Source organism: Castanea sativa, chromosome 1 (genome assembly GCF_040712315.1).
Source record: "Castanea sativa cultivar Marrone di Chiusa Pesio chromosome 1, ASM4071231v1".
NCBI lineage: Eukaryota > Viridiplantae > Streptophyta > Magnoliopsida > Fagales > Fagaceae > Castanea > Castanea sativa.
The window spans coordinates 89,866,361-90,010,539 of NC_134013.1; the positions used below are offsets into that span (position 1 = coordinate 89,866,361).

Consider the following 144,179-nt stretch of genomic DNA (forward strand, 5'->3'; position numbering starts at 1 on the left):
TTTCGCCTTGTTGTTGGTAGTAGCGAGGTCCAGACGGATCATGCATTTGATCTTGTCTCTTTCCAGGGTGTGGAGTACAACTCCAACACCTCTAACATGTTTATTGGAAGATCCGTCTGTATGAACTCTCCATATGGGCGTCTCTTCTGCCCCCATAATCTTTTGTGATAGTGAATTCAGCAATGAAGTCTGCCAATATCTGTCCTTTCACGACTGCCCGTGGTTAATATCGGATATCGAACTCACTCAGCTCGATTGCCCATAGCGCCATCCGTCCAGCAGCTTTGGGACTACTCATTACTCTCCGTAAGGGTTTATCCGTCAAGCTTTGTACTTCCTTTACCGTCCTTGGAGGAGATAGTTCCATGATCGCCTTTACCTTCTCTAGGATACCATAAATCCCAAGAATTTTCCTGCGGTTACTCCGAACGCGCATTTGCTTGGATTCAGCTTCATTTTATATGACCGAAGAGTATCGAAAGTCTCTTGGAGGTCCCTTAGGTGTTTGGACTCCCGCACGCTTTTTACCAACATATCATCTATGTAAACCTGCACGTTTCTGCCAATTTGGTGCGTGAACATCTTGTTCATCAATCTCTGATATGTGGCTCCTGTGTTTTTAAGTCCGAAAGGCATTACATTGTAGCAAAAAAGCCCCTGACTCGTTACGAACAAGGTTTTCTCCTGATCAACCTTGTCCAATTTAATTTAGTTGTAGCCGGAGAAGGCGTCCATGAAGCTCAAGAGTTCATGTCTTGCGGTGGAGTCTACTAGGGTGTCAATACGTGGGAGTGGGTAACTATCCTTAGGGCAGGTTCTATTCAGATCTGTGAAGTCAACACACATTCTCCACTTCCCATTTGCCTTCTTGTAACTTCCGTACTTCTTCTGCTATGGCTCGATCTCGTTCAAAGGCGAACACTCGTTTCTTCTGTCTGACAGGGGAGAAAGAGGGTGACACGTTCAACCTGTGAACTATAACCGACGGGTCTATCCCTGGCATGTCCTTGTGACTCCATGCAAAAACATCTTGGTTTTCCTTGAGGAATAATGCGAGCGCTCGTCGAACTGTTTGGCTGGCAAGGTGCCGATTCTTATGGTCCATTCAGGCCTAGAATCATCCAGGTGTACTTCTTCTAACTCTTCCACCGGTTCTGCCACCGTTCGCTGTTCCTTGACGCTCATTGCTTGTAGGTGGTCATCCATTTCCATCATGGCAATGTAGCATTCCGGAGCAGCCACCTGGTTTCCACACAACTCTCTAACTCCGTATTCGGTGGGGAATTTGACCATTAGATGGTAGGTCGAGGTAACAGCCTTCCATGCATTGAAAGTGGGACGTCCAAGGATGGCGTTATAAGCAGAAGAGCAGTCGACCACAAGGAAAGCTACATCCTTGGTTACTTGCTGTGGGTAATCCCCGACCGTCACAGACAACATGACGACTCCCAAAGGATAGACCCTTGTCCCTCTGAAACCAAAAAGGGGTGCATTTGTTGGGACCAGTAGTTCTCTACTAATCCCTATTTGCTGGAACGCGAGGTAGTAGAGGATATCCGCTGAGCTTCCGTTGTCCACCAAAACTCGATGCATGTTGTAGTCCCCTGCCCGTATGCTGACGACGAGTGCGTCGTCATGTGGGTGGTGAAGGCATCGCGTATCTTCTTCCGAAAACCCGATGCTGGGGTTATCTCGTCGCGTCACTTTCAATGAGGAACCTGTCGACTGGACACTTTGAACCATCCGTAAATAGGTCTTTCTGGCCTTTTTGGACGACCCTGCAGAAGTAGTGCCCCCTACAATCATCCGTATATCTCCTACAGGTGGTCTGGGACGTTCATTCTCCCGTCGTTGATTTTGTTCCTGGAGTTGATCCGTTCTCTCCTTCCTCACAAACCTCTGCAAGCTTCCTTGCCTAATGAGGGCTTTAATTTGCTGCTTTAAGTCATAACAGTCCGTCGTATCGTGGCCATGATCGCCATGAAAATGGTAGTATCTGTCTTTCGGCCTCTTGTTCGGATCTCCCTTCAGCTTGCCAGGAAACATCAGGGTTCCTTCATCTTTGACATGCATTAACACTTGCTCGATTGGGCTGTGAGAGGGGTGAAGTTCGTGAATCTTCCCGTGGACGGTTTAGTTCGTCGATCCTCCCGTCGCTCTCCGGTTCTAGCCATCTTTTGTCCCTTATCCGATCGTATATCTTCCTGCCTTTCCCTTTTTCTAGGTTTTTCCTCTCGGGCCAGCAAGGCATCCTCTGCATTCATATACTTTGTTGACCTTTAAAACACTTTGGACATAATCTTTGGGTCATTCTTATACAAAGAAAATAGGAACTTACCCTTAGTCCGTTTGTGAACGCTGCTACAAGTATCTTGTCATCCGCCTCGTCTATTAAGAGGGCTTCCTTGTTAAAGCGGGCTATGTATGATTTAGAGTCTCCTCTTCTCGTTGCCTAATGTTCATCAAACACGCGGTAGACTTCTTATGCCGATGACTCCCGATAAAGTGTGATACGAACTGTGCGCCTAATTCCTTAAAAGTGCCGATGGAATTAGGCGTCAGCCTACTGTACCAGTCCCTTGCAGGTCCTTTCAACGTGGTGGGAAAAGCCCTATACATGATTTCATCCGGTACACCCTGAAGATGCATTAGGGTCTTGAAAGATTCCAAGTGATCCAATGGGTCCTTGGATCCGTCGTAATTCTTCACTTGAGGCATGCGAAATTTTGGGGGAAGAGGGCATGAACTTACGAGCGCTGTGAAAGGCGAATCTGTTCTATGGACTAGGTCATCCGGGTCGCTGGAGATTCGACCTTTGAGGGCGTTCATCATCACATCTATCTGTTCCCTCATCTCTTGCATCTCAGCTGCTATATGAGTTGGTAAGGTGTCCGAGATGGATGGTCGGTTGGTCTCATGCCGCTCCGATCTACTTGGAGCGTTGCTACCCTTAGGCCCTTTTGCGTTCCTCCCCTCCGCACTAGCACCTTCCTGGTCTTCCTTTGGTGCGCTTATGCGTACCTTGATTTATGAGGGTTTTGGGATATTTATATTGGTGTAGGGTTATCATCCATGCCTTGGCCAGGAAACCCTTTCCTTTTAGGATAACACCTCTTCGATTCTGCATACCTTATAGAGTTCTTTTCCTTGTAGGAGTATTTTAATTATAGTGAAACGTGTAACGCAAGAACTCTCTTTATTCACGTTTGTGTGGAGATCAAGCAAAACCATATTAGACTTATCGCGAGATGCAAGTTGATTCTGGTTAGGAATTCTTAAAGCCTAATCAATACCAACGGAGGCCAAATGTTACAACCGTCCACTACGTGTCCTTGTAACATTGACTCGTCGACCATCCACATGTCAATACCGTACCGTCATGCTTCACAAAGAGAGATCCGTCTCCTATTTTATCCTCTTCAATCACCAAAGCGTAAATAATATTTTTTTTGCATCACCATAGCATAAATGATAGTAGTTCATGGGAATGTCACTTTAATTGAAAGTAGAGCACCCTTTTAATTAAAAGTAGAAAAAGAAGACACGGTAGCTTGAGGAAATATTTTTAGCAATCTTAAATGGTCCAGTTCATTCATTTTATGAAATATTTTATAAAAAAAATATCAAAAAAAAAAGTTAGTCATTTTTCCAAATTAAAAAAAAAAAAAAAGGATTAATGAATGATAACACAAATACCTGTTTTCTATATATTTAGGGGGTGTTTGGTAATATTATTTTAGAAACGTTATTTATATTTTTTGAGAATACGTGTAAATAAAAAAAATATGTAAAAATACATATAATATTGTTTAAACACTAAAAACTGTTGTTCGAAATACACTACCAAACAGCCACTTATATTCTGATTGTTTTAACACGTTTTTTTCACTATACAGTGCACATGTCTCAGCTTTTCTTCATTCAAGACTTCATCATATCCCTGTGGTCCCCACTCATAATTCTCATGAGCTTAATTTATATCTTAGACCATGTCCAGGAGATTCACCTAATTTTTGTACTGTTTGGAGAATGAACAGTAACATTTAACTTTTACCTACCTACTTTTTCAAATACACTTTCCGATAGATTTTTTATCCCTTTCTCCATCTCATTTAAATATTATTTCTTCATTCTTTTTTTATCATCATTTATTCTTTTTTTAACAACTATATTTTTAAATGAGAAGTGTTACGTCCACAACATTTTACGTAATACTTTCACAACAAAATTTATGTGGAAAATTGTTACTAGTTCTAATTTGAATCCATTACTGAAATTATTTTTTTACTCACCAATATTAACTAATAACAATCTGTTACTTAAAATTTATAGTGAAAATATTGTAGTAGAATTTCTCAATTAGGATTTTTTACTCTTTATATTATTTTTCTTTCTTTCATTTCATTCTCCTCCACACACGTGTCCACTGTCCAGTGATCTCTATCCCCCTTCTTTTATTTTCTTTTTCTCCTCAAGAACATTCCAGCAACCTCATTTACTTCACATCAGAGAAGAGAGAGAGAGAGGAGAGAAAAAAAAAGCTGGGTCAGATTGCCAAAAGGACAAAGCCGGTGGAGATTGGTGTTCACCATGCAGCACTACCACGTTCGCCGCCCCACTGTCGCTCGTCCTCCTCTCCACCACCAGGCTGGGTCAAATCGGCTTATTCTTTGTCTTTTTCTTTTTTTCATATTTGCTTGTTCTGTGAGAAGCAACAGAGAGAGAGTATGAGAGAGAAAAAAATCCAGAGGAGAGAGAAAGAATTGATATAATAGTAGCTAATATGATTTTTTAATCAAAAAAATTCAATTGCTAATATACAGTAGCCCATCAAAGTTGATGAGCTACTGTTCATAAGCCAAAAAAAATTGGGATTTAGAGAATGCACTGGAGAGCTATTTTTGGGTTTCATTTTCTGTTATAGAGAGAATTTTGGTTTAGCTACACCATTAGAGATACTCTTAGTCTGTGTACAAAAGACAAAAGATACCATCTTTTGTTTTTTTTTTTTAGAAACAACAAAAGATACCATTTAGAATGCAACAAATATTGCTACAAAAATCTACATACAAAGTGTTGTTTCATAACGTTGTTTTAGTAATATTATTTGTATTTTTTAAAAATATATATAAATAAAAAATATATATAAAAAGACGTATAATATTATTAAAAAATTAAAAACATGCATCTAAACCTATGTAATAACCTAAAGTTTTGAAAGTCAGCAAATACTTGTACGGACTTCTTGTTTTTTATTATTTATTTATTTAAACTTTAAAGTATACGATAGAATGTCTCCGATAAAAAATTATTATTATTATACAAGAAGTTTCCTCAATCCAGATAACACTATTCTCAATATATGTTTTCTAGATCCAGATAAAGCTAATACCTAGCCTCTTTATTCAGATCCTTCTTAACGAGACAAAAACGTGCCAGCTGAAATCATAGTGTAGGTATGTTTACGTCGGAAGTTGTTACAAAAATTATGTATGTTTACGTGGTTGTAGCATTCTTATTCTTTTTTAAGGAAATATTAACTAATGTTTTAAACGCAATTTTTAGCAAATAAATTTTTTTTTAAATTATAAAAAAAAAAAAAGTAATTAATATTTTGACAATTATTTTAAATTTTTCATAAAAATAATATAAAATTTTCTTAAAATAATTTATTAATAGTTGCATTAAAGATATCTATTAAACCTTTAATAGTTGCAAATTCCTTTTCAAAATAAACCGTTAATTTTTAAAAGTTCAATTACTTGTTTTTTCTTATAAAAAGTTTCTAAAAATATTTTATAAACCAGTCATTTTTAAGGCATCCTATTATTTTTTCCATATTTTTTTTAATTATTTGTTTAGTGGATACTCTGTACTTTTTTAACTGGTTTTCTCATCCTTCTAATCCCGTATTTACTTTTACTTTTTGTTTTACGTTTACCTGACATGGGTTAGCACAACTCAAAAGGTCTAATTCTTGGCCATCACACAAATATATCACAATGTCATACATCACAATCAAAGGCAAATACTCTTTATGTTTAGCCTGTCTTTTTTTTTTCTTTTTTTTTTATAATAAGTTGGAACCATTTGTTATATATATCTCAGACTGTGTTAACTACATTTTCGCCGTTGATGACTTAGAAGCCATTTGGTAATGTTATTATAGTATTGCTGTTTAAGTGTTGTGAAAATATGTGTAGCTGAATAAGTGTTGTAAAAATACGTATTATGTTGTTTAAACAACAAAAATTGTTGTTTAAATAACATTATCAGGCCTAAAGGGTTGTAGTTTATCGAAGAAAAATCATGAATCATTCATTTGTGTATTTGTCTTGACTTAAGGATTGTTAACCCTTTTGTACTAGTTAGTCTTTACGCGTATATTACGCGGAACATTTGCTGCGTACGTGACAAACAAAATGAAACACTGATAGATTGAAACACTGACATAAAAAAATAATTTAAAAACTAGAGTAAAGCATAAAAGCTGTAAAGGTAAGTGATAAAGTGATAATTAGCTCAAGTCACCCGGGACTCATCTCATTCAATTAACAAATTAAATAGACTAATAACTGAATATATTTGATGAGTATATTGATAAACTGATAAGCTACACATAACAATAAAGCTGCCAAACCTAAGGTGTACGTATAGGCATAGGCTATAGCCTATTATACTCAATTGCGTAAATTTTAAAAATCTAACTTTGAATGACATATTCTTATTATATCCTTCATATTTATAAATTTTCAAAAAGATCAAAGATCAATTACTATATCATCAAACAAATGTTAAAATTTTAAATTTTTATGATAAAAAATTATGTATAAAATATAAGTTCATTGATCGAATAGTAAATAACATCCAATTTGAACGAAATTTGATATGCATGTTAAAAACTTAAGAAACATAAAATTTAACAGTTAGATTTTTAAAATTCAAACAAAAAAAAGATATATACGAAAAATTTGAAAAGTTTCTCTCCAAACTTTGTTCATTATGAAGCTATCCTCCATTCTCCTGTACTAAGAGAATTTCAATTGAGCCTCAGTGCAGGCCCTAGGCCTAGGCCAATTATTCCTTTGCCTAGAGCCCTTTACTAGAGAAAGGCCCCAAATTTGGGAGGCAAAAATTGTTTTTTTTTTATTAATATTTTTGGGAGATATTAAAAGAATTTTAGTTTACATTTTTTGTTTCACTATTAAATAGGCCCAAAGAATTAAGTAATGTTAGAGATTGATATAAGATAAATTTAAATAAATAAGTCTTATAAAGAAACATGTTACTAATCACAAATAATTCAAATAGAAAAATATTAAAAATACTATAAATTTTTCTTTCTTCACTCCATGCAAGATCTACAATATAGATCATACAGCCTTATTAGCAAAGGAAGAGCAACAAATTATAAATGCATTCAATCCAGAAACAAACAAGATTAATCAATTGTGATGGGTTAATGGATTTAACGGTGGTTTCCTGTAGTTGCATATGCATACTAAGGATTTTCACAATTATATGCATCCAAATGCAGCCTTTAATTGGGGAGAAAAGAGAGTAATACAATTCTATCAAAACCAAAATAAAGAACACTGACTATAGTAAATGTGCCACGGTTCAACCATTCTCCCTCCGCCCTTAACATCCAAAACCAGAGGATTTGGTGTGGTAGCACACCCAGATAAAGCAATATTATTTCTATTTATTATTATTATTTTTAATTGGTAAGATACACAAGCACCCACAACATTCATATGGGTCAAGGAATTGCCACTTGAGCCAGACCTCATTGGCATGTTAGAACCATCAAAATTCAGAATTCTTAGTCCTAAATTGGGTCAGAATGCTAAATAATTTCAAACCAAGACATTTTATTTCAAACCAAGACATTTAGAAAAGAAATAAATAAAGAACTTTTCATCGCATCTTCAAAAAATAAAAATAAAAAGGAAAATCTTTTGATCTGAAATGAAAAACTTTAAGAACTTCAAAAATTGAAATTCACATCAAACAAGCAGCAATATATGCAAAGCAATCAGATTTGTGACCAATTTTATAGTAATTGCTAACTAACAAGGCTAACGAAATGAGGTCATAATTAGTCAGATTCAATGAAATTCAAAAACAAAACTTTTCTTTTCCCAAACAGTTTTCTGGGCAACCAAACACATCTTTACCGTGAAGATGTGCTGCAGTTGAGCCAGTCTCCTGCTGCCCTCAACATGCAGAACCAGAGGATTTGGCGTGCTAGCACACCCAAGTTAAAACAATAAATTTTAATAATGAATAGGTTGAAAGTGGCTGTCAGACACTAACCAAGGAAAAAAAAATATTAAGATCGTGAATTATGCACATGGATCAAGAACAAATAGTAAGTCAAGACAAAATCAACATGATGTAAAAGATGATAGAAATTCGAAAGACTAAAGAAAACAGAAAATATGAAGAGAACATATAAACAGGAAATAAAAAGAGGATTGACGAAGGAGACTAAGGGAACAAAGTGAAAGATAAATAAGAAGAGAACTGATATGAAAACGGAAACACAACAGAGACTGGGAATCAATCTGAATCTCAAATAATCCAAAGAAAAGCAAGCCCAGAGAAGACAAACAGAAACAGGGCAAAAGCGAATAACGGAGGGATGAATTGACAATGAATTCACTATCCCTCCTTACTTGCCAGAGACATTGAAGCCTCTAGAAAGAATTTAATTGAAAAACAAAAATGAAACCATTAAAAAGAATTTAATTGAAATAACGCATCTGATTCAAAGGAGAACTTTTTTGGAAAATTGAAGATTTTCTATGGAATAATTTTCTGCAGAAACAAACAGATTTTGTGTGTATCCCAATACCACAAAGAACACCCCCCCCCCCCCCCCCCACCCCACCCCAAGGAAGCAAACATATAATACTAAACAAATCTCAGTAATAAGTGAAATCCAGAGCTCTTACAACTTCTCTATGAAACTCGAGCTACAAGATGGAGGTGGTGTAGAGAGAGACAGATTTTCCAGGAAAGAGGTTAATTTTCTGGGATTGGAGAGACATGCCCGCAAATTTGAACTCCATGATCTAGTTTTATAACCTGAGTCTAGATTCGAATTACAAAAAGTCAAAAGTGATTTTGAACTCCCACATTGATTTTTATTTTACATCAAGAGAAAAAAAAAATTCCTCACTTCATTCCTTTTATAATTCTTCTAAGTTTTCCATAAAGCTTGGTCATCATTTAATGGCAAAAAGGAAATAGAACAATTCCATAATAAATTAAAATGTGACTCACTGGAGGAAGGTACAGTGCATGTCCAATTCTTGGTATAAACCACGTTAGAATATTAGCATGCAAAATCAATCCACTGCTCTATGTGGACCAGAAAATTCAAGCATACATAATATTAAGCATCATAACACACGTATTCAGAGAGAGAGAGAGAGAGAGAGAGTAGAATCAGTAGTAATAACAGTCTCACATAATCAATATGAGAAGAGCCATATAGAGGATTGTCAGTTTTCAAGCGAGTGACTGCAGCAATAGATAAAAAGCCCATAAGTTCCAACATAACCATCTTCAAAAGATCGCCAAAATTAATGGGTTAGGGAAAGAAAGTCTATAGTCTTTACCATAACGTGCTATAGCATTGCTCTCAATCTCAAATCCTGAATCATGAGATGTTTCCAACACAGGAACCTACAATAATAACAGACTGATCAGAAAAGCATTTTATAAAACAAACACCCGATCAGTTGTACAGATAACCACAAACTCTATATATAGATTAGCAGTATGCGATTTTAGTAATACAATTCTATAGAAACCAAAATAAAGGACACTGATTATAGAAATTGTGCAACGGTTGAGCCATTCTCCCTCTGCCGTTAACACAGAACCAAAAGATTTCGAATCAAAATATTTTTTTATTACAAGTGCAAAAAAGAAAACTATATATTCATTTGAAATGTAAAACTTTGGAAACTTCAGAGATTTAAATTGACATCAAGCAAGCAGCATACTATGCAAAGCAATCAAATTTGTGACCAATTGTACGGTAATTGCTTAGTGCTAACTAATAAGGCTAACGAAATGATATCATAATTAGTCAGATTCAATAAAAGTCTAGTGCTTTCAGATTCAAAAATAAATTTTTTCTTTTACCAGACGGTTTTCTGGGCAACCAAACACATCTTTACCACACAAAAAATTTCCCAAAGAGAAAAAAATCCATAACAGATTACATACATAGGATCGAGACACGTCACAGCCATGGCTTCACGGAAAAACGCTTTGCTCCGATCTCAGATCTGAACACCAAAAAAACAAAAACGATAATAAAAATGAAACCTTTAAAAAGAATTGAATTGAAAAGTGACGCGTTTGATTCAAAAGCGAAACATTTCAAAAAAGTCAACCATTCAAATTAGTAAATGTAATTTAATTTCTCCTCAACACCAATTCCACGCACATAACTACCGAAAAGAAATTGATAGTTTCCAATCAAAATCGCATAACTTCATAGTTACAAAAACGAAATCAACCCAAAACCAAAAAGATGCCACTGAAATAATCAAACATAGAATACTAAACAAATTCAGTAAAATGATGACCTCTTACAGATTCTCTATGTCGTGCGATAATATTGGAATTCCGAGCTGTCTCAGTGGAAATCGGTATGACTGAGATTGTGAGAGTCTGACAGACGGAGAGATTTATATGGTTGTGGGGCCCATAACTTTGACTTACCAAAAATTTTGGGAAGCGCCTTTTTAGACGGAAGTACTTCAAAAGCATTTTCCTGCGGCTTGTGTCTGAAAGTTTTCACTAAACACGTTAAATAGCAGATGAGTATATTTTTAAACATGTGTTCAAATTCTGTCGTACTCAGTGAAAATTTTCACTGAAACACAAGCTCTGCCCCCATATAATGTCATTTTAAGATGAGAGTTAGACGTGTCATTAATGTTTAAATTACTGCAATTCGGATCGGATAAAAGTAAAACCTGTCATAATTAAATACTATTCAGAAGTGGAATTTGGATAATGAATTGGCCAATCAGGTCAGCTCATAGTCATAGCATAGTGAAATTATTGCATCTGTCCAATTACAATTACCAATTCAGACGAAGAATTACAAAAATTATGCATAAATTACAAGAATTCCTACACGTAACACAGTACGTGAGAAAACTTGCAAAACCTCACACACCTATTTAACTAAAATAAACAGCGCCTTAGCCGCCAAATGCCACACTAGACTTAAAACATTTAAAAAAAATTTTGTTAATTAAATTCAAAAAGGCATAGTGGCAGCAAGTGAAGTTGGACCCATATCAATTTCGCCGTTGATGGTACCGCCGTCATCATCACCAGCAACATTGAAATGGACTTCCCCAGCGTATTGACCGCCCGTTGTATCGCCGACTTCACCACCGGCAACATCGGCACGGACTCTCGGAATAATTTGACCCCTGATGGTTTCGCCTCCATTATCACCACGGACGACGTTGACACGGTTGGTAGTTCGGACATGGCGACCACATCTGCGGTTACGTTTACACTTTTGTATATACAAAAGTAGCAAAACAATGACCGTCAGTAGGTATGCCCCTTTCCCAGCAAGATCAAGCTGAAGCAGCATTTTTTCTTCACTGTTACCAAGGAAAAGAAATTGTATCAAAAGGGGACCAAAACAAAACAAAAACAAAAACAAAAAAGGTTAACCATAGATATTGTTCTGTTTGTTACCCGCTATAAGGTGGAGAGAAGTATGAAAACTTGTGCATAGATCGTCCCATTCCAATTTGTTGATGAATTTAAAAGAAGCTTAGCTTAGCTAATGCTATTCCAATTTATACTACATTTGGGACAAGCGGATTGGGACATTCCAAACATCCAAACATAACATTTTCAAACCAAACGGATTGGTCCAAACATTTTCAACACACAATTCTGTCCGGATTGGTCCGGAATAAACATTTTCAACACAATCCGTAAACATCATTTTCAACTTTCAGTCCGGAATAAACACTGTCCGAATAAACATTTTTCCGAACCGAATAAACATTTTTCAGTTCCGGTATAAACATCATTACATTTTCAACACTGTCCGAATAAACATTTTCAACATAACATATCCCAAGCACAAAGCCATTCATTTCGTCCAACATGCCAATCTCAAAACTGCAAGTTGCAGTTAGAGTCACAGAGTTGGTTATAAACACACGCACACCATGCAACACAACCGATGTGGGACATATTCCCACACGCAGGTATTTGAAATTTTTAAATTTTTTTTTTTTTAATTATGTCAAATGGCTCTATAAAATAATCAAATCAATTAAATATGAGTTTCATCCTAGGAATTGCATGACACAAGGGGAAGGGGAAGGGGGCAGGAATGGAGCATATTAAATATGCGATCATTAACAATGTAAACAAACAACTATACCAATAAAAAAATAATTTGGTACAGAATAATTTTATAAAATAAAACAAACTCAGTGACTCACATTGTAATACTTCACTAGTTAAGTTGTCTAACCCTTACACTTCATTAGCTTAAACTTGTTAATGAGTTACTTCATTAATTTATTATTTTCCTATATATAATAAAATCATGAGGTGTTAATCAATTAAATTATAAGGCCCTAACACACACTTAAGTAAGGTTTAGCAAGTCATATGTAACGCACATGTTAATCATCCTAGTTGTAGCTATTTTTTTCTTTTCTTTTTTTGAGAAAAAAGATAAGCAAATTTTATTGATAAACTAAATTATTTTAGAATACATCATCCAAATCTAGTGGAAGATCTTATATCCACACATTACGATCTGCAGATTAAACTGTTCTTCTAGCAAATGAATGAGCTGGCTGATTACCCCTTTTTAATAGGCCTAAAACTCCAGTTTTGTAGAGTACTTGACAAATGACAGATTTCTTGTATAACATGACCAAACTTGGTCTAATAAGGTCTCTGGTGATTGATAGCGTTAATAACCCTCTAGTTTTATCCTTCATATTCCACTTGATACATAACTGTTTTTACAAAGCTCATTGCTTGCTTCCACTAATTCCACATATTGTGGTAACTGAATCTTCTAACTAAGGTGCTGCAATGACACAACTAAAAAAGCTAGTCACAAACCACCACACCAATGCCAGTTAATGACAAGTTAGAGAAAAATTTACTCTCACGTTTTAATTTTTTTTTTTTTTCAAATCCCTTCTTCTCTATTTTGAATTAAAAAAACACTCATACTATAACTTATCATCCATAGATTTAGGTACTACCATATATCTTTATTTTTTTAAACTACAACCCAATTGCCCAAAAAAAAAAAAATCAATAGATGTGATTAAAAAGAAAAAATCAATAAATGTCTCCTCTTCCCCTCCTTTATTTCACTTTGAGGCTTAAGTAGAGGTAATTTTCTTAATACTCAATATTTTCTATATTTTCTTCCTTACATGTTTGTATGTTTGTCTTTAGTTGTTCAAAATGGAAATACTCTTTTACACTAGAATTTGTGTATATTTCAAATGATCATTTTGTATATAAAAATACAAAGAAAGAGCACACTTTTACGTATTACGTTTCTTTTTATTTTTATGAGTTGCCCTTAGTATTTGGTTTTATTATAAAAAAAGATTAACTATAGCTACTGTTCTGTTTATTACCCCCTATAAGGAGGAGAGGAGTATGAAAGCTTGGGCATAGATCGTCCCATTCCAATTTGTTGATGAATTTAGAAGACGGGGGCTTAGCGTAGAAGCTAATGAAGCTGCACAATCTATCAGAGAGAGAAGGAGAGAGGTATTTGAGAATTTAAAAATAAAGTAATTAAAGGAAGATTGTAGCAATCTTAAGTTGTGTTTGGCAAATATTATTTTTGCTAACTTATTTTATTATTCAGTTTATTTTTGCTATTATTTATAGGCCTACTGCACATTTTGGTACTATTTATAAGTCTCACTGTACTATTTCAGCTAACTTTTACCTTTATCTACCGTATTTTGAGTAAAAAAATTTCAGTTTTAATAGAATAAGCCGATTAAAAAAAGACTGTAGCCCATCAAAATAAAAAAGAGGATTCAGTTGCACGGTCAGCACAACTAAAAATAATTGACAAGTAAAAAAATCATACAAGCCGTTCATTTACTTCAACGGATTAGAAAAATGGATTGGCCTTGTGTCAAAGTGTCCAGTCCATTCAGCCAAAAAAAAAAAAAAGTGTCCAGTCCGCGTCTCAAATTGTACTAACTGAACTCACAACTCACTCAAAAACGAAAAAAACCATCCAGCTCATGTGCAAATCATCGAAGTCAACTTAATTCATCCTAGCCATTCATTTACGTAGCTTAGCGTAATGGAAAATATCATCCAGCCGTTCATTTACTTCAATCTAATGGCAACCCAATTGAAGAAAGTGAAAAAAAAAAAAAAAAAAATTTAATCCAAGCCGACTTGATTCGTCCCAGCCATTCATTTACTTCAATCTAATGGCACCTCATCAATTCCGAAACACTTTTTTTTTCTTTTTTTTTTTTGCTTAAATTTCCGAAACACTTTAGTATAGAATAATAAAAAAATAAAAAAGGAGAAAGCTCGGATCACAGCAAGAAGGAAGGCAGGAAGCGACTATATTCCCTACGAAATATGGAGATTGGAGACAAAGGTAACTATACCAATGACAAAATATAACGACCATATACTCTAATGCATAAGTTAGTAAAACCCAAAAAACAAAGGCCATCAGCAATACTCATTAGCTAAAACCTGTAAAACTTACACCTTATTAGTTTAAACTTATTCGAAGTTTCTAGATTAACTTACTTTTATATATATATATATATATATATAGTAAAATCATACTTATATATTTTTGTTTTTTTACTATAAATGGATTATTTATATATTATTAATAAACTACTAGTCTCTAGAGGCTTTTCTATTTTTTTGGTAACGATTAATAATTTATATTTATTATAATTTGGGATTTCTACTTTTTCCAATCACAAAAAAAAATGGTGTGATGAAGTAAAAAAAAAAAAAAAAAACGTAGAGTGAGTTTTGTAGATTGGAGGAGTTTTAAAACTAACAAAAGAGCGGTTCTATTTTGTAGGAAGTTAGTGGGTAGAAGTAGGAATTTAAATCAACGTAAAAGTAGGAGTTTATTAGAAGCAGGAAGGTATTTCAACGTAGAAGTAGGAATTTATTATTTTTGTCAATTTACTATTTTAACCCCATTTTTAAGTTATAAGTAGGGGTATTTTTAATAGTAAGAAAAAACAATAACTAACTTTCTTTTGCCAATTTACTATTTTAACCCAACTTTTAAGTTGTTGGTTAATTAATTTAAGGGTATTTTTGACCGGAAAAAAAGCAATAATTAACTTTCGGAATCCTCTTAATATATACAGATAAATAATAATTATATATATATATATATATATATGATAAAAGAAGAGTAGAAGGTGGTTGTGAAACTATAAATAATAATTAAAATTATATGAACATATTTAAAAACTTATACAATCCATTCAAATATATATATATATATATAAAAATATATTTTTATACAAAATTACATGTAAAAATATAATATTATATATAGTGAAATCAAGTTTTCTTGTTTACAAGCTTGTTTTTCTTTAAGAAAAATGTTTACAAGCTTGTTCACAAATAAGCCCTCACATTAAAGTTGCTAAAAATTATAGCTTTTAGCAACTTAAAAAACTATTTTATTTATTTTAACAACTCACTTTATAATACACCCAACATCAAAGCATCTAAGATTTTTAGCTTTTCATTTAAATATTCTTTTTTATTACTTTTTTATCTATTACTCATGTCACGAAAAACAAATTATTTTTCTATTGTTGATTATAGGCTATGGAGGTAACCAAAGTAAAACATACAAATCCAACATAACAAACCTTGACTTCTTCATAATTTCGTTTAGGCTAATAACTATGTCTGTGGAAAGAAAATGCGAATATAGAAATAAAACTTCGACCTCTTCACTCACTTTGGCTTTTTGATTCATCCCAGCACTCAATTAATTTGATCTAATGGCTCAGAAATTACACCTGATTAATTATATTGCGAAAAAAAAATCCAAAAACACGTATGAGTGTAGAAATTAAGGAAACTTCCACCACAGCAGGAATGGAGCTTTTTTTTTTTTTTGGGTAATCGAATTATTCCCATCGATTCAGAACACAAATGGGAAATAACACAAGGGGAAGGGGGCAGGAAAGGAGCATATTAAATATGCGATCATTAAAAATGTAAAGAAACAACTATACTAATAAAAATAATAATTTTATAATGAATAGTTTTATAAAATAAAAAAATAAAATAAAACAACACTCAATGACTCACATAGTAATACTTCATTAGTTAAGTTGTCAAACCCTTACACACCTCATTAGCTTAAACTTGTTAATGAGTTACTTCATTAACTTACTTATTATTTTTCTATATATAATAAAATCATGAGGTGCTAATCAATTAAACTACAAGACTCCTATCACACACTTAAATAAGGTTTGGCAAGTCATATGCAAATGCACATGTTAATAACACATGTTATTCATCCTAGTTGTAGCCTATTTTTTCTTTTCTTTTTTTAAGAAAAAAGGTGAGCAAATTTTATTAATAAACTAAATTATTTTGGAATATATCATCCAAATCTAGTGAAAGATCTTATATCCACACATTAAGATCTACAAATTAAACTGTTCTTCTAGCAAATAAATGAGCTAGTTGATTATCCTCTTTTAATAGGCCTAAAACTCCAGTTTTGTAAAGTACTTGACAAATGACAAATTTCTAGTATAACATGACCAAACCTGGTCTAATAAGAAGGTCTCTGGTGATTGATAGCGTTAATAAGAGCATTCTCATCAAGGGTTTTAAAAATTTTAGCATTTACCATCTGAAAAATCAACTTTATAGCATTTGACACATCATTTTACAATACACCCTACATCAAAACTTCTATTTTTTTACCACTTTATTTAAATATTCTTTATTTTTTACTTTTTACTCATTTTTTATTCTGTCTCTCTCTCTCTCTCTCTCTCCCTCTGTCAAAACCCAATAGATCTAGAAGACTAGAACCTTCTCCCTCTCTATGATCTTCTGCTCTCAAACTGGTGCTCCATGGCTGACCACCAAGCTCCATCTCTGCACAGTCACTTACCCACTCCACGGTGGTTTGACCCTAAGTCTCACCCTCTCCATCGGCCTAAAACACTTCTCACCCCTTCGAGCTCTCTCTCTAAAACTAAGCTCTCCTTCTAAACCTCTATGGCCAGAGCTTTTCAAGCTCATCACCTCCAACCACAGCACTCAACAACCTCATTCTCTACTTTATCTCTGAATTCAAACCCGATCCGAGCCTATCTAGACTTCAATCCCTTCGATCCAAACAAGGCAAAGCCTCCCCGTTCCACCACTGAACCCAGCCAATGCCAACACCAACCACCGCACACAATCTCAGCAATGGATTTGCAATAAGATTTTGAAGGTTTTTCAATGGTTTGTTGCTGGGTTTTAGGGCTATTTTTGGTGTGTACAAAGGGAGTTTCAGGATTGATTTTTGGAAGTTGTTTTTCTGTGTTTTTTTTTTTTTTTTGTGGTATTTTCTAGGTATTTTTAGTGAGGTTTTAGGTATTTTTCTGTGCTAATTTTCTGGTTTTTTGGTTGTGGTCTGTGTGATTGCAGTGGGGTTCTTTCTAGTATTTTTTGGATTGCAATGGCGGTATTTTTTGGGTATTTTCTGGATTGCAGTGGTGAAAGAGTTGGCTGAGATGGTGAGAGGGAGAGGAAGAAGCTTGGGTGAGATGGTGTGACAGAGGAGAAGTGAGAGAGGAGAGAGAAGAGAGAAGAGACTTGGGAAGGAGACAAGCACAAAAGAGAGAGAGAAAGAAATTAATAAAAATGATAGCATGTTGCTACAATGCGCTCTCAAAAATGAGAGCGCATTGTAGCAAGATGGAAAATTTTTTAGCATATGGCATGTTTGATGGAGTAGGTTTTTGGAATTATAAATGCTAAAAATAGCATTTTAACATTTATAACATCCTTGATGAGAATGCTCTATCCCTCTAGCTTTATCCTTCATATTCCCCTTGATACATAAATTTTTTTACAAAGCTCATTGCTTGCTTCCACTAATTCCACATATTGTGGTAGCTGAATCTCCTAGCTAAGGTGCGGCAATGACACAACTAAAAAAGCTAGTCACAAACTACCACATCAATGCTAGTTAATGACAAGTTAGAGAAAAATTTACTCTCATGTTTCAATTTTTTTTTTTTTTCCAATTCCCTTCTTCTTTATTTTGAATTTTAAAAAAACACTCATACTATAACTTCTCATTCATAGATTTAGGTACCACCATATATCTTTATTTTTTCTAAACTGCTACACAATTGCCCAAAAAAAAAAATCAATAGATGTGATTTTAAAAAAAAAATCAATAAATGTCTTCTCTTCCCCTCCTTTATTTCACTTTGAGGCATAAGTAGAGGTAATTTTCTTAATACTCAATCTTTAGTTTTCTCTCATATGTGTTTAGTTGGAAGTATGGTGATGGGAAATTTAAACCCCGGTTGATAGAATTAACAAGTTAAACCTAAGTTGTTAATTAGATTTATTATGTATAAAACTTGTTAAAACAAACAAACATCAATATCATGCACAGTGGAAAAGTAAATAAGACAAGATATGATGAATCATGAAAACCAATGAAACAAACTAGTCTCATAGTAAAAAACCTAGGAGGAAACTTTCCCAAAAAGCAATTCACTATAGTAAAGAGAAATTTCAGATCTAATACAAAACATTTGTCCCTAGACTCTACAATCCCCGTAGATAAACTTACAGCAGAAACCTTCTACTGCTTCAAAACCTCTGAACTCTTCAATATATGAAAGCCACCAATAATGCATGGATCCCAGTATGTGACTAACTCCTTTGCACGAATCTCAGTACGTGACTCACTCACCAATTTGAAGAAGAAGAATGTTGGCTACAAAGTTCTTCACTTCATCAACAATGAAGATCAAAAAGCACTTGGTTACAAAACTCTAAGTCGCAAAGACGCAGTAGCTTCTTTCAAAGAGAATAAGCACTCAATCACTTTTTGCATGTGTTCTCCTTGTATTCTCTTATGTAACGGCCTTTAAAATAAGCCTTATATATGTCTAGGGTTGTGAAAAAAGAAACCCTACACATACATGTCAACATGAGTCGAAAATCAGATCTGAAAATCTGAATTTCGTAATTCTTGATAGATACAACTGTCGAGCTATCTGTCGAGCCTCGATAGATAGTATATGTTGAGCAACTGTTGAGCTTTAATGAATCAGCATTTCTTCACTTGTTTCTTGGACAGATTTGCAAGGCTTCAATACTAAACTTAAACTCTTGTTCTTTGAAGTATTAAATGTATCATAGATCTACCCAATTATAAGTAAAGTACGTTTTGTCAAAGAATTAACCAATTCTATATTAACATATGTGCTTAACAAGAATCACATATGTCCTAATATATAGAAAAAAAAAAAAGATAAAAAATTCATTTGTTTGTTTGAGAAGAAAAATGAGATGATGGAAAATGTAATTCAAATAAATTTACTCTCATGCCCCTACTATATAAAACTATTAAAACATTATAATTTTTTATTATATTTCCTACAAATATATAAAATACATTTATAACTTATAAGTATTACCTCTACTTTTTTTTTTAAAATTACACAAATTATTTTTCATAAAAAAACCCACACACAAATTAAAAAATAAAATATGTAGACTGGGTTTCATAAATAAATAAAAAACACGCTGTTCCATAAAATAAATAAAAAATTAAAAAAACGCACATTCACAAGCTTTCACTTCCATTCTTTCTACCCATTGAGCCAGGCTTAGAAAAAACAAAACACATTAATAATTTGTTCCGTACCCAAATGCAATAGTAATAATGACTTACTTGATCTGGATGGCAACTTTTGAGGGTATTTGTGTAATTCAATACTTTGTTCATCTTTTCTCCCTTTCTCTTCTAAGTTTTCCTCCAATATCGGGAGGATAAGGGCTTGTTTGGATCAATATTTTTCATCACTCAATTTTTGTTAATCATCACTCATCACTCTTTACTCTTTACTCATCACTCATCACTCATTACTTAAAATACCCTACCCGTTTGGCACCATCACTCACTTGTTATCACTCAATATTTTTCACACTATTTGTGGGCCTCATACTTGTCAATCAGTGCAATTTTTTTTTTTTCAGTACCCAAACTCACCGACCCCAATGAAAAAAAAAAAAAAAAAAAAAGAAGCAAGAACTAAAGACCGAACCCAGTGAAAGAAGAAGAAGAAAAAAAAAACCCCAAAAACCTGAACCCAGTAAAAGAAGAGAGAAAAAAAAAAAAAAAAAAAAAAAAAGAGGAAGAGCTGAAGACTGAACCAGTAAAAGAAGAAGGGAAAAAAAAAAGAAAAAAAAAAAAAGGAAGCACTGAAGACCGAACAAGTGAAAAAAAAAAAAAAAAAAAAAAAAAAAAAAAAAAGAAGAAGAAGGTAGAACTGAAGACCGAACTCAGGAGAAGAAAGGGAAAAAAAAAGTTAAATGGTCAAAAGTTGTGGCTGTGGGTCCCTCTATGTGTGTTTAATTATAAATATGTCATTGAGTTATGAGATATAGAAACTGAAAACAGTTAAAATGTGTTTTCAATTTCCATAACTCATCACTCAAAAATCAGAGAATTGAGCGATGAAAACTGAGTCACGGAATAAGAGTCATGGAATCCAAACAACTGCTCTTCCGTGAGCCCCACCAGTTTTAGATCATGAGTTATGAAAACAGGATGATATCACTCAGTTTTGTGGGCTTCCAAACAATACCTAAAGGTCCGTTTGGTGTTCTATTAACGTTTTTTGTATTTTTTGAAAATACGTGTAGGTAAAAATACGTATAAAGTTGTTTAAATACTGAGAACTGTTGTTCAAAACACCCTACTAATCAGCCCCTAAATATTTGTGGGCCTAGAGTGATTTTTTTCTTCATTGTTTTCTTTCCCTCTTGTTTTCTCTCCTGAACCAAACAAGAGAATTAATATTTTCTTCTCTATTTTCCCCTCCTCCTTTTTCATCATTCCTATTGTCATCACAACCAAACAAAGCCTAAAGGTAAAACTCAGAAATGCTTGTCGTACAAAAACTTTTTTTTTTCCACAAAAAATCAACCATTGTTAAAATGGTCAATTATGAATGATGGTCTATGAGTGTCAATTGTGTGCACTACTTACAATCAATCACTTTAATAACTGTAAATTTTGTAATGAAATTAGTGCAATGCTGATAAAACTATATGTTTTGCAGTCGTCTAAATTTACTTATTTTGCAGGGCTGAACCTATATTTTCAGTATTGTGACTATCGTCTTCCAGTTCTAAAAGGGATCGCGTGATTAGATTGGTCTTGGTCCAACATTTTTTACATTTGTGGTGTTGTCTGGGTCCAACATTTTTAACATGTGTGGTGCCGTAGATACTACAAATGTGATTTCCTTACCTTACAAAACATTTTAATCTTTTATAGTAACTGTAAAATTGGTACTCCAATTTTTTGCCTTACAAACTAATGTTGTGTTATCTTTTATAGTAAAATTGGTAGTAGTTTCTAAGACTTCCCGTTCCAAGCGGATGATATGGCAAGAAACATTTGAGCAGTCTTGCACCAAACCCAAAAATAAATTAATGTAAAAACAAATTCCAAGCCCAGCTCAAAAGTAACTTTAAATTAGAAACTTATGAAACTAACATCAAACTACTTAGTAACGTGGGACGAAACCCACTATTGAAACCTTTAAGAGTTTTGTTTTATTTTATTTTTTTACAAAGTTATTATTAAATAGAGTAGTAAATAAAGAGAATCTGTATTGGATGAAATCTTTTTATTTTTATTGGGTATTGCAAGATACACAACGACAATATTACTATTCTGAAACCAGAAACTTAAAATTAGGATTGGAATCAAAGATGTACAACCTTAAATCAGAAAACCAAGATTAGAAATTAGAAAACACTTGATCTGATAATAAACCATTAGTATACAAAGGTGGACAACTCTTAATTTAATTTTGCATACCTGCAAGCAACCATTCATCCAACACAAAAGATTCTATCATATAGAAATTAAAATTTTGAAACAGCAGAAACAAACTTATAAATTATACTAGACCTCCACTCAAACACAAAAAGACTAAACTTAGTCTGTTTAGGATGGCGTCAATAAAAACTCTAGCAGAAAAAACACACAAAAATACAACTTTTAATCCAGGGACTAATTGGGGTCATTCACTTGAAGCACTTGGCGTCCAAAAGAGGCTGGCCCTCAAAAGGTTCATAATCTTCAATCATCTGACTCACGCGTTCCTTTTGCTCTTCATCTGTGATATCAACCTTCTTCCACTCATATAGCTCCATGTCATAGCACTCATCAAGCACAAATTGCGGTATCTCTTGCCCACGGAAAAGCCACAGCCCCTTCACCTTGAATGGTGGCTCTGAACCGATCACAAGCATCTTTCCAAAAGCATATTTGCGTGCTAGATCCATTCTCTGAAGAAATCCACCGACCTTGTTTAGTGTTACAAAGGAAACAGTATTCTCATCATTGTACTTGTAGTCACAGAACCAGAGAGAGTATCCCTCAGGATCGTACATGTCCCAGAACCCTGCAACAAACATGAAAAGAGGATGAAGAATTTGTTCATGCTGCAAGTGTCATATAATGTAGAGAACAAGATCATATGGAGAAACATACCCCCCTTTGGCCAAGGTGGTAACATTTAACAAATTATACTTAGTATATAAGCCAGTCAATTTCTTCAACTAATGTAATCCACACACACCTCCTTTTTAACTGTTCATGCAAACATTTAAAATATAGCAAATGACAACTTCAAGGGAACTTTTTGAGAAAAGTAACAGATGGAGAACTAAAGCTAAAGGACAGATTAAATGCAAACTACCAATGCCCATATGTCATCATCAAACAAAGATGACAAAAGAACAGATTATTATACCTTTAATAGCAACCTCACGGAAGTTGGTCTTAGTGTTGGAGTACAGCCTCTTCCAGTCATCCAGTATCATCTTACTTGGGGGAAGCAGATCAAGAGGATTCTTAGGTTTGGGCTTTGGAGCCTCCTCTTCCTCACCAGCTTCTGGTTTGGGCTTCGCTGGCTCCTCCTTTTTGGCTTCTTTTTTTGGTTCATCCTTAGGCTTTGGTTTTTGTTTTGCAGATTCTTTTGGCTGAGATGGCTTCTTTGTGATAGGCATGACAGACTCAGCCTGTTTCACCTCTCCCAGAATCTTCTTGAAATTTGGTTGATTCACCATGGTCCAGAAGTATCTTTCCACATGAGGGAACTCAGATGTAAAGCTCTTAGTCATGAGGTGGGTGAAGCCCGTATATAAATTGCAAGTTGTAATAATGTCAGCCAGGGTCACAGAATGCCCAACCAGGAAAGTGTTTGAAGCAAGATGAGCATTTAGAGCATCAAGCGCTCGCTTCAATGAAGTAATAGCTTGTTCCTCAGCCTTCGCACAAATACACATTGTACACATCAAATAGGGGCAGTGCATACTGCATCGTTATTAGCAGATTATGAAAACTTATATTTTTTAAGTTGAATATGCAAATAGCCTGCGTTAATTTTGATTCTATATCAAGGAAAAAAAATTCGTCATTTCATTCCTTTTATACTTTATCTGAGTCTTCCATAAGGCTTGGTCAACCTTTAGATGCCAAAAGGAAATAGAACAATTCCCTCAATAAAATATAAGATGCAACTCACCGGAGGAAGGTATATTGCACGTCCTATTCTTGGTCTATACCATGACAGAAGATGAGCATCAATTTCCAGTGATGCAAAATCAATCCACTGCTCAATGTGGGCCTGAAAATTCAAGCATGCATAACAATGAGACATATAACACAGAAATACAGCATTATTAGTAGTAATAAATGTCTTACATAATCAATAAGAGAAGAACCATAGAGAGGATTGTCATCCTTCAGACGAGTAACTGCAACAACAGATAAAAAAATAAGTTTCAATACAACTGCCTTCAGAGGATCCCCAAAATTAATGAGTGAGCGGGGAGAGGAAAGTCAGTCTTACCATAACGTGCTATAGCATTGCTCTCAAAGATGGGACCATCAGGAGTTTCCAACACAGGAATCTACAAGAAAACCAGATTTATTAATAAAGCTTTTACTAAACTAACATACAAATACCATTATAGATTACCGAACATTCCACAATATAGACCTTCCCAATAGGGTTCATCTTGAGAAACTCAGGAGTTTTGTTACTGACACCCATCTGAAAATTTGGGGCCAGTTCAACTTTCACACCACTGTACTCCGCAGCAATAAGTGTCTTGTAAGAATTTTTATTTGTCTTCCCAGCATGAAAAATCTGTAATATTGATGATACAGCCCCATTAGCAAGGAAAATCACCAGATACATTCAATCCAGAAATAAACAAAAACTAATAAAATGTGATGGGATAATAGATTCAACACCGGTTTCCTTTGCATGTGTACAAATGAGGGATGGCCACAATTATCACCATCCAATGCAATCTTTAAAAATTTAAATAAAAAAACTTCATTCTATTCAACACATTACACGTTACTTCCTTAATTGTCGTCTCTTTTTTCTCATTCTCCCTGGTGCATCAATGACCAAACCATCTCATTTGACTCTCCCTCATCTTTTCGTCAGTAAGGGTAAAGGTCACCCCTATAAGTGATACAATTCTATAGAAACCAAAATAAATAGTGTTGATGTTACGTGCACAAGTTGTTGCAAAGCAGGTGGGATCTTTGAAGATTAGTAGCTGTGTTGTTTTCCTTGATTTATGCTAAGATAGTTAATATTTGAATGTTATGTCAGTTGTAGTTTTTAACGTTGAGTTATTATTTTGTTCTAGCTTTTAGGAGTTGGAGTCTGTTGTTATTTAGTTCTATTTTTTAGGAGTTGGAGTTTAAGCAGATCACGATTGTGTTAGTGGTCCTGATTTTATGCTTTGGAACGTTGCCATCTACTTGTATAAATTCAGTGGCTATTGGAATAAAAGTCATCAGAAAATTTATCATCCAAACTTATCTTTTAAGGAGGCCGGATTACCTCGAATCAATCCAGAAATTATCCTTTGTTTCTTATTTAAATTCCACAAATAAGCCATCATAGGTAACGACAAGGAGGTATACGTACCAGTTGATTGTACTCAAAGTAAAAGATACCACAATTAGGACAGTCTCCCTCCGCCCTATACTAAAAGAACCAGAGGATTTGGTGTGCTAGCACAGAAAAATACAACAACAATAACAACAACAAGAAGCCCAATTCTTTTGGGGTCTGCTATGAATCCTCGACAGATTAGTTAGGTCAGCACCATGTATTCTTTTCCTCCATTCTATTCTATCTCAAGTCATTTTTTTAAACTGGTAAGTTAAAAACACACCCACTATCCACACATTCTTTTGGGACAAGGAAACAACCAGAGGATTTAGTGCCACTTAAGCCATATCTCATTGCATGTCAGAAACATCATCAAACTCAGTATTCTAAGTCCTAAAATGGGTCAGACAACTAAACAATTTCAAATATAAAAAAGATACAAATCAAACCTCATTCTTTTGATAAGGAACCAAAAAGAAAATAGTTTTGATTGTATATTTTTTTCAAATAAACTTTTTGAATATCTGAAATGCAAAACTTTACGAACTTCAAAACTTGAAATTCACATCAAACACGCAGCAGAATATGCAAAGCAATCAAAACTTGTGACCCATTTCATAATTAGTCAGATTTTCTATAAAAGTCTAGTGCTTTCAGATTCAAAACCAATCACAGATTACATGCATAGAATTGAGACTCACCAGAGCCATGGCTTCACGGAAAAAACAACGTTCCGCTCCGATCTCAGATCTGACAACCAAAAAATGATGAAATACAAACATAAAAATGAAACCTTGAATAACGAATTTGATTCAAAGAAAAAAACATTCCCGGAAAATCGAAGGTTTCCGATGCAATTATTTTCCGCAGAAACAAACAGAATTTATGCAGAGAAAGAGATACCTGAAGAGTGTGAAGAGTGAGAGCGCGTTCTTCCGAGAGCAGAGTATAGCTGAGATTGAGTGTGAGAATAGAATGAGAAGCAATTTAGGGTTTTGTACGGAGAGCAAAAGCAAAAAAGTGAAAAAAAAGGGTATGTATTCGGGTCGGGTTGTGTTTGCATTCGGGTGTTCTACCCAATGATGGGGAAGCCCACGGGCCTATTTGGTTCCTATTTTACATTCTAAAATTGAAGATGGGTCAAACTAAAATTTTTTATTTAAAAATAATAAATTAAAATTTTAAATTTAGAAAAAAAAAAAGAAGGAACTACACCTCATGGTGTTGAAAATATATTAAATCTTCAATCTATGTTAAATCCCAAATGAATGTAATTTCGCTTAAATAAATTAAGATTTAATTTGTTGATGTTCTTGGAATAAATTCATTTATTAATGGTTCCACAACGTCAATGAATTCAAAAGTATATAAACTATCACATACCTTTGGTGCAGTGGTCACTCCATAAGTATAAGTATGTGTGGGGTGTGGGGGGACAGAGATCAAGATTCAAATATCTAGAAAGGAATTTCACACACATATTTGTGTTATCCTATATTGTGTATAAAAAAGTATATAATATTGGGGCTTGAAGTGGTGTCAAATAATAATAACAATATGACATTGTTTGTGTTATCCTATGTTTGTGGTTCGAATTCGACATTTCCTTATTTCTTAATATTGTTGTTTAGGTCCTATAAATATTAGATTCCAAAAAAGATTCTAAATTGAACCCTAATTTCCAACCTATTAGTTACAAGAAATGTCAAGTGTGAATAATTTTATTTAATTCAATTTTTTCCCAGCATCCAATTAGGAAGAGGATTGAACTCTTAACATTTTCATTAAGAACATCTACAGGACAATCTAATAGTCATCGGTTTTTAATTAAACTTTTTTATAAAGATTTTTAGCCACTCTTATATAATATTATTTGGGACAAGGACTGTTCACAAGTTGGTTAAGGTGGGTTAAGACAAGCGTTCATAACCAAAATGCTAAATTTCAATCCGTTGCTAACCCATCAATCTTTAAAACCGAGATGCTCAACAACAACAAAAAATCTTTAAAACCAGCGAATTAGTTTAAAAAATTGGTGGTTTGAACTCGGGGAGATTGGCAAATTAATACAATATACCCACTCTTAGATTAATCCTTTTTAATTGGGTCATAAGATAGAGCCTTTTAGTTAACCTTCTTAATGTATTTTATTTCAAACAATTCATTATTTTTCTCAAATTATTAAGGAATAAAATAACAACATTTTAAAAATAAAAATTTACCACTTTTTGCATATATATATATATATATATATAGAGAGAGAGAGAGAGAGAGAGAGAGAGAGAGAGAGAGAGATTTCTTTGCACAGCTCTATTTGGGACTAATGTTAGTTAGGCCTAAACCCTTCATCTAACTCTTATTTTTAATTAATAAATTAAAAATTATATGTCATGACAGGTGGAGTACATATTTGATAATAAATATAAAGACAATATTTTTTTCAAAAAAAATTCACAACTATTAACATAACTGATTATAATTAGAAAGGGGCTTAGCCGCTTAGGTTCAGTGCATCTTGTGCATTAGACCCAATAGGATGTTGTCATGTGACAATTCCTGGATACATGGCAACATCCTATCTAGTCTAGTGTACTTGACATTGAACCCAAGTTGAACTCTCATAATCAATACATATTAAAAATTAGTATTAGTAACAAATTCCAAATAACTCAACTACTAAACTCTTTTGTTACCAAATAAGGTATTCAAGTTTGAAATTTCAAACTCCATTAATATCTAAAATCAACTGGTATTATCATGTAATAAACCTTACAAATTTAAATCATATAGTCTATTATCTTCTAATCGAGGTTATTAACACAATGTTTTATATTTTATTTTTACTGAATCTTCTATACTATCAATAATAAGATTTTTCGTTTGAATTTCAATATTTTGCATATTAAAATACCCTTACCTAAAATTTTAAACTCTTTAAAATACCCTTATTTTTTAGTTAAATAATTTAAAATTGTTATAAAAAAATTTGATTAAAAAATACAAACTAGGTTAAAAGAGTAATTTAGAGGGTGTTTGATAATATTGTTCTAGTAACGTTGTTTATATTTTATGGAAATAAGTGTGAGTAAAAAAGTAAGTAGAAATATGTGTAATATTGTTTAAAAACTGAAAATTGTTGCTCAAAATCATGTACAAATCTGCCCCTTGTTCTTAAGTTTTATGCTTTATTAATAATTTTATTTAATTCAATTTATTCCCAGCATCCAATTAGGGAAGAGGATTGAACTCTTAACATTTTCATTAAGAACATCTACAAGACAATCTAATAGTCATCGGTTTTTAATTAAACTTTTTTATAAAGATTTGTAGCCACTCTTATATAATATTATTTGGGACGAGGACTGTTCACAAATCACAAGTTGGTTAAGGTGGGTTAAGACAAGTGTTCATAACCAAAATGCTAAATTTCAATCCGTTGCTAACCCATCAATCTTTAAAACCAGCGAATTAGTTTAAAACATTGGTGGTTTGAACTTGGGGAGATTGGCAAATTAATACAATATACCCACTCTTAGATTAATCCTTTTTAATTGGGTCATAAGATAGAGCCTTTAGTTAACCTTCTTAATGGGTATTATTTCAGACAATTCATTATTTTTCTCAAATTATTAAGGAATAAAATAACAACATTTACCACAATTTGCATATGTGTGTGTGTATATATATATATATATATATATATATATAGAGAGAGAGAGAGAGAGAGAGAGAGAGAGAGAGAGAGAGTTCTCAAATTATTAAGGAATAAAATAACAACATTTACCACAATTTGCATATGTGTGTGTGTGTGTATATATATATATATATATAGAGAGAGAGAGAGAGAGAGAGAGAGAGAGAGAGAGAGATTTCTTTGCATGGCCCTATTTGGGACTAATGTCGTCAGGCCTAAACCCTTCATCTAGCTCATATTTTTAATTAATAAATTAAAAATTCTATGTCATAACACGCGGAGTACATATTTGATAATAAATATAGAGACAATATTTTTTTCAAACAAAAATTCACAACTATTAACATAACTCATTGTAATTAGGAAAAGGGCTTAGCCGCCTAGGTTCAGTGCATCTTGTACACTAGACCCGATGGGATGTTGTCATGTGGCAATTCCTGGATACATGACAACATCCTATCTAGTCTAGTGTACATAACATTAAACCCAAGTTGAACTCTTATAATCAATACATATAGTATTAGTAACAGATTCCAAATAACTCAATTACTAAACTTTTTTGTTACCAAATAAGGTATTCAAGTTTGAAATTTCAAACTCCATTAATATCTAAAATCAACTGGTATTATCATGTAATAAACCTTACAAATTTAAATCATATAGTCTATTATTTTTCTAAGCGAGGTTATTAACACAATGTTTTATATTTTATTTTTACTAAATCTTCTATACTATTAATAACATGATTTTTCGTTTGGATTTCAATATTTTGCATACTAAAATACCCTTACCTAAATTCTTAAACTCTCTAAAATACCCCTTATCTTTTAGTTAAATAATTTTAAATTGTTATAAAAAAAATGGTTAAAAAACACAAACTAAATTAAAAGAGTAGTTTAGAGGGTGTTTAGTAATGTTGTTTGTATTTTATAAAAATACATGTGAGTAAAAAAATGTATAAAAATACATATAATATTGTTTAAAAACTGAAAATTGTTGCACAAAATCAAGTACAAAACGACCCCTTCTACTTAAGTTTTACATTTTATCTTTTATTTTCTCCATTCAGCCTAAAACTTAAAAACTTATCTCTATCTCACTTTTAAACATTATAAAACTAAAAAAAAAAAAAAAAAGAGCACATTGCATACTCTTTGAAAAATGAGTCTAGTATTTAATATAATGTTCAATCATAGATGGTGTTAACGAAATAATGATTTTGAAAAAAAATTTGCTTACTAGGTTTACTCTATATTTAATTGGCTAGAAAATCTTGCATTTACGTGGTCAAAGAAAAGCTTAAAAACTTTTCAAAAATGTGGATTCAAAATGTTTTCTTATTAGAAAAAAGAAAAAAAAGAGACAGAAAAATTAGCTTTCCCTATTTGCCCACAACAAAGCCTCAAAGTAAGGTGGACCCCAGCAAAAAGACAGGGTATTTGGGTCAAATAGATCAAAGCCAAGGTGAAAAACATAAAAAAAAAAATATCCGACACAAGCAAAAAACCATTTGATTTTTCCAAGACTTCACTTCAACTTCTTCAACTTTCAACTTCTTTCTATCCCCTTCTTCTTCTTCTTCTTCTATTTTTCTTCTCTTCAGAGACCAATTCCTTAAACAACTTGTAGTAATTCTATTTTTTCGTTTCTTATACAAATTTTAGTTTTCTTCGAAGTTTAAATTTTTTTTTAGAGAGAAAAAGATGGCTAGGAGAGCAGATGAGGAGTACGATTATTTGTTCAAGGTTGTATTAATCGGCGATTCTGGAGTTGGGAAATCGAACTTGCTGTCCCGATTCACTAGGAACGAGTTTTGTTTGGAATCTAAATCCACCATTGGAGTCGAATTTGCTACTCGTACCCTCCAGGTTTAGTTTTATATTTGTATATATACACATAATTTGTGTCTTTCTCTGTAATTTGGATCTGGGATTTGCTTATAGTCTTACTCTTTTTTAGTATTTGTATGGATATATGCTTGTGTTTATAGTTATGATATGGGATTTGTTTAAATTTTGAATTTTTTAAGTCCACAGACTATACTTTGGAAATGGGATTTGCTTAAATTTTGAATATATTTCAGTGTATATATGCGTATGTGTTAAATGTGTATGTTTAATTTGGATCTGGGATATGCTGAAAGTTTTAGTCTTTTTTAGTTACTGTTTGCATATTGTTTGTGTGTGCGTGTATAATTTGGATATGGGAATTGTTTAAAGTTTTTAATTCTTTTTAGTACACAGAGTATACTTTGGAAGTGGGATTTGATTAAATTTTGAATCTTTTTTAGTGTATAAATGCATATGTGTTTGTTTGTGCATAATTTTGATATGGGATATGCTTAAATTTTGATTTTTTTTAATACACAGCATAATTTGGAAATGAGATTTGCTTATATACACATAATTGTGTGTTTTTCTGTAATTTGGATCTGGGATTTGCTTATAGCTTTACTCTTTTTTAGTAGATGTATGGATATATGCTTGTATTTATAGTTTTCATATGGGATTTGTTTAAATTTTGAATTTTTTTAGTCCACAGTATGCCTTGGAAATGGGATTTGCTTAAATTTTGAATATGGTTTAGTGTATATATGGACATATGTTAGATATGTGTGTGTAATTTGGATCTGGGATATGCTTAAAGTTGTAGTCTTTTTTAGTAACTGTATGCATATTGCTTGTGTATGTAGTGTATAACCGTAAAACTATTGAGAGGGTTCTGAGGTGGGGTGTTATTTGAATCTTTTTTAGTAATTCTGTGGTGCATAAATATTTACATATGCGTGTGTAGGCATGTGCATGCCAGCATGTAATTTGGATTTGAAATTGGCTTAATTTTTTATTTTTTTTTTAAAGTAATACTATGGTGGTTTGTGTGTAATTTGGATCTGGGTTTGGAGGAAGTGGTCCAAATGGAGCTCTTCTGTTTGATTTGAGCAATTAGTTTCTAATCTTCTGTGAATTGAAAATGGGTTAAGTTGTGGAATGTGGACAAATATTGTGAATTTTCTCTTAATTTCCATTTTTGTATTAGATTCCCTTAATTCTCCATTTTAAAAGGTGTTAATTTATTTTGTTCCCTAGCTAAGTCATTTTGAAGTTGTCATTAGGAAAGCATTTATTTTGTAGTTTAGAATTGAGTGGGATTTTCCTTTACAAACGATTTGATATGGAGAATTTAGTTGCATGGCCATACTCCCAGTTAAAGTTTGTTTTGATTAGAGATTGAGGATCATTGTTAAAAAGTAACAGAAGAAAGAGAAAAGGGGGGTGGGAGATGTTAATGGGCATGGTGGAAGTACTTCTCACCAAATGCTTGCAAGATCTTAGTTTTTAAACTAATCCTGGTGCCTGCATTTTTCCCTTATGCATTCAATTGGCAATGTTCTGTTTCATTTTAGCCCAGCTCAACCCATTGTTAGCATTTGTTACATGAATAGTAGAGTTTGTTAGTTTTCTGGCTACCTTACTGGTTGATTTTAGTTTAGAGTGCTTACCAATTCTGCTCCCACATTAAGGCATTCCCATGAGAGTGCTGATCCAGGAATACTGAATGATTCTGCCAGTTTTAAGCACTGTTCTATGATTTACAACCAATTCTTGGACTAGAAACCAACTCCCAAATTCTAAAGGCTTCCTTTTTCATCATTCATTAATGTTTTGACTAGCTTCACTAAAAGTCTTTGGCGGTGTACTACCAGGAGTCCACAGACTACCAATATTTGTGATATCCGTGGGTCTTTGATGTCAATATCTTCCCATTTTCACATACATTTTATCTTGTTGCCAGTGAGCAATGAGCATATACAACAACGACCAAACCTTATAAATTTTGAGATTAGCTATGGATCCTCAACAAATTAGTCAAGGCCGGCCACAAATATTCTCTTATGTCATTCTATTCTATCCAAGCAATGGATTGTAATTTTTCCTTCTATTAATGTTAGTAGTGAAGAAGTTTGATGAAGCCCAACTGTCAAGAGGCTTTGGTTTGATTTGTGAGATCTCATTCTTTTCACTGCTCACTTCATAATGCGCTTTCAAAATGTGTCCTGTTAAATCCATCTAGTCTGATGTTTTATGTTATATGAAATCAGCTTTTTATTGCATGTCTTTACACCACAAAGTTTTTTTCCTTCTCAGGTTGAGGGAAGAACTGTGAAAGCTCAGATATGGGATACTGCAGGACAGGAGAGATACCGAGCAATAACAAGTGCTTACTATAGGGGTGCCCTTGGAGCTCTTCTTGTGTACGATGTGACTAAACCAACAACATTTGAAAATGTGAGCCGGTGGTTGAAGGAGCTCAGGGACCATGCTGACTCCAACATTGTGATCATGCTAATCGGCAACAAGACTGATTTGAAGCATCTCCGAGCAGTTGCAACCGAGGATGCCCAGGGTTATGCTGAGAAAGAAGGCCTTTCGTTCATTGAAACGTCTGCTCTTGAAGCAACAAATGTTGAGAAGTCTTTCCAGACAATTCTTGCAGAGATTTACCGGATAATTAGTAAGAAGTCACTTGCATCGGATGAGCCAGGACCTGCTAGCATCAAAGAAGGAAAGACCCTAGTAGTGGGGGGATCAGAGGAAAATACCAAGAAGCCTTGCTGCTCTTCTTCCTAGGGATGGTTATGATTTATATAGATTACTTGTTTTCCCTCCTATGCTTTTCCCCCTTCTTGTGGGTTGTTTCATTTTTTGTTCTTTGTTTTAAAAATATGATTAAACTGCATTTTGTTGTGACATCAGGATTTATAATGATTTCTTTATGGGTGCGCTTAATGAGATATATTTGAGGTTCTTTGCAAATCCAGTTATGAATAGAATAGTTTTAATTTCTCAATTCTATACATATTAAGTTCCCGTCTGGATCCCACGTCCAGCGATCACGTTCTACGTTTTTGCCCTTTTTTTATTTTTATTTTTAGGAGCGCCTCTTGTACTGTTTATGGGACCATGTTTCATGAACAGTGCATTAAAGTAAGCTACAGTGATTTCAATTGTGAACAATAATCTAAATTTTTATAATAAAAAAAATTGTTTTCAACAATAAGTTTTCAGCAAAATAAGTGGTATTTAAACGGATATTAAACTATAGATTTTTCAAAGAAAAAAGGATTAGAATGTGAATAAGAATTATTTGTGACAAAATATATAAACCGAAGCTAGTTTAGAATTGAATTAGTTTTTGTTTATAACTAATTCATCTCATCATCGGGATCGATAGTTTTAGGTGTATAATACTCAGATTTGGACGGAATAAAAGATTATCAAAACAATGAAAAGCACTTTCATAGGAAAATTTTCATTGGCACAAAGTTTTTGATTTATTGTGGAAATGATGTACCAGAATGTTTTTGTTATCAAAATACGTTCTCGCCAGTCATAGGTTAACTCATGCATCTCTCGTGCACAACCAGATCCAATTTTTCTTCTACTCAATTTGAAGAAAATTTCATAGTCACGGGTTTGAGTAAACAATTTGGACGAACAGAACTTCCTCTTAATTAGAAAAATATTGAATGGAGAAAATTTCCTCCAAACTCAAATTTAAAGAACTTTTTCAATCCATATTGTGATGATTAAGAACATAGTAATTAAATCCAGACCGGAGGTTGACCTAATCTATGAGTTTGGTCACTAGGTTACTCGTTTAACCAGTGTGTCAACGGTCAAACCACATGATTAAATAAAAATATTTTAAATATTATATATATATATATATATATATATATATATATATAAGTTCGAGAAATCAAAGCATAAATATGTAAATTAAAAAAAAAATTTATATATATATATATATATGCCTAAGTTAAACTCACTATTATAATTCAAAATCAAGGTTTCACAGTAATAGCATTAAGAATTCTATAAAATTTACAAGCAAGATAAACCAATATTATAAAATTGCAATAAAGTTTTTGCTAAATAAAATATTATTACATGTCTTTAAATTCTACATATTTTTTAAAAAAGCAACCTCAAACTACGGAAATAAAAGAAGAGAAAAAAAATGTTAAAAACTTAAACTTAAAGCAATAAACAAATAAAACACAAAAAAAAAAAAAACTTAAAACAAAAGAAAAGAAAATAAGGCTTAAACAATAAACTATATAACATATACTAATATGCTCGTACCTATGTGCCAATTAGCTATGTGAAACTAAATAGTGATTTGTTCATAACAAAAAAATTGATGCACAATTGCAAGTTTGGGGAACTAAAATTATGAAAAGTGATGGGTAGAGTCGCATGGATCAACAGAGAAGTGATAGAATGGTGCAATTTTTATATTTACCTAGGTTTTCCCTTATTTAAATTACCATATTATCACACATTAAACAATAAAGAAGTCAATGAGATAGACCTATTAATGCAATTTTGTACAATTCACAAACTCAGTTGGATCATTAAAACCCAATTAGGTCACATGGTTTGCTTGAAGTCCACCAAGTTTTACCGATTTCGACTAGGTCTTGTGCACATCGGATCCAATTGATGACCCAGACCGGTCTATGTGTTGAGTCACCAGGTTACTAGTCTGACCGGCCAGATCGGGCCTGGCCAAGTTTAATAACACTTTTTTTTTAGTAAACAGTAATACTTTTTAAAAGTTTAGAACATACATGAAAATAGTAATATTAGTGTTTTAAACCGGGTTTATAATACATTATTTAACTAGAGTACAACTACCAAATGACCTAACCTTTGTAGTTATAGACACGAAAATAATAATATTAGTGTTTTAAATCAGATTTATAATATATTATTTAATCAGAATACAATTACAAAGGTTATTTGTAATTGTAAACTGAAATTATAAATAGCGGACATTAAACACACCCAACTAATGTAGATTCACACCCCTTCTTTTTTTTAGTTTAATTATAACACTGATTAAGAAGACTATTTCCGTATATTCATTTTAATAAGTATGTTTGCCGAAAGACTTTGAATCCATGACTTCACAAATTAGAGTTCATTGTATCGATTAAGTGTTCATTTGATTAAAATCATACATTAATAATCATTTGAATTGTCAAGTAGTGGAGAACTTTAAAAAAATCCGCCTAATAGGTTTGATAGAAAATTCTGTAAATGTTTGTATGCAAACCTCCATTTGGATGGATTCTTCCCTAACTGAAGAAGTGGCTAGAAAATTTTCTGATGGCTATGAGCAATTGTTAGAAATCCATTTTCCCAAACAGAAGTAACTAAGTCAGGATTGAAGTAGGCATATTTAACAGTTTTGATAGATCCATATGAGAGTACAGCCAACATAGTTTCACTGTCCTGCAATCTTAACAGAAAATAAACATTACAAAGCATAGCTAACCACAGCAGTTGCTGTTCTGCTGAATTGGCTGCCCCTGCATTTGAACAGTTCCAGTTGACTTGTTTGCAGTTGGTTGGTTTCCCATTCTGCAAAATATAAAAATCATTAAAAGCAAAAATATTGAAAATTTAATCATATGGATCAGAAATAAGGAGACAAATTGAAATATTATAGTAATCGGTATGAGATCACTCCATTATCCTACAGAAAATGCAAGAAACCTACACAGCAGTGGAAAATACACCATATGATATTTATAATGACAGTTTCTCTATGGTTTCAATTACAATTATTTCATATCTATCAAAGAGTTTCAAAGTTCATTTTATTGGTCCGATTTGCAATAACAAGATGGAGGGAACCATTATCTCCACTCTCTAACCCAAAAGTAAAAGAATAATGCCAGGTACAAAATGTTTTTCACAAAATCAGGATTTGCAATATTGGTGACTCCTCTCTTCAGGGTTGTTCAAAATTAGTTGCCAGTAAGATATTTATACACATGTTTTAAATTAATATTTTAAAATGGAAGTGATTAGGATATTATTAGAAATATAAGGGATTTTTCATGTATCTGATACAGAATTCTGGTAAAAAATATCATATCATCTAAAATAGGGGAAGTAGGAAGACTAGAGGTTTTACTTCTTCTTGATCTCGCCAGCCATGGTTAAGAAAGCTTGCTCCACATTGATTGAGTCTTTAGCACTTGTCTCAAGGAAAGGGATTCCGAGCTCATCTGCGAATGCCTGCATTTCATTTAGGCACAGGGGAGAGAATGAAGTTAAATGCAAATAAGCAGCAAGAAAAAAAATAATACCCTTGATTTCCTGTGTTTCCTCCAATATATTATATTTTGTGCAGAACTGGGCGCATCTGCCACTAAATTGCAATATGTAAACCAATGAACATACCATTTCTGGTTAGAACTCAAATCACACAGATCATGAATTACGATGTTACTGTGTCTGTGCTTCTTAGATACACACGCACACACACATTCGTGTCCAAGTTTTTCATAAAATGTTGTGTTTCCGTGTCCAAACTGTGACTTCTTTTTGGCTATAGGCCATTCACACCCTTTTTGAATGGGGAGGAATTCTTCTCCTACCCACCACTCTTCCTTGTGTTGTGTCATATGCACACACATAAATACACATATACACGTGTGCACATGCAAGTCAGTTTTATCAAGGGCTTATAAGGAACAAGTTTCTTGCATTTGTATGCAGAGATCCCAATTTGGCTTATAAACACTGGATGTGCTTGGTAAGCAGAAACTCACCAAATAAATAACACAATTCATACTATCTTAACTTAATAGTAAGAGTTAAGGCAGTTGATCTATACCTTGGCTGTTTGTGTGTCCACAACCTTGTTCTCAACCAAATCACACTTATTCCCAACTAGAAGCTTGCACACACTATCATTTGCATATCTATCAATTTCATTCAACCACTGCTTGACATTGTTGAAACTCTCCTTCTCAGTAACATCATAGACAATCTGTCACAGTCCAATACATGTAAGATTTCTCAGGCAGGTACAATGATAATTACAAAGAAAAACTATGCTAACTAAAAAAGAACTTTCTGATGCCTGTTGAACCAGGATACTTACGTGCCCTAAATAGTGCTGAGGTTTGAAAATGTTGCAAAATCAAGGTTTCCAATATCACAAGTTGCTTATAATTATAAATACTGGGTTCAAACACCCCATCACCCCCCCCCCCACCCAAGTGCCAACAAAAAAGGGGAAAATAAAAGAGTCCAACTTTATAAAATACTTTGCTTCAGAGAAAAAAAAAGAAAAAGGAAAAAGTGAAATAGGAGTGTCAGTAAAGCGTCAACAAAATGTGCAGAAACAAGCATGGTATTAAGTTATATTAACAGGTAACATGAGAAACGCTAAAAGATGATTAATCAATTACTCAGTACTTAAAAACAAATATCATACAGTCTATTTAATTAAACTAACTAAGCCTTAGTCCTTCCATTTATGCAACTCAGTCCTAGATGACCCTATTTAGGGCTGTATGCTCATTTATCTGTGCTTGGGAGTTGTTATGCAAAAAAAAAAATGACACTGAAGCACGATATAGGCTAAGTTTATATGATACTTAATCATTTGCGAAGGAGAACAAATAAACAAGAACATTCAAGATGCTGTCTAAAGTGCCTATGGCTATAAAGATCAAATGTAGATCCAGCAATTATGTACAATAATAAAACTACAATAACTTTAAAACTGATAGATTCAAATACAGGGATGGACATGAATGCAACAACTAGCAAACAAGAATTCTGGCAATGGCCTCACATTTATCCAAAAATTATACAAGCTGCATGCAAGATCTATTGGAGCAAAGTTTCTCACACAAGAAGGCAAAAGGCAATAAATTCTTACAATTATCCCATGTGCTCCTCGGTAATAACTGCTTGTTATAGTCCTGAACCGCTCCTGTCCAGCAGTATCCCACTAAAAGTACAGGAAATGAAAAGGTAATATTAATTGTAAGTGGAACGAGGATGTTGAATCCTTAACATAAAATGCCTGTCTACTAGTAAAAGTTCCACTGGGAAATTGGAATAGAGAAGCATGCAAATATTTAGGCATGGCATTTCTATTGCTCCATTTATTCTGATAAGTGAGTTTTGGACCCAATGGAGGGGGAGGGGGAGATTTGAACTTGCGACCTTAGCTTCATGAGGTGTGGTCCCTAGCCGACCGTGTTTACCCCCGGTGTATATTGCTCCATATTTTGTACATAATATTTTTTGAGAAAGTAAATGATTCAGGAGCATAAAAGCACAGGAACGGGTTCCTTATGTAATTTCCAGCTTCTTTCAGATCATAACTTCTATTTTAGTAGGGGTATTTTAGAAATCTTGCAAAATCTGGCAAAAGCCTGTTTATGGTCTTATAAATTGATAAAATCGTGACAAGCATTTTGGGACAAAGGTCTTATTATTGTTGTTGTTGAAATGGGTTAGCTTATTTATAGGTTTGATTAGATACCAAGGGGAACAGGCATGTCAGATCATAATAGTTATTAGGTTTTCTTAGCATGATCAATGAATTTATTTGGAGGGCAATTGACCTCAAGTATGGTTTTCAGGCAAAGCCTTGTGGGTAAGGGCCATTTCCAGCTCTTTCTTGCTTGTGTGAGCTCTGTGTCAATCTATTCTCAGCTACTGCATCTCTCCCTCTCCTTTTGTGATAAAAAAATTCACTTTGGAATAACTATTCCTAAGGTGTAAATTTTCTGGAGCATTTGAGATCAGGTTATGGTTTTTAATTAAATTTATCTTGCTAGACTGGCACCTGATAGTAAAATCAGCAATCAGACACAAAGGAGAGTTTTATATGAATTAGTTCTTTCCTTAAATTTGGGGTTCCGATCTCAATCTGAAACCTTAATGTAGAGTAGGTTAAATTCAAGCCTACTATTGCAATGCTTGACCTATAATAGATCTCAAGCCAGAAAATCTTAGTATCCCTTGTTAAATATATCATAGCCTAGCACTGGAATTATGGCATGCAGCAAAAACAGAAACAATTTTTTTTGAATAAATACAGTTGCTTGGATTAACACAAACTAGGTAATTTCTGAACTCTGATGTATATGAATGATACTTTGAAAGGTGATCCAATTAATAAATTAATCATAAGTTTATACAGATCTCAATTAGACCAACTCCACCATCCAAAATTGCAATCAAAATTAAATTTTGCTAAAATCTCAATGCACCCACATGAACCCTTACTTATTTAGACTAAATCCAGAAACAACTTCTACTAAATTGCCCAACCATTGAATCAGAATAAAAAAAAAAAAAAAAAAAAAAAAACAGTTTCAACTCACAATCTGCAGCTTGATTGTCTTGCCATCCAGATCCACAGTTCTGATTTTCTGAAACATCCACCACAAAATTTCAAGTACTGACCCATACACAAACAAAATATAAACCCAAAACAAATACATACATACATACATGCATAAAACCCCATCATAAAGTTTTTAAAAAAATCATAATCACCCATTGTTAAACAAAATGGTTTAGATTATACTTCATCATCAGCATTTAATTAAACATTAATAAGGCACTGTTTTTGGCATTTATTTCAGGTAGTGATGATGTGGCAAATTCTAAACCACCCATTTAACAATAAATACTTAAAAACTTTCACACATACATGTATCATGTATGTAAGCATTTAGAGAGAGAAAGACTTACAAAATCAACTCCAATGGTACTTATGTAGCTATCTACATAGGAATCATCCTGAAAAATCAACAAAACACACTTAAAAATACAAACTTTAAGCACTAAATAACCAAATGAACAACAATCAAACTGAAACCCTAACAAATTCCATTAATTTAATACATAATCACCATCCAAATCACTAAAATTAACATTTTTTTTTTCTCTCTCAAAAAGCAAAATTAGAAACTGTGTAAGAAAAAAAAAAATTCACCGCAAATCTGAGCAGCAAGCACGATTTTCCGACGGAGGAGTCACCGATTAGCAAAAGCTTGAACAAATAATCACTACAAAAATCCAAAAAATAGAGAAGAAAATTAACGCACGTGTTTAAGTTGTGTTTGGAGAGAAGGAAAATGAGAGAGAAAATGATGGACTTACTATTCGTTGCTCATGATTGAGGGTTTGGAATTTTTTTTTTTTTTTTTGTGTGGATCGAAATGGAAACAAATTTTATAAAAAAAATTGAAAATTTGTGAGGGGGGTTTTAAGAAAAAGGAAAGAGTGTGTGTGAGAGAAAATAGTGGTGGAGGGCCTCACCTATAAATAATGATTGAAAATGATTTGCTTTTTGAGCACGATTTTTTATTTATATTTATTTATTTGATTTTGGATTTAGTTTTTTAAAAAAATAATTTATTGGATTGTGGTGTTGTGAAATTACTGATTTGTCCTTGGGTTTACGGGTGGGTGGGGAGAATGATGACCTGTACAATTACAAAACCCGGCATTGACCCGCCCCACCCGCCGGGCTTGACCTTCATTGTTTATAAATCATTTTTTCATTCTCTCCCTCCTTCCACGTTTAAAAATTAAAAAGAAAAATTAAAAACCCAATGCTTTATAGTGTTCTTCATTTCATATTAAAGCAATGCTACATTAAAAAAAAAAATTGATATTATATTTTACAATGTTTGTGTTGGCAAGTTTGTAGTAGTTCTCGTTTAGACTCGTCACTAATATCATTTATTTTTATTTACCACTAATAATCTATTGCATGAACAAGTGTTAAATTTTTTGTCCTGGTTTTTGGGTCTATAGACTTTCTCTTCGTATTAAGGGATGTCAATATATTATTTTGTATCTAACTTGCGACTCGTGAAATACAAGAGTGGAGTTGGTTAAGGACCTTAAGGTCGAGATGGGTTGATGATTTTTTTTCTTCCTTGATAGGGTGATTTCAATATTAATGAGATAAATGAAGAATAAAGAGTTAAAGACAATTATGAGAGTTTTAAGATAGATAGAATACAAGTGTTTTGAGAAAAGCAATAAAATATGTTGTAAGAAATATAACTTATATTTTTGTATAAATAATTTACATATATATTAAATTAAATCATTAACATAGATACCTATTCAAGCCTCATCTTTTCGAGGTTGAAAAAAGTATAGTTATGAATTCCATTTCCCTTCATTCAAAATGACCAAAAATTTTCATTTCAATTAGTTAACTGGTATGAACCATCCTCTATTACATCTCGTTCAAAATTTTGGCACATTCCACCCATTTTGCTCAATTCCATTAAATTCCACCTGGTATAGTGATTTCGGCCGTTATATAAACAAATCATTATTTTTTTCCTAAATCCATTTTTTTAATTACTTCACTTTATTTGTTGAGAAACTTTTATTACTTCACTTACATATGGCTTTTTATTATTACTTTCCTTCAACAATGTGTTTTTCTTGTTTACTTTACTCACATATAACATGACTTTTTTCTTCATTAATATTCTCACATGACAAGTTATATACTTACATTGTGTAATGATGATATTAAGCAGGTACATTAATTATTTGATTGAATTAATAATTTGATATGATATAGTATCATATGATGAAAACTTAGGTGTATATATACAAAGTGCGATGATGAGATTTTTTTTTTTGGAATTTTTTTTTTGAGAAATAATTACAACATGTTGCTAACCCCGCAGCTTGAACCCTTTTCCCCTAGACCTCCAAGCACTTTGTGCATGAAGAAATGTCAATTCAGCTACAAGGCCTTTGGGTTTAGTGTCATAATATTCCATTCATCTCAATTTTTGGACTACCCCTCCCCAAAATGAGAGCCTTAGAGCAGTCATTTTACACTGTCCTCTCAATTTTTTTTTTTTTTTTTTCATTCTTATTGCTAGTGCAGAATGAGCAAGATGTTTGAAACTCTTGGCCTAGAAAAAAAATCACAGATTCAACAAAAACTAATATATGAATTAAAAAAAGCAAAAAATAAAGAGAAAGTAACAAAAAAAATTGATCTACCAAAAATCATTATGAACCAACCATGAAACTTTATCTTCTTTCTAGGAGAGTATCATTTTGATGCGTGTCGGCAGAATTCTAGTATTAAGAGAATAAAAGTAGAAAGAAATGTGTATTGGTGTAGTTCTAGATTATTGAAATTGTTTTTATTTGAATTTCAATTGAATGTGCGGTGCTTAAATAAGGATATGTGGTAGTGATAAAATTTAAGGAATATGGATGAGAAGTTATAGTAATGGTTTTATAGTATGATTTTTTTCCTCTTCAAATTCAAAATAAAGAAAAGGAGATTTGAGAAGCAAAAACAAAAACAAAAATGTGAGATTAGGGATTTAAGGAAACCGGAAATTCAAAAAAAAAAAAAAAAGTGAGCTAAGGAATAAAGGAAACTGAATATTAAAAAAAAAAAACCAATAATTCTTGATAAAGTAAAAATAGAAAGAAAAAAAAAATGAAATGTGGTCGTGAAAGAAATATACAAAGTGGACTAGGAAGTTTTTTTTTTTTTTTTTTCAATTTTATTTTTGGATAAGTAGAGTTGTTTTGAAGACATGGGTTGGTGGTAGAGTGTCCTATTTTGTAAGTAGTGTTTTATGTGGAATTGAAGATGTATTTTTATTAGATTTTCCCTAAGTTTTGTCCATGTTAAATGTAGGAATCCAAGAAAGAAAATTTTAAAAGGAATCATGTGACGTTATTGGTCCTATTCCTAAAACATTTGTTGGGAAAGTCATTGGTTACTGGATGAGATATTTTCAACATTCAAAAAAGTTCACATCAAAGTAGAGAATCTTGTTATAGATATTTGTATGGGGAATGGTCCCAGGCCCATTGAGCCTTAGGCCCAGACGTTATGGTACAATGCATGATTCCATGCCTGTCGGATCCTTGACCTTGGGTCAGACGCACTTTAAGACCGAAGTTGAGCTTAAGTACCATGATAAGTCCAACCTGTCCAAAATGTATCAGAAATAAGCCTGTACCGATCAATTATAGTTTGATCGGGAACGTGCTTGCCGAGAACAGCCTATGTTCTCGGCAGCCTGGTATTGCCTTGGGGAGTATCGCTGCCGAGCAGTCTATTGGAGGTTGGAACCAGTTCTAATGCCATTAAACACCATTCCCAACAGAGTATCTTTTATTAGAAATGATGGGATTGGACTCCATCCACATGAGTGAGATCAAGAAATAATCATAACACTTCCACTCATTTTAAGCTATAAATGGGAGAATAGAATGAGAAGTGGGGGTTGACAGTTGGAAAGGAAAAATAAATAGTTGAAGAGGGAGGTATTACCACCAAAGGGAAAGCAACCCAGGGGGAAAGAAAGGGGAGTACGAGAGAACTAAAGGGGATTGTTGGGTCGCTTGGCGAGGAACTACTTTCAGTAGGAAACTCTTAACCCATGTTGATGTCCATTTTTGCAAATTCATACCTAAAAGCCTATGAGGAAGAAAGCCTAATAAGTTGCAAGACGCAAAAAGCCATAGGAGGAAAGCCCAATGAAAAGCAAGGTTTGAAGAAAGAAGTAGCGATCTACAGCAAAATACGAATCTGCTGCAGAATACAACTTTGCTGCAGGATACAATTCTTCAGCAGAATGACTTCAGCAAATGAAGTTAAATTGGGCCCAAGACCCTTTTGATCCAGTTAAAATTATTTGGCCCACAAAGGCCCAAATCTTTCTGTATAAAAAAGATAGGCGTGAAAGCTAATATGGAGAAGCACGGTGAAAAGAAACAAGGCACGACAAGAAGTGTCAGCAGCAGGAATCATGTGAAAGAAAGAAAAGTCAAACCAAAGAAAATGACAAATGCAGCATGAAATGCATGATAAAATAAGACAAAAAACACGCAGCAGGTAGAAACAGAACAAATCTGCTACGGCAGAAACGGCATGGGAGACAAAAACAGAAGATAACAGAACAAGCATAGAATGGCCGGGGCACCACCAACTTGTACCCAGCCAATACAAGGGAGGTGGGCCCACGGTCAAGAAGATTCAGAGGGTGTGGTTTGGTGGTGGGGGGAACAGGGGGTCTATATTTGGTTTCCTGCCATAGCTTCTTTTGGAAAAATGCCTTGCTAGGATGATATCTTACCCAAAAAAAGTAGCAGATGGTTGGGACCATCTGATGCATGCCATAGAGCTGGGTAGTGAGGCAACTCAATCCCTATCTGTTTGAACCTAGAGTAAAAGTATACAGCAAGAACAAAGAAAAATGAATTTTGTCGTGAATGAGTCAGGGTGCAGCAAACACAGTAGTCTGGGCAACCAATGGGTTAATGGGTAGTCTTGGATGAATGCCCACAAGAAACCAAAAATAATTGGTGAAGCCCTAGAGGTAAAAGGAAGAAATCCCATTGAATTTGCTAACTGTAAAATGAGAAGGAGGCAGTAAGCATAAAGGGGAACCGGAGGACCCAGAGAGAGAGGAAAAGAGGAGGAGGGAGGAAGCACGGGAGACCCAATGGGAAGGGGATCCAAGACAGGAAACACCAAAGGGAAAAAATCCAAGTGAGAAAAACAACTTACGGCAAGAGAGTAGTGAGGAAACTAAGAGTAAAAAAAAATCAAAAGGAGAGAAAGAAAGAAAATGGTAAAAAAAAGAGAGAAAACGTGACAGGAATAGGGGCATGCATCAATAGACCATCTTTTCCCTCCCTCTTAGCAAACCCATTCTTTGAAATCTCCAAAAGTGATAGCTAGTAGCCATTTAGGTCTATTCTCCAAAATGCACAACTTTGATGACAAAAACTTATGGCAGGAGCCTATGACAAGGTTGTTCAATTTGGGGTTTGGGTTCTTTCTTAGTTTACTTATTCTATGAAAAGACTCAATATTTGATTTTGATCACAAATATATTTGATTTCACTCATTAAAATTTATATCTATTGTATTTAGTTATTTTGCTGTAGCACTTTTTTTTTATTATATTTACCGTGTTAGCTACTATTCTAACTAAACATTTTCTACCGAAACTTTCTTCTTTATTTTTGTTGTTACGTGTTTAACTTTTGACCCATTATCCTGCCATAAGTACATATATACATATATTTTGTTCTCACGTTCTGTGCACCTGTATAAGTATATTTATGAATATGTTTATGTATATATTTGAGAATATGCTAACCCATATAACCTAACGTTTGCTCGATTGGTATTTTCCTTGGGTTTTAAATTTGTTTGTGTAGGAAGTAGAAAAGTTTTTCTGCAACAAAAAATGAAGAGTAGTCATTTATATTTCATGAGGCTTTATTGCACGACAGAAGACTTAAATGCATAGCAGACAGTTTTACTACACGGCAGACAGCTTTATTGCACAACATGAGGTTTTACAGCAGACAACTTTATTAGCACAGCAAATAACTTTGTTGCACAGCAGGAGGCTTTACAGCAGAAATTTTTATTAACACAACAGAAAGCTTAACTGCACGGCAAACAGCTTTATTAGCACGACAGAAAGCTTAACTTCATAGCAGACAGTTTTGTTGCACAGCAGAAGGTCTTACAGCAGGTAGCTTTAATTCACAGCAAACGACTTCTGCAGCAAACAGTTTTACTGCACGGCAGACAGTTTTACTGCATAGCAGAGAAGTTAGACCTGAGGCAGAAACTAGAGAAAAGTCAGGCCTGCGGCAGAAACTGGAGAAAGTTTCTTTCTGCGGATGAAATAGAGGATATGCCCACTTTGCAGCGTCTTCCCTTGGGCTTGGACTCATTGTTTGCGCACAAGCCGGACCAAGGAGGGTTGCTCTTGGACTGGTCCCAACTCTCTGATCTAGAAATCTTTGGGTCTAGTGTAGCGGCAGGCGGCCCAGCCCAACATTTGTAAAAAAGACCCACACAACCCACTGTATAAATAAATTTTGAGCCCAGTTTTGAGCGCAATCCACTAAACAGAATTTGGGTGCATACAATATTATTAGAGATATAGATATAGATTGAGTTCAAGTTACACCTGAAGTAACTTTAAGTAATGTTAAATCACTCAGTATTATTTTATTTTATTTTTTTTAGAAAACATTGTTTTTTTAATTGATTGCGAATTTTGACAAATTTACCGTTAGATTACATTATTTTCGTATATTCTCTAACCTTGCAAAATTTTAAGGTGATCAAAGATCAACGGTCACGTCATCAATCAATTATTTAAATTTAAGTTTTTTTCATTTAAAATAATATATAAAAGATGAGTTTATAGATTGAATTGTAAATAATATCTAATTGACATGCATGTTAAGAACATATAGAATATGTAATCTAATAGTGATATTTTCAAAATATGAATTCAATAACAAGTTATTGAGCATTATAACATTGTTTAGAGCTATATTATGTGTAATATATATATACGGTAAGTCTGAAATGTTACACCTAGACAGATTTCAAAATGTTCGTTCCAATGGGCAAACCAAAAGGTCCAAAACTGAATCCAAAATTGTACTTAGAATATTCCAAAAAACCTAGTTGAGGCAGTGCGGAAATTTTTTACCACCTCTTCTGTTTATTTCATTTTGTCAGCATTATTTTATTTGTTTGATAAATACTTTAACATCTCAGGGATAATAATAATTAATGATGCCGTTGTCTACATCTAACGTACATGAGCAATGACACGAAAAGTATATCACTCGTTTCCTTTTCTTTTTTTTTTTTAATAAAAAAAACTAAAACATTAATTATAATTCACTTGAGTGGCTTGCCTATATCACACGTGTTTTTGTTTTTTTTTTTAAATTAAAATTTTAGTAAATTATCTCATATAATAACGATGCGTGTACTGTAATTATGCTCTCATCACAAAGTTATCGACTTATCGTATTCACGGCAGTTAGGAAGTTGGAACAGCGAAAGTGTAACCGCTAACCTTATTTGTAGAATACTAGAATGAATATAGATATAGTATATTCCCTCTAACTAAGTGATAGCGTAAATACTTACCAAAAAAAAGTGATAGCGTAAATAATGGGTTGGATTAAAAATATATATATATATATGTACATATATATAAATAAATAAATAATGGGTTCCTTGCCACTGGGGTGGTGGTTTGTCTAGCCATCATTAGGCTTACTCCCAAGTAGTTTAGACGTGGATGATCCAAGTTTAAATAGTGTAATAAGAGGCGCTAGGGAAAAACCTCATGCCTTAAGCTCGGTTCAATGTCCACGATCACTAGTGCACGTGGGATTGGTAACATCAATGGCTCACTAGTATTCTGCTTGTATGCTCGAATTTAGCAAGTAAGATACTACTATTGTAACGTTCAGATAGAGAAGTCACTCTAATTGTTATCTCCTATTCTTTTCGTTTATTAAAAAAATGGTAAATAATGATTCCTAATACGAAGGGTTGATTCACAGTCAAAAGAATCAAAACAACATATCCACGGATATGACCAAAGTAAATTATTATTAAAAAAAAAAAAAAAAGGTAAATAATGGGTTCCTAATTCCAAGGGTTGATTCACAATCAAAAGACTCAAAACAACATATCCATCGATATGACCAAAGTAAAAGATTCATAAACCAACAGTTCTCAAATGTCGAGTAGAAATAATCCTAGAAGTTATGTGGCAGGCCATCAAAATGAATGAGCGGCCAAAATGAATGTTTATTGAGCTGGAAGCTCATTGGCACATAAATAAGCTCGTCTAATTTAGTGACTTCACCTACTACAAATGGTTTCTGAGAATGACAGAGCTGAAGGCAAAGTGGAATCCTCCCTCCTTTAGATTGGCCCAAAGTGAACCTAACCTAATGGGGCCATAAAAATTGAAGGATCCTTTATGGCAGCAGTAATGAGGGATTCCAAGGGTGAAATTCATGAAGTTTGAGCTCTTAAGCTAGTTGGGATGATTTTTGTGGCTGCAACATGTCAATCACTGAAAGGTTGGTTTTGTTGGACTCGAGTTTGTTTTGGGAAGTCAAGTTCGGAACTCATATTGATTTGAGGGTAGTTAGTGGCTACTATTGCACTTTTAAGCCTATAAAAAGATACAATGCCCAAAGCTTGAGAGAGAATGAATCTAAACAATTAAAAAAAAAAACAGTTGTTTACATTGACAGTTTATCTAGGGACCCCAAATTTTTCATGGACTATTTCACTTCTCACTCACATAGGGCTCACCATAACACAAAACAAAGGGGAGGGTGTGAAAAAACTGGTGAATCATTTGGTGTCAATAGACTTTTTCTTAAATTCAATGGTAAGACGTTAATAAAGTAATACAAATTCAACATTAAAGCAAGCACTTGAGGGTGAAAAGAATTATGAGTTCAACGTTAACATGATTTCAATTGTGAAATAACAGTGAAGTTTAACACATGTTCAGCAGTGAAAACACTAGTAAATTCAGCTGTAGTTAAACAATAAATTATCATGAGTTCACCAATAAAATTTTCATGTAATGAGAGTAAACATGAGTGTGATGAAAAAGAGAAGGTATGAAAAGTGTTGCACTAAAGTAAATTGCTCGAATCCCTTTGTCAATCATCACCAGCAAAATGAATGCAGGCTCTGTTAATAAACTTCAATTTGTGTCTTTCTTTTTTTGTAAAGATTTTTTAAAGAGTAGTTGTAATTGTAAAGTGAGGTTTTTGGAAAGGTATGTATTGTGTAGGGGCAGATTGCGTGAGATGGTTTTCTTGGTGCACCTCTTGTCTCTTTAAATAAGGTCATGAAGACTCCTTTATGAAAAGGAGGGAAAAGTGAGCAAGGGAGTGTAAAACATTGCATAGTTAGATCAGCACTTTGGGGCGTGCATAGATGTAATTATATCTGTGTTATCATAATGACAATACTACATAATGGTATGTCCTTTCAGTTTCTGCTCTAGATAGATTTATTAGATCTCCCATTTTGGATAAGAGAGAGAAGGGCATAAAAACTCAGAACTTTCAAACAAAAGGTATTGTAAAAGGAGTCAAGCAAGGCATAGCAATCCAGAGTAGTACTTTTTCACAGAAAATATTGATATTTATTTAGGCATCTAATACAAAAACAATAGAAAAATCCAGCAACCCAATTCTTCTCTGTTGCTCTTCACCTTAGGGCTAGTGTTTTTGGGTCCTGCATTGTAAGTAGTCAGGATGCCAATTTGATGATACTCTCGCTTCTGAGGGCAAGGGAGGCAACCCACTTGGGAAATCTACACCTTTCTGCTCTTATTTTAGTTCCATAAACTCTAATACAATCACGAGAACCCAAACAAAAACAACAACAACAACCAGGATGTAGTCCCAAAATTTGGGATGGGCTATGAATCCTCAATAGACTAGTGAAGGTTGATCACATGTATTATTTGGCATAGGCATTCAAAATTTAGCCCAATAGCATAGGAAACCTATATTCTTTTTTGTCATTGAAATTTCAAACATATTCAGCCAAATGTCCCTCAAAAGGATGAACATGGATCAGGCAAAAAAATACAAGTGGAAGAAAAATTATTGTGGGCAAAAGGGCTTGTCAGAGTCATCTCTGTGACTAGGAATAGTGAAATGCCTTATCCTGCCTACTTGTTTCTTCATGTACCCTTCACATAGAAATGCCTTGGAGAACTTATCCTCCACTTCCCTATTCACATCATGCACAAACACATCAGTTTCTCCATCTTCCCTATTCCTTGCCATCATCCCAGCTGTATATATAGCACTCATCCTTCCTGGTGCCTCCTCATAATAACCCGTTGGTGCATCAACCATAATCAAATCCCATTTTGTTTCATGAACTTCACTAGGCAAACCTTTCAAGGCAAGTTGACACATAGAGTATCTAGGATCACTAAGTGCTGTGCACTCAGGTCCCCTGCCAACTTCCATGAGGTTATTGGCCTGATTCACCTTGCTATCATAAGTGACATGATAGGACTCGAGCATGGGAAACCGGCGTCTGATTTGCTGTATCCATGCCTCATCTTCTTCGAGGAAAATAGTCCGGCCACCATAGTTGAGTACACTCCACATTAGGCTGTCATGGCCTAAGCCGAAAACCAAGAAGTTGCATGGTGACTTCTTTTCTAAGACTCTAGCTGACACTGATATTTCTTTCGGTGTTTGTTGTGGGGTGATGGTTGAAGTTGAGTAGTGGATGAGTGCTTGAGCTAGGCTGGGTGGGATCTTGGTGCAAATTGAGCAGTTTGCTGCTTTTGCATCTTTGGTAATACCGGAATCTTTGGGTTTGAAAGTTTGTGAAATGGGAGACTCACTTTGCACGGAAGTTGAAAAATTTGATCTTAGCACAAAGAGGAGGAAGAAAGCCGTAAAGACACCAAGAATGAGGAACTTAAGGTTGAGGATTGGGTGGGATTTAGGCCTCATTTTTTTTTTTTCTGGTCTGTTTTGAGTTTTTTTGAGGGTGAGAGAATTAGAGAAACACACTAAAATGAATTCAAGAGCTGGGTTTTGCTGGATTTGGTTCGGAAAATGGGGGGTAAAGATAGGGAATATGGAGCTTTGGGTGTTGGGGATGAATGCAAATTATATTTTGGTTTTGAATTGGAAGAAGATATGGATTGAGTTGAGGGGAAGAGAGGTGAAGGTAGTGCTATTATCCTATAATGCTTAGGGATGAAGGAAAGAAACACTGGCTGCTTGAAGAAGACAAGAGAGCTGCTAAGATTTTGGATGAAGCAAAATTTTAGTTGGTGGATCAGCAAGTTAGGTGGAGTTCCTGATTTTTATTTTATTTTATATTTCTGTTTCTTATTTTACTTCTATTCGTTGGCTAATCAATTGTGCAGTTTCGTTTTGTTTTGTGGCTTCTATCTTGAAGTAGGAGTTGGTAGACTAAGAATATTTTGGTGTGACGTTAAACTTACATGCAAAAAATGTGTATGGTCATATTGAAGCAAGCCTGATATGAATAAGGTAACAAGTCTAGGATTAATTTAAATGGAAGTAGTCTTTAAATCCCTTTTGGACAGCTATACTATAAGAGAGAGAGAGAGGGAGAGAGAGATTCTAAACGATTAGGGAACCAATTTAACTTTGACCTCAGGTGAGCAGGCATGTTGAGACCAGTCCCAATATGATTCTTACCAAAGCTATGTCAAGCATTTTCACCCCTAGAATGAAAGCCAGGAAGAAAGATTATTTCTTGGAACTTAAACTTGCTTCTGACTATCCAACACTTCATTGTGAGTTTTATTTGTTCACGTTCTTCTTTAGAGCCATGTCAAAGCAACTTGCGGTTAAACCAATCATTTTGCTTTCCTAATGAAACATTGCCAAAAGTCTGACTGGTCCTATAGCCAATGTACTGCTTTCCCAAATCAACTCAAGCCCCCAATTACCCTCTGAAACTGAAATTGTAGATTTGCATCATGATGTAGGATGGCAAGTCAAGTTCTGGTCATTGATTTATATCAGATTAACGGTTATTGTTTAAAGAGAAAAGTTCCCTGAGATTTTACTTCCATGATTTTTACCCCACAAAAACTCCAATTCGAAAATAAATGCACAGGAGAAAATTCGTGACATCACATATACCCTGAGCAAGATTTGCTTCAAATTGCACATAACCCAACCAGAAGGCCTGGTGCTCCAGAAATCCAGTTATTATTTATTGTATAAGGAGAGGTAAGTGGTTTAATACACCACTGATTGATGACTGCATAAATATGAGGAAACATCAAAGACACCTAATCAAATACAAGTTAATATTGATGCTATAAATATTGATCTCTCCTGTTATTTTCTTCCACAATCTATCCCATAATATTGTTGTAAGCTGTAACTGTCTAGCAAGCCAGAAAGAAACTTAAAAAAAAAAAAAAAAAGAAGAAGAAGAAGAAGAAGAAAATATTTGATGTATTTGGAGTAAGAAATTCTATCCTGCAGTAATTTTGAATGAATGGTGGCTAGTGCCGATAAAAATCATCAAATCCGAGACAACAGCTTGGCCTTTGCATAGAATGAGGTTAAAGTATCTGTACAAAGCATATATCTCCAGCAATCGAACGCCAAAAAGACCTCACCATTTGGTAATGAGATAATTAGCAGGTGTGTCAATCTCAGAAGCCTTCATACCAAACATATTATACAGTCAATGGTTATGGATTCCATTCACTTCAGTGTTATCCACCTTTTGAATCATATAAAGAACTTTGGTAGTTAGAACTTTATACTGTACCTTTGATAGCGATGAAACCAAAGAAGCTCCACGAATGCTGATTTATCTCCACGTATTGAGAATTGTTAAATTCCCAAAAGGAATACTTCTTCCTAAATGAGAATTATGCAACTCTGCAGGAGCTTCTGCATCCAAATTAAGGCAGCATAAATTTCAACAGTCACTTGCCATTGCTTCCAGCATAAAGTAGTGATTCGGTTTGTCCATTTTCACTAGAGGTTTTCTTGCTCTTTGTCTTGTCCAAACGAGCCTTGCGGACAGCTTGTTGGATTTGTCTCTCATGCTCCTTGAGCATCTCGTCAAGGTTTCCTCCTAGAGGCATCAATGGTCCAGAGTATTGAATCCTATTCTTTTTGGCATTATAACCCTGACATCACAAACAAAATGGGATTAATGCAAAACTCCAGTGTCATATTGAATGATATGATGGGTATGTAATCCGCAAAAGCACTGTTTTCAAGCCATACAGCTAAAGATTTAAGATAAATAAAAATTTACAACTAAACTTTTTTGCTTTGCCAACAAAGAAGTGTTTGAATACCAAGGTTTTGGGTTTCAATTTGAAAACCATAAACTAAAGGCCATTGTATCAAGACAAACCACCAAGAAACATGATAAGTTCCATTCATACTTGTCTAATTTAATTCATCATTTATTTTCACTTAAAATTGATTGTGTATCTAGACTAGGTAGACATCCATGTGCAAACTCATGGAAAAATGCCATTAGGTGGTTCACTGAGGCCTTTTTTCTTTGAATTTCAGTCAAATGATAAACTAGAAGATATCTTTTTTATTTTTATAAGTGGAAAACTAAAAGATATCTAGTATGATTAGAAGATAAATTGATTCTACCGTTCCAGACAGCTTTCCAGATGAGCGTTGATCTTTCTTATACAAAGACTTTGTTGGCCTATCCAGCAATTGGTGGGACCACTGACTCTTTTCAGAGCTCTCACTATCATCCAGATGTTTATATCGAACATTAAAATCTTCATCCGGCCAGTGTGAATCCACAGTAGTTTCTCCACCTCTATTTAACAGTGAATCACCTTGACTTGCTTCCTCACCATTTGCACCAGATCTCTGTCTTCTAATTTCTGCACCATTTGAACAACCAAGAGCTTGGCCAGGAACTGTAAGAGCCTCCTGGTCATTCTCATTCATATTGCGTGAAGATCCGAACGCAGTGGGGTTCATTGACTGGCCAGAATGGGAGAAAACATTTAGTGCTGTTCTTTTGGGAGGTTCAATAGGAAAGCCAGAGCCACCATCCTCTTCTGTATTATACTTCTCACTGGCACTTTTAGGGTTAGGCTGCAGTAGTCTCTTCTGTATTAGGCAATGACAGAATCATTAAAAATTAATTTATATGACTTTTATAATTTTTATACAAATGTATATACACATAGAGCCACAGAAGTCATGTATATAAATAAATGTAATGTATAATACATATATAATTTACAAGAATACCTGTATGGATGCCTGTAACTCAGCATTGGCATCTGGTGCAGGCATGGCTTTGGATTCTCTTAAACCACTTCTAGTTGATTCATGTTCACGCCCTACGCCACCATCTGCTTTTCGCCTGTTTGTCAAATGGACAACAGGGTAGTGTAGGTGTAAGCAAGCAAAAAATAAATCTTCAAGACTAATTATTCAAACAAAAAAGACAACCTTTTATTGTTAATTTTATGATGAGCTTAATGCACTGAGGAATCAAAATTTTTTATTATTATTTATAAATCTAACCTTATTAACACTAATTTCCACAGAAGATTTCAATTTACCCAAATTAATATGAAAAGCAAAATAAGGGTAACCATCACTGCCTTTGTCTTACAGTCCTATAAAAAGGCTGTACCAGATCTTAAGAAAAAAAGGGTTTAAATTGAATTAGATAATATACTATCAAGAAGTGACTAACCTTCTAGCTTCCTCATCTCGAAGCCTGACATCAAACTCCTTACTTGGTGCATACTTGGGCAAAGTTGAGGGATCGCAGGGAAGAGGCTTTGTTGTGAAGAACTGTAAAAGAAAACTCAAGATTATTTAACTGCCAGAATCAGCAGAATGGAATCATAAAGAAGGTTATCATGAAATTCCAAACTTCCAGTATTTATACTAAATGAAAAATTAAAAATTAAAATGAGCACCCAGTAAGGATAATAAAGGAACAATTAAAAAGTAAGATCAGTATCCCATGAACTTGCAACAAATGAACTCCTGGATGGGAGCACATGATGAAGGTTGCAACAATCACCTTTGTCATAATTAACTTCTGCCAAGCATTCCAATTATGGATGGAAAGAATGCAAGACAATCCCAAATAGAGCATAATTATGGTAAGAAAGCATACCGAACATTCTCAAACAAAATATCAAGGATACTTTGAACTACAAAGGATCCGAATGGTGATAAGTTAAACTGCCATTCAAGTCAATGTGTGAAAGGGTTCCAGTGAAGTCATTCTTGGAGAAAGCATAGAGAGTATTAACTAACAAGAAGGCTCACAACAGGAAAAGCTTTACCTAATGAAAATGTACAACCTGATTTTGAGAGCACCGGAAAAATCATATATACCTCACTCTGCAGCGCAGAAGATGCTGTTCCACGGCCCTCAGGTTCTATTGCAAGAAGGACCTCCAAGAGGGCCAATGCTGATGTAGGGAAGTCCTTGAAGGTCTCAGCAACAATACGCTTGTAAGGATGTTGAGGCTTGAAGATGGTCGCATGTGGCAGTTTTGATTTCTTCCAGTACTCTTCAGAAGGTGACCCACAAAGTTTGAATATCTTATGCAGTTGCTCAACCTATGAACAATAAGTAATATCATCATGATGCCAAAACATATAAGAGATACAAACAGTTTCATAGATGAAGGTTGGTAGATATCCATGCCAAGGGTTTCTTTTTCCCCCTTCTGTTAAGTTAGATATTCATGTCATGTTAGGCATGACATAAAGCATTGAGACCCACCAGCTGATAGTTGCATGTAATACACAATATATTGCACCAAAACATCATACTTAGATGTTCTAATGAAATAAGCCTTGCACGGTAAGCCCAGGTTCTTTTATTCAATGTGAAACTAAATAAGTGTGTCATGTAAAATGCATGGGTGAATATCATTTTACCACCATTTATAGGTACTTGCATGTCCCTGAAACTAGACGGTGACCCTAAGCAGTACAGATGAGGATCTCTTACACATTCATAATAGAAACAACTAAATGCTGATTAATATGGGTAATTAATCACTTTTATCTTAAAGGAAATGAATTGGACAAAGTAGACATTAAGAAAGGTGGCTTTTATCAATAAAGTTTGTTATTACCTATCAAAAAAAAAAAAAAAAGGAAAGGCGGCTTCTGTACATTGCCTGCTGCATGAACTCCTAACCTACTTAAATAAACAGGTATCAGGCCAAGTTGAATTTCAAAGTAAACAATTGATCTTTCCATCAGTTTGAACATCAAAACAAAGTAAACCCACCATTGGCTTGTGCTCAAGCTGATGCATAAGGTGGTTGAATGCTATGTGGATACCATTTCCTAACACTTTCCTAGCGTGCATCACCTAAAAGCCCTTTTCGATGTTTCCTGGCATATTTAAACACCAAAATCGTACCACCTTAAAAGTAAAGCAAACCTCCTAAGGTTGCTTCTCTTGACATGGTAGAGATTCAGTACATCTATTTCAGTGTAAAGCACTTGCATATTTCTTAATATCCAAGAGAAAGATTAAAAAAAAAAAAAGTACCTCTGTTCTCCCTGGCATAATAGGCTTCCCAGCAAATAATTCTGCAAGAATGCAACCAGTACTCCACATATCCACAGAAACTCCATAGTCTGTAGCGCCAAGTAAAAGCTCAGGCGGTCGGTACCATAAAGTTACCACCCGACTTGTTAGAGGCTGCTTCTGATTAAAAAATGTTGCTAGCCCAAAATCACCGATCTTTAGATTGCCATTTTGGTCAATCAGAAGATTTGATCCCTTGATATCACGATGCAAAATACCATGACTATGACAATGGTCAAGTCCACAAAGTAGTTGTTGCATAAAGCATTTGATCTGCAGGCCGAAAGTGTAAATTTCAATATAAGAATATACAAAACACAGAAATAAAAACAAGTCTTGCTTCAGTTGTGAAAAATAGGGAAAAAGAAATAAATAATTGCCAAAATGAGAATGTATTATTGTGACAGCCAACACATGAAAAGAACTCACAGAGGCATGTACGGCCAGGTTGTCATTAAAAAAAGGATATTTCCACATACACACACCCAAAAAAAAAAAAGTACTCCCTCCATGCCATTTTCTTTGTCTAGTATTCCATTTTTTGTTGTCCCTAAATACTTGCTCCATTTTTTCTTTATAACATAAGGTAATCAAAATACTTGACCAATTTTAAAAGCCAATGGTCATTTATTTACTTTCAATACCCCCTTACCCTTTGTTTTACTCAGGTTTAAAATTTTGAAAGTTTATATGGGCAACATTGAAAACTTATATATTTTTCTTTGAGAAACAAAGCATTAGATGATGTTCCTTGAAAATTTCTAAACTGGACAAAAAAAAGAGACAAATGGAGTAACAATGGCTTTGTTTATTTTCACTAATATCTTCATTCAATAGTTTATTAAATCTGGTTTTAAGCAAGTAGGAATGCACCAGACACAAGACAAATTAATGCATAGAACCATTTTTTGGAACTAGTTTAATAGAATTGGCACATGATACTAGTAACAGAAAAAGTCAAATATCAATCAGGTTCATATGGAAGAATCAGAAGATAGCTTGGAGAACCTTCAAGGATTACTTCTTTTCCAGATTGGCAAAAGGTACACCCATACTTCCATGTGTTAAGTAGATAACTAAGTCAACTTACCTTCCACAACAAGAAAAGCCAAATAGATAACTAAGTCCACATAACTTTTTTTTTTCTTTGGATAATTTAATAGTTGGGGGAGGGGAATTTGAACCCTGTTCATCTCTATTGGTAACAGCAAGAAGTGCTAGTTGAGCTACAAGGCTCTTGGTAACCAAGTCCACGTAGCAATTTGAGGCAATATAACAAAACATGATATTTTTAGAACAAATGAAAAATAATCTCAAGATTATGGAGTTGTTCATGTGAATACTCAACTGGCTTATCAAAGACCGAAAAAAAAAAAATGCATCACATTATGCTTGACTCAGACAAATATTACATTATTATCATCAAGCTTTCATGGTCCATATCCATTTGATTAGCATGACAAACAAGGTACCTGCACTTCAGTGAATTTGATCTCAGTTGTTGCTGCAAGTCCTGCAAGATCATGCTCCATATATTCAAATATAAGGTATAAGCTTCCAGACACCCTCGAAGTAATCAGACCTTCAAGCTTCATCACATTTGGGTGATCAAGCCTACGCAATATAATAATTTCTCTTGCCATAAAACGTACACTTTCCGGATCCATATTTGCAAACCGCACCTTTTTCAATGCAACTAATCTGTTTGTTTCAAGATCACGAGCCTTGTACACACTGCTGTAAGTTCCTTGTCCAATCTGCATTATTGACGAGACACATCATTATAAAGAAAAGGGTAATAAGCCATAAACATGGGGTGTTTGCCCAAAATAGCATGCAAGGAGATTAGCAAACATAATAGACATCAAGAGGCAGAAAATTCAAAGATTGTATTAAACTAGTTGGATATTGTATCTTCTTTATGAAAATAACCCCTCTTTTTGGTGAAGACAACTGTTTGACGAGGGACATGAGTTTAATATAGCGCCTAACTATACCAGATTAGCACTTCAATCCATGATTCACTTGTGTAATTTTATACACAATTAGACAGACCTACCTGATTCTAATTTAAAGAGATGCAAAATTAACTTTTCTACTCAATGAGATAAATAATAAAAAAGTACTTGACAGTGGTCTCCAATTCCAAATATATGTTACAATTCCCTAGATAAATTATTAAATTAATTCAGCTAAACTTCTAATCAAGTCACCTAAGTAGATCGTAAAGGCTTCTAACCAAGTTTGCAATCAAGTGAATACCTTATTATCCAGTTTAAATCTCCAAGTAATAGAATGTGGTATTAAGTGCTACCTGACAGTCTGAAAATTTTTCCTCTTGTAATCTAGGTTCTACATAACTAACACAGTGCACCCCTCCCTTTATAAAAAGGCCCAAATGGGCTTCCTTTACCGACACATCAAAATATAAATGCCTTTAAATCACTGTAACAATTTAAACTATATGCACAAACAGTTCATTTACAGACATGTACACACACTTACCCACTTCGTTTTGAACTTAATCAACTTGATTTGCACCCTAAAACTTGCTTCCATGAGAAACCTAACAGCTTCTTGTTCAAACAAATCATTGACTGTATTCTCATCACAGAGTTAGAACTCCACCATATTATATCTGACATTTTAGTTAAACCAAAATGAAAAATCAAACCTATGAAGCGGAAAAGTTGTTTTCAATTTGTCAATTGCGATACCTTAGATACTGACAAATTGTATAATGAAAAAACAAAGCAATATTGACGTACATTTAAGAGCAATAAATTTCAAAGTTTCTTATATAATAGAAAACCTCATAGAAGGCTCTCTCTTGTACACAATCTATAATGAAGATGAAGTAATAGATTAGAACCATAAGTATACAACTACATGAAATTGATTGATAAAAATCAGACTTGACAATGATATATGAGTCTCATACACTTCACGACCAATTGCATGGGAGTCAACAAAAGAAACAATACAGTAATTGAGCTATCATAATTTCATATATGCAGATATAGAAATAGTTAGCTGACCTTGTCCAACTTCTCAAATGAGTTGGCCTTTCGAGGCACCCACCCATTAATAGCTTCTCCTGCAACTGCAGTCAACCAGGAAGGCCATCCAGCAATAACTTGTGCTCCTCTTTCCCCATGGGGCAAACTACCTATCCTAGATAACCTAGGCTGCAATTGTGCTCCACTCACCCCAAGATCCATTGTCAACCGCCTTTGAAGTTGTTGTCTCCCCAGTTTCTCCTTAACCACCACCTTCTTATCCCCTTCATTCCACAAAACTGGGGTAGAACCCGGAATTTCTCCGGACGAATTGGCTATCAACCGTGTAGTGAAATCACTTCCAATACTATCAACCTCCACCACAGATTCCTCTCTCCTCATGGTCGGTCCTAACCGCTTGGGAGCTTTTTTTGTTTTCAATATTTTCTCTCTCACATGATTCTCAGCTATATATTCATGAGGAAAAAAACCTTTTGAGCAAATGCACCCCATTTGTCCACTTCACAGTCCCCTAATGTTCCTAATCAGAAAGCTATCCTAGTCCTGGAATACAGTAATTCCCAACAACAAATGTAACTTTTCTTGATGCAATTCTAGTGGCACTAAGCCTCAAATCCGACCAACTTCCCTCTATTTACACAGCATGCTCCAATATATACTATTTCACTCCACACTTCTCCAATTGATATATTTCTCTCCTAACTACCCAATATCAATAGGGGTGCAACTCAATATTCCTATAACCAACGGTAAATAGGAATAACCTAGATCCTCAAATCAAACAAAACCAACATCAATGGTATTGAGGGAGGCCCAGAAGCCTATACTGAAAATGTACAGCAACTCAGATCTCCAAATCAAGAAAACTAAATCAAATACAACCCAAGAAGGGAAATAATCGATAAAGTTAATATCTTTGACGTAAATTAAGAATACCCAAAAGCCTAATTCAAAAATCCACAAGAACCCAAATCACAAGAAGCCCCCCAAACAGGGGGGAGCCACAGTGAGACTTGTGAATCCAAAAACATTCACAGAAGGAAAATACAGAACTTTGAATAACCAAATGGAACATACATTGGTGCTATCAATTCGGTTAAGGCCAAGTAAAGCCAAGCAAGACAGACTAACCAAGAAATGTGCTAAACACAATGGATTTCAGATTTTTTCGAATAATGCTTTGATTTCTTGCCTTTTTGGATACGGAATGTAAGTTATCACAGACAAAAAAGATAAGAGATTCTAGAGAGAGACAAAGAGATAGAGAGAGGGGAAAAACAAGAGCGAGAGAATTTCGGATCTGGGTGATCCTAGAAAGTCGAAAATCCAACGGATATATGCGTTGGAACAGAGCCTAGTCTTAACTCAGAATGAACTTATTAGACAGTGTGAAAAACAGAGGAGCTCTGTTTTGCAGAGAAAGATACACGGCTTGAGAGAGAGAGAGAGAGAGAAATAGAGAGGGATCTCTGCCTGCTTGCTTCAACAGAAAGCATAAAGAGGAGAGAGAGAGAGGGGACAGATGCCACGTGGCAACTGTGGAGCATAAAGGATTATTCTGACTTCTGATGCTGGTCACTCTGTTTTCTTCTTTTGGTCTGGATTGGTCATGTCATTTTGAACAGGACTTGAGATTGTCTTGTCACTCTTGTATTGATATGGGCCTAGTAGTCAATGTTGGCCCATTTATGCTAAAAAATTGGAGTCTTTGAGCCTAACTCTAATGAACAAGTGGGCCATCTCAAAGTTTTCTAGGCCCAAAAAAAATATTACTAGATTTTGGAACCCATCACCTACCAATTTTATGATTTTTATCTATGAACCCATTTTGTGAGGTGAGGAACAAATTTCTTCAAAAACTTTGCCTTTAGTCCTAGATGCATTAAGGTGACGTTTTACCTTAAATTATCTATCCTTATAAAATACTTCTCTTAGTTGTACTCATTCTTTATTTGTTCATTGTTATAGAATTATTCTGGAGAGAATTTTCATTGTTATGGAAGTATTTGAAGAGTGAAGAAAAGAGTTTCACTTAATACACATTCGGTTGTCATTCTTACTATAAACTCTTTATGCACAAAAAATCGAGCAATACCAAATGTTGAAACCAATTACCAACAACCCATGTATTCCTTTAAAGCGGAAATCACAATCTTGTAAAAAAAAAATTCCTATTATTCCTCAATGCATTAGAGTGACAATTTACCTTAAACTAAATATCATTTTAAACTCCTTGTTTTTTTAAAGAAATAAAATAAAATGCTTCTTGTAGGTGTACAATATGAACAACACTAGTATTTTTCTCTTAATGACATTTATGAAAATGCTTTAAAACGTTATTCCAATTTCATAACACACACACACACCCTTTACCAAAGTAAAGCTCTCAAAACACAGATATGTGAACTGTTAATATTTGTGTCAACTAATTTATAGTAATAATTATTCATGAGGTTCTTTGATTTTAAATTCCAAATATAGTATATAGTATTAACCAAGGAACAATCAAACTTTTTCCTAGGGGTGTCAATTTGGGTTGGCGTGTCGAGTTCGTGTTGTGTCGAGGTAGGAGTATTCGACTAAATGGTTCAACCCTAACCTGACGTGTTAATTAGGCGGGTTGACCTGACCCAACCCATTTAACACGCTTAATAAACGAGTCGTGTTGGGTTGGCACGAATGTAACACAACCCATTTAAACCTGCATAATATTAAATATAACATCCATTTAAAAATAATTTTTTTTACACCCAAAAGTAGTGCATACACTTCAAGTCTTTAACCCACATTCAAAATAATATAGTTCAACGAAAATATAACATTCATCTAGAAATAAGTTCGTTATATTCCAAAAGAAGTACATACACTTTAGAGAGGGAGAGAGAGAGAAATAACCGGTTTGAGAGTTGACATTTTGAGTTTGAGATTTGGGCTTGAGGAGAGTAGTACGGCTGAAAAAAATATATATTTATAAGAAGGTTTAGAGATTTAGGGTTTGTAAAATTTCAATTTCCAATTATATTATTTGTAAATTTTTCTAATTACTTACTTTTTTTTAAATTTAAATTATATGTTGGATATAAAAGGTATTTGACAAATTTAAAATAAAATGAATATTTATTTGTTATACGAGTTAAACGAGTTGTGTTAAGTGAGATATTTCGGGTTGATACAAATAAATTAACGTGTCAAACGTGTCTATTGAGGGTTACACGGGTTGACCCACTTATGACACGTTTCTTATCGTGTCATTTTCGGGTCGACCCGTTTATGACCCAAACCCATTAAGGTCCACCCCTAACCTAAAAAAACCCGTGTCAGGTTCGTGTCATGTTCGCGAATTGGGTCAAACATTGACACCTCTACTTTTTCCCTCATTACCGATACCCTTCAGCTTAGAGCTTTGATAGGATAAGCTGTCCATTCGTCATTATTTTTTCAAGAAGAAAGGACTTCCAATTTTATTAACTTTGCCGAAAGTTGTTGATTATTATCGTACCGTATTTGAAAGATTGGCTTTGATATAATGGTTATTTTGCTGGCTTTGAGAACATTTCAATTTTAGTCTTTTATTTCATCATGCCATACCTAATCCAGTTACTAGTATTATTACCCATTAAATTCACATTTTGTGCAACAAATATATGACCTAAATCCTGCTTTTCATGTACATTTAATTGACGTTAAAAAAGGAATTATCATTTTACCTTGCTTCAAGCCTAAAATGATTGAAGCCAATTTCAAAAAAATTGACAAAAAAGAAGAAGAAAAAGAATAAAAGTTGTATGAAGTCTATTATCCACCTAATCAATGTGTTCAACAAAAGCATATATGTGTTGCATGATTATAATCTCAAACAATTATCTACATGCTTTGTATGAATGATTTAATTGCTTTCCATGTAAAGGCAAGTTCAATTTCATTATTAATTATAGATGATTCCATTAACAAGGTACAGTTGTTGAATAGATATCCACTTGATAATGCACATAATTTTGGTTAGGGTAAATCCTATGTAATCAATAAGAATAAAGTATTTAATTAAATGCACATGCTCTAGAAGATTCAATATTTTTCCATGTTTTCAAGTAAGTTCTTTAATTTCAATGTACAATTAGTGGGAGAAGAAGATTTAGAAGATTATGGTTGTAAACGAGTGAAGTATTAAAAGCTTAGAATTTGTTCATTTGATTTTGTTTCAATTGTAGGCTAAGGTTGATTTTATTACCAAGCTAAATTATATATTTTAGCTTTTTTTTTTTTTTTTTTTTGTTTCCTTACCAAAAAAGCTCAAGCTTATTTACAATCTACTTGATTAACTTATTATTTCTCCATAAATAGTAAACATCACGACTAATTTATTTACCTATTTAAAAATATATGCTAGTAATTAATAACTAAATTGATTTTGAAATTATACTATTTGAGATAATTATATAGAATGATTTTTGTTTATAATCTTATAAAAAATAGATTCATCACCCTTATATTGTTAAAATTCTACAAAATTGATTTTATTATAATCTCAATAGATTACATAATCATTTGATATCTTTCTTCTTCTTTTTTTTTTTTTTTTTGAGAAGATAATCATTTGATATCTTTTATTTTTTAGAAGAATAATAATTTGATATCTTATGAACTTATTTACAAACTTACACAATCTAATATCAAATCGATATAAATATATTTCTATACATGTATATAAATTAACATATAATATTACATATACTTAAATCTTGTTTTATACTTTTGAATTTAATCACGATTACATTATTATATTTGAGTTTAATTTATTTAATAATCGAGCCTAAACTTTTTTTTTGAGAGAGTGAGAGTCTCAACTTATGACATCCACTATTGATGATAATTTATTTGATAATTGAGCTTAAAATTAAGTGTGAGTTTTACACATTTTGCAAAATGAATGAATATAAATAAGATTTTCTTCAAGACAATTTTGACTTATTCATTAATTGTTCGATTCGTGAATAACTACTTTTACAAATATATAACTCCCTTTATAACTAGTGGAAATTAATTAAGAATCTCATGTAGCAAAGAGCTCTTTAATTATGACATCTTATTTTTTTTTGGATTTTAGATGGGTGATGGAATGGTTTTGACGAATGGAACGAGTTGACTTAGGTTTTTTTTTTTTTTTTTTGATATTATATCTTAACATAATACATTTCTAGAATCAGTATTGACATATGTGAATGTAACCTAAAGTATGTTAACTTTTTTGATATTTGAATTAACAAACATATATTTATTGACTGGCTATAACATCTTATGTTTTCCCATCTTATATTATTATGTGAATTATTTTTTTCCAAATTCCTTATCTTTTATTTATGTTTTAAGACAACTCACACCATTGTGACTTGTGAAGGTGCCCCTCTACCTAATAAACTCATAACTTTTTAACCACCTTTATTGCAAATCTGCACTAGTTAATTAATCAAACCCCCATTTTAATACACCTCCTCACAGTTTAACATTTTTGTATTTTACAATTTTATCAAAATTCTACTACCCATTTTTTTTTCATTTCTCAATTCTTATTGCTGACTACCACACCGTCAAATAAAATTATTTTAACTCTTATATTAGTAATTTAAGTTTTTGAATAAGGATCTCATATGTTTCTCCAAAAAGAAAAAGAAAAAGAAAAAGAAATACAAAGATATCATATAAGTAAAACCATGCATGTCCAAGATCCAATGTTAAAAAGAAGAATCACATATAGTTAAAACTGTGGTAGTTAGAACTTAGAACAGACAACTTTGCGAATGTGCCATTCTTTTTGGGTTCTATTTTTTGACTGAGATAGTTGATGAAAGTTGCACTTGTACCAATAACTAGAACACACCAAATTAAGATCTTCTATATACCTTTTTATTTTTTGAATGAAAGATCTTCCAAAACTTGTTAGATCGAGCAGCTTCATTATAAAAGCTCTTAAATCTCATTGTCCCAACCATTCGTATCTAATTGAGTAATGTAGATCTAACTAGATTATCAATGTTTTAATAAATACTAATTAATAATGTTTTGTATATATTATATTTAGACTACTTAAATAAAGTGACACAATTTGAACCTTTTTTTTTGAGAAGGCAATTTGAACTACTTATTTAACCATAAACAATCAAAAACTTTCTACTCCATTTTAAAGTTTCTAAAGTCTCATTTATTTAATTCATTTTTTTTATATTGTGAACATTTAAATAAATATGAATATTAGTTAAAATTGTTTTACATTTAATTGATAATAATGTTTACTTAAAATTATTATTGATAAGACAAAATCTAAACCACTTGTTTAACCACGAATGCTTTATAGTGAGTTCTAATTAATTCAACTAATTAAATCTCTAATCGTCAAATAAGAGATTTAAGTTCGAATCCCGCTTAATCAAAATATCAATATATTGGCTTGAGGGTGAAAGAAAAACATTTATTATAGAACAGAAGCCCTAAATTTATATCTTATTATATTTATCAACTTAAAAAAAATGAATAGTTTATAGAGGATTCCAATTCAACCTAATAGAGTAAACATAAATCAAAGTTTGCTACAATTCATAAGACAACTTCATAATAAAGTTCTTTAAATCTCGACCATTCATAAATAAATGAGCACTGCAGATATTTCATCACATTATCAACAACTCAAATTACATATGTCAGGATTAGGGGAAATGTTTTTGCACATTCTATATACAGTGCATCTTGCATCTATGTTTTAGAATAACTTATTCTAAATTTTTTTACTGAAAACATTTTACTAAAAGTACAGTAAATAAAAAGGTAAAAATCTAAATAAGATAAGTAGATGACTCAGACGAAACCACAAATAGTATGAAAAATAAGTAATAAGCTGTCTTAAAACCAAGATCCAAATACACACTAATTATTACAGAGAAAAGTGTAGTAGCTGTAGTATACAACATAATTCCGCCAAAGTAAATACAACCTCATCAATATAAATAATTTTTTTTTAAAATTTTGAAATTGTAAAAAATAAAATGAAAGTGTGTTTGTGTTTTTTTTTAATAATTTTTATAAAAAAATTGAAAATGGTTTATTAGAGTATTGTTTGTAGTAAAATTGTTAGTTTATACTTTATAGTTTATAGAGAGAAAAGTAGTTACTTTTAATATTATGATTATGTTTTTTTTTTTGTTTTTGTTTAAAAGAAATAACAGTAAACGCCGCCAGGAGGAGAGCCACGTAGGATCCGAGGCAAGCGAACAGCTTGAGGCTTCAGTTCCGAAGCAACAGGCTCGGGCAAATTCACAGCTGGAGACAGCCTGTCACCAACAAAGTCCCACTCACCTCTCTCTCTCCTCTCTCTCTCTCTCTATTCCCCCTAACTACGTTCATCTCTCTCTCTCTCTCTCTTCTCTCTTCTCTCTTCTCTCTCTGTCTGTGTGTCTCTCGCTCTGTCTCTCTGTCTCTCTCTCTCTCACACACACAGAGCAAATTAGGGTTTGGCTGATCTCCTTCTGCGACTCTCCGATTCAGCGCTCCACTTCACCAGATCAAGATTCCACGCTTCCTCAGCTCTCCATTGATCCTACTTTCGCTCCTTTCGGTACTGTCTTTCGCTCCTTTCACTTCATATTCACGTATCTCACTCGATGTAATTCCATATATATATTTTTATTTATATATATATATATATTTGTTTATATATCTCTGTCAAAACGCTGGTATTGTTGCATGTAATTAAAAGATTTTTTTTTTTTTTTGGTATTTTTGTTCAGTGCATGAAAGGCTTTAGATTTGAAGGCTTTGGTTCTTTTTGTTCTTTTCTGGTGGAGCAATTGAAAGTTATTTGAGTTTTTTTTTTTTTTTTTTTAAATTTTTTTTTTGGTAGTTGTGAAATCAGGAAAAAAAATGGATTTGTTATTTTGAAATTTGTTTTGTTAGGTTGTGTTGAAGAAAGTATTAACTTGATGATAATGACGAGTTTAAGAAGTAAAAAAAAAAAAAAAATGGTGCTTTAGGTTGTTAGTGTTTGAATAAGAGTAGTAGTAATTGTGACTAAAATTAGTGTTGGGTTTCAAGGGAGTGGTAGGTTGTGTAATTAATGCATGGAAGTGAGGGTGATACTAAATCTTGGAAGTATGTGTAGTTTTGAGTTTCTTTGCTAGATGTAGTTTTGTGGGTTGAAAGTTCTTTTAAAAGGCTTGCAATTGGTGTGGATTGTATCAAGCCCATTAAGTGCACATGTATAGTGATTTATATATTGATTCTTGTTGAAAAGGGTATGTTATCTTAAATCTAAAAAAGAAAAGGGTATTGTTATCTTAATGTTCGAAAACTAGGTAAATGACACTAAAAATTTGTTTATACAGTCCTTAATTTTGATTGGATTATAAAAATTTGTCTTTTTTTTGTGGGGATGGTTAATAAGAGTACTTTTGAGTATTGGATTTGAATTGGGCTCTTTTTTTTTTTGGGATAAAAAATGATTACTATAATTGTTGCTTACCCATAGTAGGAAAAAAAATTATTGCATGATTTTGATGATGAACTTGGGAGTGATAAGGTAACAAGTAATACAATCTAGAAAGGGATGAAAAATGTTGACTTTATTGAATCATGGGAGGAATAAGATTGGGAAAGCTGAGAAAGCGTAGAAATTTTGTTGACAACAATTAAAGTTATTTATTTGAGCCACATTATTGGTAATGCTCACCAATTGATGTGTGGGATCTTTTATTTTTAAAAAAGAAAAAGAAAATTTGTGTTAGAAACCTTACGAACGTGAGCTTAGGTAGTTAGGCTGACTACATGATCCAAATCTATTGTTCTTTTGGCCTGCAAGAAACTTATTCAGACCAGTTGAATAGCAACCTCATGTTTGTAGTGTACTGAGCTGTCTAAATTTTTGTGGGGCTCTGGAAAAAAAGTTACTTAGTGTTGGACAAAGTGTGCTACTCTCCTTTATTAGCATCATTAGGGGGGAGGGACCACAATTTCTATTATCTTGTTTAGTAGACAAAGGTTAGAAGGAAAAATGTGGTTGATGATATGTGCCATTTAAAAAAATAAAAATGTAGAGTTGATAGAGTAAAAATAAAAGGCATTTGAATGATTGTTTTGAAGGTTTATTCAAGTGTTTCTGTATTTTACATTTGACTTTGTGATTTTCTGTATAATATTCATAAGATTGTGTGTTCTCAGACTATTTGGATGCTATCTGGTAAAGTTGTACTTTCTATTGATTTTCACATGAATTGAGTTATTTTGGGTGAGATGCTTGCTGAAGTGACGTTGGTTCTTTTGAAATTTGAAGGAATCTGCAGTTCTGTATTCTGGTGAAATCTATTTTCTTCCATCTTTCACTTTGTATATGAAAATTTTGAGCTACAGTTGCAGAGCAGATTGGTTTATTTTTACATTATTTTCTTCTTCTTTTTGTTTGCTTGCTATGAATTGCTTTAAGTTGTGAAATATTAATAAAACAAATTGACTGAATGGGTGGAGGAAAATTGATCTGTGATTGAAGATTCTCTTATGTTTTTTTACACAGCTTGAAATTACTTGTTTCCTTGTCCTTTGAATATTATAATTCTAGTAATTGGTTGATGTTTACTTGTCTTGATCACAGAGTAAAACTTTTCTCTATGGTGACCCTGTAAATCTTTTTCTCTCCTTTCTTGTTCCTTTATCACTCATGGTTTTCTGTTCCTACATTGTAGGTATTTTAATTGGATAATCAACTGTAGAGCCCAAACAAGACTGTTGAAGTATTAACATTTATGGTTTTGTTTCTTACAAATGAACACGGGCAAGGTACTTCCTGAATGTGGTTGAGATGTTGCCAAACCATCATACTGAGTCATTTAGTATTTATGGTTAATCTGAGGTCAATGAGCATCTTCTGGTATTACTTTGGAAGCTGTTTCTATTATTCTCCTTAATTCTAGGAAGGAAACACATACGCTACAAGAGGATTTTTTGTATCCATGCTGGCTGAGAGCATGCGTGGAAGCTGTGCTTCGGGTAATGCCCCTGACGAGATTTTCTGCCGATGCATTCGGTGTGGTGACAATTTGTCTAGTGGCTCTGTTAATTTTACTTGGTTTACTGTGCATCATTTACTCAATTTACTTCCGGTCTCGTATTCGTAGTCAAGGTTTTAATCAACTCAGTTATTTTAGTGGTCCTTGGATCATCCGAATTACATTCATCTTGTTTGCAATCTGGTGGGGTTTTGGTGAGGTAATTCGGTTAAGTCTGTTGAGGCGTGCCATTAACTTGAAATGGCAGGAAACTGTTTGCAAATGCTACATTGTCTCAAATTTAGGGTTTGCAGAGCCTTGCCTTTTCCTCACCCTCGTGTTTCTCCTTCGTGCGCCGTTGCAGAAGATGGAGTTGGGAATTCTAAGCCGAAGTTGGAATGGGAAAACAGCCGGTTACATTATTCTTTACTGCCTCCCAATGTTCCTTCTTCAGCTCTTTGTTATTTTAATCGGACCTCAGTTACACAGGGAGTCCCAAAGGAAACTGCCTTCATATTTTACTGCTGCGACGGAAAGAGTTGATAATATTACCATTTGCACTTACCCCTTACTGAGTACTATATTTCTAGGGATTTTTGCCATGATCCTAACCGCCTACTTGTTTTGGCTTGGAAGTCGGATTTTGAAATTGGTCATCAATAAGGGTTTGCAGAAGAGAGTTTACATGTTGATATTCTCTGTTTCCAGTTTCCTACCATTAAGGGTTCTATTACTTGGTCTATCTGTTTTGGTTAAACCAGATCCAATTCTGTTTCAAGTTCTTGTTTTGTTGGCTTTTCTTGCCCTTTTTTGTTGTGCGGGGGTGTGTATATGCATGCTTGTGTACTACCCAGTTGCAGATTCTTTGGCCCTGGGAAATCTACAGGACATAGAGGCTAGGAGAAGGGTTGACGATGATCACAATGATACCATTTCTCTTATCGCTAACCAAAGCCATCTTGAAGAAGAAAGTGGTCGGATTAGTCCCAGTAGAAATTCTGATGCCTCAACAAAGCGTGGATCAATTTCTTTTCGTACTTTTGAGAGAGATGGGACTTCAATGGGGACATTTGTGGAATTGAGTCTCTTCTCTCCTAGTCGAGATGCAACCCCACCAGGATCTCCTCCGCTTCTTGGCTGGCCTATGCGCCCTCCTACACAAGTTCTTGGACCCTAAAAGCAAGTGAGAAACTGAGTACTTGGTGAATATCAATTTTGTGGTAAAGAAAAACTGATTGTAAAGGGTTTAGCTGCAATAAGGATTTTAATTCTTGGTTTGTTTTCTAATTTTAGATATGATGGTTTTGTTTGAAGAAATTTATGATCTGTGTCTCTCTTTTTGTACCATTTCTATAACCATTTTTTCCCTTAATTTTCCGTTCTTGCGCTTATACTTTCAATGAAGGCATATATTCATGTTAGATAGGAATTTGGTTGGTACAACTTGTGTCATCTTCACTTTCTTGAGTATTATTTTATATTGATGTTTCTTGATAATGATGGATCATCTTTTCTTGGTGTTCAATAAATATATTTCTGGGGATCTAGTAAGCTGGCTGGGCATTGGTCTTTCTCTCACTGGAAGAATTCCACCTTTCCCATGTACAAATTGATTAAAGCTTGTACAAAACGTTTTCTTGTAAGTGACTATTTTTAAGAAAACATTTTTTAGGAAAAATGATTTATTTTCCTTACTTTTTCTTATAAATGACTCATTTTTTAGAAAAAAATTTCTGGGGGTAAAATTGATTCTATTTTTTTATTTAAGATTTTTTTTTGGGGTGACATCCATTCCATCACATCTTTCATGCATTTCAGGTTTATTTACTCCAAACAAATCCCGTGCTTATACTGGTCTTTCTTCAGACGAACCTTCTTCTTAGCTCAAAACAACTCACGTTGTATGACAACATTCTTTGATCTTCAAACTACAATATGGACCACTGCAGATATTTCTTCAGCCCAAAACTGCTTTACTCAAACTTGTATCATATGTGACCACAATAATGGGCCTACCATGATCAGGGTCGGCAATCACCATAAATTCAAATTCAATAAAGCAATCCACAATAACGTGCCTACCATGATCGGGGGTCAACAATCACCTTTAATGTTCACCGGGTACATAACAAAAATTCATATAAACTTTAATACATTTTTAAGTTAGCCTTTCAATTTATATTTATTATTATTATGACTCTAGTGTAAGTTGATAGGTTAATTTAAGAATGTTGTGAGTGGGTTCTGGTTAATTCAATTTGTAAGATATCTGAGAGTTGAACAACAAAACTGGGATTCAATTCCATCTTACATAAAAAATTGATTGGTGTCTTAGTTTGACGATTATAGGTTGAAACTATATATTAAAAAAAAATATTGTAAAATTATAACCGATATGAGCATCATTACACAAAAAAATCATTAAGTTAAACATTCTTAGCTTCAAAATACATACCTAAAGGATATTAAAAATAGAATAAATGAACACCCGCCAAGGCAACAAAATATCAAACCAAATAGAGCAGAGATTCAGTATTGGAATATATTAGAGCACTCATCCTTCCTTGAGCATGGATTTAGCAAAGAGTTCATTGATTAAGGAATTTAAAGTACGAGTATAGTTTCTATTTTGTTTTGTTTTTTTTTTTGTTTTTATCAAGTAGGGATCTTCTATTTAGCTCATCAATAGCTTTAATCGGTTGAGTTGTTATTCAGAATATTGTTAGTATTTAAAGTATGAGCTAGGGCAGAGCGCTCATTTCTTCTTTGAAAGACTTTCTAGAAAACCTCTCATACTGTATCAATTGGTCATGATGTGTGAAATCTTGTCAGTTTAACGAATCAATTTTCTGTTTAGCTTAACTCGTTCCTTGGTTGGTTCTCTTGTGAGGGAGGAGCACAAATAAGCATTATAGAACTAAGATAAACAAATCCTACTTTAAAAGACACCTATGAACAAGTTTTGGTAAACAATGCAAAATTTTGTTTGTGTTTTATGTTGACCAACTTGACTTTTCTTTTGCCCACATTTTTTAATGCTATCAAACACATGAAAACTTAGACATTAATCTTCATAATACATTTTTTGCCCAAAAAAATGCAATGCTATTTTTACATCCATAATGGTTTGCTCCATATCTTGCTCATGTGAGCCATTATGGGTGTGGAAATTGTTTTCCCCATCATTTAAAAAAAAAAAAAAAAATTCAAGTATTATGGTAAGGTTGTTTGTGAGGGCTTCTTTGTTGCTGGGGTGATGCACTTGACTCATTAGCTACTAAGGACAGTGGAGTCTTTCAATCTTAAATTGCCTTACATAGAAGGAACAATAAAAGCATTAGACAAGGGATGGACAAACATCCTTATAAAATAGCAAAATAGGTAAAGAAATGATATCTCCACAAATAGATTTTATTTTATTTTATTTTAGAAATGATACGTCCATAATATTTTTACAACAAATTATAAGTGATAGGTTGTTACTGGTTGTTATTGTTGGGGAAAAAAATAATTTTAGTATTAAGTTTAAATTTAAATCAATAATAACTAACCACCTGTGATTTGTTGTGAAAATTTTATAAAAATATTATAGAGTAGATTTCTTTTTCCTCATCATCATCTTCACTATAGTAATTAGTAAACCACAACACCGACCCATTATAAAATATCTTGCCACAACAAAACTCAATCTCTCTCTCTCTCTCTCCTCTCTAATCTCTCTCTACAATTTACTCAAAATCATGGACGACTCCGCTGCCACAAACTCAGACCCACCGCCTCTGTCGCCGCCGCAACAAACTCAATCAAAACCATCATCAACTGTCCGCCGCAGAAACTCGATCGCCACCTCCGCAATCGTCCCCACAAAACTCTCTCCTTCACCGCCGCTGCAACAACAACGAAACCGATCCAAAGCTCCAACACCTTCCCCAAAGAGATAGAGAGGAAGACGAGAGAAGTCAGAGAGAGACGAAATACTGAGAATTTGAGATAAGGTAAGAGAGAGTTGAGAAAGAAAGAGTGTGAGACAGAGGAGAGAGAAAGGATAAAAGGGATTAAAATATTATTATTTTGTTTTGGTAAAGTGTTACAATATACTATCATATACTTACGATGGTGTAGTACAAAGAGTGCACTGATTGTAAAGACAGTTAAAGACAGTACCTTGTGCCCATCAATATGAACTTGAAGAAGTCTCAATCTCTTGAGAAACAATCACTACCATTGGATTTTCTAAAAGGCGTCGGAAATATAGAGGAATTTGAGGCACGTCCACTTGCATCACTCCTTCAAGAATTTGAACTACCTGGCCCATAGTTGTTCTATCCCTTGGATCATCTTGAATGCACCAGCAAGCAACTTTACAAGCTCTAGTTAGCTCTTCCATGATGGCATTTCCCTCTAATTTGTGATCTAGTAGTGTCAGAAGGTCTTCCCCTTTGTTTATCGCAATTGCAACACGAGCTGGAAAGTAGTTACACATCTCTTCTTCATCATCGCCATCTAGCATGTCCATATTTCTCCTACCAGATACTATCTCGAAAAGAAGCTTCCCATAACTGTAAACATCAACTTTTGGAGTAACAGCTTCACCTGAAATCCATTCTGGTGCTAGATAGCCCCTAGTTCCCCTTATGGTGGTCAGCACACGACTGAAGTCCCGTCCAATTACTTTTGCGAGACCAAAATCAGCCACTTTTGGATTATGTTCAGCATCCAACAATATGTTCTCTGGTTTGATGTCAAAATGCATGACACAATCTCTGCAGTTATCATGAAGGTAAGCCAACCCTTTAGCAATCCCAATCGCAATTTGATATCTTGTCTTCCAATCCAAAATCTTGGAAGCGTTTTGGAACAAATGAGATTCTAAAGAACCTTTTGGCATGTAATCATAGACAAGAAATCTTTTTGAAGCTTCTACACAAAAACCGCGAAGGCGAAGAAGATTGACATGTTGGATTGCTCCGAGTGTGCTAACTTCTGCACGGAATTGCTTCTCACCTTGCTCTAGACTTCTTATTTTCTTCACTGCAATAGTTGTTGAATTCGGCAACACCCCTTTAAAAACAGAACCAAAACCTCCCTCCCCAAGTTTTTGGGAGAAGTTTTTTGTTGCTCTTCGTAAATCTCGATACTTGAACAGAATCAAAGAAAACTCTACTTCTTCCGGTACACCAATGTAATGTCCTCTCCAAATAATTGCCAATACAATGCCAGTGAGAAGAATGAGCACAACAGGAACTCCAATTACCCAAGCAGCCTTTTTTGATTTCTTGGTTTTACTTCCCGCTAGCTAAGATGCTGAAATGCGAATATGTAAATCTCCACCTAACTCATTATCAAAAGGAAGTCGTAGATTTATAAGCGTTCCTATGTAAATTATACATTCATTATTATAAGAGTAAGCAACACAATCACAGCTGCTTAAACAGTTTAGTTTACATTCTTCAACATTTTTGACTGCTAGATAGTATAAGGATTCTGGAAAGCGCATGTTGGGAATCGTGAGGAACTTGTCATCTGAGCACTTTAAAGGAATTCTTCTCACACACCCTTCTTTATAGTCATGTAAGTCCCAATTTCTTGAATTTCTTGGTCTAAACCCAATCGGGCAAGTACAAAGAGGTACATTCTGCTGATTGCAGATGCCATACTCCCCGCAGAAACCCCAAATCTCACAACGTCGCTGAGGTGCCTTCGAAACCAAATTCCATTGGTGTAAATCCTCAGCCCATACATAGATAGTGAGCTCCCCGACGTCATTGAAAATAATTCTTGCGAATTTATAAGGGGAAACAACAGAGTATATAAAATAGCTTTCATTCTCATTGGAAACATATGATACATTTATGTATTGGTTGGCCAATTCTCCCCAAGACAGATTCCCAACATATATAGTTTGATAATAATATGTATAAGAATATTCCGAATTATATAGTACCAAGGAACCCGTTCCATTTTCTTCTACTTCTAATTCAGCGGAGAACCGCCGATTAGATGACCATAGAAAATTAGTTTTTGTTTCATTGGTAAGTGTATTGAAACCAAGCAACAGCTTGGCCCCTGGCAGCCACGTACCAGTTTCTTCCTCAAAAGTCTGCCACAATACAATATTATCTAATTTACTTCTTAAGATAAAATTTCCGTTGTCAAGAAGCACCCCTACCCCTATGGGAAAATTAGAAAGAAAGTCATACTCATAATGGACAAGATAATGACTAACTCCTTTTTTTGGTTACCAACAGTCCATCATTAGAAAGTTCGAGTGCCATAGGGCCTGGCTCCGAGCCTAAGTATGTTAAATCTTTTTCCCAAACTACTGCAAACTCTGCTATCATTTTATACCATATGCCTAGGTTATAGTCAAGAGACTTACCATGTCTGAAGAAACCCATTTGAAAAATTCCACTTTTGGAAGTAAGGGTCTGAGTCAGTGCCAGAGATTGACCTGGGTAAATTGTATCAGATGCAGTGGCGAGATGGGCTTTGAGTACTGACATGATGAGGAAGAGTATAGCAATATGAGACCTTGCTTGTGGTACAGATTTCCTGATTTTGGCTTCTCCTTTGCGCCATATTGCTATTGCAGATCTTACTATAATGCATATCAAGTGAGATCTTTCTGTTTTCTTCTTATCTTTGATTTTTATTTAAGTCGCTCTTTTAAAAGTCCAGAAAATCAAAGTCGTCTTAATGGTCCAACAACATTGTCAGAGGAGTTGCTTTTTGACCCACGTAATTGGAAGACATAAAAATTCTCAGCAACTTCTGAAACATGAATAAATGGAGTATGTTATTTTATTATAAATTTAATAAGTAAATCTCACTCGTGAAAAGAGAAAAAATACTATTCTTTTTTTTGTAGTATTCCAATTTTATATTTAATATTTTTTTATTACTTTTTTTAATTTATTTTTTTTAGTGTTACCAAAAATTTCACATCAACTTTTTTTTATTGTTACCTTATTAATTGACTAAGTTTACACCATATCCTTCTTTTTTCTTCATGTCTTTTAGGCATTAGCATACCCACCATTTTATTACTAAAAACAAAAGCACAAAAAAAAAAAAAAGGTCTAATATAACTAACCCAATAAGTTACAAGGGAGAGATAGAGAGACACAAAAATATTTTGATTGTTAAATGAAACACACTGTTTCACAATTACTAAAATAAATAAAAAATTGAGATTAACAAAACATTTGCAAGAGAGAAAAAGAAAGAAATCTAAGGGGCCACCACCATCGTCATGCTGGCTGGCCTCCCACCACAATCAAGCTAGTGAAACCTCTACTGTTTTTTTTTTTTTTTTAATTACCATGAACTCATTACTAACAAAATTCTATAACAATTATGCTATAATATATGTATAACATTCTCAAAACCATTAGTTAAATGTGATGTTTATAAGAATTGTAGCAAAAGTGCATTACCTAAACTATGCTAACCTTATTTAAATGGTTAAAAATTAACTCTTTTTATTGAGATCGTACTCCTAGAGGCAAAAGTCTAGGGTTAATTTCTTTTGTTTTTGTATAGATAAATTGCCAGTGGTGGAGCGTAATGCTTTAAGGATCCATTTAGATTGAGAGCAAAAGGAGGGGGAGTGGAAGAGAGTAGAGTAAAATTGACTAAAAATAGGCTAATTTTGGGTCAAATTTACTCTACTCCCCTTAATCCAAATAGACCATAACACATTGAAAGATAATCACAAGTAGCATATGCAATTAGTGCTTTCCTAAGTCCAACACATTCTTCTATTTTTTTCCAATAAAAATAAGTGCTTCCCCTATTTAACTTCAAGTGAGTTAGTGCTTCCTTTTTGTTTTATTGCCGTCATTCATAATTTGCAGAGCAAAAGATAAAAATTATGTTGATAGAAATAAAAAAACAGAGTCCTCATGCACTCTTGCATGAGGTCTTGTCATATGGTACTATAATTTTACATTTAACATTTTTTTTACTTCTTTTTATTAAGTATTTTTTACTATTACCCAAAAGTTTATATTAACTTATATTTTACTGTTATCTCATTAATCTCCCATTGATTGTCTTAGCTTATATCACACATTTCTATCTTTTTCATGTCTTTTAGCATACCCACCATTTTAGTATTAAAAGCAAAAGAAAAAAATAAATAAATTAAGGACTAATACTAATACCTAACCAGGTAAGGCACTAAGGAGAGATAAAGAAACACAAAAATGTTGTGGACAGTGAAATGAAACGCATTATTTCACTATTACTAAAATAAAAGACCTGATTTTGACAAAGCATTTGTAAGAGAGAGAAAGAGGAATTTAATGGGCCGCCACCTCTTTCATATTGGCCTCCCCCCACTATCAAGCCGCTGAAATCTCTATGAGTAATTTTTTTTACTGTAATTTTAAATCATTTATATGACACACGCAAATGCACTTGCTCACACCATTTATTAATGTCGCATTATCGATTAGTGGAAGGTAGCAAGAGAGTTGGACATATTTTCATTTCATGGTATACAATCTATGAACACAACACAGATTAGTTGATTTTCATGATCCTGTTACTTTTTTGTATTTATTTTTGGTTTCATGATTTAAAAAGAAAAATTAAACTACATTGAAAATGCTACAAATGTGCAGTGAAGTTACTAAACTAATTTTTAATATCTCAATATATATATATATATATATATATATATATATGTTTCTTTACTCAAATTTAGATTATTTTTTCATTTTAATATAATATTCTTCAAAAACGTCTTATATAAAATATTACAAAATTATCCGTGTATCACACGGAAAACTTACTAGTATTACTAAAAGGCATGAAGTTTGTATATATGTTTACAATTCCAAAGCCAGATATTATTATTAGTAAACTGTTTTACATGTACTCCCAAAAAAAAATTTGTAGCGTAAGTATAGTGCCACATAAATTGTAGGGTTATTAACCATACGGAGTGTGGCTTAATGGTAGGAGTTTTTGTTCTATACCTAGAGAGGAGTGGTTCGAGCGATAGCCCCAGCAAGGCCCGTGTGGTACATGTGATATTATCTATTGCTGTCACGTGGCGTGGGATTGATGAGTCCACACTGGAGACCCTCTTTTTTATTTAGAAAAAAAAAAAAATTGTAGGGTCATTATTGGTTTTTTCTTTTTTTAAAGAAATACAATTTGTATGGTCATTAGAGAGGCACGTGTCACTCTCATTGAACCAATTTTACGTCATTTGAATTCTCTTTTCTATTTCTTCTTTGAAAACAAGAGAAGGACCAAAACAATCCAATTATGTGTCATAGAATTAAAGTTTAAACACATCTTAGCACAAAAACAAAACAACAGACAACATAAATTCCCAATCGGCAAGTAATGAAGAAAATAATAAGACCAATTAGGAAAAGAAAAAGAAAAAGAAAAAAAGACCAAGTAGTAAATTGATTGAACAAAGTTTGTAAAATGGGGGAAGGGAAGGGATGTTTTATAGGATGGAGCAATGGACACGAGTTCTAACATTCAGCAGTTTGATGGTCGTACAATTTTTTTTCTTTAATATTTTAGATTTTTTTTCATAATGCAGTGCCTTGAACTTGAAATTAAAGCTTTAAGTTGCATAGTTTTGGGATTTTCTTGTTTTTATTGTACCATCCAGCGCACCAAATGTAGGAGGGCCTAGTTTCTTCAAAAATTGGGGCAGTGCATGATAATGAAAACTAAGATTGAAATTGAATGAGGGAACACATAGAACATTATGAAGGATAAGCTGTTCTAAAATTTTGACAATGTCAACATGAGTGACTGGAGCTACTTCTCCATTAGGTAAATTGACAAAGGTGTTCAAAGTAGCAGTGATAGTAGTGAAACATGTAATAGAATGCACCATATAATCAGTAGCCCCTGTGTCTATGACCCAATCAGTGGCATGAAAGGCTTCCTTATCAACTACTTTGGTAGAAAAAATTGAATGTTTCAAGGTAGGAACGAAAGAAAGCAATGATTCTGTACCTAACATGGTGTTAACAAATGAAGAATTGACACTGTTTGAAGATGAAATGGATGTGGAAGGTGCACCAGTTGCAACAGACACACTAGGAGCTCCAGAAAGCACACTAGATACAGCACCACTTGTGCTAACAGTTGCAACATGATGACCATTGCCTTGATCAATACCAGAATTGAAAAGAGCAAGTAATTGCTCACACTGTGCCTTAGAAATAGGACACTGAGCAGATGCATTGGAGGAGCTTTCAACAGATTGGCCTTGTGTGTATGAGACTTGATTAGCATTGGAATTTAGATTATAATGTCCCTAATAAACGTCCAACTAATAATATGTGGACTTGAGATTGTGTGAAAGTACAAACTACAAACGGTATTATATTTTCCAAACATATAATTATATTGACTAATAAAGTACAAACTACAAACAGTATTATATTTTCCAAGGATAATTAAATTCAAGGCGAAAATACACTTTTAGTTCCTATATTTTGGGTCATTTCTCATTTTGGTTCCTAATTTGATTTTGCACCTACCCCAGTCCTTGAAAACAAAAAATTGTTTCCATTTTAGTCGCTGCCATCAACCCTCGAACAAAAAAGTCCTACATAGCAAACAGAGTGCATAAATGGCATGTTAAATGTTGACGTAGCTAATAAAATAATATTAAATAATGTCACGTCAACATTTTAAATATTAAAAAAAGCCACATCATTATTTTTTCTTTTCTTTAATTATTTTAAAATAAAATAGATTTTAGTTATTATTTAATTATTTTAAAATAAAATAGATTTTATTTATTATTTAATTATTTAAATAATAATTAAATAATTAAAATAAAATTTTCTTTTCATTATTTTTTTAACAATTATTTAATAACTAAAATTTAGACTTTTGTTTTTTTTTTTTTGGTGGATTTTAAACCCTTTCTCCTTGTGGATTCAAGGAACTCTTGTGAATTCAATGTTATTTTTCAGAAGCAAACTTGTTTTGTTTCTAATTTTCTGGAAGTAGACGTGTTCTGCTTCTTGACACTTTCACATTCTGCAACGTAATGTATCACAACTAAGGTATTGTACTTAAGTTTAGTTTATATGCTTTATTTAATACTATATATCATTATTAATGTTTCTATCACATTAAAAAAAATTAATATTTCTATAATTTAATCTTTTATGTATATATCTTATTTATTTATTTTAACATATTTTGTTACCATTCCCAAAACACTCGCTTTGTCTCTCTCTCTCTCTCTCTTAGCACTCTCACAATTGTCTTTTCTCTTTCATTTCTACTTTATTAATATTGAAGCCATCTAATTAAGAATAGAAAAATACATCCAACCCGCTCTATCCCCAACCTATCCCAAGCCCACTTGCACGGGTTTTCCTTGTCCTGAATAGAGGACAGGGTAGGGTAGGAATGAGGCACATTGATACAACCCATCCTACCCTAGTATCATCCCTAATTTTAATCATTGAAGTTTCATTATAATGCCATTTAGATTATAATGTCCCTAATAAACGTCCAACTAAACATAACATAATTGGATTGATTTCGCCTAATTGAAGCTATATTGATCAATTCTACTACAACTTGTTCCCAATCTTATTATCTTTGTTGATCAATTCTACTACAACTATTTGTCGGTCTAAGCCGATTCTTGGTTCAACTGGTCAAAATCAACTACTAGTCCAGTTCGAAAAAAATGCCTAAAACCGGTCAAAATCGAAAAAACTAGGAATTGGAGGAAAATCCAGTTTTGCCACTAATCCGATTTTTAAAACCATGAATATTATTGAAGAGACTAACCTTCTCATATGCATCAATCATTTTCTGATGTTTCAGCATAGGTTTATTGCCTATGTAATAATGTAAATTCATAATTTCAAAGTGGAATAAGGTATGAATTTATATTATTCCATAGGTAGCTGTTTGGTCTAGAAAAAAAATGCCTAAAACCAAGATAAACTGGGAATCGGAGGCAAATCCGGTTTTGCCCCTAGTCCGATTTTAAAAACCATGGCTGAAACATCAAAAAATTAACCTTGGTTTCAGTTTTCCATGAAATTTTCAGTTTTGCCCCTGGTTCTTCCACGAAATTTCCATGGTTTTAGTTTTCCACAAGTCATCGGTCTTTAGTCTTCAATAAACCATACATTTTTTATGGGATTTGGATTTTGGAGTTAAAAAGAAAGGGTTAATCACTTTTTTTCCCCTTAGAAACATTTAAAACTCTTGGGATTTTTAAAGCATGTGAAAATTTTTGTGAAATGAGGATTGTATATCGTCAACATGTCTCCCCCCAGTCATAAAGGCAAGGTACCAAGTCAATTTGCGTGTTGTGAGGGGGAAAGAAAGTGTAACCGAACCAAAAAAGGAATTGATTGCAAAGACTCCTACTGAAGACTGAAGACTGAAGACCGAAGACCGAAGACCGAAGACTTGTGAAAAATTGAAACCATGGAAATTTCATGGAAGAAGACCTCTCAATATGCGCATGAATGATAATTATTAAAACCATGAACATTGTTGAAGAGACTAACCTTCTCATACGCATCAATCATTATCTGATGTTTCAACATAGGGTTACTGCATATGGAATAATGTAAATTCATAATTTCAAAGTGGAATAATGTATGAATTTATATTATTTCATAGGCAGCAGTTCGGTCCAGAAATAAATGCCTAAAATCAAGATAAACCGGGAATCGGAGGCAAATCTAGTTTTGCCTCTGGTCCGATTTTTAAAACCATGGCTGAAACATCAAAAAATAAACTTTGGCTACCTTGCTACTTCCATTCCTTTCTTGAGAAATTTTTAGGACTTACAAGAGTACCAGTGTACCATAACTCCATTGCACTGAACTGGTTACATCTTAATAATATTTCAATAAATTTCTAATTTGGTTGGATATATATATATATATATGGATATTAGAATTGATCGAGTTTGGTTGTGTTTATTCTTAAATTTGTGATAAGATGATATAACATGTTAAGATTAGAGGGGTAAAACATGGATTTACACCATGTCCTTACTGAATTTAATCTCATAAATTAACCACACAATGCCAAAGAAATGTAAATCTAGTTAAGGGACATCTAAACGAAAAGGCAAACTACATTTAAACAGCCACTTAAGTCTTCAAACTAAAAGTCTAAAACTAAAGTAAATTGAAATTCAAACTTCTGATCCTTATCTTTGAAATTTGAAGATGATCAGTCATTTGAAAATGATCTTTGAAAAATCCTGCCTCAACCAACCGCAAAAGAGATGTGCAGGAAGTTAGTGACAAACTAATTAATACAGTGAAAAAAAAAAAACTAATGAAAAAAATATTCCATTTGGGAAAAGAGGACAAATAGTGCATTATCAATTTTATAAATACAGGATGTAAATTATAACCCTTTGTGCTTATAGTTATATAGTACATATTACACGTCTTGAAATTATTGTTATTTTGCGTTGTAGCTTGGTAAAGTTAAATATTTTCTTCTTCTTTTTTTTAATACAAAAAATATTATTTTTAATTTACATATATTTTTAAATTACCCTGTGCATCGACCAAGCATAGTATTAGTATTTAAACAAAATGAGGGTTTAGTTATAATCTAGAAACCTACCAACCACTCCTTGTGACCCTGCAAGTTTTCTGATTTTTCTTGATAGCAAGTTGGCAACTACTGTTCTAAGAGGATGTGGGTTTGAGTCGGGCTGGTGGGTATTTATTTAATCGGATCGGGCTGTTTTTAATTGAATGTGGGTCGGCCTTGGTTGTTATGGGTTTGGAATTTTGATGAACAACAGACTGGGGTTGAGGATTTTAGTGTGTGGGTTGGGGTTCATTCGTTTTATGTTTTATTTTTAGGCTGGGGTTAAGTTTGTATTTGGGCTTGGCTGGATTAGTGTGAGGAGCTTGTTGAGGGAATAGGTTGAGATTTATTTAAAATAGGGCTTTGTCTTTAAACATTAGTTTTCGGAATGGGTTGGACTTAGCAGACCGGGCATCGCTCTAAAAACTGAATCCAACCTAAGTCTATTTTCTCTAAAATACCTCTATTCTAGATCAACTCTCTCCTATTGGAGGTCCTAGGCAATTAATGGGCTGTTTGGTACTAGTGTTTAAACAACAGTTTTTAGTATTTAAAAATAATAACACTTTTGACACGTATTTCTATAACACTCAAATACGTATTTCCACAACATTAAAAACAGAACAACGATATTAAAAACTGAACAAAAGTTTGGGTGTTTTTTCTGGAGTGTGTGGAAATCTGTATGGGTATGACTTTGAATTAGCTTGGTTTGAATAGGGTGATTGAAAGTGTGTGATGGGTTTAAGATTTATTGTGTGTGTGTTGTTCGTATGTTTTGCCAATTTGTGTGTGGAAGAATGATTTTTTCTGATGTATGTGTATGTTGAAATGTGAACTTTAATGTTTGTTGGACACAACCCTGAATTATAATTTTGGAATCAACAATTTCAAAATTATACTTGAAATCAACTGGCGTGCATGATGAACGCTCGCCGCACACACTGGTGTGTAACAGTCAGTGCTCAAATGTGAGTCAGTATGCTCTATGTTTTGTGTGTTAGGGTCCGTTTGGATACAATTTATTTTGCTGAAAACTGAAAACACTGTAGCAAAATAATTTTTAAATTTGTAAATAGTACCGTGAGACCCATTGTTAATATTTTTTTTCTGAATAAAGTGGTTGTGGGTCCCGTGAACAGTGCACAATGTCTTCTGCACAGTGTAATCTGCGTGCATGAACAATGCTGGTTACTGTTCATAAGCTTAAATGCATTGTTCAAGGGAGCCACTGATAAAAAAAAAAAAAAAAAAACGCAAAAAACGCAAATGCAGTTTCATCCGGATCCAAACACCACTTTAGTATGCATTTAGGAGAGAAACAATATGTGTACGACAGAGAAAGGAAATATCACACAAATTAATTGGCTGGTGGTTAGTATACAATTATACATTTACCATGCCTGGCTGTTTTGGGCTGCTTTTGATTCTTGTTTGCTATTAATTGCTTATCCCACTCCTCCTTGCTTTGTTTTGCATCGTTTTGCTTCATGCCCTGGTGTTCATATCCTAGTATTAGGCCGAACCGCTGAAAACAAGTATAAAAACTCACATGAGAATTCAAATCAAAATGGGAAAGAAAGAACAGAGTGAGTGAAGAGAGAAAAGCTCATTTAGGAAATTTTCTCTTTGTTCTTTGATTCCGAATCTTCATGCTCTTTGCAATGTTTTATGTTGCCTTTGTTACCGTGCTTTTCATGATTGCTGCTTCCCTTTGTTTCTCTTATACTGTCAACCTCATCATAAAGTACCAACCTCTAGATTTTTGGGTGAAAACAAAAAGAGAGGAGAAAATGAAACTGAAGTGTACTCACGGTAGCTCTTGAGAGTTAAGACTCCCTGATCCAAACTTGTTCTAAAATCAAGTACAGATTCAGACCAACATGTAAATGTTTCATTCTCACAAAAAAAAAAAAAAAACAAAACAAAACAAAACCGCAAAAACTAAAACAACACTCCAATCACAACATGTGAATGTTTCACTACCAAAAGTTCATCTCAAAATATACAGTGAAGCAAGGACTCACTATGGTTTGAAGCATGGAGAGGGTAATGGGCGCCAAGATCAAGGCAGCTACAAATTAAACTTACCTTGTCAAATAATGGTGAGGAATATTTGAGATGAAGGGTTTGATTATGAGTACTATGGTAGTGGGGGGAGTTTAAATAGAAGCGTTATGTGTAAGTAAAGTAGGGTTTGATTAGGTGTGCTCATTTACATGGACTACAATGTAGTCTAGTTTGATATGAAATGACATCTTTGCATGCATTTTTATCATATAGGTGTCCTCCCCTTAGACTCCATTTGGGAGTTCATAAGGGAATGGAATAGAATGATTATAAGGGAATGGAAAGGAATGGAAATGAATACAATGGAATATAATGTATTTAAGTAAGTGAAATGATTAGAAAAGAATGGAATAGAATGAAATTAAGTAACCTTGATTGGATGTTTTAAAATAAAGGAATGGAAAGGAATAAAAGTGAATGGAATATAAGTAATTTTGTTTGGGAGTAACATAGAGGGAATGAAATGGAATCATTTTATGACAATATTACTATTAGACCCCTATTTTAAAATAAATGGTTGAATATATAGGGGTATTTTGAGAGTTTTAGTAAAAAATTCATTAAATCTAATTCAATTCTCTCCCGTTCCTCTCAATTTCGGGGGGAATGAAAATTTGAGGTTTTAGGGGAATAGAGAGGAATGAGTGTTCTGTCCTACTTATTCCATTCCCTCCCACTTAAACTCTCAAACAAGGGAGTGAACTTTCCATTCTCTCCATTAAAACTCCTAAACAAGGGAAGGGAAGAATATTCTAAAATTATTATTTTCATTCATTTCCATTCCCTCCTCCCAAATGAGGCCTGTTTTTCCATTTTATCTAAGCTCATCGTGCTGTTAAAATTTATGGATAAATGTTATATTAACACTTATAAATCTTAAATGGTAGATTGTTATTGGCGGTTACTGGTAGATAAAAAAATAATTTAAGTATTGGGTTCAAATTACATGCAATAACACTTATCACCTAGGTTAGGATTTTGTTTGTGAAAATATTGTGGAAGTAGCAATTTCAAATTTTTGTACATAAACAATGTGGTTTACCTCTTAAGTTTAATAATAATTTTTTGATAAACCCTCTTTTTTTTTTTTAGAGATAATTACAACATGCTGTTAACTCCACAGCTCGAACTCTTTTTCCTCTAGACCCCCAAACACTTTGTGCATAGGGAGGTGCCAATATATGAAATTTCATCCAGCCAATAAGATTCATACAATGAGCCATCACACTAATAAGCGAGTGTCACCCCACTCATTATTTTATTGATTATGATCTTTTTTGCTATATCTTTATGAGTAATACTATGTAGACAAAAAAAAATTTGACAACATTTTTTTTATAATAACTTAATTGTGAAGTTTATATTGATTCTCATCTGGACTTGCTACTGGCATTACTTTTTTTATTTATTACTAAAATTTTGCCAAGTCTTACCCATTCAAATGGGAAGAATGCTTCAAAATATTACCATTGTGGTTTGTGACTATGTATCTTGGACGGCCCATGCTAATGTGAAAACTTGACTTTGTGGTCTTTTTTTTTTTTTTTTTTTTTCTTATGAAAGGGGTACCTTTACAAAAATCCAAAGTGAAAACATAAATTGCTTAAAAGCAGGGAGTCTTTTGGTTGAATATTGTATAAAATGATGTTTATTTGTAATATGAGCATTGTTCAAACTTATTTAGGAAAATGAAGAGACATACAAATTTCAGTAATACCATTGCCAAAATTATGAGAAAAAAAAGAATTGTAGCAATACCATTGCTGAAATTAGGAGAGAGACATGATGTGATCAATAAAAAAAAAGAATTATAACAATACCATTGCTAAAATTAAGAGAAAGAAAAAAAATTGCAATTGTGACAATTTAATTGCCGAAAGGAACTGTAAATATAGGAATTTGGAATTTCAGCAACCATGTTGCTGAAATTTAGAAAAACTTTGGGACCCACAAGGAGAGAGAATTAGTGGAGGGAGGTGAGAAAATTTGGTTAAAAATTGGATGTGATTGTTTTTGTCAGGAACATAACCTCTCATATTGGATTAGTTAAGTTAAATATCAACCACTTGGCTATGCTAAGTTTTGTTGTTTGTAATGAAAGTTAATAATATTTATTCCAAATATTCATAATAGTTACAGAAATGTTTTTTTTTGAGAAACACAAACATACAGAAATGTTAATCCTTCGATAGCCTATTTACTACATCCGCGAAGGAATTTGAAAATGAATATATAGTCAAGTTACTACTAGCAATTAAATTTCTTTTTATATGTATTTTCAAATATAAATAAATTTAAAAAGAGTGTCTTGAAGTCTTTGATATGAAATTAACAATCACTGAAAAATTAAAATCAAGCATTGCCTCTCTCACTCTTGAATTTTTTCTTTACGAATTTCCTAACATCATTGCCTACACTTGGTAAGAATTTCATTTGAATTTCTAGAAGCTCTACTACTGAAATACTCCATTACAAGTTGCAACGTTCTTTTCTTTGGGTTCTGTCATCTTCTCTCCTTTTGTCTTTTTCATCCTTTTCTTTACGTTCGTCTTCTTCTTTTTTATTTTTTCTGCTTTTTTTTTTTGTTTTGTTTTGGTTCATCCTTTTGTTACGTCTTTTCCATGTGCAAATTCAACAACCAAGTTCATCAACTTACCTGCAGAAAAGTTACTTCTCAAATCTCAATCACACAGTACTCTGCAATTTATTCATTACTACTACCACCGACACAATTTTTTAGATGGAAAAAAAAAAAGCTTTAGCCATGGAAATTTCTAACAGGTTCTTAAGCTAGAGTCTAGCTTGTTGTTTAGGAAATCATCAACATGCTGTGACAGCACAAAGGTATCCTAGACTGGCCTCTTGTGAGAAATTAGCTGATGGAGACATTTGACATTTCATCCGTGAAAATGTACGTGTCTTAGTTTTATTTGTAATATGTTTACAAATAATTGTATGTCAACACCTTCCATTCCTAATAAATAAATTTGACATTTCAGCCATAAGCCATTGGTCGGTTAGCCAGTGGGTTTTTTGGTTTATAAGTCTTACCGTTGGTCTTTTTGTAAGTGCTAATATTGTAAATCTTGTCAATCATTCTTTGTCAATCATTTTACAAAAATTTTCACATACTTTAAAAATCCCTTGAGTTTTCACATACTTTAGGTCAGTTTCTCAACAAAAAAAAAAAAAAAAAAAAAAAATCCAAAATCCAAATCCCATTAAGAACATTCCATCTTGTAGATTTTTTTTTAATAAAACTTTTTGGCCAAACTACTTTGTTATCTTTTTCATATAAATCAAGTACAAAATCAGCAGTGATGCACACTAATCTTTCAAGGGCCCTTTGGATTTAGCTTTTGGTTTGAGATGATTTCCGTTAAATTTCCTATAATTTGTTTTGTGGTGACCGTAGATCTTATGAATTGTTTACACACGCAAAGTATATCACTTGATTTTCTATTTGATGTAATGCATTGTGGGGGCTAGGGCTACACATATCTCAAATAAAATCTCTTGTCAAATCATTTTCATATTATGAATAATTGACTTTCTTCTGATCCTCATCTTTTCCATTAACCTGTAATGAAATCCAACTCATAGCCAATAATCAATCAAGCTCATCCTAGTCATTCACGCAAAGCTCCTTCCTATTTTAGAAAGCATGAAAAAAAAATGAAACATTCCTTTTTAAGAAAGAATAATTAAAAGATAGAGAATTGATAAAGGTTTCTTGTCACTTTTTTCATTGCCTGTACCTGAATACATGCACAATAAACCTCATCAATTCATTCATGTGATTGTAGTATGAAAATGAAATTCATGCAAATTTAATAATTATCATTCATACACATATTAAAAGGTCTTCTTCTACGAAATTTCCATAGTTTCAGTTTTCCACAAGTCTTTGGTCTTCAGTTTTCCAGAAAATTAAAGTGCGAATAACAAAACAACAAGAGCTTTCATACTCTTACTTTTGGACAAACACAATAATTTACCAAGTCTTTGGCTTCATCTTTATTCAGTCATCCTTCCTTCCGATAGGAGTAAGAGCAGGAGTCTTTGCAGTCAATTCCTTTTTTTGTTGTGTTAAATCTTCTTTCCTCCTGACAACACGCAAATTGACTTGGTACCTTACCTTTTTTACTAGGGAAGACATGTTGACGACACGCAATTCTCATTTCACAAAAATTTTCACATACTTTAGAAATCCCTTGGGTTTTCACATACTTTAGGCCGGTTTCCAAAAAAACAAAAAAAAAAACTCCAAAATCCAAATCCCATTAAGAATATTCCAACTTGTAGATTTTTTTTTAATAAAACTTTTTGGCCTAACTACTTTGTTATCTTTTCATATAATCAAGTACAAAATCAGCAGTGATGCACACTAAGCTTCCAAGGGCCCTTTGGATTTAGCTTTTGGTTTGAGATGGTTTCCGTTAAATTTCCTATAATTTGCTACCTCTCAAAAATGGAAAAATGAGAAAAAAAAATTTAGAAGAAATTATAATTTCCTATATCTACGCAACCCATGACAATTTAAAGTTTTAAACTACAAGGTACAATCCCTGTGACTTTGTATTCTTGTGATTGGCTTCAATCTACACTGCTCTTTTACTTTGGAAAAAAAAAAAAAAAATTCTTCATTCCACTTTTTTTTTGTTGGACTTCTATTTGATATCAAGTTGCATATGATTGGACTGTAAACTGTAAAAAGAGGTCGTTTTAATCACAGATGGGGCCCTTGAAACCACGCCGAAGTTAAAGACGCCTTGACTTCAGTTCAATTTTCCACGCTCACAAAGAAAATCAGTCATGACCTGACTTGCAGTAGCGATAGCAAATCTCTATCTAATGAACTCTCAATCACTACCACCGTCTATTGGTTGCTTATCCCACTCCTCCTTGATTTGTTCTGCTTCATGCCCTGGTGTTCATATCCTGGTATTAGGCTGAACCGTTGAAAACAAGTATAAAAACTCACATGAGAATTCAAATCAAAATGGGAAAGAAAGAACAGAGGGAGTGAATAGAGATGAAGTAAGAAAAGCTCATTTAGGAAAATTTCTCTGTTCTTTGATTCTAAATCTTCATGCTCTTTGAAATGTTTTATGTTGCCTCTGTAGTTGCCGTACTTTTCATGGTTGCTGCTTCCCTTTGTTTCTCTTATACCGTCAACCTCACGACTTGTTCGTCACACCCTTGATGATCATGACTTCTTTTTTTTAATTGCTTGAACCTGAATACATGCACAATAAACTTCATCAATTCATTCATGTGATAGTAGTATGAAAGTGAAATTCATGCAAATTTAATAATTATCATTCATGCACAGATTGAGAGGTCTTCCTCCACGAAATTTCCATGGTTTCAATTTTCCACAAGTCGAAGTCTTCAGTTTTCTAGATATTAAAGTGGGAATAACAAAACAATGAGAGCTTTCATATATATTTTTTTTTCGGAGAAACCGGCCTAAAGTACGTGAAAACTCAAGGGATTTCTAAGGTATGAAAGCTTTCATTGTTTTGTTATTCTCATTTTAATTTTCTGGAAAACTGAAGACCAAAGACTAGTGGAAAATTGAAGACCGAAGACTTGTGAAAAACTGAAACCATGGAAATTTTGTGGAAGAAGACCTCTAAATTTGTGCATGAATGATAATTATTAAATTTGCTTGAATTTCATTTTTATACTACCATCACATGAATGAATTGATGAGGTTTATTGTGCATGTATTCAGGTACATACAATAAAAAAAAAAAAAAAAGTCGTGATCATCAAGGACGTGATGAACAATTATACATTTACCCTGCCTGGCTGTTTCGGGCTGCTTTTTATTCTTGCTTGCTATTGGTTGCTTATCCCACTCCTCCTTGATTTGTTCTGCTTTATGCCCTGGTGTTCATATCCTGGTATTAGGCTGAACCGCTGAAAACAAGTATAAAAACTCACAAGAGAATTCAAATCAAAATGGGAAAGAAAGATCAGAGTGAGTGAAAAGAGATGAAGAAAAAAAAGCTCATTTAGGAAATTTTCTCTCTGTTCTTTGATTCTGAATCTTCATGCTCTTTGAAATGTTTTATGTTGTCTCTGTTGTTGCACTTTCCATGGTTGCTGCTTCCCTTTGTTTCTCTTATACTGTCAACCTCATCATAAATACCAACCTCTAGATTTTTGGGTGAAAACAAAAAAAGAGAAGAAAATAAAACTGGAGTGCACTCACGGTGGCTCTTGAGAATTGAGACTTCCCGATCCAAACTTATTCTGAAAACAAGTACAAATTCAGACCAACATGTAAATTTTTCATTCTCACCAAAAAAAAAAAAAAAAACATAACAAAGTAGCAAAAACTAAAACAACACTCCAATCACAACATGTGAATGTTTCATCCCCAAAAGTTCATCTCAGAATATACAGTGAAGCAAGGACTCACCATGGTTTGAAGCATGGAGAGGGCAATGGGCGTCAAGATCAAGGCAGCTACAATTTAGACTTAGCTTGTCAAACAATGGTGAGGAATATTTGAGGTGAGGGGTTTGATTATGAATACTATGGTAGTGGGGGCAGTATAAATAGAAGCATCGTGTGTAAGTAAAGTAGGGTTTGATTAGGTGTGCTCATTTACATGGACTACAATGTAGTCTAGTTTGATACGAAATGACATCTTTGCATGTACTTTTATCAAACAGGTGTCCTCCCCTTATGGGTGTTTTTCCATCTTTATCTAAGCTTATCGTGCTGTTAAAATTTATGGATAAATGTTATACTAACACTTATAAATCTTAAATGGCAAATTGTTATGGTAGACAAAAAAATAGTTTAAGTATTGAGTTCAAATTACATGTAATAACACTTATCACATAGGTTAGGATTTTGTTTGTGAAAATATTATGGAAGTAGCAATCTTAAATTTTTGTGCATAAACAACGTGGTTTACCTCTTAAGTTTAATAATAATTTTTTGATAAACCCTCTTAAGTTTAATAATTGGGTTAGGTAACTTTACCTAAATGAAATTTCATCCCGCCAATAGGATTCATGCAATTAGCCATCAAACTAATAAGGGAGTGTCACCCCACTCATTATTTTATCTATTATGATCTTTTTTGTTGTATCTTTATGAGTAATACTATATAGACAAAAAAAATTTGACAACAATTTTTCATAATAACTGAATTGTGAAGTTTATATGGGTTCTCATCTGGACTTGCTACTAGCATTCATTTTTTATTTACTACTAGAATTTTGCCATGTCTTACCCCATTCAAATCGGAAGAAAGCTTCAAAATATTAGCATTGTGGTTTGTGACTGTGTATCTTGGACTGCCCATGCTAATGTGAAAACTTGACTTTGGTCTCTCTTTTTCTTTTTCTGTGATGAAAGTGGTACCTTTACAAAAATCCAAAATGAAAACATAAATTGCTTAAAAGTAGGGATTCTTTTGGCTGAATATTTTATAAAATGACGTTTATTTGTAATATGAGCATTGTTCAAACTTATTTAAAAAAAATGAGGGGAGATACGAATTTCGGTAATACCATTACTGAAATTTTGAGAAAAAAAAAAGTAAGAGAGAGGAGAGAGACATGATGTAATAGAGAAAATAAAGAATTGTAGCAATACCATTGCCGAAATTAGGAGATAGAAAAAATTTGCAATTGTGGCAATTCAATTGCCGAAATATGAGAGGAACAATAAATAGCAGAACTCGAAATTTCAGCAATCATGTTACCGAAAATTTAGAATACTTTGGAGCCCACAAGGAGAGAGAATTAGTGAAGGGTGGTGAGAAAGTTTGGTAAAAAATTGGTTGTGATTCTTTGTTTTTTTCAGGAATATAACCTCTCAAATTGGATTAGTTAAGTATTGACCACTTGACTATGCTAAACTTTGTTGTTTGTAATGAAAGCTAATAATATTTATTCCAAATGTTGATAGTCGCTACAAAAATGTTAACGATAGCCTATTTACTACATCCACGAAGGAATTTGAAAAAATAAAAAATAAAAGTGTCAATTTACTAATGGCAATTAAATTTCTTTTTATGTGTATTTTCAAATATAAATAAATTTAAAAAAGAGAGTTTTGAAGTCTTTGAAATGAAATTAACAATCATCCAAAAATTAAAATCAAGCATTGCCTCTCTCAGTCTAGAATTTTTTCTTTACGAATTTCCTGTTATCATTGCCTACACTTGGTAATAATTTCATTTGAATTTCTAGAAGCTCTACTGAAATACTCCATTGCAAGTTGTAACGTTCTTTTCTTTTCCTTTTTTGGGTTTTGTCATCTTTTCTCCTTTTGTCTTTTTCTTCCTTCTCTTTACGTTCGTCTTTTTCTTTTCTTTTTCTTTTTTTATTTTATTTTCCTGTTATTTTATTTAATATTTGTTTTGGTCGATCCTTTTGTTACGTCTTTTCCATCTGCAAATTCAACAACCAAGTTCATCAACTTATCTGCAGAAAAGTTACTTCTCAAATCTCAATCACACAGTACTGTGCAATTTATTTTACTACTCCCACCGACACAATTTTTTAGATGGGAAAAAAAAAAAGCTTTAGCCATGGAAATTTCTAACAGGTTCTCAAAAAAAAAAAGGTTCTTTTAAGCTAGAGTCTAGCTTGTTGTTTAGGAAATCATCAACATGCTGTGACAGCACAAAGGTACCCTAGATTAGCCTTTTGTGAGAAATTAGCTGATGGAGACATTTGACATTTCATCCGTGAATATGTACGTGTCTTAGTTTTATTTGCAATATGTTCACAAATAATTGCATGTCAACACCTTCCACACCTAAGAAATAAATTTGACATTTCAGCTATAAGCCATTTGTGGAGTAGGGAGTGAGTTTTCAGTTTATAAGTCTTACTAGTATTACTTACAAAATTTTGGTTCTTTTGTAAGTGTAAGTGTTGTAAGTCTTATCAATCATCCTTCATTCTGATAGGAGTTGGAGCAGGAGTAGGAGTCTTTACAGTTAATTCCTTTTTTTGTTGGGTTAAATTTTCTTTCGCCCCTTACAATACACAAATTGACTTGGTACCTTGCCCTTTTGATTAGGGGAGACATGTTGACGACACACAATCCTCATTTCCCAAAAATTTTCACATACTTTAGGTCAATTTGTCCAAAAAAAAAAAAAAAAAAATCCAAAATCCAAATCCCATTAAGAACATTCCATCTTGTAGATTTTTTTTAAATAAGACTTTTTGGCCTAACTACTTTGTTATCTTTTCATATAAATCAAGTACAAAATCAGCAGTGATGCACACTAATCTTCCAAGGGCCCTTTGGATTTAGCTTTTAGTTTGAGATGATTTCCGTTAAATTTCCAATAATTTGTTTTGTGGTGACTGTAGATCTTATGAATAATGTTTACACACGCAAAGTATATCACTTGATTTTTCTATTTGATGTAAATTATGTAATGGATTGTGGGGGCTAGGGCTACACGTATCTCAAATAAAATCTCTTGTCAAATCATTTTCATATTATGAATAATTGACTTTCTTCTGATCCTCATCTTTTCCATTAACCTGTAATGAAATCCAACTCATAGCCTATAATCAATCAAGCTCATCCCAGTCATTCACGCAAAGCTCCTTCCTATTTTAGAAAGCATGAAAAAAAAAATGAAACATTCCTTTTTAAGAAAGAATAATTAAAAGAATGATAATTGACAAAGGTTTCTTGTCACTTTTTCATTGCCTGTACCTAAATACATGCACAATAAACCTCATCAATTCATTCATGTGATAGTAGTATGAAAATAAAATTCATGCAAATTTAATAATTATCATTCATGCACAGATTGAGAGGTCTTCTTCCACGAATTTTCCATGGTTTCAGTTTTCCACAAGTCTTCGATCTTTAGTTTTCCAAAAAATAAAAGTGGGAATGAATAACAAAAGAACGAGAGCTTTCATACTCTTACTTTTTGGACAAACACAATAATTTACCAAGTCTTCAGCTCCATCTTTATTCAATCATCCTTCATTCTGATAGGAGTAGAAGAGTCTTTGCAGTCAATTCCTTTTTTCGTTTGGGTTAAATTTTCTTTCCCCCTGACAACAGGTAAATTGACTTGATACCTTGCCTTTTTTTCTAGGAAAGACATGTTGACGACACATGATCCTCATTTCCCAAAATTTTTCACATACTTTAGAAATCCCTTGAGTTTGCACATACTTTAGGCCGGTTTCCCAAAAAAAAAAAACTCCAAAATCCAAATCCCATTAAGAACATTCCATCTTGTAGATTTTTTTTTTTAATAAAACTTTTTGGCCTAACTACTTTGTTATCTTTTCATATAAATCAAGTACAAAATCAGCAGTGATGCACACTAATCTTCCAAGGGCCCTTTGGATTTAGCTTTTGGTTTGAGATGATTTCCGTTAAATTTCCTATAATTTATTACCTACCAAAAATGGAAAAATGAGAAAAAAAATCTAGAAGAAATTATAATTTCCTCTATCTACACAACCCATGAAAATTTAAGCTACAAGGTACAATCCCTGTGACTTTGTATTCTTGTGATTAGACATGGCAAAACGGGTCAAAATTTTCTGATCTGACCAGAAAAATACTCTATCCAAACCCGATTTTTTTGACCCGAAACAAAAATGGGTTGACCTGTGACCCGACCCGAGTTTTTCGAGTTTTTTACGGGTCAACCCGACTCGACCCAAACCCCAATCACTTTTTAAATTTTTTTTTTTGGTAAAAAAAAAAAAAGTAAAATTAAGACAATAGTAGTTTTATTGTTTATTGTAAGCTTTAAGGAAACAATTGATACATTTACATATGCAAATTAATTGAAAGATAAAAGGTTGAACATTCTATAATGAGTAAAGATTTTTAGATATTAAATAACAAAATACATGCCAAGATAATATGGTTACAGTAGAGTTAAAAATATAGATTTAAAATTGTAGACATGTGTGAGAAACATTTACAAGTGTAAAAATAGTGAAGCCAAAGTATCAAATTAGCATAAATTATGAATGCTTAGAATTATTTTTTAACAATTTATGTCCAAAATAAAAAGCTTTTCAAAATAAATTATGATATTTCCTAGAGTGTGTGTTGCTTAACAATGATATGATATTCATAAAGAGACCATGTATAAATAAGTAAGCAATCAAATTTTAATGTATATCTCAAATTAAAATAAAGTGCTAACCACAATTGATAATAGATTATAAAATTAATTTTCAAGATTATAAATTTCTTATATGTTTTTATTCTTTATCAAATGAGTTATCCAATAAGTCATTTGCAATTTTGTTTTATATTTTGGAATGTTGATATTGTGTAGAAATAAAACATGTGAATTTGTTTTACTTATGTTTGTGTTATTTTGTTTTAGATAACAATGTTAGGATTTGTATAATTTTAAAATTATTGAATAGTTTTTAATAAGTTTAACTGAATTCATTCTTGATATAAGTAGTGAAGTCAAAATAATGTATTTTACATCAAACAATTTGTTGCATAAATTTTCAAATGACAAATACATGTTGTTTTATTTATATATAAAAAAAAATTTATGTGAAAAATACGAATCAACCCGACCCGACCCGCAACCCGATTGACTTGAATTCGTTTTTAACCCACTAAAAATAACCCGTAATCCATTTGACCTGTAACCCAATTGACTCAACTCGAACCCAACCCGCCTGTTTTTCCATGTCTACTTGTGATTGGCTTCAACCTACACGGCTCTTTTACTTTGGGAAAAAAAAAAAAAAAAATCTTCATTGCACTTTTTTTTTTGTTGGACTTCTATTGATTGAAAGTTGCATTTGATTGGACTGTAAACTGTAAAGAGAGGTCTTTTTAGTCACACATGGGGCCCTTGAAACCACGCCGAAGTTAAGGATGGATCTTTTTTTTTTTTTTTTGGAGAAGAAGTTAAGGATGAATCTGAAACACGTGTATTTGAACGTTTGATTCCAACGTTTCATTAATTCTTTCAAATTGCATCCCTTCACTTCTTGTCCAGATAAAGACGACTTGACTTCAGTTCAATTTTCCACGCTCACAAAGAAAATCAGTCATGACCTGACCTGCAGTAGTGATAGCAAGTCTCTGTTTCATGGGCTCGCAATCACTATCACCGCCTATTGTAGATTTTTTTATTTATTTTCTTATGTTCACGACTTGTTTGATAAAAGTCCATGATTTACTTCTCTTGGTGATCATGACTTATATAGCGGTCCGGCTCATTACTTCCTCACACGCTTGACTCATTATTCTCTCTTAAGCACCTGACCCTTTTTTTTTTTTTTTTTTTTTTTCAGCTGCTCTTGTCTTACTTTTACTTGTGCTACATGCACACGGAAGACAAGATAAACCTGGTGCGTGAATGTCTCCCTCTTCTCTCCATTTAGATCACGTCTGAGCTTATCTCGCACCTGTTAATTTTCTTTTATGCACAATAGGACATCAATTAAGATGAGACAATAAAAAATAAACAAAATTGAAAGTGTTTGGAACACGTACACCCACTTGTTAAAATTTTTAAAGAATATTAACTGAGTTTATCTACCACTTGTTCAAATTTTTAAAGAACTCGAGCTACAGTAGCTCGAGTTTTATATTATAAGGGACTCGAGTTTTCACGTGGACATTTTCTCACATACTTTTAAACTATAAAATGCCAAATTGGCTTTTGCTATCGTGTTATATTTTTTTTAAACTAGATTTTCCTAAACTCTAGTTTTATGTAGAATTCAAGTTTCATGAACTCGAGTTTCAAAACAGTCGTATATTGCTAAATATTTTGCAAATAGCGGTCGTTCACTAATTATTTCGCCCAAACATAGTATTTAGCCATTTTTGCCTAATTTTTCTTTCAAGGATTTTACTAACGTGTGCCTTTAGGGTATACATTAATAAACTATTTTAGAAAACTTTTTATGGAAAAATAAAATACCAACTTTTTTGACAATTTTTTCAATTCCTTATAAATTTTTTTTAACAAAGTGAATAATTAATGTGTGCCCTAAGGGCATACATTTACTGGTCCCTTTTTTCAAATTGCATGCCTTCACTTGTGCCCGATAAAGATGACTTGTTAGTTGAATTTTCCACGTTCACGAAGAAAATCAGTCATTCGAAAATGATGTCTCAACCAATTTTGAAAGAAATGTATGGGAAGTTAGTGATAAACTAATTAATATGGTATTCCATTTTGGGAAAGGAGGACAAATGGTGCATTATCAATTGGCGAAACTACATTATTAATTCTTGAAGTTTACTTTGTAAGTGCAATTAGTCACTAAAATTTCAAGTGGGCGCTATTTGTCCCTCAGCTTTAAAAATGAGCAATATTAATAATTTTGTTAACTATTATTAATGATGTTTATTTGTTCTGTTTAGACCTCTATAAACCAGATTTGTTTAACCTAATTAATTAGCTAAGTAGTTACTTAGATTAATTATTCAGATCTAGGTTAAACTTATACAATCATATCATATAGTGCGGAATATAAAGAACACAAACGATATGATTACCAAGGTTGGGGTGTAGCCAGGTGTAAGCGCACAATTGCACCTGGACCCAAAGACAACTATGGGCTCAGGCCCAATGAGCCTTAGACAATAAAATTTGTAAAGCGTGGGCTTGTAACCTAGATTAGAAGTGCTGAAAACTCAATAACAGGCTAAGAGTTACAAACACATGTAAATAACAAAAGATAACTAAAAAAGGGTCTCCTCGGACGTAAGCCGAGAATCACTTCTGTATTATTGATATTTCTTCCTTAGAAGTTACAGCTCTTAGTTTCTTTCTTCTTTTTTGTTCCTCTCCCTTCTTTTTGGCCTTTACCCCCCTTAAATACTTCCTTCACTGATACTTTTTGAACAGTGACTAGAAGTTTCCACCTCACTGTTCAGGGGTCACTTCCCCATTAATGCGGCCAGGGAGGTAGGTGCAGAGCCTTTAATGCGGATGTGGCAGCCTTTGCTTTTGATATTTTCTTTAACACTGGTGCATCTAGAAGGTTCAGGGTGTCCCCCTTTAACCATCAGTCCTTTCAGAGTTGTGCCTTGACCCTCATAATGAAGTTTTGAGTTCTCTTGGATCTGTCCGAGAAGAAGCTCTCCCTCGGTTGTATCCTCGGATCCTCGATGTATGAGCCAATTCGTAGAGTTTAATTCTGGAGCAGGTCGGCCCTCCATGCTACAATCCAAAGGCCCATATGCCCATTCAGGTCCTTTTACTCCCCACACCAGGAATTTCCACATGGGAGGGGGGGGGGGTGCGGATTATACATTCATATGTTAGCCATTATTTTATAAATATATTATATATCAAATTTAAAAAATTATAATATTTCTAAACTCAAATGAATGTATAAAAATTATTTATTTTTCTATAAAGATGTACAAAATATATTAATGAAGAATTTAGCATCTCCCATCAAAGTTATGCTTGAAAATGATTTTTCATTGAATAAAATCATCCATTATCATGCGTCTTCTTAATCTTTAATAAAATTATTAAAAAATTAATCTAGAAAAAATAATAAAATTTTACGTTAATTAATATTTCCTCTAACGTATGGCTTTCACTTCCTATATTTAACTATTCCTTTAAGCACAATAGAAAAAAAAAAAAAAAAATCTTTTTAAGTCATAAACTCATAATCAACCATAACAAACAAATGAAAATTTAAGCAAATAAAAAAAATATATTTTTAATACTATGTATAGCATACGTATTTATTAAAATCATTATACGCAATTTGAGAAGATTCTACTATAAAAGGGAAATTTTAGAAAAATATAGATCTTCTATCTGCAACAAACCCAGATTATCTTCTATAAACAAATCATTATTGGAACAACTTATTTGGCACCAAAATTCAACCCGAAAGAAAACAAACCAATTTTGAAAAAAATGATATATGATGATGATGAGAGAAAATTATATCCAATTTAAAAGAAAAAAATTATGATGATGATGAAGAGAAGTAAAGGGTGAAGTTTAAAGATTTAAAAGAAGAAGAATAACCCAAAAAAAAAAAAAAAAAAATCACTAAAAGCCCAGTGTGTTCTCAGCGAGTTTCTGTTACTTGTTTTTTCTTTTGGCCCTCATCATCATGAGTTTTCAGTGGACTTTTGGTGTTGCATAGATCACATTTTCACACTTGCACACATAGGATAGACAAAAGTGTCGTGGCCCCTCCATCATCATGGGTTTTCATATTTGTAAAAGTGTCATGGCCCGTCCACCCAACAAGGTGCCTTCAGTCTTCAACCAATATTAGAAGTCTAAAACTAAAGTAATTGAAATTCGAACTTTTGATTCTCATCTTTGAAAATTTGTTTGAAGATGATCAGTCATTTGAAAATGATGCCCCAACCAACTGTGAAAGAGATGTAAAGGAAGTTGGTGACAGACTAATTAATACAGTATTCCATTTTGGGAAAGGAGGACAAATGGTGCATGGAAATTTTTCCAAAATTGATAAATTATTGTATGCCCTAATGGCATACATTAGCAAAATCCTTTTATGAAATGCAGGATGTAAACAATAACCCTCTGTAGCATAGAACTTGAAACTTGAAAGGAGCCACTCACTGTCCAACAATGACATCTATAATTTTTGTCAAGTAATTACGGAGTATATTGGATAATACTTTGACAATGTTCTTGGATTTTTATCACTTCAACTGCATGAAGGACTTTGATCCACTGCACCTCATACCATAGATCGACCAAACCCTTGCTTCCAAAAGCAGATTTTTTATTTTTTAACTGGGTTACTTAACACCTGGTGAGTCTCATAGCCATAAGTACTACGTAGACATCTGTGCTAAGTGGCGTAGGCCTAGGATCAGCCCTGCTTGAAAAAGATTGGAGACTTGAGAGAGTGAGTCCATGAGAAAATGTCTCACGGTGTGCCTATGCCATGTGAAGGAAAGAAAGCTGAAAACTAATTTGTTCACGGCAAAACAAGCAACGCATGTGTAACTTTTTTTTTTTAGAACTAACAACACAATTTGTGACTTGGTTTCCAATACCAAGTAGGCAAAGTCACCGACTTTGATTTCCAAAGTCAAGCCATATTACAACAGTTATCAATCAACTCATGTGATGTGGGTCGCATCATCTGGACTGGACCCACAAAAGCAATGCCAATTGCTCTGACCACAGAAGTCGATGCCCATTGAGCCCACCCATGTTTTTCAGCCTTACCTTTTTCTGCCATGGACGGTGCTGATGAAAAGAACCCATGCATCATTGTTGTTTTTTGCTAAAGAGAAGAACCCATCATAGTTACATACACTTCTGAGAGAATCATGATCCTTGATGATCATGGTCACCTAGCTAGTTACACTTACAAATTATTGGTGGAGAGTTTCTTATCAGGTTGGGGGAATTCTAGGCTTTTGACTTTATTTATTTTTTTATTTTTAAATCTAGCAATATGTTCATATTTTGAAACTACTTATATCCATGTTCCTATTTTGAAATTTGATTTTCTTAAAATTGAGTTTCAATGTAAAACTCAATTGGTTTAAAATATAGTTATACCAAATAAAACTTAAAAAAAAAAAAAAATTGTGGAACTTGAGTTCATGGAACTCGAGTTCCATTCAAGGAACTCGAGTTCCATAATTTTTTTTTAAAAGTTTGATTACTTATACTCGATTTTCTACAAATCAAGTTTTACATTGAAACTCAATTTTGAAAAAATCGAGTTTCAAAACAGGGACGCGGATCTAAATAATTTCAAAATAGGAACATATTGCTAGATTTTAAAGAAAATAAGGACAAAAGCCTAGAAGCAAGCAAAATACATCCAAACAACTTTTTGAATGCGAATATTTTAAGCTGCAAATTATAGTATTCTCACCCTTTCTTTTCACAATTTTTTTTCACAATGTCAAATGACTTAATAATGTAGTATCATATTATACAGTAACTTTTTCTCAAAAAAGAAAATATAAAACGGTAACTTATGATTAGGATTGCGGGTTTGAAGGGTTTTTACTTTTTACTGGTTAATACTTAATATATTTTGTTACTACAGATTCTTCTTGACCTTGTTTTAATTAAGTCAAGGTGAATATTTGTAACAGGTAAGATTATGTAACAACTAATGCAATTTTATTGCTTTAAACCTTCAACCCTCGCCTTGTCAGTTTATCCGCTTCATGTAATTGTTTGCTTAATTTCATTCCATTTGTATATTAACAATTTCTGCTAAAAAATCTCTCACACCGCCATGGAAAGTTGCACTGCTTGGCACTCACACTGTTTGTAAGTGTCATTAGATCGAGCAGAAGAGCAGAAAGTTGGTGCTAGGCATTTTGAGAGCTCATAAAAAAATTCAAACAAGTAACACTGATTGCTTCAGTGGAACTTACTCACTGATTACAATTATTAGAAGCCTTATATTTAGATGAGAATCAAATTACGAGATTAGTGCCTAATTTTACAGTATTTTCATCATTAAGAAGATTAGGGGGTGTTTGGTAGATTAGTTTTAACACATTTTCACACATTTTAAACAACATTACACACATTTTCACACACTTTTTTCCCCACATGTATATAAAAAATATCCAAACAACATAACTCAAACTTCTTTTCCAAACACCCACTAAGTATTTCTCGCAATAATTATATGAGACTTTTTTTGAAGGGATTGGAAACCTATATAAGCTAGAGATTTTGAATCTTGCTTCAAATATGTTGGAAGGCGTTGCCTCCGAAGCACAATTATCAAATTTCCCCAAATTGAACTCTCTAGACTTATCTAATAATTTGTTGACGTTAAGTTTCAACTTCGATTGGGTTCCCCTTTCCAATTGGAATATTTAAGTCTGAGACCTTGCAACTTGGGTCATGATTTCCCAGAGTGGATAAAAACTCAAAATAAACTTGAAGAACCTGATCTCTCTAGTAATGGAATTTCAAACTCCATCCCTACTTGGTTCTGGGACAAGCCTTTTATGTTATCTTATTTAAATTTGTCTCATAACCAAATCTAAGGTAAATTGCAAAATATATTTATAATGTTTCAAGAGACATCCGTTGTAGATCTCAATTCAAACAGTTTTGAAGGCCCAATACCAACTCTTTTTCAAATACATCGTTAATAAATTTCTCCAAAAATAATATATCGAGTTTACATTCTTTTGTATGCTCAAGGTCTGGTAGATACTTATGTAGTTTTGCAACGACGAAGGCAATTCTCTTGACAAGTTATTATTGCTTAAATCCAATGCCACAAGTCTTTTAAAGGAGCCCATAGAGTGAGGAATTTCCCCATAGAATATTATCAACCAAATTCAGAACTTCTAGGTATTGAAATTGTGTAAAACAATCAGGGATCCATTCAAATAGATTGTTGCTTTGAGCATACTAAAGAATGTAAACTCGAAAAATTATTTTGAGCATACTCTCAAGCAATAATCTATTTGAATGGATCACTGATTGTTTTACACAATTTCAATACCTAGAAGTTCTGAATTTGGCTGATAATAGCTTATATGGGGAAATTCATCACTCTATGGGCTCCTTAGAAAGACTTGTGGCATTAGGTTTAAGGGATAATAACTTGTCAAGAGAATTGCCTTTGTCATTGCAAAACTGCACAAGTATCTACCAGACTTTGAGCATACAAGAAATAGTTTCAGCCCAATTCTGTAAGACGCCTGAAAATATGGGCAAGGACAAAAATCTCCACAGTTCTGCGACCCAATTCCGTAAGACGCCTTTCATCACGCCAAATAGAGTCTTTGTTGAAGTCCTCTCCAGAGTTTCCATCCTGCAAATATAGGTAAAAGGTAATTCAGCCGTCAAAGAGTTTTTTTTTTTTTTGATAAGTAACGAGAAAATTTTGTTCAAAGAAAAAAACAAACCAAGTACACCCCACTGGGGGTGTACATAGGAAGCAATACAATAAAAAAGTTAGTGGGTGATGGAATTCTTGTGGTCAGTACTTCTTTTTTTTTTTTTTTTTTTTTAATTTTAAATTTAGTTGTACTCTTGGGAACTCTATTTTACTTTTCGCTTCTGTTCTTCATTTTTGTTAATAAATTATAGCTTTACAATAAAAAAAATTTATCGAGTGGGTGATCATGAAAATATCAAAATAATCTCTAATACTCATTTGTTCTTCATTCTATCTCTATGCAGGGTTATAAATTATTAGTTCATATTTACACAGAGAGAGAGAGAAGAGAAAGAAATTAATTGCAAAAGAAAACCAAAACCTACCCAACATTCAAGCTCATGGTAATCATCCATACACAACTCCATAATTTCAATATATAAAAGTTTTGACACAAAACATAGTTTCAGAAAATCACCTTTGTACGATTCTGGGGACCGGTCCCTACTCATCTTTCAGAGGCAACAGATCCATGGCAGCCGTCTCAAGTAACAACAAGACATCGATCATCAACTAATACAAACACGTCTTTGTCCACACGAACAATGGGGGCTGGCATTTCTTCAGCCTCCAACAATTTCAACCCCCTTTCTTAGAAATAGTCTGGCCTTCAAGAGCCTTTAATCCACTATATAAGGAATCCATCACCAAAGTAGATGCAACTTCGCTTTTCTGTAAAGAAGTGCTTCACAACTCTGTGTGTGTGTGTGTTTGTGAGAGGGCTGGAGTTTGGGGAGGATCTCATCTCCACCCTCTTTCGACTGTGAATCTGTGCCTTTTTTTTTTTTTTTTTGTGATGCAGAGCTGCTGCTCCTGCACAATGCTGGACAGATTTTTTCTAATTTGCATAAAGCAGTATAATAGCACCTATTTATACTTGAAAGAGGCTTCTGGACTTCTAGAAGTGACCTTTAGGAACACAAACAATTTATCACCCTGGAAAGTAGTTGATTTTATTGAGCAATAGACAATAAATTTCTGTTTCCATGCATTTTCCTTGTTGACAAGTCTACACGGCATTACAAACTAAGGCATGTACTTAACGCTCAACAATTCATTCTAATGTGAAATTGTGAATGACACAACACAGTAACTAATATTTTTGCCCACTGTAAAAAGTAAAAACAAAACACAACACTTGCTAGCTAGTACGAGTGTGACAACATTGACAAGGTGGCTACTTAAATGAGTATGGTGCGGCTTTGGATTTGCCTTTGTTATTGCTTTTTTTTTTTTTACTGGTTAATTCTTGATATACTTTGTTACTATACATTCTTCTTGTCCTTGTTTTCAGTCAAGGTGAATAGTTGTAACTTGTAAGATTATGTAACAATTAATGGAATTTTATTGCTTTGAACTTTCAACCCTCACCTTGTCAGTTTATCCGCTTCATGTAATTGTTTGCTTAATTTCATCTCATTTGCATATTAATTTCTTTAAACCTATTTACACTTCTAAGTTAATAATGAATTTGCAATTGTTTTTAGCAGGTTTTCAAACAAACTGTGGACAATGGTGGAGCCACGTTGAGCATTACAGTATCTATGATTCTGCTAATAAATTTTGATAAAGTGGTTCTCTACATTACAATATCTATGATTCTAGCATTATGAATTTTGTTATATATTAATAAGCCAATTCATTTATAAAATATAAGCCAATACATGAAACAATTAAAGAAGCATTGTTTGTGCTAGATCAGTAATTTTTTTTTTTCTGATTTAACATTCAAAACACCGGTTTCTTGTAACTAGCAGCTGTTCTTTTAATGTAATTATTTGAAAGGTATAAGAAGCAGTGGCTTTTACGCTGGTTTCTGGTATCACAAGTGTGAAGTATTTATTGCTTTACCATTGAATCTTTACAAGTTACTTTATTATCAGCAAAGCAGTTGTGGTTTGTTGTATGCATTATGTGATCGTATATTCAGATCATTGTAATTGGCAGAATTTCTCATGTACATAGTACAATGTATTTGGACCAAGAACATTGCATCCTATCAATAAAAGAGCAGTTAAATTTTAAGTTAAACGAATATGGTTTTTTTTTTTTTTTTTTTTAATGAGCCCTTTTCTTAGTATTGCTTACTTGGATATACTCTTAATGATGTTTCACCAATTTGCATGACCTCTCAATGTGTTGAATAATGCGTCTGTCATTGTTGCATGCACTAGTGGCCATACTCTTTAGCTAAATGGTCGTGATATCTCTCAACTTTGATTAGGTGAGAAGCCTTGTCAAAGTACACTATTCATGCCATTATATTGACATAGTCCTCAAGGTCATACAAACATAATGGCATGAGACAATAAATTAGTGTTTCCTATTAAATCAAAATCATAGTACGAGAATTAGGCACAGGTGCGTTCAATTATTCCACATAATTAGGGGTGTCCACTGACCCGGAGCAACCGACCCGCCCGCCCGAACCGAAGCTCCACGGGTGGATCCGTATCAGCCTATGGTCGGTCACGGGTTGCCAAAAGAAAAAAACCGAATATTTCGGTTCAGATTCGGATTTCAAAAAATTTCACCCGTAAAATCCGAACCGACCGAATTATTTATATAAAAAATATATTTTCTTAGATTTGACAACACCTTCAGGGAGACAGGGACAGGCTGGACAGCCTATACTCAGCAACCCAGCAATGCCCATTGCCCAGCCCGAGTCTCAAAGCAACTTTTACTCAGTCTCACACACCATCCCAAGATCCATATCAACCGTCCATTTGAAATTGAAATTTAAAATCAATGGTCTTGATGAGAGACCAACTGAGCTTGATACGATTGATTAGGCAGCATTACACAGTGGCACAACAACCCATTTTAGATCAACGGTTAAAATCAAAGATGAAAAGCCAATCTAACGGTGAGGGATAAATGGGAAGATCTGATATCTAATCTCTTATGCCTCTCGGTTCTCAGCCTCTCACAAGTCTCTTCTTCAGTTTTCACTTCAGACTTCAGAGACAAACGGTCATGGCTTTGCCTTCCCATTCACGCCTCCTCTCTTCTTCACTCTTCCTCGCCTCTTCAGTCTTCACTTCTTCAGTCTCAGACTCTCAGTTCTTTACATGGCTCTCTCAAGCTCTCTCAAACTCTCATAGTCTCACACTTTAGCTCATAGTCTCACACTCTCTAAAGGCTAAACCGTTTCTCTAAGTCCAAAGTCTAAACTGTCTCACACTCTCTTCACCGAGTCAGTAAGGTAATTGCTCTCTCTCTGTTTCTTTTTTGTTAGTCTTGTTGGTTTGTTATGGAAATCAAGTGTTAAAATCAAATAAACCCATAGATTCATACTATGAAACCCAAACTAAAAAAAACTTAGAAACCCTAACTATTTTACATTTGTTCTTTGTTCTTTTCTTTACTTAATTTTAATCTTGTTTTAATTTATTCAGGATTGAAAGTTGACTCCAAGAATCATTTTCTGCCCTCAAGTTTGAACCCACACACCCACGGCTTTAAGGTATGGTGCTCTTCACTTAAATCCAATGAGTATTACAATATATGGTTTGGTTATTATTCCATTCTCGGGTTTCCTAAATGAATTGTTAACATTAGACATTATTTTTTTATTTGGTTTATTTGAGTTCAAAACATGGAGTTTAAATGTTTAATGTTGTGAACTGGAAACTTAGTGTGGTTTTAAGTTCTAACTGATAATGTTTATCATTTTTTTTGAGTCCTTTTAACTAATAATAATGCTGATTTTCAATTATAATAATGTCAAAACAAATCTAGTTTATTGTCAGACGAGATTTATCCATTAAAAAATCAAGTTAGAACTTTACTAAAGAACTATCACTTCATGCATTCTTGAAATTAATCACAAATTTACCATTCATTCAATACAAATTATAACCTGAGTCCACAAAGTTACATTTTCTAAGTACATTAAACAACCACAGTCAATTGAGACTTACTTTTGCCCACTGAGCCACTATATACAAAGTCCTAAATCCTAATTACAGGGAGGGAGGCTCTAACCCTTTTTTTTTTTTTAGTTACTACTACGCCTCTTTTGGAGACATTTGTTTTATTTTATGGACATTGAAAAACTTGGATTAATTGAAATCAGTAATGCTTTGCATCATGCTTGAGACTTGAGAGCCTTTATTTTTTTTGATAATCATTTAATAAAGATTCATTACTTATAAAAAAAACTACGGGAACTTTCACTTTGGCTTGCTTTTTTTGTAAACTAATCTAACTGATAGAGTATTTTTTGATGCATTAATGTGGCTTGCAGATGCTTTTGGTTTTGCTTTTCTATTAGTTTGTAGCTTTGTATGTTCTCTATTGCCCAAATTAGACAAGGTTTATTTAAAAAAGGAGCTGTCCTTACTATAGGTAATAAAATACACTAATTAACTTCAAGATTGTGAGATTTTATCCCCTAACTTTAGAGGACAAAACAGGCTCTCGAACTCATTAATAGGTTCAAAGAGGCATCTCATTGAAAACTAGATGTTGTGGGGGTGTGTTAAAAGACATTGAGGCTCAAGAAGCCTAGAAGAATAAGAGGGTTATTAACCCTCAATTGTTTATCTAACCATGATTTCACTAGGGCTCATATGCTAATAGTAACAGAGGGTTATTATTCATTCAGAAAAACCTAGTATTTAATTCTGTCTGGGTTACAGACCTAACCTAGTATTTAATAAAATAAAAACCATATATCTCACAAGCTTAAGACTTGTATCAATGCCTAAGAGTATGAGTGTTATAATGTGAAGAGTATGAGAAGGTTGTTATAATGTGGCTGTTCCTAATTTTGGTTTGTGTGGTTATCATATATTATTATTAGTTTATTACGATTAAATCTATGAATTATACTTGTTACTCTAGTTTGCTTATGTTTATCTTTGTTTTTTTAGGTCATGGAAACCTTAGCGAATGAACCCTCTCTCCAAACACCAGCTACTACAGAAGATGTTGGTGCTATTCCCACCCAAGTTGAAGATTCTGCTGCTACCCAAGCTGAAACAGCTGCAGCTGCTGAGTTGCCCCCTGTTCCACCATGCCAAGTGAGTATGACAGCTCCTGTTAGTGGTACTTGTAGTGGTAGGAAAAAGTCACTTGCTTGGACTTATTTTGAAAAAGTAAAGATAGGCGAGGGTGATTCTAGTAAAATTAAGGCTGTTTGTAATTTTTGCCAAAAATCGTATAATGCTGATAGTAAGAGTTGTGGTACTAGTAATTTGTTAGCTCATGTGGTAATATGTCCTAAGAACCCTAATAGAGATGATCTAGTTAAAGGGCAGAAAACATTAGCTTTTGAACCCAAAAAGGATGGAGATGATGGATTCAACCTTGTGTCAACAACCTTTTCTGTTGAGGCTTCTAGAAAGGCATTGGCCGAAATGATTATAATTGATGAATTGCCTTTTAGGTATGTTGAGGGATATGGGTTTAAGAAGTATGTAACTACCTTACAACCTAAGCTTCGATTAAAGGATATCCCATCTCGCCAAACTGTGGCTAGAGATGTGATTGGCATTTATAATAGTGAGAGAGATAAGCTAAGGAAATCTTTGAAGGGTTGTAGGGTGTGTCTTACTACGGACACATGGACTTCTGTTCAAAATTTAAATTATATGTGTCTCACATGTCACTTCATTGATGATGCTTGGAAATTACATAAGAGAATTTTAAACTTTTGTCTAGTTGAAGACCACAAGGGGGAGACTATAGGTAGAAAAATTGAGATGTCATTGCGTGAGTGGGGTATTGATGGGATATTTACCTTGACAGTAGATAATGCTAGCTCAAATTTAACAACAATTAAATTTTTGCAAAGGGTGACTAAAGATTGGAATGGGACAGTTTTGGGAAATGAGTATATGCACATGAGGTGTTGTGCTCATATCCTAAATCTCATTGTGGGGGAGGGTTTGAAAGAGATTGATGTATCTGTTGCTAAGGTACGTGAAGCTGTGAGGTATGTGAAGTCCTCACCCAATAGAAGTCAAACTTTTAAGAGTTTTATGGAGAGGTTAGGTATGGAGTCCAAGAGTCTTCTTAGTTTAGATGTACCTACTAGGTGGAACTCGACCTATATCATGTTAGAAACTGCTGAAAAGTTTGAGAAAGTGTTCCTTCGAATGGATTTTGAAGATGATGGTTATTCTTCGTACTTTAGGACCAAGGAAGATAGTGGTGGTTTGGGATCTCCGTGTATGGCTGATTTCCAAAATTGTAGGTCATTTGTGACTTTTTTAAGGCTTTTTTATAATGCAACGAAGAAATTCTCTGGTTCTTTGTATGTTACTTCAAATGCCTTTTATGATGAGATCTTTGTTATTCAGGAGAGTATTTCCAATTTAGTTAAATCCCAAAACACTCTCTTGAAAAACACAGCCACAAACATGCAAACTAAATTTGAGAAGTATTGGGGGGAAGAGGAGAAAATTAATCCTCTTTTGTATGTGGCTGTGGTTCTTGATCCACGAAAAAAATTGAGGTTTTTGAAGTTTTCTTTTACTGAAATTTATGGGAATTTAGTTGTTGAAGTGATGGTTGATAGGGTGAAAGATCTTTTGTATAAGTTGTATAATTTTTACTCTTCTATTCATTCACCAAATTTGCAAGAACAAAGTGAGAGTGAGAGGTCAGAATTGGAAAGTGATGGTAGTGATCCATATGTGATGGTTCACTCGCGATATGAACGATTTTTGGAAGTTGAACAATCTGTAGGTTGTAGTAATGAGCTTGAGAAGTATTTGGCTGAAAATTGTGATGGGAGAAAGGATGTGAATTTTGAGATATTGGAGTGGTGGAGGGACAATTGTAGTAGGTACCAAGTGTTGTCTAAAGTAGCTAAGGATGTGCTGGCTATGCCAGTTTCCACTGTTGTATCTGAGTCTGCATTCAGCACTGGTGGTCGAATTGTCGATCCATTTCGAAGTTCACTATCTCCTCTCATGGTTCAAAACCTTGTATGTTCACAAAATTGGCTTCAAGCCACAGTTCCAATTTCTCATCGCCGGTCAAAGGATGATGTAGAGGCATTGGAGGAGGAGTTACTTGACTTAGGTAATATGTTTAAATTCTGAAATTTAGTCTATTAATCTTATTGAATGTCTTGTGTATTCAAGCCAAATTTAATTTATTGTGTTTATTTCCTATTCTTTTCTAGTTTTAAATGAACAACCAATAGCAAATGTAACAGTAAATTCCAACTCAAGCAAGAGTTTCACTTCCAGCAAACGACCCTTAATTAGCATTGATGATTAATGGCTGACTTGGTATGATTATGCCTTTAGCTTGCTACTGTTATAAACTTGGTTTCCTTACAAGCTAGTCGTTTTGTATTTGGTACTAATTTATTGTTTGTTCTGTCTATTGTAGGATGGTAATTTATTTTGTAAAGAAGGCAGCTTTTTGGGAATATTTTGGAAGCTTTTTTGTACATGTCGCTTTTCTAACTTGTAACGATACTCGACAGTCAATGCTTATAGAAAAGAAATCTTAGTTCATAGGTTTTCTCTTCTATTAGTTATAGACTTATAAACTTTAGAGTAGTCATTCAATGCTTTGGAAAAGCTATTTTTTGGAAATACCTATGGTATTTGATTGTTGTAAGTAATTATGGGTTACCAAGCTTTCTGCCTAAGTGGGTTACTGCCCAAAAACTTGCAGTAATTGCTTCTATGGTAATATTGGAGTTTATTTGTTGCTAAAAATATTATTTGTTATGGTCGACAGGTTTTATAGGCATTGAGCTACTAGCTTACTGCCTTGGTGCTTATATTAATTTTTGTGGTTAATGTGGGAAAGGTTATGCATGTGGATTGATAGACTAGCTTACTGCCTTGGTGCTTATATTAATTTTTGTGGTTAATGTGGGAAAGGTTATGTATGTGGAATGGATTGATAGGTGCTACATGTTTCAGATCACAGGTGATTAAAAAAAAAAAACATTTTGGTGTGTTGTGTTGACTGTTGATCACAGGTGATGAAAAGAATAGACATTTTTTGGGCCTTTTAGATATGCCCTAATTGAAGCCCTATTTTAAAATAAGTTTAATAAAAATAGGCCCAATTCGAAATATATGGCGGATTTCAGTTGCCAAACCAAGTAATTTGGGCTAAGAAGGCCCAAAAAAATGAAATAATTGAAATTTTAATAATGTAATATATTCCGGCCCAATCTGAGGCCCAGACCCGTCAATCCAACAACTCCAACCCGTACAACCGATTATCCGAAATGTTAAATCCGACCCGAATATTCGGTCGAATACGGGTCTAGAATTCAGTAACCCGAACCAATCGGGTCGAGTTCGGTTTGGGCCCAAAACCGACCCGGCCCGACCCGTGGACAGCCCTACACATAATAACATGGGATTCAGTAGTCATAAAATTGTAGTGGGCTCTAAAAGAAAAGACAGCACGCCCTCTCTCACAATCTTAAGTCTATGATGTAATGTATTGTGGGGGCTACACATATCTCAAACAAAATCGTCAAATCTTCAATAATCAATCAAGCTGATTCCGGTCATTCACGCAAAGCTACTTCCTATTTTAGAAAGCATGACAACATGAAACATTCTTTTTTAAGAAAGAATAATTAAAAGAGAGAGAATTGACAAAAGTTTCTCATCACTTTTATCATTGTCCTATACATGCACAGTAAACCTTGTCAATTCATTCATGTTAATGCTATGTGTTGTCTTGTCTTGTTTACATTTTCTGACCCCACATGTATACCCATAGTTTGGCTGCTTTTTGAGAACCCTCTACCTTACGACAGCTTACGTGTACATGTAATAGTGATGAAGAAAATCGATCAATTTAGAAATTCCATCTTTTGCTTGAGACTAGAGTTTAGCTTCTTGTTGAGAAACTCATCAATACACTGTGACAAAGCCACAAAGGTAGCCCAGATTGGCTTGTTGGGGCTGTAGCTTGAACAAAGTAACAATGTGAACACATCAGTAAACTATTGGTGCGGGCAAATTTATATCTTGTTCCTCCATTCCTGATCTTTTCAATTTTTTTTACATCAGTTATGATTAGTAGTAGTATAAGTCAAAATACCAATGCTAATATTAGAAGAATGTATGAGATTATACAGAGGATAATAAAACTATTAGAGATATGTTTCTTGGATTCGTTGAACTTGACATTGAAATTTTATTTGAAAAATATGTAATTTATACTTGTAATATTAGGAGTTTTCAGATCATTGGGCAGTAATTTAAGTAATTTTATATCATGATACTGATCAGTATCAGTATGAGTGTATGACCATGATCAGCATTGGACAATAATTAATTGAGCACTCAACCAATACAATTGAGTCGACATACTTAAATTCAATTCAATGCAATCTGACACGATAATTTTTTTCTATAAAAAAATATAAATTTTTTTTTTCACAACCCAATGCGGTGCAATTTTAGGCATATGCCAACCTTTTAGAGGAAACTCGATCGATTGGATGGAATGAAAGGGTACACATCCTGCACAATGCAAAATAATGAATGCTATCATGGATGAGGTTTACTGTATATAGCATACGTATTTATTAAAATCATTATACATAACTTGAGAAGATTCTACTATAAAAGGGAAATTTTAGAAAAATATAGATCTTCTCTCTACAATAAACCTAAATTATCTTCTATAAACAAATCACTATTAGAACAACTTATTTGACACCAAAATTCAACCCGAAAGAAAACAAATCAATTTTGAAGAAGAAAAATGATATATGATGATGATGAGAGAAATTATATCCAATTTAAAAGAAAAAAAATTATGATGATGATGAAGAGAAGCAAAGGGTGAAGTTTAAAGATTAAAAAGAAGAAGAATAACAAAAAAAAAGAAAAAGAAAAAAAGAAGCTCACTAAAGCCCAGTGTTCTCAGCTAGTTTTTTTTTGTTTTTTTGCCCCTCATCATCATGGGTTTTCAGTGGACTTTTGGTGTTGCATAGTGCACGTTTTCATACTTGCACACATAGGTTAGACAAAAGTGTCATGGCCCCTCCATCATCATGGTTTTTCAAATTTGTAAAAGTGTCATGGCCCCTCCACCCAACAAGGTGCCTTCAGTCTTCAACTAATACTAGAAGTCTAAAACTAAAGTAGATGATTCGAACTTTTGATCCTCATCTTTGAAATTTGTTTGAAGATGATCAGTCATTTGAAAATGATGCCTCAACCAACTGTGAAAGAGATGTAAAGGAAGTTGGTGACAGACTTCAAAGGAACCACTCACACTCACCGTCCAACAATGACTGTCATTTTTGTCAAGTAATTACGGGATATATTGGACAATACTTTGACAATGTTCTTGGATTTTCATCACTTTAACTACATGGAGGAATCTGATCCATTGCACCTCATACCATGCATAGACCAGACCCTTGCTTCCAAAAGCAGATTAAAAAAAAAAAAAAAAAAGGGTTACTTTACCCCTGGTGAGACTCATAGCCACAAGTATTACGTAGGCATCTGTGAAATATATGCTAAGTGGCCTAGGCCTAAGGCCAGCCCTACTTGAGAAATATTGGAGACTTGAGAGAGTGAGTCTGCAAGAAAATGTCTCATGGTGTGCCTATGCCATGTGAAGGAAAGAAAACTGAAAAATGAAAAGAGTTTGAACTTTGAAAGGTTGAAACTTTGAATAAGATAAGACTTAAGAGTTGTGAGCCTGGCAAGTGGGTTGGTGAGTCCATGATTTGTCTTGTCATTACACGAAAAACAATTTTCCTTATGCGGTCAGTACATTAGAACACGGCAATCGCAAAAGTTAAGTTATACAAAACTTAAGGTCTTTACTTTGAAAGCAAATGTAACTATCCTTTAAATCAATCTTAACTTTAGTAAAATTCGTGTATCTGCACTTACAATTTGTGGGGTAGTGTATTCTTCAAGAAGTCTATACTTTTAGGAGTGCAACTTCTTAGAAGATTGAAGATTAGAACTTGTATCATCATTGCATGGAAAACAATTTTCCTTACGCGGTCATTGGTTAGCACGTTAGAACACGGTAATCACAAAAGTCAAGTTGTACAAAGCTTAAGGTCTTTACTTTGGCAGCAAACATAACTATTCCCTAAATCAATCTTCACTTTAGTAAAATTTGTGTATCTGCACTTACAATTTGTGGGGTAGTACATTCTTCAAGAAGTCCTCTTTTGACAAAATTTTGGTTTTCATTTTACTTTAGAGTATATTTCACTGTTAATATTAAGGATTTTTTTTTTAATTGAGTAGGATACTAGGATGTTTTTAATTATTTAATAGAATTGGGAAAAAAAATTTAATAGATTTGGAAGGCTAAATGGTAGGTATGTAGAATAGTTGTAAAAAAAATAGTAAAATGGGAACTTATTGATAAGTCATGAATTAATAAATAGTAACATATCAGCCACGAGTCATCATGACTCCATACACAAGTGCCAAAATGTTTTGGACCCAATAGTAGCATGACAACTGTAAAGTGTTTTAATGTTATTGTGACATATCAATCTTAATTTGAATATCATTACTTTCTATGTAGGTTCAAGGTTGGGCATAAGTTCATCAAAAACAAAAATTCATCAATAAATAAATAAATAAAAATGAAGTACGTTTTGTTCTTTCATTTTTATTCTCTAATTTATCATCAAATTTAAATTATTAATCCTATGGTACATTTGGGTAAGCCCATGAGTATCACCAGCTCGAATTGGAGCTCGGATACCCTGAACTCACACACATCCCAGGCTCTATTGATTTCTGGGACTTCCAGAAATTACAATTACAGTTCTCATGAGAACTCGAATTGAGACGTGGTGAAGCCACAGCAGTCACCTACTAGTTGAACCACACCCACTGGTGGTGTGTATGTATTTCTTTCAATTAATACTTTCTAGCAGTTAATTTTGAAAGTATATTATACAAGTTAAAGTTAAAGTTAAAGGCATCTTCAAAAATCACACATTGAATCTTCAAAAAATAAGTTAATGGCCTCTGCTTTTCTGTCCATGTCATGAAGAAATTAAAGTACGCTAGATTTTTTTCGTGCTTCATCCATGCCATATCAACAATGATACGAGAAAAGAGTGGACTCGGAACATACGCGAAAAGAGTGGACTTCATTTCTAGCTATTACAACATGCAACTTTTCCCCACCGACAGCGTTATGAACATAGACACTGTACATAAACCTTGAAATTTTTGAGTGATAAGTGACAACACAGTCATGACAGAATGAATTGTTGACGTTAAGTTTCAACTTCGATTGGGGTTCCCTTTTCAATTGGAATATTTAAGTTGCAACTTGGGTCATGATTTTCCAGAGTGGATAAAAACGTCTGATAGATGGCATGGATATGCCTTCTTAATGTCCATTTGATATTCCTTTTTAAATGTTTACTCACATTTATTGATTACTTGTCTTTTTGATAATATGTTGTGATGTACTGCTCCCCCCTTGGAGGCCCTTTGTATACTTTGATCATGAAGTTGTATTCCAACCATAGACCTGACAGTTAAGTCAGTGAACTACTGATATTGTCCCTTGCTTGAAAATGTATGATAGCTAGCCATAGTTTCAAATTTATGGTATGATAACTATAATAATGAAATTTGAAGCATTTTAGAACTTAGCAGTATTTAGCTAACATTAATTAGCTTTATTTGCTATTTGGTGGGATTTAGAGTAAAAGCTATTAAGATTCCAGACTGTCTCCACTAGTAATGTAATTCCTATATATATTAAAAAGTATTAAATTTGTCAATATTCCACCATTTTCTGATACTTTTTCTTTTGTTAGGGCAACAAAGTGGCCACAGTTTTACTTCATTCAGTACCTACACGTTACTCAAGTAAAAAGGGTTACAGATTAGGAAAAAGTAAAAAGAAAGGAAATTGCTCCATCCCTTCTTGTGATGTTATTTAGTTCACATGAGTTTGGGTCCTACTTTGCAGAAAATACTTCCATCAAATTTACTTTTGCCTATAAAATGATTGAACTTTCTTTATTAGCAGTTATAAACTTGTCTTCCTCTCATTGGTAGAAAATCTACCACCTTACTGGTTCCAATCTGTATAAGAGAAATCGAGATGAATGGGTAAGTTACCTAGATGGAGTACAAAATATTTCAGAAAGTAAAGTTATGAATGTGCTCAAAACAAGTTATGAAGATCTACGTGAAAGAGAGCAAGAAGTATTTTTAGATATTGCTTGTTTTTTATAAAGGAATGGCAAAAGATTGCGTAGTAGATTTAGTACGAACTCAAATTATTGGTCCATACGTCGATCTAAAAATTCCTTCAAGAAAAATCACTAATTACCATCTCTAATGGAATAGTGTGGATGCATAATTTACTACAAGAAATGGGTAGTAATTTGGTGCGTTGTGAGTCCATTAGACGCAGAAGGTTTTACCTCAAGGATGATATTGTAAATGCTCTGCAAGATAGTAGCATGGTAAGTTGATGCAAAACTTTAAGCTTTGATATGTGTGTGTTGATACCTTTTGAATTTTGATACACTTACTCTTTGTTTTTGGTTACTAGATACTAGAAAAGGTTGAAGGCATATTTGTCATGGAAGACTTGGATGTTGAAGCCAGTGCTGAAACCTTCTCAAAGATGATAAATTTACGATTGCTTAGAGTTAGTAAAGTGCTGAAACCTTCTCAAACATTTTTTTTTTAAATTTTAAATTTAGTTGTACTCTTGGGAGCTCTATTTTACTTTTCGCTTCTGTTCTTCATTTTCTCTTAATAAATTATAGCTTTAAAATAAAAAAATTTATCGAGTGGGTGATCATGAAAATATCAAAATAATCTCTAATAGTCATTTTTCTTCATTCTATCTCTATGCAGGGTTATAAATTATTAGTTCATATTTACACACAGAGAGAGAGAGAGAGAGAGAGAGAGAGAGAAATTAATTGCAAAGTCCTATAGGCATACAGGCATAATGGCATGGGACAATAGATTAGTGTACGTCTCCTATCAAATCAAAACCATAGTACGATAATTAGGCACAGGTGCCTTCAATTATTCCACATACACGAGATTCAGACTCATTCAGTAGTTATAAAGTTGTAGTGGGGTTCTAAAAGAAAAGACAGCATGCCTCTCTTAGAGCATCTCTAATAGGCTCTCTAAAGCCAATTATGGAGAGAAAACACAAAAAAAAAAAAAAAAAAATCCCTCAAACAGCCTTTGCATTTCCAGATTTTTTCGAAAATTGAAAAAATTGTCAATACTTTTTCAATTTTCAAAAATTTTTTTTTCAAAATAATTAATTATTGTGTACCTTTAGGGCACACATTAGCCAATATATATATATATATATATATATATATATATATATATATATATATATAATATTCCTTCTTAAAAAGGAATGTTTCATTTCCATCTAGTTAGTAATGTCAAACTCACAGCCAAGAGTTGAGTCCATTTGACTTTCACGCCTGGTCTTTAAGTGTGGGAAAGCTCATTCCCTTTTAAGAAAGCATAAGTACTAAGAGGCTTGAAATGAAATATTGCTTTTTAAGAATTAATATTATAGGGTAAATTATATATTTGATCCATAACTTATTCATTATATGTCAATTTGGTCCCTATGCTTTTAAATGTGTCAATTTAGTCCCTAAATTTTTGATAATGTGTTAAAATAGTTCTCACCGTTAAATAATGGATGAAAAATACTGACATAGCTAACAGCTTATATAAAATATTATTTTTATGCCCACATGGACTGCCAACTTAGCAACTAAAATCCTAACTAATCTAATATTTTGACGGGATACTCAGTTAAGCCCCTCTCCCAGTCATCACCGGTGCTGTCCTCTTCCCTCACATTCCGTCTCTTTCCGATTTGCCCCTGGAAATTTATGTGAAAGTAGCATATTGAGGAGTGGTGGGCTGTTGACGAATGTTGTGCAGATTGGTAATGCTGCTATCAAAGAAGGAAAAGAAGGGAACAACTTAAGTTTATCTTAAATTCTTAATGTGTATGATCCCACACCCATGATTTGCTTTGCATATTGGCTCCGCCTTGGGATTTTAGTGACATTCCAATTGTTCCAATTCAGATATGGGGGTATGCTTTGTGTAGAATTGAAGTTTAAAAATTTGAAATTCTTTTTTGGGTCAATTTTTGGGGGAATTTGTTATGAATTTTTGGGTCAATTTTTTGGGTCAATTGTTCCAATTCTTTTTTGATGATCATGGTCACCTAGCTAGTTACACTTACAAATTATTGCTGGAGAGTTTCTTATCAGGTTGGGGCCACAACTCGGCCAACTTTTGTTTGGGCAAGCAAAGTACATCCAAACCACCTTTTTGAATGCGAATATCTTAAGTTACAAATTAAAGTATTCTCACCCTTTCTTTTCACAATGTCAAATTACTTAATAATGTAGTATTATATTATACAGTAACTTTTTCTCAAAAAAAAAAAAAAAAAACAGTAACTTATGATTAGGATTGCAGGTTGAAGGGTTTTTATTTTTTACTGGTTAATACTTAATATATTTTGTTACTATAGATTCTTCTTGACCTTGTTTGAAGTCAAGGTGAATATTTGTAACAGGTAAGATTATCTAACAACTAATGGAATTGTATTGCTTTAAACCTTCAACCCTCACCTTGTCAGTTTATCCGCTTCATGTAATTGTTTGCTTAATTCCATTCCATTTGCATATTGACAATTTCTGCCCTAAAATCTCTCACAACGCCATGGCAAGTTGAACCGCTTGGCTCTCACACTGTTTGTAAGTGTCATTAGATCGAGCAGAAGCCTTTAAGGTTGAGGGTCTAATTAAAGAGCCAGTATGTGAGAAAGAAAACATAATGAGAAAATTGAGAGAAATTTCCGATAATGTGAGAGAAACAAGCTTGAGAGGACTGGACTAGGGTGTCAGGTGAAAGACAGACAAAGTTGAAATAAAAAGCCAATCACGTGGATGCATGGGAAATTTCTTGGAAGTTTTCTAATTTACAAATGTCATAACGCCCATGTTTATTTATCAAAAAAACCAAATTGTTTTAGTGGTTTCTAACAATCATGATAATGAATGTGATAATTTTATTTATTTTAAAATTATATATTAAATTCATTATTATCATTATTTTACTAACTAATAAATAGTACATAAGTGATAAATTTGTTATAGTAATTAATATAAAAGTAACCACTTTTTTTTATTAATTAATATACTAAAAACAATATTAATATATATATATATATATAGTCTTTGGCTGCACTTTTTTTTTTTTTTTTTTTGAGAAATCTTTTGGTGCACATGATAATTGATATTCCTAGGAAAGTGTAAATGCATTTTTTCTATATAGTTTGTAGCAATTTATTTTGAAGGGTCCAGTTAATGTGTGCCTTAAGGGCACATATTAAGTCATCTATTTTTGAAAACATTTTATGAAAAATTGAAAAAACTGTAAAAAATTTTCAATTTCCAATAAATTTTTTTAAAAAAAATGATATACTGATGTGTGTCCTTAGGCACACATTAGTAAAATCCTATTTTGAAAGTATATAAAAGTTAAAGGCTTCTGCTCTTCTGTCCATATCATTTGTTCCGTGCTTCATCCATGCCATATCATCATTGGAGAAAATAGTGAATAAAGTGGACTTCATTGCTAGTTTTTACAACTTTTCCCCACCAACACCAACAGCGTTATGAACGCAGAAACCTTGGAATTTTTGAGCGACAACATTGTCATGACAGAACGAAGATTATAAGTCAATGGCATCACTTTTTACTTTTGATATTTCTGGGGTTTCTCAATCCCACAGGACATGGCCATATCTATGATGAAGTTAGGTACACGTCTGGTGATTGTATAATAATATGATGGGCTTTACCAATGTATATTCTTAAAGTGTACATTAATCAATGATTTTAGGAAGAATTACACTTTACCCACATGTGGTTTGTCCAAATTTAACTAACCCACTCGTGGTTTCATTTTTGACATTTTATTCACCTGTACTTCACTCCATTACCATTTCATTACCCACCTCATATTCTGCCATTACTTTAACAAGTTTCTTATAAAAAACACAACCCATGAAAGATCAAACATGCCTCTCTCAAAAAAACACGCTCCCACGCCTACAGTGCTTACTAGACGATGATCTAGAGGCTACAATGCATCTTTCCTGAGAGATTGGACTGAGACCCAGTTGGGGTTTGATCGTGCAACTACATCGAGGAAGAACAAGGCAAAGTCTGGGCTCATCTCCATCAAATAGTATTTTTGATTTGTGGGTATCGATCCATCTCCTTATTTTCTGGTGAGTTCTGGGTTCATATCTTCAAGTTTTGGTTTTCTTGTACTCTCATATGCTCTCTTTATCCAATTCTAGGTAGATTCCTTTGGTTTTTGAAACCTAGGGTTCTAATTTTTTTTTTTCGGAATGATAAATTGGAGATGTTTAAGCTCTATTTCGTGGTATTGATTTTAAATTTGACATAAAAATTTGTATTCCTTTTTGTTGCAAAATGAAGTGTTATTGCAGTTGTACTTATCGGATGGTTGGTGCTGAAGGACAATGATGAGTTGAGTAATGGGTTAGAGAATGTTTCTGTTTTTTTTTCTTGTTACTACAGGTCTTATGTTGCTGAAATTTAATTGAAAATATACATAAAGAGTTGAAAGTTACTTCTAAATTTGGTCATACTACTCTGAATACAGATATTATGTAAAACCATCATAGTGCTTCATAGGAAGGTTTTGATAGTCCCCTAACTTGATTTTATTTTCTCCTATTTTGGTAATAATATGGGATTTCTGGTTCTGCCTGTTGACTAACCTTGTCACTATTGATAATGGTTTTTACTTGTTTTGCCCAATATGTTTCTCTAAAAAGTGTGGGTACAATATTTTTGTGTTTTACCTAAGAACTTAATGTTTATTGTATTAAACTTATTATCCTTTTTATCTATTTGTATATTTATCCACTGGCATTACCTATTTCTGTGATTGGTTCAACAGAATTTTGCACTGAGGATGGAATTTATTACTGATAGCAAGAAGTTTAGTTTACTACTTCTATTATAGTGATTTCTTTGCTTGTGAAGAAGTTTAGTTTTTGTTATCTGTGATTTCTCTGGTTCAAATTGAGCCTAATTTTGGTTATATTTAAACAACTACTTTTCATTGTAGATATTGAGAAAGGGCTAGGGTCAGATATGGAGAATACGTTAAAAGCATTTTGACACATGTCCAGAACAGACCTATGCATCCAAGTCCAAAACAAACTTATGCATCAGTAAAATTCAGAGGCAAAGAGAAGCTCATGAGCTTTATGTTGAAGCTAGGGAGAAACTTAAGAGGGTTAGAGAGAGTGAGGGAATATACAAGTTGGTTTTGTCATGGTTATTTTTCATGATTGTAATGTTGTTGGTGTGTTTTGCCTCAGTGAACAACAATATAAGGGTGAAGAATCTTAGTCTGCCATGAAGAATCTTATTGTATCTATCTTTTGAAATACAAAGTGTGGTTTTTGTGCAAATGTTCTGTAGTTTAATTTTTTTTACTTCATTCTAGGATTTGGATATATATTGCCACGAAGTGGTATGACAAACATGCATAATAATAAAAGAGATAGCTGTGGAGGAGGGCATATTTCCAATGAAAGCCCTAAGATGAATATCTTAATACTTATAAAAAGCTAAAGGACAAAATATTTTATCATAGAATGGTGAAAGTGTATACTCATGGATAAGTGGGTCAATCCTTATAAAAAGCTAAAGGAGAAAATATTTTATTATAGACTGGTGAAAGTGGATACTCATGGATATGTGCAATTGACATACTAGATGAAGATAAAATGACACCTAGTAATGAAAATTAGGAATAAGGTATAGAGATAACATGGGAAAATTAAAAAGGAAAAAAGAAATAATGAAATTCCTTTCTTAGCAATCCAAAGATGAAATCTATTCGATGCTATACTTGTTTATATATATATATATATATATATATATATATATTGCCACAAGTAAATAATCTCATTTCACAAAATGACAAAGATAAAAGCATTTTGACACAAGTCCAAAACAGACCTATGCATCAGTAAAATTCCTCACACCCAAGTCCAAAACAGAATTCCAATCATACCAATACAGAATTTGATTAGATAAAGAGCACCAGTTGTAAATCATAATATATATGAACACATATGCCTTTGTCAATGCACATTAATGTCATAATCTGCCTAAAGCCTAACTACTGGTCCATAGCCATTGTGACTTTAAGTCACATGCATACAATTTTACAACCAAAAAGCCTAACTACTAGTCCACCACGCATCTGACATGCACAACTTTCAAACAAAAAGCCTAACCCTACTTCCTACATCATTCTTTCTTATCATCTCTGCATAATCCCTAAGTTTCCCATATTGCAGTTGTTCATCCCCAGTAATCAAATCAGTAGCTATTCTTTTTGCCCTATACACCTGACTGTAACTTATGTCAACTTTAAGTTTTTCCTTCACATGATGTTGAACACCAGCCACTTTCCAATTGGGATTTTTGTTAAAATCCTGCACAAACTTCTTTGCAACATAACTTGTAGTCACTTGGGTGTGTTTGAAGTATCTAGGGCAGGTGCATTCTGGATTGAATGTTTTTATTTTGGATGTCAACTCCTTAGGTAGTTGAGATGCATAACACCTCCATCCACATTCATTTATGCAATAAACTGATATCTTCTTCTTTTCATTCAGTTCGAATTGAACTTGATATCGACTGGCTTCCTTATGGCATATTCCCTCAAGGCCTCCCTAAAAACCTTAGAATTTGGAAACTTCATTCCCTTCATTAACACCGATTTTCTCATGTCAGTTTGGATATTAAACTCAGGTTCTTTTGTAGCAGCTAGGGCTAGCTGATCATCGTCAGACCCTACCAAACTCTCCATGTCATCTTTAATAGGTGGGTCAATCCATTCACCCTCTTCCACACACTCATTCTCTATTGCACTAGACCTAATTGCTAATTCCTTGTCATTTTCAGCTATAGTAGGCCTATGTGGGGCTGCACTGTCACGAACTCCATGGGTAGATCGCCCATCATCTAGATTCCAAAAAACATCATCATCAAAACCAGGCCCCTCAAACCCTTCCTCCAACCAATCAAAATCTAGACAATCTTGCCCACCACCTCCTTTAGCATCCACATTACCTCCCTCATGCACATCATCATCGTTCTGACCCACCTCATGCACATCACCATCATTTTGACCCACCTCATGCTCATCTCCACCATCCTGACCCCCTACTTCCTCAATACCAATTTGCTCCTCAATTACAAGTGGCTCCTCACCACCCTCAACATATAGTATTATCCTATCTAAAGGCCATGCATCATGAATGTCACACATATTAAGTACATCATCATCTCCATTTATAACCATTAACCCCTGTTCTAGGTTACCTCCAGGAATAAGGTAATGAAATGTGTTTGTACTAGGTGCCCCCAACTCACCACAAATATCTTGTATTTCAAATAAACTCAGTCTATCGGGGTCAACCTCATCAATAATAGAAACACAGCCATCTAAATATACCAAATCTGGATTCCACCCAAAGTAGCCACCATGATGAATCTCCAAAGTGAATCTCAAGTTAGCCATCTACATATAAAATACAACACAATATTAATGACAAAATCCACAAACTGAAGTTAACAAGGGGAAAAAAAACTTGATGTGAATAATGTGCCACTGAATCATGCCCAGGCAGAAGTATCAAACTTTCAAGCATTACAATTATATAAAGAACTTAAAATGCCAATATTTTGAGGTCCTCCAGTGACATGTATAATATATTCTGTTACAAAGCAAAGTTAAACATCATTTGTCTATAATACAAACAAATAAACCACGTAGACTAAGTAAAAACTACACTATGAAACTTAAGATCAATTTTTAAGAAATTCCTTTCATTAAAAACACTAACAATAGTGAACTAAAAAGTTTTGAGAATGCCCATTGCATTGCCTGAATTTGAGCATTACTATATTAGAAAGCAACCTGCTGCCAAGCAATTGGGTATGTATCCTCTGTACATGACAGGAACAAAAAATGATAAGCATGATAGTTTCCACTGTACATGACAGCACCAAAAGGTGTATAAGTGCAAACCATTATGCAATAGGGCTTGTTTATAAGGTCCAATTCAATTTGCTTTAGAGTTCAGATAATGAGGTTGAAGACGTACTTAGCTTAGACCTAAATGCTTTATATTTCAAGCAACCAACTGGGTATGTATCATGTGGTCCACACAAACTACCACAAAGAAAAAGACAATATTCTTAAAAGCTTCTGTTTTGTTTTTTAGAGATAAAACCATGGAAAGGGAATGTAGAAAAAGGCACAAAACAAATAATATTAGACAAACCCAGGTGCAGCCCTTTTGAACAATCTAAAGAAAAAAACACAAAACCTGACACTGCAGAAAAAAAGTTTGTGTGTTGCAAAAGCCCAGATTCGAACAATTTTTTTATTTATTTTTAAAACCCTATGTTTTAAAAATCCACCTAGAATCAGATAGATAGATCATATTAAAGTAAAAGGAAACCAAACTTGAAACTCTCAAATGTCAGGAACTCACCAGAAATAAGGAGATTGATCGATACCCACAAATAAAAAATGAAAGTGTTTTTTTGAAAGAGGCGTGTTTGATCTTTCGTGAGTGGTGTTTTTTATAAGAAACTTGTTAGAGTAATGGTAGAATATGAGGGGGGTAACAGAATGGTAATGGAGTGAAGCACAGGTGGGTAAAGTGTCAAAAATGAAACCAAGGGTGGGTAAGTTAAATTTGGGGCAAACCATAGGTGGGTAAAGTTTAATTCCTCCCATCATTTTAAGAGATTTTTATTTGAAAAAATGACTAATGTTATTCACAATTTTTTCAATTTTGCATAAAACTTTTATAAAATAAAATATTAATATATGTCATAAGAGCATACATTAATTGGACTCTAATAAAATAAGCAAATATCCACACTGTTGATTGAATAATTATTTTAGGTACATGTATTCTTTATTTATTTTTTAATAGAGGAGGTCGGGGACATGTCATTTCCTTCTAGTTAGTGATGTCAAGCTCATAGCCAATAACTGAGTCCATTCGACAATCAGGCCTGGTCATAAAATATTAATATATGTCATAAGAGAGTACATTAACTTGACTGAACTCTAAAAGATAAGCAAATATCCACCCTGCTAATTGAATAGTTATTTTAGGTATATGTATTCTTCATTATATTTTTTAATAGAGGAGGTCGGGGACATGTCATTTCCATCTAGTTAGTGATGTCAAGCTCATAGCCAATAACTGAGTCCATTCAACAGTTAGGAATGTTTCATAGCCAATAAAATAAAATAAATAATTTAATAAATAACAGTGTGAGAGCCAAGCGGCGCAACTTGTCAAAAGAGGACGTCTCGAAGAATGAGTGACCTGCCTAATTTTTACTGGATTATTTATTTTATTGTTAGCACATAATGAAGGTTGAGCATCATTATGAGGATTAATACAAAATATTATTACAATAAAACTTTAAGTGTAATTAAAAAAAATTCTTATTGGTATAATATAACCTATATAGGTAGATTTTTTTTTTCGCTCACCAAATCAACTTTAGTTTAATATTCAAGTTTCACTTTATTTTCGAGATATAATGTTATCAACCAAAATCAATCCTCCGCTAAAATAATAATAATAATAATAATAGTCATCCTTCGCATGGAGAATTATGGCCAAAGGAGCTTTTAGGAGTGCAATTTCTTACAAGATTCAAGATTAGAGCTTGTATCATCATTAATTACATAGAAAAAATTTTTTCTTATGCGATGACTAGTCAGCATGTTAGAACACGAAAATTGCAAAAGTCAAATTGTACAAAGCTTAAGGTTTTTACTTTGATAGCAAATGTAAACTATCTCCTAAATCAATCTTCACTTTAGTAAAATTCTTGTATCTGCACTTACAATTTGTGGGGTAGTGCATTTTTCGAGAAGTCCTCTTTTGACAAAATTATGGTTTCCATTTTACCTTAGAGTATATTTCATTGTTAATATTAAGGTTTTTTTTTTTTTTTTGATTGAGTAGGATACTAGAATGTTTTTAATTATTAATAGAATTGGAAAGTTTTTTTTTTTTTTTTTTTATCTATAATAGAATTGGAAGGCTAAATGGTAGGTAGGTAGAAAAGTTGTAGGAAAAGTAGTAAGATGAGGACTTGTTAATAAGTCATATATTAATAAGTAGTAAGATATATGAGTCACTAGTCATTATGACTCTATATGTAAGTGGTAATGTGTTTTAGACCAATAGTAGCACGACAACTATAGAGTGTTTCAATATTATCGTGGCATTTCAATCTTGTATCAGGTTGACTTATGAGTTTATAAGCATGACTCATTACCTTAGAAATAGTCTGGCCTTCAAGAGCCTTTAATCAGAAGGCACGGAAACTGCAACAATAACAAATGATCTGTTATAATAATAAATAAAATAAAAAAATAGACTGAACAGAATTGTAACTAAAGTTGATAATTAATAACCACAAACTACATAAAGCATTACCCCAGGGAAGGGAATCAAATTGTAGTATTAAATGTTTTCAGCAAAACAAGAAAACATATATACATATGCGGGTGGATCCACTTCTCTCTCATGGAGATCGGCTGTGGATCTCTGTGTTTTCGTCTGTGAATCTGTGCTTTTATAAGAGGAAAAGTGCATATAAGTTCGCTTTTCTATAAAGAAGTGCTTCACAACTGTGGATCTGTGTGTGTGTGTGTTTGTGAGAGGGCTGGAGTTTGGGGAGGATCTAGATCATCTCCTCCCTCTTTCGTCTGTGAATCTGTGCTTTTTTTTTTTTTTTTTTTGGGTGATGCAGTGCTGCTGTTCATGCACAACGCTGAACAGATTTATTCTAATTTGCATAGAGTAGTATAATAACACTTATTTATACTCGAAAGAGGCTTTTAGAAGTACTAGAAGCAAATAACTGACCCTTGAGGACACAAACAGTTTATCACCCTGAAATACTGACACCGTCATCTAGAAACTTTTTATCAAAATTACAAATTAGTTGTAACAAAGTACATATTATAATAATAATAATAATTGAGTGGGGCAGTGAAATCTCATTCAATGAATGATGAAATACAATAATTGCATTCAATAACCTTGTCTCATTCGATACAATGCTGACTGAAGTACAAAGAACCCGGATTCAGATCTTCTAGAGAACCCTGTCAAAGTAAGTATGTGGGGGCTAGGGCTACACATATCTCAAATAAAATCTCTTCTCAAATCATTTTTATATTATGAATAATTGACTTGCTTCTGATCCTCATCTTTTCCATCAACCTGTAATGAAATAGCCAATAACCAATCAAGCTCATTCCAGCCATTCAGGCAAAAACACCTTTGTTTTTTGTGAAGTTTAATTGTGTTTAATTCAGTTGATAATTTGACCCGACTTGAAAAATATTGTGTAATTTTTAATGAGAGATCTTTTGAGGCTTAATCTATAAAACGGAGGCTTGAATCGACAGGCTTAATCCTGTGTGCAGGATATAGAAAAAACGTTATTTTGGTGATTATGATTTTTTTTTTTTGTCGTGTGAGAGAGAAAAAGACTAGGCGCACTTTGTAATTTTTCTCAGATAATAATGAAATTCTTGCAACTTCATGGACGTAAGCAAATTACCGAATCACATAAATACTGTCTTGTACGTGTGATTATTTTTACGTGTGATTATTTTTTCTTTGACGTGTATTTTTCTATTTTCTGTTTCTAACTTATTGAGAATTTGGTCATAATTTCCATTCACTCCTTCCTTATTTAGGGAGAGAGAGAGAGTATGGAAAAAATGACATTCTTTTTTAAGAAAGGATAACTAAAAGAGAGAGAATTGACAAAGGTGTCTCATCACTTTTTTCATTGCCTATACATGCACAATAAACCTCGTCCATTCATTCATGTTAATGCTATCTTGTCTTGTTTATCTTTTCTGACCCCACACGTATATATGGGCTCCCCAGAGTTTGGCTGCTTTTTGAGAAACCTCTACCGACAGCTTACGTACTTTTTGCAGTGATGAAGAAAATCTTTTTTAATTCCGGCAAAACTCCTTCATTAGAGCATCTACACAAGCTCAACCATAATCTTTTAAAATAAAAGAAAGTATAACTTTTATATATTTTATGCAAAAAAGCACCAACATGAATGGGTGTATAAATAGCTAAAAATGTGAAAATTCATACACGAGTTATAGTATCCCTGTATATTTACACGGGTACTATAGCTCGTGTATAGATTATTTTATTCCTTTCCCGTTCGCTCCATTTTTCCTTTCTCTTTTCCGTGCTCAACGAACTCAACAAACTCAGTAACATCCATAGAGAAATTAACACAGAGATACTTAGTAACAAACTCATACATACACTTGCTCAAAAAAAAAAAAAACACACAGATACACAAACACACCCACATACAAACAAACTCACACGAACAAACAATAAAGAGACAGATCGGTGCTTGATCGGAGTTGGGTCTTGCCTGATCCGAGCCTGATTGGAGCTAGGGAGATCGGTGCTGTGGATCTGATCGGAGCTAGAGAGATAGGTGTTGTGGATCTGATTTGTGGATCGGAGCTACGGATCGGAGTTGCGAATCGGGCTGTGGATCAGTGTTGTGGATTGGTGCTATGGATCGGTGCTGTGGATCGGCGGAGCTGCGGATCGGTGCTATGGATCGGCGAAGTTGCGGATCGGAGTTGCGGATCAGGCTGTGGATTGGGTTATGGATGGGTAGAGATGGGTATAGAGAGAGAGAGAGAGAGAGAGAGAGAGAGATAGCAAAATCAGGAAAAAAAAATGGGTACAGAGAGTGAGAGGGAGAGTGCGCGCGCGTATAGGTAGTTAATAGAAATAATAAAAAATTTAAGAAAATTGATTATTTAATTAAAAGATGTGGTAGAATAGATGAACTGATGTGAGTGTTTTGTAAAAATAAATATGTAAAATAAAAAAAGTAAGTTTTTAATATAAAAATTGATGTGTAAAATAAACGAGCTGCTCTAGTTACTCTAAACACAGATTGTATGGAAAAAATGAAACATTCTTTTTTAAGAAAGAATAATTAAAAGAGGGAGAATTGACAAAAGTTTCTCATCACTTTTTTCATTGTCTATACATGCACAGTAAACCTCATCAATTCATTCGTGTTAGTGCTATCTTGTCTTGTTTACCTTTTTTGACCCCACACGTACATATGCACTCCCCAGAGTTTGGCTGCTTTTTTGAGAAGGATAAATCCTCTACCGACAGCTTACGTCCATTTTGTAGTGACGAAGAAAATCTTTTTTAATTCAGGCGAAGCTCCTTCCTTATTTAGAGAGTATGGAAAAAAATGAAACATTCCATTTTAAAAAAGAATAATTGAAAGAGAGAGAACTGACAAAGATTTCTCATCATTTTTTCATTGCTATATATGCACAGTAAACCTCATCAATTCATTCATGTGAATGCTATCTTGTCTTGTTTACCTTTTCTGACCCCACATGTATATATGGGCTCCCCAGAGTTTGGCTGCTTTTTGAGAAACCTCTACCGACAGCTTACGTACATTTTTTAGTGATGAAGAAAATCGAGCAATTTAGAAATTCCATCTTTTGCCCGAGACTAGAGTTTAGCTTCTTGTTGAGAAACTCATCAATACACTGAGACAAAGCCACAAAGGTAGCCCTGTTCGGGCTGTAGCTTGAGCAAAGTAACAATCTGAACACATCAGTAAATTATATATAGGTTTATACAAATTTATATCTAGCGTTCCTCCATTCTGCTCTTTTAAATTTTTGTTACATTAGTTCTGATTAGTAGTACTATAAGTCAAAATACTAATGCTAATATTAGAAGAATGCATGTAGAATATATATAGAGGATAATAAAACTAGATATTTTTCTTGGATTCATAGAACTTAACATTGAAATTTTATTTGAAAAATATGTAATTTATACTTGTAATTTTAGGATTTTTCAGATCATTGGGCAGTAATTTAAGTAATTTTATATCCGTATGAGTGTATGTCGACCATGATCAGCATTGGACAATAACTGAGCACTCAACCAATACTACCGACATACCTAAATTCAATTCAATTCAATCCAATTCAATCTGACACGATAAATTTTTTCTATAAAAAAGATATGAAAATAAAATTTTCACAACCCAATGCGGTGCAATTTTAGGCATATGCCAACCTTTTAGAGGGCCCTTGATTGGATGGAATGAAAGGGTACACATCCTGCACAATGAAAAACAATGAATTCTATCATTTAGACCCGTGACTCTGTCATTGTTAATAAACAATGAAGAAATAATTTTTCGAATAGATAAAGGGAAGTTACTGTGTGGGTCTGCAATGGGAGAATTTACAGCTTCTAGTTTGGTAGACGTTGGAAGAGTTGGATGATGAATTGACAAAGTTAGTTTATTGGTGAAAATCACATTTTTGTTTCTATATTTTTATATGATTTTCACTTTGGTCTTTATCTTTTATTTTCACCACTTTTACTCCCTATTTAGAAAAATGCCATCTATTTTAGTCATTTCCTTTAGTCATTTCCATAAGTGCTCTAACGGCAAAGTTCTATGCGACAAACGGAACTTTTAAAATAATAATAAAAAATTTTATTTTGGTATTAAAAAATGTCATGTCAACATTTAAATTAAAAAAAATTAATTTATTAAATTTAACTAAATAAAAGAAATTAAAAACAGAATTAGAAACCAAAAATAACATGAATTAATATCTAAGCATGTCTTGAACAAGAACAACAATAACACAAACCTAGATCTAAGAACACAAACCCAAAAATTAAAATCTCAAAATTACCATTTTCTCAAACCCAGCAAAATCATCAAATCTTAAAGCCCCAAAGTACCAAATCAATCCAAAAATACAACACAACCAAGCCAAACAAAAAAGCTCAAACTTAAAAAAATCCATCTCAAGCAAGTTGAACCCAGCAAACCCACCGAAAGCAAGTTGGATTTTAATTAAACAGAGCCTCACATCAAACCCACTTCGCTCAACTTCACTCACATTCTCCACAACTACTACAACTCCAAGCAAGACCTCAAAGCCTACACTATCCACCCCCGCCACAAAAGCACCGTCAAAGATCATGGCCTGTCGATAATCAAAAACATCATGGCCTTCGATTGGGTCACCCCCGACCTTCATTTGGCGGTCACACCCAAACCCAAACTCGGGTCCGCAACTCGAGTCAACTTCTTCAAACTAAAGGAAGAAGAAGAGGGCAAAGATGTAAAAAATCATAGATACTTTGGGTTTTAAAAGAAACGAAGGATGGTTTGTTGTTGGGGCAGCAAAAACAAATTAGTGAGTTGAGTTATGGGGAGAACTTTTCTCCCAAGAGAAGCAGAGGGTACTCGTTAGCTTATCTTGTGGTTTTTCCTGGACACAGAGAGTTGGAGGATTCAAATGAGGAATTGGGGAAGTTGAAAGACAGGTTTAAGGATTTTGTGGAGAGTGAGGTCGTCGTTGGTTTCCTCATCCCCTCCTCCTCCTCTGTTTAATTATTTAACGATTTGCATTTGGAAGGATCTCAAAATCACATGATTTTAAGATTTTTAATTTTTGGATTTTAATTTTTGGGTTTGTGTTCTTGTTCAAGACACACTTAGATCTCAATTCATGTAATTTTTGGTTTTTAATTCTGTATTTAATTTTTTTATTTAGTTAAAATTAATAAATTATTTTTTTAAATTTAGATGCTGACGTGACATTTTTTAATGCCAAAATAAAATTTATTATTATTATTTTAATAGTTCCGTCTGTCACGTAGGACTTTGCTGTTAGGACACTGACAAAAAGGACTAAAATAGATGACGTTTTTCTAAATAGGAGTAAAAACGGTGAAAATAAAAGATAAGGCCCAAAGTAAAAATCTCGTGAAAATATAAGGATGAAAATATGGTTTTCACCTCGTTTATTCGTGTAACATGCGTGAATATTTTGGGTACATGCCTTGCAATGAAAGTGATTAACGTTTGACGTTTGCTCCACAAAGATACAATAAGAAGTTCATTTTGTTGGATTTAAAAGGTCAGTTGCCATGTTATTCGGGCAATGTAATAATCATATAGTGAAATTTTCTTAGATTTAATAGTTCAGTTGCCGTGATATTCGAGTTACGTAATAATTATATAGTGAAAACAAAACAAAAGTAAAGTTGATAAGTAATGTCAATCCATTTGCCATTTAAAATAGATGCAAAAGTATCAGTTAAAGCCATGTCAATCCGTTTTACATCATGCATCACATATTGAATATAATTGATAAGTATGTAGGGATTAAGATTTGGTAGTATTGCACCTGATGCAATAGCTCTCAATTACTGAAACTGAGAGTTAAAAGAGACAGGTACAATACCCTAGCAAGAATTCCTATCTGATATTAAATGAAGTTTAGATAATCCTAACCTAAGAATATCTATGTATTGGCTCCTTAAATGTTGTGTGTGTGTGTGTGTGTGTGAGAGAGAGAGAGAGAGAGAGAGAGAGAGAGAGATTGATTTAATATGGTAAGAACTCCTACTCTCCTAGCATTATTGTTGCCATGTCATATGGTAGGGATTAGAATTTGAAATACAAACAAATTCTATTCACTACGGATCAAATTTTGATAGTTCAATCTTATTATAATCTTTACAACTTGATAAGTTTATTTTATCTCTAAGAATCAGATTTGGTTTCATTTTTTTTCCTCCTTATAAAAACAATATCTATGATCCTAAGATCATTTAACAGTAACTCTTCCTCACTAAGATAACTATCTCCCTTGTTAAGAGCACTCACCTGCCTTTGATTTTCACCTTCCACCACAAGATTTGTGAATCCAAAATAAAGAAATCTATACATAGACCCAAATAATCATTTGCTAAACGGCCTCACATATCAAATAATCAATATGTAAATACCAAATAAGAATAAGTCCATGAGAAAGAAAATCGGCAACTCAAGAACGAATGAAATGAACAATCACTAAAAAATAAAAATCAAGCATTGCCTTTCTCACTTTAGAATTTTTTTCTTTACAAATTTCCTAACATCATTGCCTACACTTGGTAATAATTTCATTTGAATTTCTTGAAGCTCTACTGAAATACTCCATTGCAAGTTGCAAAGTTCTTTTCTCTTTTTTTTTTTTTTCTTTTTTTTTTTTTCGGGTTTTGTCATCTTCTCTTCTTTTGTTTTGGTTCATCCTTTTGTTATGTCTTTTCCATGTGTAAATTCAACAACCAAGTTCATCAACTTATCTGCAGAAAAGTTACTTCTCAATCACATAGTACTCTGCAATTTATTCATTACTACTCTATTCCCACGGACACAATTTTTTAGATGAAAAAAATAAGGGTGCTGTTAACGGGTGTTGTACAGCACCCGTTAGTGTGATAAAATTTAAAATAAAGTGTTCACTTTTTTTTAGGGATATGGAAAAAGCTGGACATGTATTAAATGTGTGTCCGTTTAGATGAAGAAAGTCAAATCATTTTGCAACTTGACCAAAATGCCCTTGAATCCAAACTTGAAAAAGCATGTTCTTTATCTCTAAATTACCCTTAGCCTTATTATGAACTCCCAAATTTATCCTCACTCTATAACCACAAAATACACAGAAATGGCATATAGAGAAAATCATAGCAACATCTAGGTATGGACAAGGACCTCCATCTGACCATCACTGATCTCATTCTAACATCAGATTTGAATCTTCTAACACCATTGGATCGAGATGATGAGGAGTAGCTCCAATGTATCCATCTAACTTCAATTCCAATTTGGTTTTGGGGCTACAGAGTGAGAGAGGAGTTGGTCTTGGGTGAAATTAAGAAAAATTAACTCTTAGTGCTTTTCAATTGGCAGGTAAGAGGAAGGATGAGAAATTTGAGAGAGTGGGTTTTTTGAAGATGTGTCTGCGTGGAGGAAAATAGAGTGGATATTGTAGAAGATAAAAGTGGATATTGTAGAAGATGTGTCTACGTGGAGGAAAATACAGTGTAGAAGAAGAAAGAAGGTAAAAGTGTGGAGGAAAGCAAATAAAGAAGATGAAGAAAGTGGATATTTGTGAAGAAATTGGTGGTTGAGAAAAGAAGAGGAAAAAAAAAAAAGAAAAAAAAAAGAAGGTCATACATGGGTGGGTCAGTGGGGTTAACCGAAAAAAATAAAAAAAAAAGAGGTGTGTTAGTGGGTGTTGGGTAAAGGGATATATATATATATATATATATATATATATATATATATAAAATAAAAAAAAATATTTAAGGACCAAAACAAATCTCATTATGAATCTGTAATCAGATTTGTCCATCAAAGTTGTCAAAATCTATAATCAAATTTCTTTTTTTCTTTTTAATTTTGTGCCAATTGAATTAATAAAGGAAAGTAATGAATGAGGTTCATTAATTATAATCTTGAATCCACCAATACTACAATAGAGATATAGAAAATAATTAAGAAAATGAATTCATACAAAGTTGTCATAAATTAATTAAGGAAATGAATACCTGAATTTTTTGGATTCAAAAATACAAGTTCAAGAGCTTCTACCTAACATTTCAAACAAAATATTGGATTCAATCCCATTTTACTTGAAGTACATGTTTTCCTTTTTTTCTTTTTCTTTTTTTGCACCATTTGAGGAAGTACAAGTCTCTTTCTCCGGACACGTAGAAATGTTATGACCAACATGCTTGCAAAGCCCACAAGTCTTCTTTTGCTTTCCTAATTCTCTTCCGCCTTTCACTCGTTTTTGCTTTGGACGGCCTTTTTTGTCTTTGATAGCGGAGGACAACTAATGAAACAATCTCTATCAATCACACCATTTACATTGGCACCAACCACATTTTCCTTTCCTACTAAATTTTCATCATCCAATACTAGCAATTATTTTTCACTTAATGAGGCTTTACAACACCAACAAGATGGTATATACAATGGTGGAATATGGTAACAATCTTTGTGAAGGAATATACTAAGAATGTGACGACAAAGTATACCCTAAAATTCAAAATGCTTGCAACTACAATTAGTCACCTCACCATCCCATAAGACCTTGTGCTTTTCACTAGTTTTTTCTTTATAATATTGTAGCACAAATTCAATACGGTTTTCTTAATGAACTAAATATTGTGTTGCTCTCTCAAACTCCTTTTGAAAAATTTTGAAAGCATAAGGTGTCAAAACATTGTGTGCTTGGTTTTCTAATGGCGACAATGTTCTTAAAGAAGAACCTCTAAATGTCTCTAACATGTACACCGTATCATGTGATTGTGTTTGCTCAATATCTTCAATGGCAAGATCAACCTAAGGTTGTAAATAATAAAATAAATTAAAAACTTTTATATGACATATAAAGACTACAAATATTAACAAATAAAAAAAAATAAAACAAATTATACAACAAAAGAAATCAAGGGTAAGTTTTGACTTCCTTGTTTAATGAGTTGTATCAAGTTTATGTGAGAACTAACAAACCGTTTAATAAAGACATTTATACTTTCCGATCTTCCGGTTGTTGTCATTCCACCAAAAAAATGTCTTCGAAGGTAACATGGTACCCAAAAGTGCTTGATTTGGTATGAACCAATTACATGCTTGTTAGTAAGCATGTCATACTTTTCCATAACTTAAGTCTATTGACCCTCAAATTTTTCACATAAGTCTAACTTGTAGAACTCTATGCACCAATTTGAATATTGATTACGAAGAATAGATGTAAATCAACCACTAAACTTAACGGTAATATGCCATATACAAAAGGCATGTTTTGTGAGTGGTAATTCTTTTGATATTTCCTCCGTAATCCATGGATCTTGATCTGTCGAAATTGCCTTAGGTTGTTTATTTATTAAACATGAAAAATTCTGCTAATAAAAAAAATTATTAGAATATGTAAACATTTCACCCAAGAAACAAAACACTAATTAAATAAAATGAAAAAATAGTTGTACAAATTTATAAGATAAGTAGGGTACCTTCATTAGCCATCGAAAAGCACTAATTGTTTCATTTCGAAGAAGTGCACAACCAAAGAAAATCGACTTTCCATAATTATTGACACTAACAAAAATACCAAAAGGCATATCATAAGCATTTACCTTGTAAGTAGTATAAAAAACAACCACATTTCCATATTTTTGGTACCAATCAAAACTATGAGGGTGCGACCAAAAAATATGCTCTAACCTTTTCTCATCATCGGTTGTGGATGCATATTGAAACTTAGAATTCCTTTCCTTAGCAACTTTACAAAATTGTGAGAGATCTATAGCATCATTCACAACATGCATCTTTCTCATTTTCACATAAAAATTACTAATATCCCGTTGAAAAAATATAAGATGTCCATGTTTCACTTTTTTCTTAAGTTCCATGACACATATTATTTCTCTAATTGAAAGTCCAACTTATTTGTATAAGAGAATGCAATTTTTATCATTTTCAGTGATAACTCGATTGGCCGGAAAAAATAGTACACTCGAAGGGGACAACAATTCATGATTATGATCTGCAACAAAAATAGTGACATGCCATTCTTTTGGAAAAATGTCTATTGACTTTCGCAATACAATAGTTAGACGAGCTTTGCATCTACATTTTAAAGATTTCCTATTTCGTTGCTCCTTAGATGGATCCACCATTTTTAGTGGTTGCCTACCTTTCCAATGACAAAAGAAATTACGTCTTCCTATTTTTTCATTTTTTTTTTCTCCGAACGACCTTTTGGAATTGTAAAACCATTTCGTTTTGCATAATTTTTATAGAAAACGAAAGCTTCTTCTTCACTAAGAAAACATTGACCAACAAAAGGCTCAAATTCATTTTCTATTTAATTTATATCCTCATATTCTTCAACAACCCCTGTCTCATCTATTGGACATTCATTCCAATCAATATTTCCCCTCCACATGTGTTATTATTTTTTCCATCATTCAGAAACTCATTTAACTCAACACAATTCCTTAAAACACTTCCATGAATCTCACTTGCAATTAAATCATTATCAATTTGTGATATATTAAAATAAGAATTAAAAAAAATCAATATCATATTATACGTTAAATGGAATATGGATTACAAATAAAATAAAAAATAATAGTACCTTCGTGAGGTAGTTCATTTAAGTCAAAGTAATTCATTGAAACAAGTTGATGAGTCTCACTTGCAACTAAATTATCATCCATTTGTACTACATTAAAATAAGATTAAAACAATCAATATTCAATATCATATTTTAGGATAAATGAAAAAAAAATGATACAAATAAAATAAAATAATAGTTCATTCTTGAAGTAATTCATTTAAGTTAAAACAATTCCTTTTAACAACTTGATGAGTCTCACTTATAACTAAATTCTCATCCATTGGTGTTATACTAAAACAAGATTAAAACAATCCACATCATATTTTAGGATAAATGGAAAAAAAAAAAAACATGATACAAATAAAATAAGGTTAAACTCATATTCAAATATATTTAAAAATAAAATAAAATTATTGTACCTTGCAAATAATTACTTAATCCTTCATTGAACACTTGAACTTTTCTTCTTTTTTTTTTTTTTTTGGAAGTGGGTTTGATATTGGTAAAGTAAGAGAAGATGTAGGGTCCGTTTGGATAGAACTTATTGCTGAAAACTGAAAACTGAAAACACTGTAGCAAAATAATTTTAAAATGTGTGAATAGTACCGCGAGACCCATTTTTAATGAAAAAGTTGCTGAAAAGTGAAATTTGTGGGTCCGTGAACAGTGCACGAATGCACTGTTCATAGAAGATTTAGTCAACACTTGCGGCTGGAGGAGAAAAAAAAAAAAAAAAAAACTTAAAACGCAGACGCAGGAATAAGTTTATCCAAACGCCCTCGTAGAGTGCGTTTGGATTGCACTTATTCCTGCGTCTGCGTTTTCAGTTTTTTTTTTTTTTTGTTTTTTTTTTTGTTTATCCCCCAGCCGTAAGTGTTGACCCAATTTCTGTGAACAGTGCATTCGTGCACTGTTCACGGACCCACAAATTTCACTTTTCAGCAATTTTTTCATTAAAAATGGGTCCCGCGGTACTATTCACACATTTTAAAATTATTTTGCTACAGTGTTTTCAGTTTTCAGTTTTCAGTTTTCAGCAATAAGTTCTATCCAAACGGACCCGTAGAGTAAAATATTGATAAAGTGAAATTGGGTAGGAAGTAAAAAGTAAAATGGAGGGAAATGTGTTAAAGGTATGATAGGGCATTTTTGTCCTATAATTATTGTAGAAACTGAAGCGCACGTCTAACATCAACTGCAGCTGAAAAGTAAAAGTTTGCTAATTTCCTATGCAGCTGAAAAGTACACGTATAACATTAACAGGTGCTGGCCGGCACCTGTTAACAAAGTCCTAATGAAATTTCAAAATAGTGATAAGAATTAAGATGGACAAGCAACCTATTCATATGGCTTGTTTGGTCATGCATATTGTGATTTCCTCATAAAAATTTTTAGGACCACAATAAATTTTACACTTATTTTCGTAATTATCATCAAAACGGCTAATTGTGAGTGGTGGGATAGAAAAAAAAAATCTGCAATAGTGCGTATGTGATGTTGTAAAAAATAAGGTTACTGTAAAGATGAATTAATGAATTATATGCTCCAAAGTAAGCCCTTAAGCTTGTTGCTTTGGCTGCTAATTGAAAACTTAAAATCATGACTATAGCCAAAGCAAACGCACCAACGACCAGATCATGACAATAAAGTATCCAATATTTTGCTCATGGCGCAGCTGCTTGACTTTCTTCCGGACCTAGCATTTCCATATCGAATGTACAATTTTGGCAACTGCAACTTAAGTTATCCAGATATCAAGTAGTGTTTTTGATGTAGCTTTAACAGGTAAAAAGTAGTAATCATTGGGTATAACTTGTTGATATAAGTTTGCATTGTAATTGTTCCTATACTATTTGCATAAGTCACTGTTTGCATACTAAGAATGCATTCAAAACAAGCATCTAGAGGAGTATATGCTAGAATAGTTCCAAATACATAATAGTTACCGTCTCAGCTGAAAATATATCATTTGTTTTCACCCCCAGCAAGCAAGAAAGACAGTACGTAGGACCACCCAATTCCAGCCGTATGAAAGGGTCTTTAGATCCAATTAGTCAGTCAATGATCTCTTAGAATGGTCTGAGAAGCCCTTTGTCTCATTTGGACAAAAGCTACAGCAGTGGAAAGAACTCCAAAATCAGCTCTGATAGATAGAGGAGGCAAAGCCATTGTAGCTGCAGTCATTGGAAGAATTGCGTCCTAGATGAATGTAGCGTTAATACATATGGGAGACGATAGCATGAACATGGAGACTTGTGGAGAACTATCAAAATTGAACTGCAGCCAATAAAATGTACATCTCTTGCAAAATCATAATCCTAACTAGAATGAACTTTGCAGAGTTCAAATGACTGATATCAGCCTTTTCTTCTTTTTTACTTGATGATAATTTTCAAAGACGTTCATAGAAAGGGAATTAATATTTCCAATTTTGGTTTCAGATTTCAATAGAATGGATTAATGCATTCAACTTCATTGTAAATTGTAAAGATTGATTGCAAAGATTTGTTTTTTTCCATTGTGGTACAACAAATATTGGATTATATTGCCTGCAATGTGTTAAGGTGCAATCCCTACAATATGAACTAGTTGGTCTAATGAGGGCTTGCCACCTCAATCAAAAATCCAACTCAACTATGCCTCACCTCATTAGCCATTACCAACAAAATTCCCAGTACTTATCTTTCTCTCCGTTAACTCTTCTCTTTCTCTCTCTCTCTTCTCCTGGCAATATAGCTTCAAGATTCAAGCCAATGTGATTCAAATATTACATGGACTCATTAACTTTCTTTCTTTTATATATATTTTTTTATTTATAAGAAGGTTGTACCCAATGGCCAACCAGCTCTTACAGTTTGAAAGAGGTGGTTGGTAGGTATGTGCCATGTCCCGAATTTTAGAGTGCGACTCTCAAACTTAAACCTGTAGGTCTAAAATACTTTCACAAAAAATGTTTGCCATTTTTTATTATTAATAATGTAAGGAAATTTTTTTTTTTTTTTTAAATAGAAACTAGAAATACATACTCTTTGGAGAGAGAAATAGTAGAATATTTAAACTGAAACATAGATTGTTTTAGTAAAAAAAAAAAAAAAAAAAATCAACATTCTCCTATATATATTTATGTCTATTCTATAGTGAAAATTAGGATCTCTTTGTGCTCACTTTCTTTCCAACCTGTTGAAAACAACTCCTAATCTTTTATGTTTATGTGTTCATTTTTATGGTTATGTATCTTCTATTCCCCTTTCCTTTGTGATTTATTTTGTAAATTCTCACTTAATTTAGAAGCTTTAATGCAATTGAATATGTAATAACAACAAATTAATATATTAAGTATAATTTTTATATTAAAGTTTTCCTCCTCTAACGTAGGGTTTCTCTTTGAAGCCAAGGGTTTTGTAGGATTCGAGTCTTGGTAAGTACAAGCCCATATGGTTTTACATCTCACTTTAGTCTCAAGAATGTTATCTAGCTTTGTGTTTTAGGGTTATGTGTCTACGAAGTAGGAATGTCTCACGAAGGACTTTACCAAAGCGTAACTGCGTAACATAAATTCGACAAATGTGATGAGAATACATAGAATGTGAAATCAAGTTATCTTAACTAGGTTAATCATGACTATATTGCAATTCTTCTCTTTTTTTCTTTTTTTTTTTTTATAATTATTATTAATAAATGAGTTTTAAGTTTTAACACTAAGAGAAGGGGAAAGAAGATATTCAAACTAGTGACCTTCACTTCAGGAGGCATGGTTCCCAGCCAATAGTTCTATTCCTTGGGATTGATAAATTGCATCTCATTCATCTTGCAATTGTTGCAGACAGCACACCTTATTAATCAGCAATCCAAAATTCCAAATAGTACCTTTCAAGCATTAAAAAAAACACTAATGAAAGTGATGGGGTATGATAAAATGCAACTCCAATATCGTCCATGGAGATCGTCTAAGACAAGACCAAGAAAGCGAAGGTGATAAGAATCTCGTCCATGAGGACCATGGTCGTCTAAGACAAGACCAGGAAAGCGAAGGTGGTAAGAACCTCGTCCTGGTAAACCTCATCCATGAGGACCATGGTCATCCAAGACAAGACGAGGAAAGCATAGGTGGTAAGAACCTCGTCCTGGTAACCCTCGTCCATGAGGACCATGGTCGTCCAGGAGAAGACTAGGAAAGTGAAGGTGGTAAGAACCTCGTCGTGGTAAACCTCGTCCATGAGGACCATGGTCGTCCAGGACAAGACCAGGAAAGCGAAGGTGGTAAGAACCTCGTCCTGGTAACCCTCGTCTGTAGGGAAAAAAAAAACACTAATGGAAGCAAAAAGAAATGATCAAGTTCTCTTCTATGTCTTTTTAAGGTTTTGTTCTGATTGGTTGGGCTTACTCAGGCTCCAGTTTACTCGAACTTGTGACTTAACTAAAGACTAAAGACTAGCACTCACTGGTCAGTCCATTAAAATAATCAAGCTACTTATTTGGGCCTAAACTAACCAATCACAGGCCATATGAATTTGATTACTACGAAGCTAGAGTAATGGGCCTTAGAGGTTATAACTCAAAAAGCCCATAAAAATATTCTCGAGACTTTTTAAACAAAAGGATATATGGCAGACTTGCACCAGGGCAAGTCCATCAATTCTTTTTTTTTTATGCAAATCTTTGACTTGTATTCAAACAAATGAAATTGAAGTAAAACAGGGAATACACTTGAAAGAGACTACCAACTACATTCATCATGAATCATCCCTAGTATATCAGTAGAAAAATCCACTACCCACACCTGAGAAACCTTCTTCATTCTAGCATATTGAGCAAGATCACGGGCAGCCTTGTTGTACTCCCTTTTCACATGTTTTATCTTCCAGCTTGTGAATGCACTCAGCAAGTCAATAATTCCTTGGTATAGATGCCCAAGAAAACCTTCCACTAACCTTTCATTAACCTCAGACACAGTTGATGCAGCATCAGACTCAACAATTATTTGGGTGAGCTTCAAATCTCTAGCAAGTAAAATTCCAGCCTCCACAGCAAGAACCTCCACTTCTTCAACTGAAAATTGGCCTTGAAAATATTTGCTACAAGCTGCTATAATTGCTCCCTCCGAATCTCTAATAATAGCCCCAACACTAGAATTTCTCCTATCCACAGAAGTAGCGCCATCTACATTGATTTTACAAAAACCAGCCGGCGGTGGAATCCAGCAATTATTTTCTTCAACTTGAGATTTGTTCAAAGCCACCCTTGCGTTCCAAAATTCATGGAGGTATCTGTGAGCAAAACACCAAATATGTCTCGGCAGCTTACAGGTAGCTTCAAAAACAATAGAGTTCCTATTATGCCATATTGACCAAGCCACACCAAAGAAAATTTCAAGGTCTCGGACTGCTCCACTATCAAGAATTTGCAACGCAATATCAGAAATGTCTAACAATCTCTGCGTCTAACAATCTCTGCCCAATTTGAACAATTTGAGCATCCCACATATCCCAAACTCTTCTCGCAACTTCACATCCTATAATAGAGTGAAAAATTGTTTCCACTTCCCTTCCACAACAAGGACAAAGTTCATTCTCACCAATACCCCTTTTCCTCAGATTCATTAAT

At 33.5% G+C, this 144,179-nt stretch overlaps 9 protein-coding genes, 2 long non-coding RNA genes and 1 pseudogene across 14 annotated transcripts; 4 read left to right on the forward strand and 8 right to left on the reverse strand.

Moving 5' to 3' along the window:
- Positions 1-9,236: 9,236 nt before the first annotated feature.
- On the reverse strand, positions 9,237-10,799 carry LOC142622782 (uncharacterized). Its single transcript, XR_012841962.1, has 4 exons — positions 10,611-10,799; positions 10,246-10,307; positions 9,630-9,696; positions 9,237-9,531 (listed from the first exon to the last, which is right to left on the reverse strand). It is a non-coding gene; the product is annotated as an uncharacterized LOC142622782 (long non-coding RNA).
- An 11,289-nt stretch (positions 10,800-22,088) lies between these two features.
- On the reverse strand, positions 22,089-26,349 carry LOC142619646 (elongation factor 1-gamma-like). The gene is made up of 8 exons (XM_075792850.1): positions 26,181-26,349; positions 25,979-26,027; positions 24,360-24,509; positions 24,210-24,270; positions 24,062-24,114; positions 23,883-23,984; positions 23,109-23,625; positions 22,089-22,757 (listed from the first exon to the last, which is right to left on the reverse strand). The coding sequence occupies exons 2-8, from the start codon at positions 25,985-25,987 to the stop codon at positions 22,378-22,380; spliced, it is 1,272 nt and encodes a 423-aa protein (XP_075648965.1). The 5' UTR covers positions 25,988-26,027; positions 26,181-26,349; the 3' UTR covers positions 22,089-22,377.
- A 4,116-nt stretch (positions 26,350-30,465) lies between these two features.
- LOC142619654 (ras-related protein RABA2a) lies at positions 30,466-33,785 on the forward strand. Its single transcript, XM_075792862.1, has 2 exons — positions 30,466-30,839; positions 33,117-33,785. Exons 1-2 carry the CDS (start codon positions 30,675-30,677, stop codon positions 33,597-33,599), a joined length of 648 nt encoding a protein of 215 aa, XP_075648977.1. The 5' UTR covers positions 30,466-30,674; the 3' UTR covers positions 33,600-33,785.
- Positions 33,786-36,174: 2,389 nt separating this feature from the next.
- On the reverse strand, positions 36,175-41,144 carry LOC142619664 (ras-related protein RABD1). Its single transcript, XM_075792874.1, has 8 exons — positions 40,965-41,144; positions 40,798-40,870; positions 40,554-40,601; positions 40,181-40,228; positions 38,722-38,793; positions 37,666-37,821; positions 36,961-37,064; positions 36,175-36,401 (listed from the first exon to the last, which is right to left on the reverse strand). Exons 1-8 carry the CDS (start codon positions 40,976-40,978, stop codon positions 36,311-36,313), a joined length of 606 nt encoding a protein of 201 aa, XP_075648989.1. The 5' UTR covers positions 40,979-41,144; the 3' UTR covers positions 36,175-36,310.
- An 8,664-nt stretch (positions 41,145-49,808) lies between these two features.
- Positions 49,809-51,472, reverse strand: LOC142606039 (glucuronoxylan 4-O-methyltransferase 1). Its single transcript, XM_075777451.1, has one exon. The coding sequence runs from the start codon at positions 51,168-51,170 to the stop codon at positions 50,298-50,300; it is 873 nt and encodes a 290-aa protein (XP_075633566.1). The 5' UTR covers positions 51,171-51,472; the 3' UTR covers positions 49,809-50,297.
- A 1,015-nt stretch (positions 51,473-52,487) lies between these two features.
- On the reverse strand, positions 52,488-61,266 carry LOC142619683 (putative serine/threonine-protein kinase At1g09600). 3 transcript variants are annotated; one of them, XR_012841535.1, is made up of 9 exons: positions 59,823-61,266; positions 58,257-58,541; positions 56,746-57,057; positions 55,569-55,796; positions 54,913-55,013; positions 54,459-54,573; positions 53,838-54,314; positions 52,984-53,350; positions 52,488-52,872 (listed from the first exon to the last, which is right to left on the reverse strand). XR_012841535.1 is itself a non-coding variant. In XM_075792911.1 (9 exons), exons 2-9 carry the CDS (start codon positions 59,341-59,343, stop codon positions 53,144-53,146), a joined length of 1,779 nt encoding a protein of 592 aa, XP_075649026.1. In that variant the 5' UTR covers positions 59,344-59,422; positions 59,823-59,960; the 3' UTR covers positions 52,488-53,143. The 3 variants fall into 3 exon arrangements, 2 of the variants coding, with proteins under 2 accessions (XP_075649026.1, XP_075649012.1); XM_075792911.1 differs by adding an exon at positions 59,290-59,422 and having other exon boundaries at positions 52,488-53,350; positions 59,823-59,960; XM_075792897.1 differs by having other exon boundaries at positions 52,488-53,350.
- A 5,923-nt stretch (positions 61,267-67,189) lies between these two features.
- On the forward strand, positions 67,190-71,173 carry LOC142619696 (uncharacterized). The gene is made up of 2 exons (XM_075792925.1): positions 67,190-67,407; positions 69,524-71,173. The coding sequence occupies exon 2, from the start codon at positions 69,831-69,833 to the stop codon at positions 71,001-71,003; it is 1,173 nt and encodes a 390-aa protein (XP_075649040.1). The 5' UTR covers positions 67,190-67,407; positions 69,524-69,830; the 3' UTR covers positions 71,004-71,173.
- Positions 71,174-73,472: 2,299 nt separating this feature from the next.
- On the reverse strand, positions 73,473-76,435 carry LOC142636927 (G-type lectin S-receptor-like serine/threonine-protein kinase At2g19130; annotated as a pseudogene).
- A 14,806-nt stretch (positions 76,436-91,241) lies between these two features.
- LOC142606793 (uncharacterized) lies at positions 91,242-92,012 on the reverse strand. The gene is made up of 2 exons (XR_012839176.1): positions 91,914-92,012; positions 91,242-91,744 (listed from the first exon to the last, which is right to left on the reverse strand). It is a non-coding gene; the product is annotated as an uncharacterized LOC142606793 (long non-coding RNA).
- A 17,265-nt stretch (positions 92,013-109,277) lies between these two features.
- Positions 109,278-111,633, forward strand: LOC142628707 (zinc finger BED domain-containing protein RICESLEEPER 2-like). The gene is made up of 2 exons (XM_075802754.1): positions 109,278-111,432; positions 111,536-111,633. Exons 1-2 carry the CDS (start codon positions 109,278-109,280, stop codon positions 111,631-111,633), a joined length of 2,253 nt encoding a protein of 750 aa, XP_075658869.1.
- Positions 111,634-123,482: 11,849 nt separating this feature from the next.
- LOC142622596 (uncharacterized) lies at positions 123,483-128,333 on the reverse strand. 2 transcript variants are annotated; one of them, XM_075796111.1, is made up of 3 exons: positions 128,038-128,333; positions 127,814-127,862; positions 123,483-125,015 (listed from the first exon to the last, which is right to left on the reverse strand). In XM_075796111.1, the coding sequence occupies exon 3, from the start codon at positions 125,013-125,015 to the stop codon at positions 124,104-124,106; it is 912 nt and encodes a 303-aa protein (XP_075652226.1). In that variant the 5' UTR covers positions 127,814-127,862; positions 128,038-128,333; the 3' UTR covers positions 123,483-124,103. The 2 variants fall into 2 exon arrangements, with proteins under 2 accessions (XP_075652226.1, XP_075652225.1); XM_075796110.1 differs by having other exon boundaries at positions 127,975-128,333.
- LOC142636937 (stress-response A/B barrel domain-containing protein UP3-like) lies at positions 125,366-133,006 on the forward strand. The gene is given in 3 exon segments (XM_075811231.1): positions 125,366-125,432; positions 132,472-132,722; positions 132,725-133,006. Coding segments are annotated over 3 exon segments (600 nt in total).
- Positions 133,007-144,179: the final 11,173 nt, after the last annotated feature.

Coding starts and splice junctions, on each gene's coding strand:
- LOC142619696 (XM_075792925.1), top strand. CDS start 69,831: ATGCCCCTGACGAGATTTTCTGCCGATGCATTCGGTGTGGTGACAATT.
- LOC142628707 (XM_075802754.1), top strand. CDS start 109,278: ATGGAAACCTTAGCGAATGAACCCTCTCTCCAAACACCAGCTACTACA. Junction 111,433..111,535: donor GGAGGAGTTACTTGACTTAG/GTAATATGTTTA, acceptor ATTCTTTTCTAG/TTTTAAATGAACAACCAATA.
- LOC142619654 (XM_075792862.1), top strand. CDS start 30,675: ATGGCTAGGAGAGCAGATGAGGAGTACGATTATTTGTTCAAGGTTGTA. Junction 30,840..33,116: donor TTGCTACTCGTACCCTCCAG/GTTTAGTTTTAT, acceptor TTTCCTTCTCAG/GTTGAGGGAAGAACTGTGAA.
- LOC142619683 (XM_075792897.1), bottom strand. CDS start 60,296: ATGGGGTGCATTTGCTCAAAAGGTTTTTTTCCTCATGAATATATAGCT. Junction 54,315..54,458: donor AGTTACAGGCATCCATACAG/GTATTCTTGTAA, acceptor TGCCTAATACAG/AAGAGACTACTGCAGCCTAA. Junction 53,351..53,837: donor CTGGAAAGCTGTCTGGAACG/GTAGAATCAATT, acceptor TTGTGATGTCAG/GGTTATAATGCCAAAAAGAA.
- LOC142619646 (XM_075792850.1), bottom strand. Junction 24,115..24,209: donor CAATGCTATAGCACGTTATG/GTAAGACTGACT, acceptor CTGTTGTTGCAG/TTACTCGTCTGAAGGATGAC. Junction 23,985..24,061: donor GTTCTTCTCTTATTGATTAT/GTAAGACATTTA, acceptor TTGAATTTTCAG/GCCCACATTGAGCAGTGGAT.
- LOC142619664 (XM_075792874.1), bottom strand. Junction 37,822..38,721: donor GAGGAGCACATGGGATAATT/GTAAGAATTTAT, acceptor GGACTGTGACAG/ATTGTCTATGATGTTACTGA. Junction 36,402..36,960: donor GCTGGCGAGATCAAGAAGAA/GTAAAACCTCTA, acceptor TATATTTTGCAG/AATGGGAAACCAACCAACTG.
- LOC142622596 (XM_075796111.1), bottom strand. CDS start 125,015: ATGGCTAACTTGAGATTCACTTTGGAGATTCATCATGGTGGCTACTTT.
- LOC142606039 (XM_075777451.1), bottom strand. CDS start 51,170: ATGAGGCCTAAATCCCACCCAATCCTCAACCTTAAGTTCCTCATTCTT.